Consider the following 144,179-nt stretch of genomic DNA (forward strand, 5'->3'; position numbering starts at 1 on the left):
CATTTCAGAAAAGCATTGCTGCTTTGCTTTGAACAAGCCACTATTGAATTCATGCAAACACATTTTGTACAGTAGATGAATTTGGAGTTTTGTTGTCCACCATTTATGCTCAGCTCTTCTACAATCAGATTTCAAATTCTGCACTCTCAGTCTTCCTCCAAGGTGTCTTCTGCTTGTTTGGTTTTCTCTTAGTTTTGATTAGAGCCACCACATCTGTGATATTACCAGTGTTAGGAATAACGCCGTTTAAGTATAACAGTGTAGTGAAAAATGATCCTACGCGTGAAAGCCTCCTACAGGCGCATGCGTACTAATAGCGTAGTAAATATTAACACATATACGTACAATATTTTGCTACCTTGTTTTTTCCAACTTGATAAACCCTAAGTCTAACCCTAACCCGAACCCTAAAAATTTAAGAAAAGATTATTACCTTTTTTTCAAAATGAGGGATGCGCATGCGCAGTTCGCCAGGTGCGCATGCCCACTGTCTACTGTAAGAAATTTTCACGGTAGGTTTATTCTACACTACAACGGTGCTACTAACGACGCTACCTTTTCGGTAATGGAGTAATCTAATTAATTACTCTCCTTTTTGTTACAATGCTGTTATCGTTACTGGGAAAGTAAAGTGGCATGTTACAATTTGGTTTAATGAAGCTCCACGGTGTCAGGCATCTAGGCACCCCCTCTCAAATGTGGGCAGCAACAGGACAGTTGAGAGCGCAGAGGTGGTGATGATTGGCTAAAAAGGTGGTCGGGCGGAGTCTCTGTTGGTCGAGCCAATGAGAGCCGAACAGGCATATCCCCTGCGCAAAGCAATATCAAAACAAACATGGCGGCTGACACGGAGAAGACCTTCACAGCTGCGCTCTGCACTGTTTTGAAAGACCTGAATATATTGTTGAAACCACAACAAGAAGAGGCTTTAAAACCGTAAGTCAGTACCGTACTACACACTGTTTTCATCTGCTGGCTCTGTTTAGGGAAAAAAGAACTACGCTTGTCACGCTATTGTCATCAGATCAACTCATTATTTGATTGGTTACTGTGCGCGCGTTTGTCCCGCTGAGCCACCAGAACTGAAATGAGCACTTCCAGATTAATTACCTCTATGAATAATACAAGGAGATTAGGATGGATTCCAGGCTACACATCTCCCCTCTTCTGATTTGATTTTTGTCGCAGTCTATTTATGTCTCGTCCTTTATTTGTTGATGATAATGTCATTCAATTTAGTCATAGTTTTAGTTTTAGTCTCAATGACTTCTTTCTGAGTTTCTCTTTTGTTTTTGTTCGCAAAAATATATTTGTGAGAAATAACGACAAAAATATTCAGTCAACGAAATTAACACTGTTTGACATAATAGTACAAAATATACAAAAAACTGAATTACTTTGCAGAGTAAATAATTACTTATACAGCATAGTAACTGAGTTACTAACTCAATTCCTTTTTGGGAGAAGTAACTGTAACTAATTACTTTTTTAAAGTAAAATGCCCAGCACTGGACATTACAGACTTTTGTATCAAACCCATCCAAGAGTTTATCAACTGTCCCAGCACCCAGCACTCACCCAGTAGGTGTTTGAACGTCTTCTTCACTTGAATCCAACATGTTTCATTATGACTCATTTAAGTTTTAATAAGTGCAGTCATGTTTTTTTTTTGTTTTTGCATTTCTAAACTGTTCTTTGGGGGTAAATGCAAATCATCCTTTGTTCCTCTGCATGGGATTCATTAACCGTTTTTAGTTCTTTGCCCCCGCACACTAAAGCACAAAAAGGTGTGCGATCCTTTGATGCAGCTGAGCGAGTGACTGATTCCCTGCCTCTCGGTATGCTGTTTCTGTGTGTGTGTGAACATGTGTATCGCGCTGTTGGAGCTATAGATCATCAACTGGTGACCTTCTCATGGATGGTAATGCAATAACATGACATTGGTTGTGTTGTAAATGGAGGCTCTGGTTTGTTTACATGCTGGGCATTCTTGAGGGATTGAGAATTAATCTCTCCTTCTATTGTGATGCCTCCTATGTTTGATATTGTGCTATGGCAACACAATGAGGCATTGTGCTGGATTCCCCCGCAGTGACAGGCTCCCACACGAAGCCCAATGTGACAGGGGACAATCTCAGGTCCTTTAAAGTGACTGAGCAGCGTCATTTACCAAACAAAAGTCACGTGAGTATTGTGATTTTAGCAGACGTGGACACACGCTGAGAGTAGATGGAGAAGGAAATGTGATCCTGCAGGAAGCTGGAGATGAAGCTTTTATGAGTTGCTCACTGAGTTCCCAGAATACTGACCCACCCACGGACTTGTCTTATTTCAGATTGGTAGAAGATCCCCAGAGACAGGTGTGCAAATGTGTGCAGACACCGCCCCCACCTTCTGCCTCTTCCTGTCACTTTCTTTCTTTCTTTACTCCACTCTCTTTCTCTCCCAGAGAAAACAAGGGGGTGAATTTGCTGTAGGACAGAGACCAAAAGCCACATTGTGCGCTGAGCAAAATTTGGCAGAACCCAAAATTAGAGACTCAGGAAGGCTGGTGATGATAAGCGGATCAGGACCAAGTACTGGGTTCAAAGGATGATCATCTGCTTCATAGTCTGACGGTGCAGAGGAGAAGGGGGTTAGCAAAGGCACTGCACGCACGCAGGCGTTGAGGGGGTTTCTACATCCCATCTGCTCAACATAAGATTAGAGGAGACAATAGGTAAATCCACCGCTGAATTCCCCGAGAAACATGCAGACAAATGTGAGCATGCAGCGTGACACACTACAAAAAAAAGGCCGGCGAAGAGACGCCGCAGCAATAAAAACCTGTCATGCATGTACAGTATGCAACACAAACACAATGCCACACATGCTGCACAATGCTTGTTTCCACCAAGATTAAATGTTGTTTGTTTATCTTCCTCTGAGGGAAAAGATATGCATCACTACAATTGAATCTACAAATGTTTCCTTATGAAATCAATGCCATTGGCTCAACAATGAGGAAATCCAACAGGATATAGTTATGTTTACAAACCTAAACTGAATGCACTGTATGTTGTCTGAGCGTCTTAAGGAAATGCTAACACATGGAAAAGAGGGCGGAGACTGAAGCATTTAAAGGCATAAAAACAGAATAATGCATAATTTCCCCCTGTTCCAAGCTTCTTTGCTCAATAAGTTTTACCTGTTGTTGGTGTTTATTATGACAAAGACAGGTTTAACTTTGGACAACATTGCATTTAAATTAAATGCATAATACCACATATGTGCTGGTGCATTATGGTATTCATTTACGTATGTGCACTGGTTTAGAAACTCAAATTTACCACATTGTTGCAGTTTTTCTTTCACACTCTCTCCCTCGTTCCATTTAAAAGGTGCATTTACTATTATATAAAGCAAAAATAAAACATGAAATTGCAATATTCTTTTTTTTTTTCACTTTTATTTTAGTCTGGTACCAAACGGTCCATGGACCAGTACTGTTTTATACTAGCCTTTCAGTATAAAATACAAAAAATAAAACTATAAAAATCCAATGTAGTTTCTTTTGTTTTTATTCTAGACGAAATGTAGAAGGAGACATATGTAGGCCTATTCCAAACATCTAAAGAGTAACTAAACCTCAAAACCATTTATTATGTATGAAGTAGTGTTTTTGATTGATCCTAGTCCAACTTTCCTTGACATTTTAGTCATAGAGTTTGGTTGTATATATAAGAGTTACTGCCCTCTGTGGGTTGAAACGCGGCTATTACAAATGGCTGAGAATGGTGGTTTTTGATGTTTTGGTGGTTTCCTACGTCACTGTTGGCTCCGCCCCTCCTGTAGAAACTAGCACCTGCAATCTGTGTTGAGTAGGTTGGATTCAGAGAGTTGTGAGTAGAGAGGTATAGAGAGTGTAAAGTAGCTTGTTAGCATAACATAGATTGGAGTATTGGAGATTTTATAGTGTGGATTGGGTGTGTGCTAAAAGAGCACTCAAGGTTCTTTAAATGTTTAAGTATTTCACCACCTAATAATGGCTGGATCTTCTCTTTAAAGTGGAGGTAAGAAGGAAGAAAAGTTGAAACATTCAAAGTAGACCTTGGACCTGAGTGACAAGGACAACTTAGTCATTGTTGGGTGACCGGGTCAAACCATCTCCAAAACTCAAGCTCATGTGAAGCATTCCATGGTTGACTTCTTTCAAAAAGAGTGTGAAGGAGTGAGAAGAGAAATCCATGGCGGGTTCATTGACTGTCAGCGCATGTTGATGCACATGTGTATGGAGTGAAAGCGTGTCCAACCACTGAGTGACAGTGGATCCCTGGTGATGACTTAAAGACGTCAGAATCCACCATGCAAAGCAGTTTAACCAGTGATGATCAGTTAATGCAATGAAGGGAATGCTTATTTGTGTGATAATTGATGACACGTTGACCACATGATGGCTATTTCTTTGTTTCCAAATGGACCAATCACGTCCTGAAAGTGGTTGCTATGGTGATTTTCACCACTCAAGAGAGAGAGAAAGAGAGCATCAAGGGGTGAAGCAGAGAGACCACATATTTGACAAATGAATGGCAGACTTGAATGAAGATGTAATTATTACATATGGTGCTGCGTTAGAAATGTGCTTCAATGATGAATGAAAGTACAAAAAAAAATAAATAAAAATGCCAACCTGAAAAAGGGAAAGGACGACCATTCAGACACCGCTGAGCTGCACAGATTCATCAATATTTGCTAATGGTCCACTAATGGGCTTTTGAAGTGGACCAGGTGAAAAATACAACAAACTTCATTTAACCTGCTGCTGCATTAATTCTCACAGTGGAGGTCAAATACATTATTTAATTGTCACATATCATCAATGTAATGATTCAGGGCAGTTGAAATGCCCGTTCTGGGCCAAGATTCCCACATCACTCACCCATCCATAATTACAGCTGGGTATTGATTCAGGTTTCCTCAATCAATTTGATTCAATTTTCAATTTGGTTAAGGATATGTCAGTCACAGTACCAATTTTACTTGAATATGGAGGATTATCTTAGAAATCTAATGCTGTATATAGTGGAAAATAACTATATTGGTGCAGTATTAGACATACTGTATTTAGGTTTAGATTAGAATTGAGCCCACAACACTGCATTGCACATTATAGAAGATACATGTTAAATGATGGCTTTTAGGATTTTATGAATCAATATGGCAAAATTATTGAAATCGATTAATCAATTCTTTTTCAACTCAGCCCTATTCATAATACCCTAGAAGCAAAGATAGCAGTTAGCATGGAGCTATTTCATTAAAACAGCTGTTTTGACATGATTGTGCTAGTATTTAGTTTTATTTTGGATGTTTTATGAAATTACCACATTTTCCTTTTATGAGTGATAAAAAAAAATACAGTTAGCTCTTGTTCACATCACATTATTATTAGTACGTTACACGCTTTATGTCCCATTTGCCATTTGATGCCTGAACCATGCCAGTTAACTGCCCGTAACACTATCAGGGGGGATTTTCACCCGAGCAAATACTGTATATTGGGGAGTGTCTTGGGTTCCGGGGTAGCCTCAGCATCTTCTCGGATGTTTTAGAAGGTGTGGATGTTCCCAGTGCTTAATTTGTAAATCATCAGGTCCTGGAACAAACGCTGGCCAGGTGTTGTTCCAGCAGAGAGAGAGATTCAAAAAATGTGACGGAATACATTTTTTTTAAATTTCTTTTGCTAACTAAATGGGCCAATATCATCACGTGAAAACAAACAACCAGTTAACCTAAATGTTTAATAAAAGAATGACGAATCAGCCTTAAAGCCTGTTACGGAGCGCATCCGTCTCTCACTGAGTGACAGCTGTCAAAATCTGCCATGTTTCAGCACCAAGGACAGCGCAAAATCAGCGCTAATTTAGCCACTCATCACAGAGGTCACTAAACAAAAACAAAACCAAAAAAACCCACAAATACAAAATATGTATCCTTACAACTTTTTTACATATTTCACAGCCGAGGCCTGCATTGCTGTTCATAAGCCAAGAATAGCAGCACATTGAATTTAGCCTCGGTCCAAACTTCCCTCGTCTCTATGTCCATAGCAGAACTTTAACGGTCATCATCTTCTCTTCTCTCTGTCCATGAGTCCTTCTCATGTCCCCTGCATTAGCATCATCGCTACGGGTGCTGCTACGCTAACTTCTGCAATTTCCTCAGAAACAACCTTTATCGCAGACTTAGCTTCACTTATTGGTGAAAAAACGTCTCTTTTAAATCCAACTGCCTTTTTTTTTTTAGCCATTTTCTACCGTCTTCCAGGCTGACAGAAAAACAAAATGCAAAATCCTACTTTAGACGGAGCATGGGCGTGGCCAGACTTTGTTCACTCTTCCTCACTCAGTTTACATTTCAATGACATTTCCAGTGATTTCAATTCATTAAAAAGACACAGCTGTCCAAATATAATACTTCACAATTTTATCAAAACACCTAAAAGATAATGAGGTGCTGGAAAAAAAAAAATATATATATATATATGAGGTGCTGGATCCAATCAAATAAGTGCTGTTTAAAATCTGGGAGGATCTGGCCTAAATTAAGCTCTGGATGTTACCCTACTCCCTTTCCCTCCAGACACCTGGAAATAGTTTTAGTGTCCCATTATTATCACACTGTACAGTATGTTACTGCATCTAAAAAATAAAGTAAGTAAAAGTGGTCCTGGAATTTCCATGCTATGTTTATTTAGTCCAGTAGTCGTAAATAATTATCACAAAGTGGTGATTTCCAAGGAAATTCTTTCCAAGGAAATTCATATGGTAAAAAAAAATATTTTAGTCAGGTGATAATTGTCTTCAATCGAAAAATGCCATTTTTTGTTCCACTCTCCGGTTCATGTGTCTAGGGGACTATGCCTTCACTACTGAAGCCTCAAATGCCCCAGAATCGGGAAGACCAGAGACAAAGTTTTCAGTTTCATTTTTTTCCTTTCCGAATTTTGTCAATTTCAAAAAATGAAAAAAATGTATATAGGACAAAAAAAAAAATTGCCGGGCAGATTTCTTTTGTGATTTGTACATTTTGATTTGTCATTTTTAGGTTATTAGAGAATAGTGAAAATTGTGTGGACGGATGGAGGACGATTGGTGGGGTCATCACATACTCTAGGTATTTATTAAGTTAAGGGGCAGATATATAAGAATTGTATTCATGTAGTCATGGCATAGTTGAAAATCAAAGAACACAGCTCTCATTTGTCATGTATTGTTATATTTTGATATATTTTTATTGGGTATAATGTATCAGGTAAAAATCCCCTGGCTATAGCGATGGTGTTACTAATTTTAGCGATAGTGTTCTAGTTTTAAAATGTCAACTCCACTGTATAGAAACAGGCTGCGTGTTTTCTACCTTTCAGGTGCTTGGTTAAGCTGCCCCTGGTTAGCGGTCACCATTGCTTATTATAATCGTGCTTCTACCTGTAAGAAAGTGGCTAAAGTTCCTGGCAGTAGCTAGAGGCTTTGAGCCCACACATAGCTCACGTTTATGTTCTTGTCTCTGTGCTCCACAAATGAGAAATAATGAGAATATCTTTGTGTAAAGGTTCGCCATTGGTCCAAAGCAAACAAACATACACTCAATGGGTCTCAGTGTGTACCTGTAAACAGCAACAGCAGATAAGAGAAAAAGCACAGCGTAGTAGATGCTAGTTTCACAAACTATTCATGTTTTTCAGCTCATTCTCAGCTCCCTGGGCACAGCTAGACAGCCAATCACCGGTGAACACAGATTAGGTTGTTTTTATGCTTAATAATCAAAATTAACAACAAGTTTGGTAAAGAATCAGCAATTGTAGTTCTAGAAATTCAAAATGAATTAAACTTTGACTCATTTTGTGATGTCATGCATCACTTTATTCCTTTTACAAAAGCCAGAGACTGACTGCATTTCTATTTTGGTCAGAAATAAACAAAACCCTGCTACTTTACTTTATATGAAGGTTGCAAAACACAGAATGATGCTTTTTGAATGCTAAAGAAGGTGCTTGAGTCCATTTAGCAACCGCACATGATAAAAAAACATGTTCTTATTGCTTAATACTTGATAATTCATGATATTTCATAAAACTAATTGCAGGATTTTATATTTTGTTGCTGAAAAGAGTTGAGGTTCTGTATCTAAAGTGCTAGATAAATAGAACAAAGACTTTCTCAAAGACAGAAGTTGAAACCAATCTATTGACTGAAGTCTTGAATGTTCCAGTGGGAGGTGGAATGAGTTATTTTAGGCTTTGGTGAGAAAAGAATCAAAGGACTGGAGGGGAAAAAAGAAGACAATATCTCAGGACAGCAGGAGATTCAGGTGGCCGGGACCGAAAAAGTAATATCTTACCGACCGGCCAAGCAGGGAGCGTCACTTCGATGTCGGGGCTTTTTAGTCTTTGCATGTGAAGGGTGTGAGTGCAAAGAAAGGCAACAAGAGAAACACAGGGACAAAGAAGCTGAAGTGGTGCACAGAAGTCGATGAAGTAGCTTTTGTCTCCGGTGGCCTGGGGAGGCGTGGGCGTAATAGATTAAACAGAGTCTCAGGGCTCATCCCATGGATAACCCTGCCCTATTAAGAGTGGCAGCGCAAGTCTTTCACAGTCACTCCACAGAACAGCAGTGCGGACAGAGCTGCTGGCGAGGCTCTCAGATGGCACTCCTATGTTGTGAGCTTTGGGGGTGAGTGAGTGTGTGTATGTGTGTGTGGCTGAAATGCTCAGAGGCAACCGGGGACACAAAGCAATGTGACTGATGGCAGCACAATAAAGTGAGCATCGCTCCTCTGCAGTGCTCGGGCCCTGTGGTATTCACGAGCACATCAAGCGCCTCTCCGGGGCATGTAAGCTCATCGCCACTGATGATAAGCTTTTCGTGCTCACTGGTCAACTGAGTGCTGATGGCGCCATGAACGCTTGATGTCTTCAGTGCACGGAGCAGCGTTGCTGAAGTTTCAGTGAGAGACCGCACCGACCTCAGGAGGGATTCAAACCACTGAGGCATCACCGCGTGACTCACAGTCTGTACAGTTTTTCCATCATTTGCTTTGCATCTTAATAAACCGTCCTAATGCTGTTGCACAACAATTAAAACTTATCTGTTTCCTGTAGCCTATCAGCAGAGGCGTCTACATGTGTCAACTTTTATGTAGGCAATCGCTAGTACTGTCTAAAGCAGTGGCTCGCAAACTGTTTTGGCTGAAGTACCCCCTTTTCCCTAACTTTTGAATTCAGTATAATTTTCTCTTATTTTGTGTGTTTTTGTTGTCGTTTTTGTGTGTTGTTGGTATTATTAAAGTTATTCTCTCTCACGGCGAATTCACTAAGATCTGAAATAAAGGGTGGTAAACCAGTTGCGTCCCTAAATCCTTTGGTGACACAGTTTCCTCACCTGCTGCGAGGAATTTACTAAGATTGCAGCAATGATTAGTGCAAGAAGTGGTGCAGAAGTGGTGCAGACCGCCCCATTTAAATGAGCGTTTTGCTCATTTAATATGGAGGCGTCAGTGCGCACAAGCACAGACTTTTGAGGAAGTTAAATTGGAGGCAGATGGACATCTCTGTCTGCTGCACAAATATTTAATAATGTAGAAAACTTAATGAACATTTATTTTTTTAATGTTTTTTAAACAACATAATTATATTTTTCCCCTTCATTTAATGTGGCTGCTCTGTCAGGGCCTGTATCTTTGCTCTGATCAGTCCAATGAAAAATAGGCAGATTTGGACAGAAACCATCCTATTGATCTGAGTTAATACAGCAACACAATCTGTCAATCATCGATCAGCATCATTTTAAGATGATCTACTGATCATCATCCAGCACCTTTGACCTCCTGAGTAGCGCTGTGTCACCACACTCTCATATTGTGCCATCACTGAGTATATTATGCATCTGATCAGCTGATTCTTGCCTGACGCTCCTTCCATCAAAGCGACAGGAGAGTTTGATGGTCAAAACATCACTGGTGCGGTTTGTCCATAGCAACAAAGCTCAGTGCACAGCAGCATCTTCTCTTACCGCAGTGTCACCAGACTCCAAACACACCGCCACAGGTGTGAAGCCTTTTTTTCCATCTTTGATGTGTTTTGTGTCAACTTTTACTACAGCACTTTTACTCGTGTGCGTGTGTGTTTGCACCTGCCTGTCAGGCATAGTATTTTTCTGTGCTAAAACAAGCAAACAGTTCCAGATGTGATGAATTGCATTGTACCCACTGCAATCATTTATTTGCATGTCCTCCTCCCTTTTTTCTGCAAGTCTTACGAGATCTGTCTCCTATACATATTCATCAGAGGGAAACACGTAAATGGAATGAGGGAGCATTCTGACGTGCTGAAGACACACAGTCCTGATTCCCTGGCTTTTGTACTCCTTATTAGCGCGTGGAGTGACGTTTGCACACGTTCGTTTTAATACCACTAAACCTTTAGTGAATCCGTCCCTCAGTGTATGTGTTTTTGGTGGTTTCTTTTGTTGTTTTGTATGTTTCTCTTATTTTTGTGTATTTTGTAGCGACGTATTTTTCTCTCATTTAGTGTGTCTTTGTTGTCCTTTGTTAATTTTCCTTTCTCTCTCTCAAGTACCCCTTGTGGTGCCATCACATACATGTACCCCCATTTGAGAAATCCTTGTCTAAAGCAATTATCTGCACATTTTGAAACCTTGCTTGTACAAATCGCTTGAAAACTGCGGGAACAGTTTGAGTGAGATTGAAGAATAGTAATAATAATAATACATTTTATGGATAACATATGCTATGCATCCTCACAAATTATGATTCAATCTAATATTAGCCTCCAACATATGTCTCATATTTTACTGGTTATCGCACATAGAGGACAATACAAGAGAAATTTATATTTTTCTCATAGATCAAGCAAATTGTATATGCATTAGAGCGGACATGGGCAATGTGGGGAAAAGTAAAGGCACAAAATGACTCATAAAAAAGCTCAAAATATAAGAAAAATACTCAACTACAAAAATAGAAGAAAATAGCAGAAGTATATATATGTGTAAAAAAAACAAAAAAAAAAAACAACAGCTAAAACTTACAAAATGATAAAAACAAATAAAAATAGAAAATAGCAAAAAAAATAAAACTTTACAACAAAAACCAGTAAAAATTGTGAAAAAATTGACAATGAAAATTCACAAAAATGGCAATAATAATCTTCAAATTACGTACATTCTGAATCCTGATGGGAATTCTTGTAATGTAGCCCTCAGATCAGACAATTACATTTATGTGGCCCATGTGATAAAAGTACAGTATTTACACTTGTACACACATACAGTACATGCGCACAAATTAATTTATTTAACTGTCTTACACAAATATCCACATTTCTGTTGGTCTTTGGGGAAATGCGAACGCTCCAATGCATGTACAGTTTAGCTTTGATTTCCTCTCAGAGAATAAATAATGATAGTGTGAATTATTTATAAATGAATTTATAAATACATAATAACAGGGTTAAACGGCTGTCGAGGACTTTATTGTATGGCGGATTAGACAATACTTGCATTATTTTTCACCTATTTATTCAGTACATTCCTCGGGTAATCAGTCCGTGTGGCAAAAGCACAGGAAAAACGTCCAGCTGAAGAAAAAAGGAGAAACTCAATCACACATAGTGGTTAAAAAAGATCAAGATTCTCAACTAATCACATTAGCGTTTACATATATTAATCTTTGATTGAAACTAAGTATTCATAATAAACAAGTTTCTTTGTTTTTGCTGACTCAGCAAAAAAACGTTAGAATTTAGATACATAAATAAAAAAAAACATTGAAAATTATTGATATTTTCTCTCCTATATATTTTTTTATCAGTGATAACCTTCAAATAATGAGCCATGCACACACACACAAAACAAACTAAGGTTTGGTTTAGATATTGAAATATATCACTGCGGGGACAAAGAAAATATGAAGGAATAGTCACTATTACAATAGTATCCACTGAATTTCCTGAATTTATTGTACAAAACAACAAAAGACAAAACTAAACTAAATTAAACTAAAGATAAACTGCAGGTTTAAGCTCCAAATTTTAAAAAGAGTGATCAAACAGTGAAAATAAAAAAGCAATAAGTATATAAAATGAAATGATAAAATTAATAATAATCAAATAAATAAATATAGTTATAACATCTCTATCGGAGATGTCAGTTTAAAAGAGCGAGGCACATTTAGGCTTTTATTGCTTTTGCCAATGACCCATGAACAATGAGTGTGTGACCCAATTTTTATCCCTGACCCACAAGTTGTGAACATCTTTTGTGATTAAAATATACAAAATGGTATTCTCTGCAAGGTCGGAAAAGTCTGAGCACAACATTTTTGATCAAGATTGGCCATTATTTGCTCTCTTTTCTTCACATTGCTAATAATGTTTTTCTCTGAACGTTGTTACCAAACAAAGTGGCTGCTTCAAATGCTTCTCAAACAAGTCAGTGAAATTATTGTAATCACATCGTATTGGTGGTAACTCCCATTTTTGAAAATTGTAAAAAACAAAATTTTTTAAAGGGTAAATATTACCCCTTAAGACTCGTTCACTGGGAAATACGGGACAAAATGCGTCCCTTGTCAGTTCAATAAAGGACACCCAGTTGTGTGATCAAATAGAAGACAAGTCCCGTTTTAAGAGGATGGTTTGCAACCCCATTTTATGGTCACATGTGAGAAGAAAGCGAGGACAGCGGCGTACCTGCGTGTTAGGGATTAGTAAATTAGTCCCTGCTCTGCATCACAAATTCTAACGGAGCAAAACAGGTTGGATAAGGAAGGGGAAGAAAAAAAAACTTTCTTTATTCAGTATCACTGCCAGTGCAATGAAGGTGCACATTAACATATCAAAGGGTTAGACGCCATGTTAGGAATATCAAGTGTGTTCTGTTGTGATGTTGAAGAGCAGCAACGCTGACATGGGAGGAACTTTCCTCACAAATGCCAGCGTTGATGCACCTCAACGTTGTGTCGGCTTCAGTCCACGAAAGCTGTAATGAGACGCTCCTATCATGTAATTGAACACATGCACGCTTCAGAAACGGGTTTTAGGACAATGCATGCGTGGATTTCTGAAGCATTTAGTCATACAGAGATGGGAATGAGCGCAAGAAGTAGGTCACCCTCGAAAAAGGGGGAGAAAATGTAAAATGGTACGTGCAGTCGGAGAATGAATGGCCCTTTTTTCTTGCCTTCTTGGGAAATTTCCCTCATGGCCTGCAGATGTGATTTCACTCTCTTTAAATCAAGCCTTGACGCATTAGCACGTATTCTCATTAACTGTGAGTTTCTCATTACCCGCTCCAACCTCAATTCCATCCCGACTTCACAAAATATTTCGCAGACTTACTCCGTTCATCACGCAGCCCCATCACAGGTGAAATGCATCATCATTTTAAAACCAAACCACAGTATGGAAATCAGCACACAGACATTGGGCTGATGGTTAATCACATGCTGCCTGGACTTTGTTCCATCTCCCTTCTCCATTTGAGGAAATTAGTTGAGCCTGACAATCCAGACATCTTAATCCCATTAAAAAGCTTCACGTGCACTTCTCTTTCTATACTGGATAAAGCAATGTTGGTTGTTTTTCCATTTGAATCCTTTAAACTCAGGCTGGATCAGAGTTAAAGAGTCAAGTCTTTGTAAAGAATCGGAACTCAAATTTCTCATCTGCATTAACCCAGATCCTCTGAGTCCTATAGGGACTAGTCAAAGGAGGTAAAGTCGAATCATTGAATCATAGAGTTCTGAAAACAGCAATAACCAGTGGAAACACACAGAACTCAAAGGATTTGGTTAAAGTACCCGGGTGATGGAGTCCCCAGTTTAAGAATTTACTCAGTGGAACCAGTCAGGGCTCAAACAATTCAGTTATACTTTACAAAAGCAGTCACGACTAAAATGACTCATGACAAGGACTTCCTGAAGATAGTCAAAACTCAAATGACTCATGACCAGGACTCCCTAAAGACAGTCAAGACTCAAATGAGTCGCGACAAGGACTCCCTGAAGAGAGTCAACACTCAAATGACTACTGACCAGGACTCTCTGAAGATGGTGAAGATTCAAACGACTCGCGACAAGGACTCCCTAAAGACAGTCAAGACTCAAACAACTAGTGACAAGGACTCCCTGAAGTGAGTCAAAACTCCAAATGACTCGCGGCTAGGACTCTCTGTAGACGGTGAAGAGTCAAATGAGTCGCAACAAGGACTCCCTGAAGAGAGTCAAAACTTAAACGAGTCTCAACAAGGACTCTCTGAAGAGAGTCAAAACTCAAATGACTCATGACCAGGACTCCCTAAAGACAGTCAAAACTCAAACAACTGGCGACAAGGACTCCCTGAAGAGAGTCAAAACTGAAATGACTCATGACCAGGACTCCCTAAAGACAGTCAAAACTCAAACAACTGGCGACAAGGACTCCCTGAAGAGAGTCAAAACTGAAATGACTCATGACCAGGACTCCCTGAAGAGTCAGAAATGAAATGACTCACGACCAGGACTCCCTGAAGACAGTCACGACTCAAATTACTCAAATCAAGGACTCTCTGAGGACAGTCAAGACTCAAATGACTTGCGACAAGGACTCTCTGGAGACAGTCATAACTCAAATGACTCGTGACAAGGACTCTCTGAAGATGGAGTAGAATCAAACAACTCGCGACAAGGACTCAATAAAGATAGTCATGACTCAAATGACTCACAACCAGGATTTTCTGAAGACAGTTTAGACTCAAACAACTCAAATCAAGGAACCAAGTTGGGGACTCTCCTGGCAGTCAGGACTTAAATCCTCTGGGCTTGTTAACAAAGCAATCAGTTGTTTACGTAGTGTTTTGGATTCTGGTGACTCAAAAGAACCACATCAATTCAGTGAGTGACTCAGAATAACACGCATTATTAAAATTTCAACCATTACTATTCAAAACTGATAGATTTGTTACTTTATTTCCTGTTCAAATGAGTGATCAAATAATTTAGAAAACATGGTTTGAAATGCTTTTGAATCAAAGAATCAACTGTCTGGCTAATAAAATAATTGCATTTTTTTAACCAATAAAAATACTATTTGACTGAATAATAGATTTCAACAATATTTTAAGCTGCAGCTCTACTTCTATCAGTGTGTTAGGCTAAATTAAGCTACACAGGGCAAGGCTTCTTAAATAGTGAGTCTGACAGATTTAAATTCACCCTCAGCTCAGTGAAAATCACAAAAAGAACATCATTAAACGAGCCGGTAAGCGTTGTATCAATGAAAGAGACGTGACTAAATAGAAGCTGAAATGGTAAAAATCCTGAGGAGGTGATAAAGTGAAATTTTAAATCCCTTACTTTTAACGTGTCCTAAGCCACCTGCTCTTCAATAGCATTTCCCAAACTCAACCGTTCCCAGGCATTATTTACGCAATGCAATTTGTCAGCTGGAGCTGCGAGACACCAGCTGTGCCTGGTTGGAGATTTGTGTCAAAACGGAGGCAAAGTCTCAGTGTGAAAGGAACGTTTCTCTCAGACTGTCTTCAGTTGGCAGAGAATTACACCGAATTAGACAGTTGTAAAAGGGGGAAGATATCAGGCCCCGTCTCCTAATTGTGGTGACGCAGCAGAGCTTTTTCTCCCTGGTGTGATTCTGGGTAATGAGGCAGGTACTGCTCCAGCCACCTTCTCCTGCCTTTAAACCTCATTCTCCACCTGTACGAGACATTTCAGCTGAGCTGTGCACGGAAAGAGGTATTATTTGGTGTTTACGTGTTCAGACGTCATTAAGCGGGGTTTTTATAGGCTTAGAGGAAGAAACTGGAAGATATAAGAGGCTTTTAATTGCATCCTTGGCTGCTGCTTGGCGTGGAAATAATTTTAGCTACTTTGCAGAAAGAAACTCTGTTCTTTTTATTGATTTGACAGACCCCATTATGTGTGCGTTTGTGGGGTCGTCGCTTCACTCTGTCTCTTCTTGCTGTTGTTACCCCTTGAAAATAATTGAAAGGGACAGAGTGTATTTCCTGTTAAAGGATCCTTTCGCCAGTTGCATCTGGTGCACAGTAATCAAAGCAATCATGCTGGTTGATGGTCAATGATTGCTTTCAGATTGGCTCGCCTTCACAAGACTGTCCTTTTTATCCCCCCTATATGGACACCTGCTGTAGCCGCAAGACTGAGCAACGATGGAGATGAAGGAAAGGCAGAGCATCTGGTCTCATTGGAAACCAATGCCTGCAGAGCCTCTGATTGTTTCTAGTAGTTGAACTGTAATTAGCTTGCTAATTCATGTGCATTTCATTTGGTCCTGTTTATCCTATAGCACGCACAACCATCACTCTGAGCACCTGCCCTTCTCTATTCACCTTCTCCTGACACAAGTACCCCATTACCAGCTGTAGCTGCAGGAAACGACGAAACTTGACGAGCCAAAGTCCTGAAGCAAGGAGATATCATTCCTGCCATAGTGCTTACATGTTAGTCAATTTGAGATACACAGAAAAGGAATGTCTCCAATGTGACTCCAGGCCAGTAGAGCGTGACCGACTATGAGTTCGCCAAGTATGGTCGGTCACACACGAGCGAGCAGTAGAAAAGCACGGGTGTCGTTCCTGTCAGATGTGTACACCTCCAGCCGCAGACATGCCAAGGATGCGTCCGACTAATTGACCCTGAGCTCACGTGTCAGAGGCTGATGGAAGCTAAAAGTAGGAGCCTCGCAGCTGTTTGTTCGGAGAACTTCTTGGGAAGTGGGTGAAATAGTTGCTGAACCGGAAAAGTACTGCTCGACATTCTCACTCATTGGAAAGGTAAAATGTTAAGACCTTCTGAGCGTCTCCTAAGTTCTCCAGACATTCCGTGACTTCCTTCCATGCATCTCGCTTTTTTTTTCCTGCTTGGCTCATCGCTCGAGCAGGCTGCGTATGAATAAAAGAGCAAAACCAACCTGGTCCTCTGTGACTGCTTTTAGCTCATGCTGGAAGAGGCAAATGCACAAAGGTGTTTTCATCCAACCTTTTGTGCTTGATCAAGTCAGCTGTCAATGGGAAAGTGACCTAAAAGGATGCACCAACCATTACAATTATTCTGTTTTTTAAAAGTGAAAAAGGAAGAGGCTTTGTCTGGATGCCTGAAATATTAAAAACATGCTTTTTTGCTGATTCAAGCACTGGATTAGTTTTAGAAACAAGACCACCTGGTGTTTGGCTTGAGGACGGATACAACAGACCCTGAAAATTATTCAGTTCATGTGCATCAGCCTGCTACAAAGCATAATACAACTATATATATCTACATATTCATCTTTTGGCTATGAATACAAGTTTTTAAGTTTTTGAGATAATGCAGATCTTGCTGTTCCTAACAACATAAATTAAGCTAACTTATCTCCAGCAAGGTTATTAACAAATAAATATGTTTGTTTGTTAGCAGAATTACCCCAAAAGTACTTCACAGATTTTGACAATATCCTGCTTCGGCATCAGTTTCTAAAATCTAAAAGTCACTTTCTCTCATCATTAGCAAAAATTCGAAAAATTAATTTCTCGCTTATAGTTGACCAATCTTCATGAAATTTGACTCAATTTATGTTTGGTTGGTTCCTCAAGTACTTCACTGAGTTAATGTTCCCCTTTGTGGGATGAATAAAGAATTATTGGTCACACTATATTTGAAGTTTTACACATAAAGCTGACATCACGCTTCCATTAGCATGAATAGGGTGTCATGAAGGCTGTCATTAAGTGTTGTTGGCTAAATTATGACACCTTTAGAGCTAAGTTGGCATTTTTTGGGTTAGGTGGAGGGATCTCGTATAGGGAATTAGGTAGGGTTAGGGTAACAAAAGGTTAGGTTTAGGGCTGGGGTGCACAATACATCGATCGCGATCTACTAGTCAATCGCGTAGGGATTTTGTGTCTATAGCACACGTGGGCCGCAATACCTCATAAATTAATGAGAACGGCACAGTCACGTATATCAAAAATGAAACCTAACAATTCAGCTTCTGACCTCAACTTAAGTGAGCGCTAGTGCACTAATCTGTGAAATTACAACCTCTAATAATAAGTAGAAGACCCTCCTCCAGCCCTAAAGCCGCTCACACCGAACCGACCAGGTACATTTATGATTAGCATCTTCAGATAACCTACGTGTGTGGAAGCTATGGAAGTTCTTCTAAAGAACAAAGTGAGCTACAAATACTGAAACGCTCTGTGTGCTACTGAGTAGCACCACTAAATGTGCTTTTTTTTGTGGGTCTTTGATGAAGTGAGCAGCTGTGTTTGGTGCTTTGCATTTTCAAAATATTTTTCTTTATTGCTTTGCTTCTTCCTCCTGATTTTCAGACAAGATATATTGTATGGGATGCATGGGAGTTTATGGAATATGTTTGCATTACTGTATATTTTAGTTATTATGGTATTAAATTGTTGTCCAAAATAAATAAATATTAATAATAATAATAATAATAATTAAAAAAATGAAAAAAAAAAAATAAATATTTTAATCAAACAAAATGGAACAAACTGCAGCAGAGCGGAACAGCTCTTTAACACATTTTTAGATTAAGTTAAAGGCTCTCTTTTCCTGTACCGTGTATGACAGAAAGAGATTTTTAATGTTTTTTACTTATGATTTTAAATGTTTTTACTGTTGATTTAATGTCCTTATTTATTTGTTGAACTGTTGAATGTTTTCTGATGCACTTTTTAATCATGTAAAGCACAATGAATTGCCTTGCGAATGAAATGCGCTATACAGATAATTTTGCCTTGCCTTAATATTATACAAATACTCTATTTAATAATTATTTAATAACTGTAACAGTCATAATAATTGTAATAGAGTACATATTACAATTGAAATATTTACAATTATAAGCCCCCCAACAACCCCACTTCCTTAACCACTAGGCCATTACTGCCCCTATGACAGCATAATGTCAGCCTGTTGTAAATAACTTTGAGTAAAGTGTTAAAGTATATTATCTTAAAAAAAAATATTTCTATATGTATTAAGGTGTGAGGCCATCTCAAAAAATGATACATTCTGCTGAGTAACATGTTGCCAGTTGCACTTTCAGAAGTAATTATGAACTATAATAATGCTGGATATTCTGGGTCTGGGTCTGTCTCTGTGTTTCTGTAGCTCAGTATTTTGTTCCGTATGATTTTTCATATACTTGTTACATTTGCTGTGTTACCACTGTTATCTTCCAGCTTTTTACACAGCGTATTGTACACTGTAGCAGCAGAAGCTCAGACACAGACAGGTCACCTCTTTCTTGGAACTGCAGCGGTAAAATTAAAGGGTCGACCTTTTTACACTGGTGTCATTCAATACCAATGCTGACGTTGGTATTGATACTATCAATACTTTGGATCGATCCGTACACCTCTATTCATCGTGATTTTTTGCATAGCAAAACGGGGTGCCCATATATTTGGACCTACTGTGGTTATTAATAATGGAGAAAGAAATGTATTCCAAGCTGTGAATGATCAATGCACCACTGATCCAGATAAGTGACAATATTTGGCAAAAAGGAGATTTGGAGCTTGTCGAAGGTTTTTCTTGTATTATTGTGATAACTTTAACAATACTTTTGTTTGGTTTAACATTTTCTCTTCTTTTCTATACATCCACGCACTTTATATTGATTCCTAAGATTTTACAGTTTAATTAATCCATTATTATCTTGGAAATATTTGTGAAGAGCTTGCAGGTTCTCCCCATGCTTGTTTAGGTTTTCTCTGATTTCCTCCCAATGTCAATAAAACATTTTTTTTTTTTTTTAAAAAAAACAATTTTTTACGATATGTTGATGGGTATTAAAAGCATCTTTAAAACTTTTAAGTTTAGAGCGTTTGGACTTGCAAACAGCTATTTGACTGATCCTGTGCTACACATCAGAACATTTTTTTTTTAATCAAATGTGTTTACTTCTTGACGTCTGCCTGTCAGTCAGAGGAAAATAATGTTATTTGAACTCATTTAGTGCTCGAAGGCATAAAAAAAAATGTCACTCTGCTATTGATTTATTTTATTTTTTTATCTCCAATGAGTGGGATGATGTAGACATGTTATTAACAACTATAGACATTGTCTGAGCAGCTCTGAGCTTGTATGGAGAAAAACAGATAAAGAATAAGTATGATGACCATTGTTTACAGATTGTTTTTCTTTCTTTTCTCTGTAGCCGCTGGACTACGAGACCAAGAAAGCCTACACCTTCAAGGTAGACGCTTCCAATGCTCATCTGGATTCCCGCTTTCACAGCTTTGGGGCCTTCAAAGACACAGCAACAGTCAAGATTAACGTTTTGGATGTGGACGAGCCCCCGGTGTTCAATAAGCCCTCGTATGTGATGGATGTGTACGAGGACACGCCCGTGGGAACCATCATTGGAGCAGTAACGGCCCAGGATTTAGATGCCAGCAGCAGTCCGGTCAGGTAATGTGAAGCTCTAAAACAATAGGGCGTGTTAAGATGGTATCGTTAGGAAAAGAAAAAAAATAAAGGCATTTATCGGCTTCCTCCTCTCACTAATAAAGTAGAGACCATATTTTTTAAGCACAGTTTCAGATCTTTCTCAAAACTTTTGGATTGGATACCTCGAGCAAAGCTACGTTTACAGATTACGAGGGTCAATCATGTGAAAACAGATCGTATTTAAGTTGTGGATTTATTGTACTGAACTGTTTTAATGTCACAAAGGTTTGCAATGTCAACTCACAGCAATCTTTAAATGAGTTTGATTCCTAACCGGAATTTCCAGCTCTAAAACAAACCTTTTTAACTCTTAGATGATGAATGACGTAACATTAATTTGAATCATAAATGCCTTTAGAATGACAAACTTAAAAGTAATAGATTTAAACTGAACCATTTTGCTTTTTAATTCATTTGTTTGGATTTCTAAATAAATTAAATATGAAAATACATACATTTAATGAGTATTGATTAGCTTATACTTATAGATATAGCTTATACTTTTAAAAAAGGTGTTGTTCCCACTTGTCTTGGGTTCCTCTATTGTCTTGTGTTCCTCTATTTTTAGAATAGTTACCGTTATTTACTCAGTTCCCTCAACTAAAAACCAGTTCCCAAATTAAATCTGTGATTTATAGAAATAAACTTAGCAGGTTAGGGTTAATAACACAAATAAACATAAGAAAAACACACAAAAAGTCTAAAAACAAAATGAAAACAAAAATACAGACAAAAAACAAAACAAAATTACAAGGAATGTAACGAATCACTCAACTCCAAATGATGACTGAAAAATATTCTTTTTCTTTTCTTCGAAAATAAAAATTTAAATATTGTACTATTTTCTTTTCTCTTTCATTGTCAAAAGAATCCCTTGGTAAACTATGCAAAACAATGCAATTTAATTAAAAATAAATCCTGAATGAAATAAATGAAAAAATAGTAGAAATGAAGAAGAAGCCTATTCATATGACTTCTGGCTCTACAGTAAACAATGCAAAACTGCATAATAGTTCCTTTTCTTTTTAAAAGTGCAACTGAAAATGTATTTTGTGCCTTAACAATTGAACATATAAAACAAAATGCTTCCACACGTCTGATGTAAAACACGGTGGAGCGTTCTGCATTTCAAATTCTAAATAGATAGCGCCCAATGCTGTTAAAAAAATAAATAATAATAATAATAATAATAATAATAATAATAATAATAATAAAAAAAATTCAATTTCAGAGTATCAACGTGAATCGTGACATGCCTCACGATTATTCTTTACCTTCCTAAAAATTAATGAAACTCTCTTCTTTCCTGTATTAATGCTCATTATTGTGATTCTAAATGTTGATAATGTGCCTCGTTAATCAGACAATCACATTTTTGTGGCCCCTGCTGTGGTAGGAGTTGGCCATTTTTTAGCTTTTTTAGCGAAATGTGTGTCAAGGGCGAGACAGGAAGTGAATCCACCAACTCAAACTACTAGGTAGACTGATCTATAACGGGTAAGTGTTGCAATATTTTTGTTTTGGCACATGTACACTTTTAAGATGGATTATATACAATTATTTATAAATGGTTTTAGTATTGTGACTTTTATTTTATTGACCATAAATGTGTCAATGCTCAACAATAGGATCTTAAAAACTCATTTTTCCTTTTATTTTGTCGATTCATACGTAGATTGACGTAACTTTACAATTAAATTCATGCTAAGATTAGACCAACTTTTAACCTAAAGTTATGTGTTTTCTGGTAATTGTCGAGTTTGTCAAATATTGTTACACACACACGGTTCTAGTACAGTTTAGCAATGTCACCTTAAAGCAAAGCTATGGAGTGGAGTTACATGACTTGGACCTGACTTGAAGTCAAACAGGACTTTGATTGACAGTTCCAACTTTAAACAAACTAACAGCCAATCAGGAAGCTCCTCCAAGGGACGGACATTGCAAATTAGCCTTGGCTATGAATGTTGTAGTGTGGTATATGTTGATTGTTCACACTTGTGAACAATCAACAATGTGCTGGTGTATAAATCTGTGAATGGGTTTGGTCCAGAATACATCAGTGACATGTTAGTCAGCTATGAACCCAGCAGGTCTCTCAGATCTATGGACACAGGTCAGATAGTGGAGCCCAGAGCTCACAGTAAACATGGTGATGCTGCTTTTAGTTGTTATGCTGCAAAGAAGTGGAACAAACTGTAGCAGAGCTGAAGTCAGCATCAATGTGAACATTTTTAAATCAAAGTTAAAGGCACTTTTTTTTCTCTACTGCATATGATTGAGTGAGAGATTTTTAGTCATGTTGTTGATGTCATGATGATTTTACTGATGATTTTAATTGATTTTACTGATGATTTTAAATGCTCTTATTGATTTTAAACAATTGAATGTTTTATCATGTAAAGCACATTGAGTTGCCTTGAGTATGAAATGCGCTATACAAATAAATTTGCCTTGCCTTGCCTTGCCTTGCCTTGTCCCCATCAAAGAAATTAATAAATGAACATCAAGCTTTAGACGTGCGTGCACTAGCAGAGAAAATTTTTCTAAGAGTGACATCATTTGGATTTAAAGATTGATACCGTGATTAATAATTGATTTGGAAAAATTAAACGTCGTGGTTTGCTTGGTTCACAGAGGAACTGTGAAAATGTTAAAAGGTTATTTCACTATTATTTGACAAATATGAAGTAATTTATTGTTTATATCAGTTGAATAAACTGTACTCATTAAGAGTTGTAAATTGAAGTTGAGGACTTTTGACTTGACTTGGACTTAAATCCACTTTAACTCAAGACTTGACTTGGACTTGATTGTGCTGACTTGGGACTTTAGTGACATGACTTGAGACTTGAGAAGCAGTGACTTGTTCCCACCTCTGCCTGAGAGCCAAAGTCTGGATTTAGCCAAAATAAACAATCCTCACAGTAAGTTTTTAAATTCCATATCACGATAAAAATAAAAAAATCTATCACTGCCAAAAAAAGTTGATTTTCAAAAGGTTTACTAATTTAACCAAATCTCCTCATTTACCATCAGAGGAAACAAGTCAGAATAATGAACAGTCACCTGTGATTGAAGGCTTAGCGTTCACACTGCATTCATCACTTTTTTTTTTTTCAAGCATCCATTCGTCATGATCGTAATCGTCGCTTTAATCTGGAGTTTGATCAGATTTCCTCATCAGTGTGAGGACTAATCAATCCGAGTAGAACATTCAGGGCTGTCGTTTACAGTGATCCTTCACTAAATCAGCAGTTGTTGATGACAGAATGCAAAGTGAGGCCAAAAGTCTCACTTTGTCGGCGGTTTTGTTCATGCTCTGATTAAAATGAGACATGCATTCCTGTAAGAAAAGACAAGACAGAAATATTTCTTGTGAACATGAGGCACAAGGTTGTTTTTATGTAAGAGGACAAACAAAATAATGCTTACTAAGTTTCAACTGTTAATGATACACTTTTTAATTAACATGGACAGTTTCCTAAAAAAGAGAAAATGCTGCAAGATCGTGAGTGCTGATCTATAATTTATTATTATTGTCTATATCGGTTGATTTGAATTTGGTATTTATCGGTCAAACATTATTGATTGATAGGCTAATGAAGAGCCTTTTTAGCTTTCAGATTCACTAAAGAATTTGACAAAAAGTACAACACTATAGGATAAAAATGACTAAAATGTGATGAAAACTACTATGCAATTTTGTTTTAAGACTAAAACTATATCTGAAATAGCTGCCAAAATTAACACTGATGTTCACTCATTCTTCTTATCCTCTACTTTAACTCACCTTCCAACAAAGCAAAACTGTTTAGTCATTGTTTGGGACCAGTGCTTCATTTGTAAATCATGAGGTCCCGGAACAAACGCTGGATGTTGTTCCGGCAGTGATTGAGAGACAAAAATGTCACAGAAGACTTTTTTTTTTTTTAAAGCACCTTTTGCTAACTAAATGGGCTGATAATATCAAGTGAACATAAACAACCAATTAACCTAAATGTTTAATAAAAGAATGATGACTCGGCGTTAAAGAAGCACCAACACTCGCCCGTTACGGAGCGCATCCGTCTCTCACACTGTCTCACGCTGTCACATCTGCCATGTTTCAGCACCAAGGACAGCACAAAATCAGTGCTAATTTAGCAACAAAAGACACTAAACTTTCAGAACACAAAAAACCCACAAATACAAAAAAATTGCAAACTTTTACACCATAACTCCTCTAACTCCTGCATTAGCATCATAGCTACAGATGCTGCTACTATGCTAACTGCTGCTGCTCACCTCTGCCATTTCCACAAAAACAACCTTTACCTCAGGCTTAACTTCACTTATTGTCTTAAAAAAAACTGTTTTTTTTCAGTTCCAAGCAGACAGAGAAACTATTTTTGCACAAAATCACACTTTAGATGTAGCGTGGGCGTGGCCTGACTTTGTTCTCTCTTCCTCACTCGCGCTCAGTTTTTACATCCAGTGATGTTAACTCAATAAAAGACACAGCTGTCCAAATATAATACTTCAAAACATAATCAAAACACCTAGAAGGAAATGAGGTGCTGGAAATTAAAAAATAAATAATAATAATAAGAAGAAAAATGAGGTGCTGGATCCAATCATATAAGTGCCGGTCAAAATCTGCACCAGCACAACAGCAAACAGGTATATCACTCTGAGCAGCATAGCGTCATGGAAGAGCGCTCCAAAACTCCAGTTACCCATTCCACGATTGCCAACGTATAAAGCGTCTACTAGAAAATAAAAGAAAAGTACAAATCATGTGGCTAAACGTCTGTGACCGCAACAGAATTTATCTCGGAGCTGCTTTTCAAAGGTGGAGAGACTTGCTACTTTTAAAAGGATTCCGAACAAACCAAGATTTGGCGACATTTCTAATGGACAGGTAATAAACATGTTTTAATCAAAAGTTATGGCACTCTAATAATAAATGTGTAGTTTTTGTAGTGATGCAACTTTATGTTTTGCAATGCGTGTTCACAAACGTAGAGGCGTAGCTTCTGGTAGATTGGCAGAGGTAGGGGAGGAAGTAGAGCTGTTGAGGGCGGGACATCGAGACGTTGTCTCGAACTGCAGAACTGCTGTTGTCACTATATTGTGTTTAAATTTAAATCGGGGCTTTCGCCTTTAATTGGCCATGTAATGTTATTACATTAATGGAATTTGTCCTCTGCATTTAACCCATCCCTGAGGAGCTTTTGAAACTTTTTACTTAGGTCAGATTTGAAAGCAGATTTGAAAGATTTGAAATTTTTCTTTCTTCTGTCTGCCTTCAACTCACGTGAAGTTATCGACATGAGAACAGTCCGTCTCCTTCCATTAAAGCTCAGTGGGAGACAACAATAGACCGTCCAGATAAAAGACAAAAGAGGTGCACTCTGAAAAAAACATCTTTAAATCCATGAGCTACTTTTATTCCGGCGCTACTTTTGGTTCTTCGAAGAAGACGAACCGCTCGAGTGTCATACGAAAATGAACAAAATCAGCGGTTGCACGGGTGGTTGTTGTTTTTTATTATAAATTTTTAATGGCAGAGAAAACAAAAAAAGAGCAGAAGCAGAGATTTGTAGAACAAAAGGAGCTAATGTCCTTCATCCCGTGGACCTCCTGCACATTAAATATTCATCAATAACATGTTATTGTTGTGCCTTCTCAGAGCAACCCTGCATTCCTTTACTTTAAAAACAATGGAGCCAATGACCCATCATGCATAGGGAAACATGCTTTTAGACTCAACTGGTTCTGCTGTTCAAGCTGCCGTTTGTGGCCTTATCTCAGGCCCGGAGAAATGAAAGGGCACGATGATGAATACTGCATCGAGGAGAGACTGAAGAGCTTCCCAAAGTTTCACAGAGTCTTAAACACTAAGCTTTTAGCTTCAGATGCTAACAGTTATGTGGAATATCACAAGAGCACTGATTCTATAGTTGGTTATGAACTTCAAAGACACAACTTTACCAAAGCAGAACAGGCTTTCATTTTTTTAAATAAATTACCAACGTGCAACGTGTTTAATGTTCTTCGGTCTGACTTAATATTTCCGTTCAAAGCTGGCGATAACAGTGTAATTATTTTTCATATCTACAACTGTCAGTGAAGAGGTGAACTTGCAAGCCCTTAGATTTGTGATTGCCTTCTCAAAAGGAGCTGATGAGCCTTTTTACTGCGGCGATAAGTAATATGTTTAACCGATCCTCAATCATTCCTACAATCCAGACGTGGTTTATGTTTTTATTGAAAGCTCTCCACTAAACCGAATAGATGAAACCTCTGTAACACTTGAAGTTCTATACATAAAGGCTGACATTACGCTGTCATTATTATGACACGACACCTGTCATTATTATGACACGACACCTGTCATTAACATGAATAAGGTGTCATGAAGGCTGTCATTAAGTGTCGTTTTTTTACCCTAACCCAGTGCTTAATATGTAAATCATCAGGTCCTGGAACACCGGCCACATATTGTTCCGGCACCAAGAGAGAGACAAAAGTGTCACAGAATTAAAATAAATAAATAAAAAGCACCTTTTGCTAACTAAATGAGCCAATAATATCACGTGATAATAAACAATGAACCTAAATGTGTAATAAAAGAATGATGAATCAGTGTTAAAGAAGCATGAACAACCGCCCTTTATGGAGAGCATCTGTCTCTCACTCTGAGTGACAGCTGTCACATCTGCCATGTTTCAGAATCAAGAACAATGCAAAATCACAGCTATTTAAGGTCACTAAACTTTCAAAACCCAAAAACCCACTCTGAATATATAAAATAATTTTCTTACCTAAACCATCCATCCATTTTCTTCCGCTTTATCCGGGGCCAGGTCGCGGAGGCAGCAGTCTCAACAGAGATGCCCAGACCTCCCGATCCATGCACAACTCCTCCAGCCGTTCTGGGGGAACCCCGAGGCAACACCAGGCCAGCTCAGAGACATAGTCCCTCCAGCGTGTCCTGGGCCTTCCACGAGGCCTCTTCCCAATAGGACATGCCTGAAACACCTCCCGAGGGAGGCGACCAGGAGGCATCCGAAACTGATGCCCGAGCCACTTCAGCTGGCTCCTTTCAACGCGAAGGAGCAGCGACTTTACTTTGAGCTCCTCCCGGATGACTGAGCTTTTCACCCTATTTCGAAGGGTGCGCCCAGCCACCCTGCGAAGGAAACTCATTTCGGCCACCTGTATCCGCGATCTTGTCCTTTCGGTCATTTCCCAAATCTCATGACCATAGGTGAGAGTAGGAACTCTTCACCACAACAGTCCGATACAGTGACCGCATCACTGCTGACGCCGCACCGATCCGTCTATCAATTTCACACATCATCCGACCCTCACTCGTGAACAAGATACTTGAACTCCTCCACTTGAGGCAAGAACTCTCCACCAACCCAGAGAGTCTGTTTAGCTAGACAGCCAAAAAAAAACAGCTATAGAGAACTTTGTATCCTCGCAACTTTTTTTACATATTTCATAGCCGAGGCCTGCCTTGTCTTTTATAACCCAATAGTAGCATCTCATCTTGGCTTAGAACTGAGCCTCTGTCCAAACTTCCCTGGTCATAATGTCCATAGCAGAACTTTCACCGTTGTCTTCTTCTCTTCTCTCTGTCCCTGAGTCCCCCTCATGTTCCCTGGACAGTTCTCCTCGTATGTCCTGTCTGTTGGAGGCAGGTTCTCCTGCATTTGCCTCATTGCTACATGTGCTGCTACTAGCTACGCTAACTGCTGCTGCTGCTCTCCTCTGCAATTTCAACAGAAACAAACTTTACCTCAGGTTTAGCTTCACTTATTGACTTTTAAATCCAACTGCCTTTTTTTAGCCATTTTCTACCATCTTCTAGGCTGACAGAGAGAAGCAATTGTTTTCGCAAAATGCAAGTTTAGACATAATGTGGGGGCGTGGCCTGACCTTCCCCTCTCTTTCTCACTCGCGCTCAGTTTTTTCATTTAATTTTGTGTGTACAATATAATTTCCAGGGATTTCAACTCAATAAAAGACACAGCTGTCCAAATAGAATACTTAAAATGTAAACAAAACACTTAAGCAAATGAGGTGCTGGAAAAAAAATAATAAAATGAGGTGCAGATCCAATCAAATAAATGCCGGTCAAAATCTGGGAGATTCCGGATCTTGCTCCGACAGGATCCAGCCAAACCCTTTCTTACCCATATTTCAATTGACTTTTATTTAATTCATTTTCTTTATTTACTTTATAATTGATTTTGTTTTTACTTTGTTTACTATATCATTTTATCTCGTGCATTTTGACAATGTAAAGTGCATGGGTCCTTACAGAATTTTCACTTGCACTTTCTCTTGTAAATGCAATTTGTGTAATTTAGTTTAACTTCATTTATGAGTTGCTTTTTTTTTTTTTTTTTTTAACTTCATTTTACTTCATTTTCTCTTTTTTATTTAGCACATCTTGTATTTTGTCGAGATGGATGTAATGTGTTATTTGTATATTCACCTCTGGGTCGGACCCTCTGGCGTGCCGGGTTTGGCCCGCGGGTTGCATGTTTAAAAAACCTATGTTAGAATTCTGCCACCAGCGCCAGTGCTAATATATCACTGTACCAAAGAACGTACTGCATTACTAATGTGTGTGTAGCGCTGTAATTGCACTGGAGTGTTTGCACTGTCAAAAGTTGGACACTCGGGGGCAAAGCAATTTATACTTCAGAGACTGAGAGACTCCAATAAAACGGCTTCAAAGCTGCAGTGCCCCAAAGGGAAAACTCCAAAAGATCTCTGAAACTGCTGATAGGAGGTTGGCTATAATATTTATCAAAGATACATTCAACTACTGTATTTTGAATACTGTCTGCTACACGGAGTTAAAGATTGGCTATAAAAACTCAAACAGGAAATGTTGATCAAACCAATACTTAACTATTTATTTTACAACTTCACTGGTTTTGTCATTATTCAAATTAAACTGAAAGACGTGTGAGGGCTTAAATGGGTTATTTGGCCTCCTTTCCTAATGACTGATTTAAGTCTGTAGTGTTGAAAAACAAGCATGCTAAATATTCATGAGAAAAATGCTTTTCAAGATCAAAAAGCTCATGGTGAATAAAGAAAAGAAAAAAAAAGGTGCAATGCAAAGGCGGCCCCTTAATTAGAGAATTCAGACGCAAAACCATGAGATATAAAGAACTGTAGGAGTGCTCTCGAGCAAGGCACTGGCTTACCAACCTCTGACCTGATTGTGAAGGGTAATAATAGACAACCAAGACGTTTCTCATGTTGGAACTTGACAGACAATCTCAACACTATTAATGAAAAATGGCCCTTTAAGATCAAATAGCATAGAATGATGAATGGCGCTGTCACTGTCGTGGGCTGTGCTTTCAGATCTATTTCGCTCTTGTTGTGGTTTGCTTGAGGGGACCAAAGATGCAAGGATCACAACATATGCTCACAAACGGGGGCGTAGCACCACATGTTGGGCCCTGGGTCCAAACCATCTTGTTGGTCCCCTACTGTAAGTTATGTACACCCCCCCCCCCCCCTCCTCCAAATACAATATTGCTATTTTGCATTATTAATGCATTAAGCTTTATTTTTTATTAACCTAATGACTCCCTATCCATTGCTTGTATTTTATTAATCTGTTCTACGATGTTTTAGTGATTTATTGAATATTGTGTTTGTGACATACTTTTGCTAAAATTTAGTGGTGGCTGGTATTTTTGTTTGGGGGTGGGAGTGGGGTATAACTAAAAGTAAAATAAAGAAAAAATCTAAATCAAAATAGTATTCCGCCAAAAAAAGAAGTGTGTTTTAAAGCTGACCTCTAAAAAATTGAGTAAGCAGTAGCTTTCCCTCATTTCACCCTCACCTTTCTTTCCTTGTGTTTGTGGCCTGCTTTTCCTTTCTTTAGGAACAACAACGTTTCCTGCTGCTGTCTATCTCCTGCTCCTCCACATCCACATCCACAATATAAATCATGTTTCAAATGCATTTTCGTACATATATATATAAAACAGACTTCTGAGGGCACCTCCTGCCTTGGGCCCTGGGTAATCAGTACCCTTTACTCCCCCCAGTCCTACGCCCATGCTCACAAACACCCGACAGACATTTCAAGGCCTCCGTTGGTCGAGGAACATGGATGTGGTTTCAACAGGGCTGAGGATTCATTTATGTTCAGCTCTGCATGACTAAAGCACGCGTCTCATTAGTTGATTGGAACGTATATGCAATCCCCAGCTCATTTGGTGGAAATGACCATTCAGAATAAGTAATGAAGGCCACGCCGATATCGCATTAAAGCCAACTCCTAGACATTCACCCTGAGGGAAATATCACTGTGGTTAAATTCTTTAATTCAAGCTATTAAACTTAAAACGCTCTCTTTCAGGTATTCCATCGACTGGAAGAGCGACCTGGACAGCTACTTTGACATCGATCCGGTGGAGGGAACCATTTCCACCAACGAGCTTCTGGACAGGGAGAGCATCGCCCAGCACAATATCTCCATCGTAGCTACTAAACTGAGTGAGTCTGATGTCCAAACTAAGAGCGACTTGTGCAAATGTCATCACTCCAGCATGACTAACGTCTCTGTGAAGGATTTAGCGCGCTTTTTTTTTCCCAAAGTCAATACTCAATTCCCCTTTTTGCTGAAAGCTTTACAGGCAGCCATAAACCATGATTGCTGTATCTTCAGGTCATTGTTGTCTCACGCTTAGAGGCCTTAATCCTGTTTTCATTTTTAACTGCCATCTTTTAACACATTTGAAGGGAGTCTTTTTTATAGCTTAAGTGAATGGCGTGCACCTTGCCACCGAACAAAAACTAAAAAGATGGAGCGATGGCTTTATAGATATGTCATTGAGCTAATTATGTTTTCATGATGAAAGTGGAGAAAATTTCCAGATAAATAAGCAAATCCATCGTCATCAAGTCATCAAATTTGCAAAGAACCGTCAAAGTCATTATCCCAGAGGCAGGCTGGTGCTCAATCAAAATTACACACGCTGTATATTCATTAGGAATGCCTGTGAAATATGGGCTGTTAAAGCTTGAGTCATTGTCGCCTTGGAAACTGATATTACTCACTTCCACTCAAGGTCACGGCAGTGACACGCTAATGCTGTGCTCTCAATGCACATGTGTGCGCCGCTTTGTGTGGCTTTTGTGTGACGAAATCAAGGAGGAGGAGGTGGATTGAAAGGATGCAAAATGGATGGAGCTAAGGAAGAGTCGAAGGAGGAAACATCTGGGTCGTGATTTGTGTGTTTGCTGCAGGAATCAGAGTGGGAGCGCGCTCGGTTAGCCCCATCTCACCTGGATTCCACTTTTTCTCATGACCTTTAAGAATGCTATCCTCCAAAACAGTGACATCCCTTTTTTTTCATCACTTTTTTATTTCATTTGTTGTCATTGCTCTTCTGGGGGCCTAAAACTCACTTGGAGAGGAAAAGACTAAAACTGATGCTTTATTGTGTTCAGCTTATGCTATATGGAAATGCTCAGAGCTAAAAGACACCAAATCAGCAGTTGGTATTTAAGGCAGTAAAATAACCCTGGTTTTTTTATTCAAATTTTGTGTTTTTGTGCTGACCACTGTATCCGAGACCAAGACTTGCCCAAGACTTTTGGATGTCGAGACAAAAGTCAAGACCAAGATCATAAAAATCTATTTCAAAGACAAAATAAAACAGTTAAAGAACATTCTCTTTTTAGCTTTTGAGTTGTTGTTTTTTTTTTTGTTTTTTTTGATACATTTGACAGACAAAAAAAAAAAAATGAGTCTCCCACTCTGTCAAAGCAGAACATGTAAAAATCTCAACTCTTAAATTCGTTTGACTCGATTCTTGGACAAAATAAACTCTTGGATTTATTAAAAAGCTATTGATAAGTCCAGAATTATTTCAAAAATCTAAAAACAAAATTTGTATTTGTCAGGAAAATTCAGAGTCCAGGCAGTCAGATACCGAGACAAGAACGAGTAAAAATGCTTTTCAAGTCCGAGACAAAACCAAGACCCTAATATGTGGTCTCAAGTACCAAAACCAATCTTGAGCACAACACTACCTTGACGATACATCCTGTGGCATTTTAATATTAGGAAATATAAGAATACAGGGCATTTCTTTGCAGACAGTATTGTACAGATCCTGGTCAGAGACAAAAAGCTTAAAAGAGGTGTGAAAGAAGCCATCTTTGAACAGAGGGGAGGGGGTTCCCATCATCTCTGCACTCCCTAGATGATTGAACAACAATCTGTTATCTGAGTAATTAGATGACAGGGATCCTTTAGTATGACAACAAGTCACACAATAGGTTAATGAGACCTGATCAACTCAACAAAATCTCAGAATTCTTACTAGTAAGTTATAGAAAAGAAGAAGTCTCTAACCTGGAGGACTGATAACTTTCACTGACTAGTAACATCCCAACACCATATGCAGGTTTTGAATAGGTACTATATCATCATTTTTGTCCTCGCCATGTGATGTGACATTTTAGAAAAAGTAGAGTTTGTGTGGAAACCTTTGTCGAAATAATAAGGTGGTGAAAGTGTCTTCATGATGATGTAGCTTTTAATAGCATAGAGTCCAAGCAATCAGTGTTACACAAAGTCTATTTGCTAGTTTTTGTTGAGAAGGTTTTTTTTAATAGCTTTCTTGTGTAATTGACCTTTATGCCACAGTAATGCTTCGTACACATCCAGTCACTCCACGTCCTTTTAATGGCACTTTGAAATCAACAAGGCCAGCAGGTTGACATGCTCTGCGTTAGCCGTTGGCCAAATTAACCAGCTTGTAGTTGCACTCTTTGCTGCTGGCCTTTGTTGGCAGTTCCTGTTTTAATGCATGTCATCCTTTCTTATTAATGTCCCCCTTTGTTTTCTAAAGGGCGCTTTGAAAAGACATTTTCAGCAAAGGTGCAACGATGGGTTTGAACAAAGGTTCTGCTGGGGCGGTCCAAAGATGCTCTACTTGTTCCTGGAAATCAGTATCTGATTGGCTGATGATAGATTAAATTAGAATGATTGGTGTAGGAAAGCTTTCAATCTGATCTCCTGCCACTTTAGTTAATGGATCTAAATCAGATACAAAGGCAACGTGTCTAAATATTTGTGTCATATTTGATATAATTGAGAAGAGACAGACATCACATTTATTTGTCAGGAGGAAGAAAGATGCAAGATAACATTTGAACAAAAAAAGCAACAGTGTGACAAAGGCTTGCGCTCCCTATTAGTGGGTTAGGATGTCTCTCTGCTCCAACACACTTGAATCTAATGATGGTGTCATCATGCAGCTCTACAGAAAGCCTGATAATGAGCTACTCATTACAATCAGCTGTGTTGGAACAGGGGAGCATCTAAATCATGCAGGATGATGTATTGTAGTTAGATTATTTACAGCTCGGATGGTAGTGAGTTTATTACTGGTGCAGGCGATTCCAGAAAAAGTTGCTAGATTTCTCGCTACCCCCGATAATTTTTAGGCCGGGCTACCAGACTCAAAACGACACTCACTTTGTTGTTCTTGTTGTTGTTGTTGTTGTGTACACTAGTTAAAATAGCTACTCCTCTGTTATTCCTGAACGGATCGGGCTAACATTTGGTTGGTATGATCTATGAATGTGTACGCATCGACGCCCAATTTTCAATTTGTGGCCCAAAAAGAAAAAGACAAAAAAAAACAATGTCGATTTCTCATTTATTTGCGAGTCAAATATTACAACAGTTGACGGTACCGAATCCTTGGCACATACTGTACCAATATATAAAAGGGGCCCATCATTACCCTGTACATGTCATTACCCTGTACATGTCAAGAGGGAACCAGGGCGCCCCATTTTTCAAATGACTACTCCTCCATTAGTTCTCTTTAGATCGGAATGCAGTCTGGTATGAATACCCTTTGAATGAATATGATGAGACGCTCTGAGCCCTTTTTTGAAATGGGCTCCATCCTCCATTTTTGGGTAATTTTCAAATTTATGGAAGGGTTACGGTTAACGTTGTGTGATACATCGTTTCAATGGTAATTCAACATAGATTGCGATTATGCCTCGCACAATTCGATTAGAGGCCCGGGGGCCCACCCCCCTTTTTTCAGCAATTTCCATTAAAGTCCTTTTGTCGTTTATTTGTGAGTCCAATATTGCGACAGTTGGTGGTACCAACCAATTTTTTAAATGACCACTCCTCCGTTAATGCTTGTTGAATCGGGCTGTAATCGCTATTCTATGAGCAAATGTCAAGAGCCTCTCTAAGACCTTTTTTTTTCTCAGTGGAACCGAGTCATTTGACTGAATTCTCGGGAATGTGGTACGTGCTATTCGGCGACAAGACGTTCCGCGGGCCCTGCCTTACTTCATCTAAAACTGTTTTAATTCGATAAAATCATAGTGTATGCCTTGTAGATCAATTAAATACACACCATTTACACCAAAAAGAAGGGAAAAAAGGTTGAAAGTGCTACTTGAATGTTTTTTTTTTCACCCTAAACTCTCCATTTGTTGACATTTTTGTGTAATGCATTGTGGGTTATGGAGACCTGAAAACTGTATTTCCTTCATCCTTGCCCTGATTTCTTGTTTGTTTCTCGCCAGAGACGGATAGTGACTATGCACCCACCTCTGTGACTCCATAACCCACAATGCAATGTGCAAGAATTTCAACAAAAGAAATGTTTACGGTGGAGATTAAAATATTTCATGCTGAAATTTGGACTTTTTCTTTTCTTTTTGGAATAAAGGATGTTAGATGTATTACTCTACGAGACCTGCGCTATGACTTTATCTGATAAAAAAAAATATATTGTGGGTAGCAGCTTTAATATAAAGACAAAGTTGCTAAATTGGCAACACTTTTGAGGTCTGTGTAAAGGAAGAGATATTTTTAGAGACATTCTTGGCATTTATGTTGACCTTTCTGGTTCCCATTAGGAGTGTGGACTGATCACACTGGAGTGTTAAAAATCTGCAAAAAAAAAATTTGCACTTCTATTTCAGTCTATCTGAACTCTGAAGCTGGATAATATTGTGAAATAAAGTAATAATCAATCACTGTTCTCATATTCTCAGATTTTATTTCCAAATGTTGGAGGACCTGGTGCATTAAGAACAAACGGAAAGCTCAAATTTGTTCCTCGACCTTTAGTGAGGCTTGGCAGGAAAACGTCTCCTGGGTATTGGAGCTGCTATGGCACCTCTGTACGACACACATTCATCACCATTGGGTCATTCGTTGTCTTCGTGTGTATTTTAAACCACAAAGAACAGAACAGAATAGAGAAGCAAAGAACCTTTTAAATGCTCCAGTCAAAGATATGTCGGAATGATGCTCCGACTGATCAGTGCTGGCACTCCCGCAGTAAAACACCGTAAGAGTTTACAATCAAATTGAGAATTACAGCACCAAGCATGTGTCCTTGGTGACAATGTTCTTCATCCTCCACCCACACACAATCCATTCCCTTTCTCACAAGGACTCAAAGGAAACACGGGTCGCTGCATTATCTTTCTCTAATGTCCAACAGCTAACCACGGCACCTTGGCCAAGACTTTCTCCACTCTGCAGAAGCTTAAAAGTCTATTGGAGGGACATCTTTAGAAACTGCAGTCATGCAGTAAAAAAATCACAGCTTTATGTGTGTGTGAGTGTGTGTTGTCCCCCTAAGACAGGCTGCACAGCAGAAGGTGAGCTAAAAATGAGACGGGTCGAGATTAACAGGTTGCTTTGAAAGGGAAAAGTCAGGAAGTGAACGATATCTAGAGCATGCAATAAAAACCACGACAGGAGGCAATTACGAAGCACCGTGAGTCACACCTGTTGGGTGTTTTACATACTCTGCACCTTTACTGCCATCGTAACCATCTTTCATTTCTCTCCTGCAACACGTTTTACAAGCTTGCGGTTGGCTGCTTGCATTGATGAGATTCATTTATGGATAAGTAGAATACAACTGTGTTTTACTGCATCCGATCACTGTGAAATGATAAATACAATATGGGATTGCTCAAATGCAGATGCAAGTCAGATGCAAATAAAACCACTATACTATTGCACCATCTACTGGACTGACGTATGTATTGCGCATAAAACATGGTGTGAGAAACTTTAGTAGCCGATAAACTAGATTCTATCAGTCTACATGTTCTCAGTCAGTGATGTAAGCAAAGTATCCGTATTACTCCATCCCACAGCACCAAATCCCTAACTCTGTGTCCCTTTCTGCTGGTAGGAAGATTGCTTTTCTCCATCAAGGTCATAGACAGGTTACTAACTGAGCTGCGGCTGCTTCTCCAATCCCCTTGAGTCGACTCTACAGATGCCCCACCACCACGACCCCCCCAGTATATTTACTACATTCTCCTCAGCTGCCCACCCACACATACCGACACAGCAAAACCTGCTCTCACAAATCCACAAAGCTTTCCCCACACAAGAGGAACACCTCCCTCGATGAAGCCCCGCTGTAGGGAAGCGTGGTAACTAACAGTGGCAGTTTTAGGTTAGTCTCACTCAGGGGGGCTGTTGTCATGGTAATTAAAATAGCCTGTGCATCTTATAGTATGTGCTTTTTATATAACTTGCTTCAGACAGGCCCCACGAGGTTATCTTCCTTATTTATTTACAGGACACATGAATTGTTTGTTTATTCTATTCGCTTTTTCCTCATAAAACAGCAGATTGTCATCCAACACTTACTAGCATTCAGACCAGTCTTCATTTTGTTTTTGAATAAATGTACTTTGAAATTTTTTTGAAACAAGGCTCGTCATCTGCACAAATTGCTGCAAATATATTGCATCAAAATGGGAGTGAAGCGATTTTCAGCGACATGTGAGGAGATTTTGCACAGAAAATGGTTTAATGTGGCATCAAATCATTACAAAAACCGGTTCCAAAGATATTTTAAACTGCAAGTTAAATGTAAGATAATTCATATATTTTGGCGCCACAAAAACAGCTCCTCATATATGTGCTCTTATTTTGAAAAGAACAACTTCCAGTCTCACCATGATGAAAAATGGCCATTTTTTTTTATGTTTTTGTCTTCTGGTTATTTATTTATTTATTTATTGTTTTAATAACAAAAAAAATTCAAAACGACAGATTTTTAACTGTTTGTTTATCCGTTCTTGACCCTGATAAAGAAATATGCCTTGAATTTCAATATTAGTTTTTCAATTTAAAAATGAAAATCAAATAACCACTTTTTTTTAATTTTTTTATTTACTCTTCGGAATGTAAACATCAATGAATGAAACATACACTGACCCTAATCAGGATGATAAAAGGTAATTCAACTATTATCCAAAAAAAAAAAAAAAAAAAAAAAATACATAAACTCTCATGCAGTATATTTTAGTCAGCTATATCTTTATCGACTAAAATGTTAATTTTGTTTATTTGACTAAAACTAGACTATAATATGACTAAATGAAGTAGTTCTGATGACCAGGGTTGGGGTCAATTGTAATTGTATTCGCGTAATTGATAATTATTTACAAATATGGTGTAATTATTTTTGTAATTTAATAAATCTGTTGCTGTCATAATCATAATTAAATTGTAATTGAGTTCAAAAAATTGACTTTGTAATTGTAATTGCCATGAAAATTATATTTTGTTAATTATAATTTAAAGCAAAACTGGGGAACCATGTTACAGTTCTATGTACAGTTCTACACATACTGTATGTATTTAACAATTATTAAATATATATTTCAGATCAAGCTCTTCTACATTTTATCATTTAAAAAAATATCAAAATAAAGGGGTACACTGACACAAAAATGTTTAATAGCTATTTTTTCATTGAAAAGGAAGCCTAACATGGCAACTAATAGATAGGAACGTAGGTGATAGATATTTCTTTTTAGTGTATTTTACAGCTGATTTAGGACCTGTTATTATCAGAGATTCTAACACAAGAGGAAAGTTAACTTTTATTAGATTGTTTATTTCAGGTTCAGTAATTGTGATTCATTTTAAATGCACTTTAGTAATTGAGGATGTAATTGTAATTGACTTCCTGAGCATTAAAAAAAAAGATTGTAATTTAATTGTAGTTTGAAAAAAGCTGATCATTGTAATCATAATTGAACATGGATAATTGAAGACATATTTGTCATTGAGAAATGTAGTTTCTGCTGACTAAGAATAAGAATAAATTCACACTTATTCAGACACAAGGCATTGGAGATCATCCTTTGACATCCAGCCATACTACCACAAATATCCACATGATGTCACTGTTGCAGAGGCAGACCAGTCCATGCATGTGTGACACAAAGATGTTCTTCTCTCTACAGACAGTCCAGTCCTGACCAGTCGAGTGGCCGTCACTGTCCAGGTGCTGGATATCAACGAGTTCCCGCCCGAACTCGCCACTTCTTACGAGACCTTTGTGTGTGAAAACGCCAAAGTGGGACAGGTACTAGCCTTCATCACTCATCCATTTGTCCAGTGCTTGTGGCCTTCCATACATGCTTATTCCATATTTGAGTTATTTTTTTGAGGGAAAAGGAATTTAAATTAGAGGAAAACTACATGTCAAGAAGATACAAAATGCAGAACAATACTGTAAAAAGGATGAGTATAACAATAGCAGGTGTTAAATTATGGAACTGCTTAAAAAAATTAATAAAACAAAGCACCAACATAAACCATTTTAAAAAGCTTAAGACGTATATCATTAGTAAGTATAAGAAAGGAGTGCAACAATTTTACCGAGGACAGCAATAATATACAGTATACTATGTATATAATGGAATATAATACATTAATACTTAATAAAAAAAAAATAATGTATATATTGCCACACTAAATTTAATTGATTAAATGTATGTCGTCGATATGGAATGGTATACTGTTAATATTATGTACATGTCATGTACATTAATGCGTGCGTATGCGTGTATATATGTGTGCGTATGCATTATGTTTGATATATATTTAAAAAGTTATATTCATATTTACTGTCTCTCTGGTATATGGGAAAAAAAAGACAATATTGTCAGGAAACATTAATGCATAGTTACATTTTATTTTATAAATTGAACAAAATTACAAAAATGAAAAACATAATTTTGGCATGTGCAAAAGTCGGGGCACCCTGAGAGTTTCAAAGTGTCAGATTCTTTTTACAAGCTCAGACCTCTACCAGCTCATTGGTGCTGAAGCATGTGTCAACAATTGTCATTAGGGAGTGCCAGCTGGTGCCAATTTGAGGGTTTCTTAAATACGGCGACTCCACAAACCTTGTACAAACACTCAGCAACCATGGGTTCCTCTAAGAAGCTGTGTAAGAAAGAAAAAATGAAAGTAATTGATGCCCACAATGCCGGGGAGGGCTACAAGAAGATAGCAAAGCGTTTTCAGCTTGCAGTTTCCACAGTGCGAGGCATAATTAAGAGATGACAGGTGAGGGGAACTGTGGAGGTCAAGAAGAGATCTGGAAGACCAAGGAAACTCTCGGAGAGAACAGCTCGTAGTCTGGTCAGAAAGGTAAACCAAAACCCACATTTGACTTCAAAAGACCTCCAGGAAGATTTAGCAGACTCAGGAGTGGTGGTGCACCCTTCCACTGTGCGCCGATATTTGCACAAACAAGATCTTCATGGAAGAGTCTGTAGAAAAAAACCTTATCTACGACCTCATCATAAAATACAACGTCAAAAATATGCAACAGAACATCTACAGAAGCCTGATGACTTTTGGAAACAAGTGCTGTGGACTGATGAAGTTAAAATAGAACTCTTTGGCCACAATAAGCAAAGGTATGTTTGGAGAAAAAAAGGAGCAGCATTTCATGAAAAGAACACCTTGCCAACTGTTAAATATGGGGGTGGATCCATCATGCTTTGGGGTTGTGTTGCAGCCAGTGGGACAGGAAACATTGCTCGGGTGGAGGGAAGAATGGATTCGATTAAATACCAGCAAATTCTGGAGGCAAATATCACAGCATCTGTAAAAAAGCTAAAGCTGAAAAGAGGATGGCTTCTACAACAGGATGATGATCCTAAACATACCTCCAAATCCACCATGGACTACTTCAAGAAACGCAAGCTGAAGGTTTTGGAATGGCCTTCACAGACTCCCGACTTAAACATTATCGAAAATCTGTGGGTAGATCTTAAAACAGCTGTGCATGCAAGACGTCCTAGGAATATTGCAGAACTGGAAGCCTTTTGCAAGGAAGAATGGGGAAAAATCCCAAATAATAGAATCCAAAGACTTGTTGTTGGCTATAAGAAGTGTTTACAAGCTGTGATATCTGCCAGAGGGGGTGTTACTAAGTACTGAAGGTACTGATGCTGTAGGGTGCCCCGACTTTTGCACATGTCAAAATTATGTTTTTCATTTTTGTAATTTTGTTCAATTTATAAAATAAAATGTAACTATGCATTAATGTTTCCTGACAATATTGTCTTTTTTTTCCCATATACCAGAGAGACAGTAAATATGAATATAACTTTTTAAATATATAAAATATGCTGTTTTTAAAGGGGTGCCCTGACTTTCGCACACAACTGTATACACATATATATATATATATATATACACACATATACAGTATATATACATATACACTCATGTTGGTCAGTGGTCCCTTACGGTCATTTATTTTGTCAATCTTAATATCTCATGGGATAACCAGTTTTGGTGACCTGTAAGGTTTAGTTTGTTCATCAACACAGTAAATATTCAATGTTTGGCACCAGTAGCGGCTGCAGAAATCCATCCAAAAGTGTCAAATTGAACACAATGGGGCGGATTCACTAAGATCTGAAATAAAGGGTGGAAAACCATGTGCGTCCCTAAATCCTCTGGTGACGCAGTTTCCTCACCTGCTTCAAGGAATTCACCAAGATTGCAGCAATGATTAGCATGCATGCAGAAGTGGTGGAGACCGCCCTATTTAAATGAACTGTTTGCTCATTCAATGTGGAGAGGTGAGTGCACAGAAGCACACAATGACATTTGAAGAAGTTCAATTGGAGGCAGATGGACTTCTCTGTCTGCTGCAAAAACTTTTTTTTAATAATGTAGAAAACTAAATGAACAAATATATATACATAATATTTTTTTCCCCCGAATTTAATCTTTCAGAATCTGATGTCAGAATTCAGATTGTCATAATACAAAATATTCTATGGGTCTTTCAAAATCAGTCAAATTGCTCAAAAACGGTTGGCACTCAGGGGGGTAGAAATTCTGAAACAAGAAGTCCTGTAACTTTGCCCTGATCAGTGAATAAATGAAAAATAGGCAGATTTGGACAGAAACCATCTTAATGATCTGCCATTCAGAGTTATTACAGCAACACAGTCAATCAGTCTTCACCATTTGAAGATAATCTACTGATCATAGTCCAGCAGGTCTGAGCAGCGCTGTGTTACGTACACTCATATGTGAACATTGCGCCATCACTGTGTAAATTATGCGTCCAATCACCTGAATCTGGCCTGATGGTCCTTCCATCAACATGGAGAGAAAGACTGAAGCTTACTGGAGCTGTACGCATGAAGTGACATCCATAGAGGTTCGTGCACAGCGATCCTCTGGCTCACATGCCACTCCACACAGGCTTCAAGCATCCAGCTGTTCTCTCCCTCACTCACACTTTACTCACTTCATTTTCTCATTCAGTGGATGTAAAAATTGACTATTATTTACTTGGATTATCATCTTATACAAGAAAGGTTAACTGTAGCCGTTTTTCCTACCTCCGCAGTGTTTTGTGTAAACTTCTACTGCAGCGGATCTCTGCGTGTGTTTGCACCTGCTTGTCAATCGTACTGTTTTCCTGTGCTAAAACAATCACCGCAAATAATTCCAAATTTGATAAAATGCATTGCGCCCACTGCATTAATTTATTTGCATGTCCTCCTCCCATTTTTTTTGCTCCCCTTGTGAGCTCCGCCTAAGATATATAATCATTAGAGGGAATGCTGTAAATGAATTGAGGGCGCATTACGACACGCAGCAGCCATGCACTCCTGATTCCCTGGGGTTCTTAGCGTGTAGAGTGATGTTTCCACACGTTTTAATACCCCTAAACCTTTAGTGACTCTGCCCCAATGTGCATAGATAGCACCGAAGTGTGCAAGTAAGTAAAGGATGCAGTGGAGTTTTCCTTGCTTCAAGGAAGGAATATATTTACACATTACACACTCATTTAGCTGCTGCATTGACACCCAAGACAGAGCTTCTTCGGAGTCTTTCACTCAAGGTCATTTGCATAAAGCTTTATTTCAAAGGATTTCGCAGAAAAGCCTTCAGCATGAAGCATGGATCCAAACCCTCCGTTGAATGCGTGATCAGGTTTGATTCAAGCAATGTTGCTATACACCTCCAAGCTGGAGCACATTTAAGATGCAGAGGAGGATTTGCCTGTATGCATTATAAACCAGAGGGGCCTGTAAATTAGCCCATTAACCAGCGTCTATCTGCAGCTGAGGTTGTGACTTCCTTTAGATACCTCATCACATGGAGGAGGTTTGAGCTGGTCCACTGGCCTCTAACTCACAATTTCCACCACATCCGTAACTGTTCCGAAACTGCAACACAGCTGATAGGTTTCCACTCAAGTCATTGTGTCAATTTCCACCTCATCTGTATCTGCTCCAGCACAGCACCATAACTGCTGCAGCATGCTGGAGTTCTCTGCAGCAAATACACAGACCCTCTATTTCTGCTGAACACTGGAGCTGCGCTGCAGCAATTTACCAAAAATAAACTCATGCAGGACAGGAAGTGGTGCATCAACACAGAATAAAATATCCGGATCATTTTTTAAATAATATCATCCGTGTTCATGGTCGATCATAATTCAATTTATTGACCCCTGAAAGAGGAAAATACTGACTGTCCGGGACCTCCAGCTGGCCCATTTTGCTCTCTATCCAAAAACCGAGCACACTTGGACTCAGGGGAATATAACCTGTTCAATGATGCCACATATTTGAAAATTATTAACTCTTTTTTTCCGACCCGAAAATTGTGTGTTTCAGCTCTAGTGGGCGCAATTCAAACTCTATCCAAAAACTAAGCACATATTCGGACTCAAGAACACCTGATCGTTCTGTTGATACCATGGTTGGCCCGATCCAAGCACTTTTAAAATCATATTTCACATATCAATATTGCTTTTATCCATGGTTCAATCACATATATATCAGTCGTCGTAAGCAAAACCTGCTTCTAAATGCATTGTATGTGTGTGTGTTCAAGCAGCGAAGTTTTGGTGTCTGTACTTGGCAAGTACTGTTTTAGGTTTTCATTGTTGTTTAATGTTTTCTGTTGCACTTTGATTAGAAAATTGACTTATACTGTGTATAAAATGTACTAAACAAATATATTTGCCTTGCTTTGCCTGAAGGGCAATAGTTTTTTGTGGTGGGAGAAACCAGAGCACCTGAAAAAACCCAAATAGGCACGTAGAGAACATGCAAATTAAATGAGATTTTTTAAACTTTAACATAAAATTACAGCAAAGAAAAAGAGAAAAAAATGCAATCACTAAATTTCCAAATGAGAGGTAATATTTTAAAATATATTTTTTTTTTTGAATAGTGACATGGTCACATTCCACCACCTCCACTATGTGACGGTAAATGAATGGATCTATTGCAGTGGTTCTTTTTTAGGGTGCTTCCACACTGGTATAGTCCCAATATTTGGTACTATGACAATCTGAAATCTGACACCAGATTCTGAAAGATTGCTATTAGTTAGACTGCTGGGAACTTCAGCATCAACTCTCGTAGCGTCATTTTCAGTCTCGTAAATTCCTTTCCACTCCCTCTGAGCTCTGCCCATTATGGGTGATCTCTCACCCAAAGGGTGCGCTGCAACCACACACATGTCACCTGTTAATTTGCTATCTGGCTCACAGTTGAATGTTTTACTTACCGTTTCCCCCTCTTCCCCCCGACATGCAGAGATGACCGGTTTGGCCAAGTTAGTTGATGGTTTTTTCTCATGACTGCAACATCATCGATTATCCTGTTGCCACCTTCAGGGCACACTACAGCATAGGTATTGATGAGGGACCTCTACCAGGGTGTATCCTGGCAAACTCCGTGATAAAACGCTATTGATGAGTTTTCTTATCAATTGTGCTCGCTTTGACCCAATGTTGAGAGCCTTTTCTTCAGGTTTTAGTTTTTCTCCGAATGAGTTACTCCGTTAACTCATTCAGTGCCATTGACAAAATAATTTGTCATTTCAAATCCAAACGCTCAGTGCCATTGACGAGAAAACTCGTCAATGGCACTCATTCAGTGCCATTCGTCAATGGCACTGAATGAGTTAACGGAGTAGAGAATTATCTGGGCAAAAAAAACTGAAACCTAAAGAAAAGGCTCTAAACAATGGGTCGAAGCGAGCGCCTAAGAGTGCGCAGAGACTTCTCAGTTTAAAAAGCCCTAGTTAAAGAGCTTTGCCCAGAAACTTTGTTTCCCATTCTGCTCATGTTTTTCCAGCTTTCTTTTCTTTTTCTCTGCATTTTTTTGATCCTTCTGTTTTTTGGCCTTCTGCTTATCTGTCATGAGGGCCAGCTCCTGCAGTTCAGTGTTTTCCTTGATCAGGCACTCCATTTTATGTTGCATATTCTGATGCTGGCACTGAAGAGCTTCAAGCTCAGTGGCCAACTCATTCTTAACTTTTAGCAAGGTGGAAATCTCAGTCAGGTGGTCACAGTTCTTCTTTTCATTGCACTGAGTTGTTCATCTGCTTTCTGGTATAGATTCATTTTATCTAATGCTTCAACCTTCAGGGCAGAGCAATTCTTCTCACATTGGAATTTGACATCTCTTATGATCCTGTTGTGGTAATTAATAGAGTTGGTTAACTTTTTGCGTTCCTCAATCAATTGTTTTTTCGCATAATTGACTTCCTGGACTTGATTCTGCTCAACATTTTGCAAGACGTGGATTTCCTTCTTGAGACAATTTATTTGTCTAATGTAGTTCGCACAAATACAATTCCTTTCATCAGCCGCCTTAATATTTAAGAGTGTAAACTGCTTCTTCCAGTACCCAATAGCTTCAGAGGATTTTCTCTCAACACGGATCATCCCATTAATTGTAGCATCCTTTTCCTGGAGCTGCTTTTGCGCCTCAGCAGCATTATTCTTATGGACCTGCAGTTCTTTCTTTAGAGAATTTAATTCTGAAGTATAATCATGCATACAAAGAAAAAGGTCACCGTTCTTCTCACAAAGCTCATTGTTCGCTTTTTGTAAGGCTTTCTTTAAAGAGAGGATTTCCTTGTTTTTCTCGCCCAGATCCGAGTTCAACTTTTTTTCACATTCTGCTTTCATTTGAGATACCACATCTTCATTGATGGTGTTGATCATACAGAGTTTGCTTTCCACGTGCAGCAGTTCACTGTTGGCCTTTTGTAAGGCTTCCCTTAGAGATAGGATTTCCTTATTTTTCTCATTCCGTTCTATGTCAAACTTCCTTTCACATGCTGCTTTTATTTGAGATACCACATCTTCATTGATAGTGTTGGTAACACCTTGTTGGCTTTCCAAATGTTGCAGCACACGGTTGGTCTCATAGAGGTCATCCTTTAAAGAGAGGATTACTTCATCTTTCTTCTTCAGCTCAGTGGTCAACTTCTCCCATTCAATGTTAATCTGAGAAGGTTCAACAGAACTGTTAACTAAACTGTTATTGAGTTGCGTCTTGTTCTGCAGCGACTCACTGTTGGCCTTTTGTAAGGCTTCCCTTAGAAATAGGATTTCCTTATTTTTCTCATTCCGTTCTATGTTAAACTTCCTTTCACATGCTGCTTTAATATTAATTACCAAATCATCCTTCATGGTGTTGATTATAGAGAGGTCGCTTTCCACGAGCTGCAGGTCATCGTTGGCCTTAGAGAAGGTTTCCATTACAGAGTACGCTTCTTTCAGTTTTTCTCTGAGTTCATTATTCTGCTTATGTAAGCCATTGTTTTCCTCCTGCAGCATTTTGTTCTCCTGCTCCACGCTCATCGTGTTCCCATTCAATGCAACCTCCTGGCCTTCAGTAGAACTACACATATCTATGTGTTCAGAGACAGCATCTATCAAAGCTTGGATCCTATCAATTGTGCTGCTTGTACTTTCCAGAGTAAGGTTTAGCGATTTATTTTCAGCACTCACACCTTGCGCCATATTGTTTTAATGTACAATTTTAAACTTATTGTAAGGTAGTGGTTCACTCTTGGACTAAATTAAATAGCTTGTCCTTACTCACTCTTTGTGAAATATCACCTGTCCTCTCAGAATGTTACAGCTCAAAAAGAATACTTCTTTTGTGTAGTTTTATGGCAGTTGGCAACCAAGTCAAGGAGCATTACCGCACACATCTGAGTTCAATCCCTCAGAGTTCTGTAAGGAAGATATCCAGATAGTGGCTTTGATATCCCTGTGACATCATTGGTTCCATCAACAGAAGCAAAATGTTCCAAATCTTTCTTAGGACGAGGGGGATAAAATTAAAAACGTCGGGGAGGTAATGATCCTTGCCGACCGCCGGAAAACTACACAGAAAATGAAGAACCGTACCATATATTATTCATGTAAAACAGAAGAAGGTTTTTGTGACTTTATTGTGAGTGTTTTAAAAGACAATACACAATGACTTTATTTACTGTGGTTCAGTGTTAGTTTCACAGGCCGCTGTTTGGTATGTAGGCATGCTGCTTTGGACAGAGTGGGGTATTGGCTTGTCATCCCCCAAGCTGTATTGGTTCTAGGGGGACGTTTTTGGTTGGTGATCGCTGATGGCGTGGGCGTTGGTATGGGGTTGCTACATCTGGTTGTGGGTGCTTGGGTGAGCTTGCTTGTTGCCTGTAGCAGGCGGATTGGCCCTGCTTGTGTGGTCTGTGGTGGGGTGCGGGATGGGTCATCAGCACCTGGGTCCCTTCCCCAGGGGGTTGGGTGTTGAAATGTGGGTAGGTGGGCGCTCGTGTGGGGTGTTGATGTGGTGTGTAGGGTCCTATGCTCCCAAGGCCCTCCCTCGTGTGGTTAACTGTTGAGGTGTGGGCGGATGTGGGGGAGTGGGTGCTGGCAGGGGGGTGCAGTTGCGGGGGGATGGGGCGGTTTGTGTTGGGTCATCTGCTCCTTGGGCTTGCTTGGTTGTGTGTGTAGCTATAGCTACTCTTGCATGCACATCATTTGTGCTGGTATGCTTTAGGCATTGGGATAAGCTCTATTGGGTCTAGCTTTAGACGTATTGATCCCGTATTTGTTCTAGGTGTAAGCAGGTAGATAATTTATTCATCCCCAGAAGAGGCAATTCAAGTGCCCAGTAGCATAAGAAAGTAGCTAGTAGCTTTTTTTTTTTTTTTTTCTCCACTTGTCTGCACATGCTGTCAAAGGTCAACACTACAAGAAATTTAATCTTTTTAAGACACCAAAGCATGTTTTGTTAATGCATTTAAATTAATGAATTTATTTTATTGCATAATTGTGACCATCTCCATCCCTCCCTAAGGAGGGGTAAGAAACACTTTATTATAGGGAGGATATAAAAAGAGACAGCAGTGTTACACCTAAGTGAGGGGGAAGGGGACAGGGAGGAGAGGTTCAAGGTAGGAAATGGAGAGGGTGGGGAAGAGCTTATCATTTCAAAGTGAGAGTGAAATGTGATTTACTAGTTGTCTAAATTGTGCTTATTGTGTTGTGTAATCAAGCCAGTCTGGTGACAAATGTGAAAAGGTTGGCCGAGTGGTTTAAGGCGCTGCACTCAATAATTTTTTCTTCCGCTGACGTGGGTTTGAATCCCACTGTTGTCATATCTATATTTTCATTTTAACATATTTAATAAGATAAATTCCATCCAAAAAAAAAACATTTTAGGGTATTTTCTGGGTTAGGGATAGTGTTAGGGTTAAAAATACATACTATACATGAAAAAAAAAAAACATTTCATAAATTTTCATGCGCTGAAATAAATCTGACGGAACTTCTCTGTCTGCTGCAAAAACTTTTTTTTAATAATGTAGAAAACTAAATGAACAAATATATATACATAATATTTTTTTCCCCCTAATTAAATCTTTCAGAATATGATGTCAGAATTCAGATTGTCATAATACAAAATATTCTATGGGTCTTTAAAAATCAGTCAAATTGCTCAAAAACGGTTGGCACTCAGGGGAGTAGAAATTCTGAAACAAGAAGTCCTGTAACTTTGCCCTGATCAGTGAATAAATGAAAAATAGGCAGATTTGGACAAAAACCATCTTATTGATCTGCCACTCAGTTATTACAGCAACACAGTCAATCAGTCTTCACCATTTGAAGATAATCTACTGATCATGAGCCAGCAGGTCTGAGCAGCGCTGTGTAACGTACACTCATATGTGAACATTGTGCCATCACTGTGTAAATTATGCGTCCAATCAGCTGATTCTGGCCTGATGGTCCTTCCATCAACATGGAGAGAAAGACTGAAGCTTACTGGAGCTGTACGCATGAAGTGACATCCATAGAGGTTCGTGCACAGCGATCCTCTGGCTCACATGTCACTCCACACAGGCTTCAAGCATCCAGCTGTTCTCTTCCTCACACACACTTTACTCACTTCATTTTCTCATTCAGTGGATGTAAATATTGACTATTATTTACTTGGATTATTATCTTATACAAGAAAGGTTAACTGTAGCCGTTTTTCCTATCTCCGCAGTGTTTTGTGTAAACTTCTACTGCAGCGGATCTCTGCGTGTGTTTGCACCTGCTTGTCAATCGTACTGTTTTCCTGTGCTAAAACAATCACCGCAAATAATTCCAAATTTGATAAAATGCATTGCGCCCACTGCATTAATTTATTTGCATGTCCTCCTCCCATTTTTTTTGCTCCCCTTGTGAGCTCCGCCTAAGATATATAATCATTAGAGGGAATGCGGTAAATGGATTGAGGGCGCATTACGACACGCAGCAGCCATGCACTCCTGATTCCCTGGGGTTCTTAGCGTGTGGAGTGATGTTTGCACACGTTTTAATACCCCTAAACCTTTAGTGAATCCGCCCCAATGTGCATAGATAGCACCGAAGGGTGCAACTAAGTAAAGGATGCAGTGGAGTTTTCCTTGCTTCAAGGAAGGAATATATTTACACATTACACACTCATTTAGCTGCTGCATTGACACCCAAGACAGAGCTTCTTCGGAGTCTTTCACTCAAGGTCATTTGCATAAAGCTTTATTTCAAAGGATTTCGCAGAAAAGCCTTCAGCATGAAGCATGGATCCAAACCCTCCGTTGAATGCGTGATCAGGTTTTATTCAAGCAATGTTGCTATACACCTCCAAGCTGGAGCACATTTAAGATGCAGAGGAGGATTTGCCTGTATGCATTATAAACCAGAGGGGCCTGTAAATTAGCCCATTAACCAGCGTCTATCTGCAGCTGAGGTTGTGACTTCCTTTAGATACCTCATCACATGGAGGAGGTTTGAGCTGGTCCACTGGCCTCTAACTCACAATTTTCACCACATCCGTAACTGTTCCGAAACTGCAACACAGCTGATAGGTTTCCACTCAAGTCATTGTGTCAATTTCCACCTCATCTGTATCTGCTCCAGCACAGCACCATAACTGCTGCAGCATGCTGGAGTTCTCTGCAGCAAATACACAGACCCTCTATTTCTGCTGAACACTGGAGCTGCGCTGCAGCAATTTACCAAAAATAAACTCATGCAGGACAGGAAGTGGTGCATCAACACAGAATAAAATATCCGGATTATTTTTTAAATAATATCATCCGTGTTCATGGTCGATCATAATTCCATTTATTGACCGAGGTCACCCCTGAAAGAGGAAAATACTGACTGTCCGGGACCTCCAGCTGGCCCATTTTGCTCTCTATCCAAAAACCGAGCACACTTGGACTCAGGGGAATATAACCTGTTCAATGATGCCACATATTTGAAAAATATTAACTCTTTTTTTCCGACCCGAAAATTGTGTGTTTCGGCTCTAGTGGGCGCAATTCAAACTCTATCCAAAAACTAAGCACATATTCGGACTCAAGAACACCTGATCGTTCTGATGATACCATGGTTGGCCCGATCCGAGCACTTTTAAAATCATATTTCACATATCAATATTGCTTTTATCCATGGTTCAATCACATATATATAAGTCGTCGTCAGCAAAACCTGCTTCTAAATGCATTGTATGTGTGTGTGTTCAAGCAGCGAAGTTTCGGTGTCTGTACTTGGCAAGTACTGTTTTAGGTTTTCATTGTTGTTTAATGTTTTCTGTTGCACTTTGATTAGAAAATTGACTTATACTGTGTATAAAATGTACTAAACAAATATATTTGCCTTGCTTTGCCTGAAGGGCAATAGTTTTTTGTGGTGGGAGAAACCAGAGCACCTGAAAAAACCCAAATAGGCACGTAGAGAACATGCAAATTAATTGAGATTTTTTAAACTCTAACATAAAATTACAGAAAAGAAAAAGAGAAAAAAATGCAATAACTAAATTTCAAAATGAGAGGTAATATTTAAAAATATATATTTTTTTTTGAATAGTGACATGGTCACATTCCACCACCTCCACTATGTGACGGTAAATGAATGGATCTATTGCAGTGGTTCTTTTTTAGGGTGCTTCCACACTGGTATAGTCCCAATATTTGGTACTATGACAATCTGAAATCTGACACCAGATTCTGAAAGATTGCTATTAGTTAGACTGCTGGGAACTTCAGCATCAACTCTCGTAGCGTCATTTTAGGTCTCGTACACTCCTTTCCACTCCCTCTGAGCTCTGCCCACAGATGATGATATTTTTTAAATAATATCATCCGTGTTCATGGTCGATCATAATTCCATTTATTGACCGAGGTCACCCCTGAAAGAGGAAAATACTGACTGTCCGGGACCTCCAGCTGGCCCATTTTGCTCTCTATCCAAAAACAGAGCACACTTGGACTCAGGGGAATATAACCTGTTCAATGATGCCACATATTTGAAAAATATTACCTCTTTTTTTCCGACCCGAAAATTGTGTGTTTCGGCTCTAGTGGGCGCAATTCAAACTCTATCCAAAAACTAAGCACTTATTCGGACTCAGGAACACCTGATCGTTCTGTTGATACCATAGTTGGCCCGATCCGAGCACTTTTAAAATCATATTTCACATATCAATATTGCTTTTATCCATGGTTGAATCACATATATATAAGTCGTCGTAAGCAAAACCTGCTGCTAAATGCATTGTATGTGTGTGTGTTCAAGCAGCGAAGTTTCGGTGTCTGTACTTGGCAAGTACTGTTTTAGGTTTTCACTGTTGTTTAATGTTTTCTGTTGCACTTTGATTAGAAAATTGACTTATACTGTGTATAAAATGTACGAAACAAATATATTTGCCTTGCTTTGCCTGAAGGGCAATAGTTTTTTGTGGTGGGAGAAACCAGAGCACCTGAAAAAACCCAAATAGGCACGTAGAGAACATGCAAATTAAATGAGATTTTTTAAACTTTAACAGAAAATTACAGAAAAGAAAAAAATGAAATCACTAATTTTCCAAATGAGGTTATATTTTAAAATATTTTTTTTTTTTTGAATAGTGACATGGTCACATTTCACCACCTCCACTATGTGACGGTTAATGAATGGATCTATTGCAGTGGTTCTTTTTTAGGGTGCTTCCACACTGGTGTAGTCCCAATATTTGGTACTATGACAATCTGAAATCTGACACCAGATTCTGAAAGATTGCTATTAGTTAGACTGCTGGGAACTTCAGCATCAACTCTCGTAGCGTCATTTTCAGTCTCGTAAATTCCTTTCCACTCCCTCTGAGCTCTGCCCATTATGGGTGATCTCTCACCCATAGGGTGCGCTGCAACCACACACATGCCACCTGTTAATTTGCTATCTGGCTCACAGTTGAATGTTTTACTTACCGTTTCCCCCTCTTCCCCCCCCGACATGCAGAGATGACCGGTTTGGCCAAGTTAGTTGATGGTTTTTTCTCATGACTGCAACATCATCGATTATCCTGTTGCCACCTTCAGGGCACACTACAGCATAGATATTGATGAGGGACCTCTATCAGGGTGTATCCTGGCAATCTCCGTGATAAAACGCTATTGATGAGTTTTCTTATCAATTGTGCTCGCTTTGACCCAATGTTGAGAGCCTTTTCTTCAGGTTTTAATTTTTCTCCGAATGAGTTACTCCGTTAACTCATTCAGTGCCATTGACAAAATAATTTGTCATTTCAAATCCAAACGCTCAGTGCCATTGACGAGAAAACTCGTCAATGGCACTGAATGATTTAACGGAGTAGAGAATTATCTGGGCAAAAAAAACTGAAACCTAAAGAAAAGGCTCTAAACAATGGGTCGAAGCGAGCGCCTAAGAGTGCGCAGAGACTTCTCAGTTTAAAAAGCCCTAGTTAAAGAGCTTTGCCCAGAAACTTTGTTTCCCATTCTGCTCATGTTTTTCCAGCTTTCTTTTCTTTTTCTCTGCATTTTTTTGATCCTTCTGTTTTTTGGCCTTCTGCTTATCTGTCATGAGGGCCAGCTCCTGCAGTTCAGTGTTTTCCTTGATCAGGCACTCCATTTTATGTTGCATATTCTGATGCTGGCACTGAAGAGCTTCAAGCTCAGTGGCCAACTCATTCTTAACTTTTAGCAAGGTGGAAATCTCAGTCAGGTGGTCACAGTTCTTCTTTTTCATTGCACTGAGTTGTTCATCTGCTTTCTGGTATAGATTCAGTTTATCTAATGCTTCAACCTTCAGGGCAGAGCAATTCTTCTCACATTGGAATTTGACATCTCTTATGATCCTGTTGTGGTAATTAATAGAGTTGGTTAACTTTTTGCGTTCCTCAATCAATTGTTTTTTCGCATAATTGACTTCCTGGACTTGATTCTGCTCAACATTTTGCAAGACGTGGATTTCCTTCTTGAGACAATTTATTTGTCTAATGTAGTTCGCACAAATACAATTCCTTTCATCAGCCGCCTTAATATTTAAGAGTGTAAACTGCTTCTTCCAGTATCCAATAGCTTCAGAGGATTTTCTCTCAACACGGATCATCCCATTAATTGTAGCATCCTTTTCCTGGAGCTGCTTTTGCACCTCAGCAGCATTATTCTTGTGGACCTGCAGTTCTTTCTTTAGAGAATTTAATTCTGAAGTAAAATCATGCATACAAAGAAAAAGGTCACCGTTCTTCTCACAAAGCTCATTGTTCGCTTTTTGTAAGGCTTTCTTTAAAGAGAGGATTTCCTTGTTTTTCTCGCCCAGATCCGAGTTCAACTTTTTTTCACATTCTGCTTTCATTTGAGATACCACATCTTCATTGATGGTGTTGATCATACAGAGTTCGCTTTCCACGTGCAGCAGTTCACTGTTGGCCTTTTGTAAGGCTTCCCTTAGAGATAGGATTTCCTTATTTTTCTCATTCCGTTCTATGTCAAACTTCCTTTCACATGCTGCTTGTATTTGAGATACCACATCTTCATTGATAGTGTTGGTAACACCTTGTTGGCTTTCCAAATGCTGCAGCACACGGTTGGTCTCACAGAGGTCATCCTTTAAAGAGAGGATTACTTCATCTTTCTTCTTCAGCTCAGTGGTCAACTTCTCCCATTCAATGTTAATCTGAGAAGGTTCAACAGAACCGTTAACTAAACTGTTATTGAGTTGCGTCTTGTTCTGCAGCGACTCACTGTTGGCCTTTTGTAAGGCTTCCCTTAGAGAAAGGATTTCCTTATTTTTCTCATTCCGTTCTATGTTAAACTTCCTTTCACATGCTGCTTCAATATTAATTACCAAATCATCCTTCATGGTGTTGATTATAGAGAGGTCGCTTTCCACGAGCTGCAGGTCATCGTTGGCCTTAGAGAAGGTTTCCATTACGGAGTACGCTTCTTTCAGTTTTTCTCTGAGTTCATTATTCTGCTTATGTAAGCCATTGTTTTCCTCCTGCAGCTTTTTGTTCTCCTGCTCCACGCTCATCGTGTTCCCATTCAATGCAACCTCCTGGCCTTCAGTAGAACTACACATATCTACGTGTTCAGAGACAGCATCTATCAAAGCTTGGATCCTATCAATTGTGCTGCTTGTACTTTCCAGAGAAAGGTTTAGCGATTTATTTTCAGCACTCACACCTTGCGCCATATTGTTTTAATGTACAATTTTAAACTTATTGTAAGGTAGTGGTTCACTCTTGGACTAAATTAAATAGCTTGTCCTTACTCACTCTTTGTGAAATATCACCTGTCCTCTCAGAATGTTACAGCTCAAAAAGAATACTTCTTTTGTGTAGTTTTATGGCAGTTGGCAACCAAGTCAAGGAGCATTACCGCACACATCTGCGTTCAATCCCTCAGAGTTCTGTAAGGAAGATATCCAGATAGTGGCTTTGATATCCCTGTGACATCATTGGTTCCATCAACAGAAGCAAAATGTTCCAAATCTTTCTTAGGACGAGGGGGATAAAATTAAAAACGTCGGGGAGGTAATGATCCTTGCCGACCGCCGTAAAACTACACAGAAAATGAAGAACCGTACCATATATTATTCATGTAAAACAGAAGAAGGTTTTTGTGACTTTATTGTGAGTGTTTTAAAAGACAATACACATTGACTTTATTCACTGTGGTTCAGTGTTAGTTTCACAGGCCGCTGTTTGGTATGTAGGCATGCTGCTTTGGACAGAGTGGGGTATTGGCTTGTCATCCCCCAAGCTGTATTGGTTCTAGGGGGACGTTTTTGGTTGGTGATCGCTGATGGCGTGGGCGTTGGTATGGGGTTGCTACATCTGGTTGTGGGTGCTTGGGTGAGCTTGCTTGTTGCCTGTAGCAGGCGTATTGGCCCTGCTTGTGTGGTCTGTGGTGGGGTGCGGGATGGGTCATCAGCACCTGGGTCCCTTCCCCAGGGGGTTGGGTGTTGAAATGTGGGTAGGTGGGGGCTCGTGTGGGGTGGTGATGTGGTGTGTAGGGTCCTATGCTCCCAAGGCCCTCCCTCGTGTGGTTAACTGTTGAGGTGTGGGCGGATGTGGGGGAGTGGGTGCTGGCAGGGGGGTGCAGTTGCGGGGGGATGGGGCGGTTTGTGTTGGGTCATCTGCTCCTTGGGCTTGCTTGGTTGTGTGTGTAGCTAAAGCTACTCTTGCATGCACATCATTTGTACTGGTATGCTTTAGGCATTGGGATAAGCTCTATTGGGTCTAAATTTAGACGTATTGATCCCATATTTGTTCTAGGTGTAAGCAGGTAGATAATTTATTCATCCCCAGAAGAGGCAATTCAAGTGCCCAGTAGCATAAAAAAGTAGCTAGTAAGTTTTTTTTTTTTTTTTTCTCCACTTGTCTGCACATGCTGTCAAAGGACAACACTACAAGAAATTCAATCTTTTTAAGACACCAAAGCATGTTTTGTTAATGCATTTAAATTAATGAATTTATTTTATTGCATAATTGTGACCATCTCCATTCCTCCCTAAGGAGGGGTAAGAAACACTTTATTATAGGGAGGATATAAAAAGAGACAGCAGTGTTACACCTAAGTGACGGGGAAGGGAACAGGGAGGAGAGGTTCAAGGTAGGAAATGGAGAGGGTGGGGAAGAGCTTATCATTTCAAAGTGAGAGTGAAATGTGATTTACTAGTTGTCTAAATTGTGCTTATTGTGTTGTGTAATCAAGCCAGTCTGGTGACAAATGTGAAAAGGTTGGCCGAGTGGTTTAAGGCGCTGCACTCAAGATTTTTTTCTTCCGCTGACGTGGGTTTGAATCCCACTGTTGTCATATCTATATTTTCATTTTAACATATTTAATAAGATAAATTCCATCCAAAAAAAAACATTTTAGGGTATTTTCTGGGTTAGGGATAGTGTTAGGGTTAAAAATACATACTATACATGAAAAAAAAAAAAAACATTTCATAAATTTTCATGCGCTGAAATAAATCTGACGGAACTTCTCTGTCTGCTGCAAAAAATTTTTTTAATAATGTAGAAAACTAAATGAACAAATATATATACATAATATTTTTTTCCCCCTAATTAAATCTTTCAGAATATGATGTCAGAATTCAGATTGTCATAATACAAAATATTCTATGGGTCTTTAAAAATCAGTCAAATTGCTCAAAAACGGTTGGCACTCAGGGGAGTAGAAATTCTGAAACAAGAAGTCCTGTAACTTTGCCCAGATCAGTGAATAAATGAAAAATAGGCAGATTTGGACAGAAACCATCTTATTGATCTGCCATTCAGAGTTATTACAGCAACACAGTCAATCAGTCTTCACCATTTGAAGATAATCTACTGATCATGATCCAGCAGGTCTGAGCAGCGCTGTGTTACGTACACTCATATGTGAACATTGTGCCATCACTGTGTAAATTATGCGTCCAATCAGCTGATTCTGGCCTGATGGTCCTTCCATCAACATGGAGAGAAAGACTGAAGCTTACTGGAGCTGTACGCATGAAGTGACATCCATAGAGGTTCGTGCACAGCGATCCTCTGGCTCACATGTCACTCCACACAGGCTTCAAGCATCCAGCTGTTCTCTTCCTCACACACACTTTACTCACTTCATTTTCTCATTCAGTGGATGTAAATATTGACTATTATTTACTTGGATTATTATCTTATACAAGAAAGGTTAACTGTAGCCGTTTTTCCTATCTCCGCAGTGTTTTGTGTAAACTTCTACTGCAGCGGATCTCTGCGTGTGTTTGCACCTGCTTGTCAATCGTACTGTTTTCCTGTGCTAAAACAATCACCGCAAATAATTCCAAATTTGATAAAATGCATTGCGCCCACTGCATTAATTTATTTGCATGTCCTCCTCCCATTTTTTTTTTGCTCCCCTTGTGAGCTCCGCCTAAGATATATAATCATTAGAGGGAATGCGGTTAATGGATTGAGGGTGCATTACGACACGCAGCAGCCATGCACTCTTGATTCCCTGGGGTTCTTAGCGTGTGGAGTGATGTTTGCACACGTTTTAATACCCCTAAACCTTTAGTGAATCTGCCCCAATGTGCATAGATAGCACCGAAGTGTGCAAGTAAGTAAAGGATGCAGTGGAGTTTTCCTTGCTTCAAGGAAGGAATATATTTACACATTACACACTCATTTAGCTGCTGCATTGACACCCAAGACAGAGCTTCTTCGGAGTCTTTCACTCAAGGTCATTTGCATAAAGCTTTATTTCAAAGGATTTCGCAGAAAAGCCTTCAGCATGAAGCATGGATCCAAACCCTCCGTTGAATGCGTGATCAGGTTTGATTCAAGCAATGTTGCTATACACCTCCAAGCTGGAGCACATTTAAGATGCAGAGGAGGATTTGCCTGTAAGCATTATAAACCAGAGGGGCCTGTAAATTAGCCCATTAACCCATTAACCAGCGTCTATCTGCAGCTGAGGTTGTGAGGGTGCAGACTTCCTTTAGATACCTCATCACATGGAGGAGGTTTGAGCTGGTCCGCTGGCCTCTAACTCACAATTTCCACCACATCCGTAACTGTTCCGAAACTGCAACACAGCTGATAGGTTTCCACTCAAGTCATTGTGTCAATTTCCACCTCATCTGCATCTGCTCCAGCACAGCACCATAACTGCTGCAGCATGCTGGAGTTCTCTGCAGCAAATACACAGACCCTCTATTTCTGCTGAACACTGGAGCTGCGCTGCAGCAATTTACCAAAAATAAACTCATGCAGGACAGGAAGTGGTGCATCAACACATAATAAAATATCCGAATTATTTTTTCAATCAATCAATCAATCTTTTATTTATATAGCCCCAAATCATAACCAATGGTATCTCAAGACACTTTACAGTAGAGCAGTCTTAAGGACGGACTCTTCATTTTATGGATACACACATATGCATATATACGTATATGCACATACATATGTATCCCACACCCAACATGAATTCATCATGGCGGCAAGGAAAACCTTCTGTTAAGCAGCAGGAACCTTGTGTGGATCCCATTCCTATGATGAACAGCCATCCACGTTATGCTGTGTTGGGTGTGTGCAGAGGAAAGGGTGGAGACAGAGTTGTTGAGACTCTGTAACTCCACACTAAGGATCCCACGGACCTGCAAGACAAAAGCCAGAAGGAGTACAGGAGCAAACACACAAGGGAAGAAGCAGACATAGAGGGAGTGTTTGAGAGAGGAATAGGACCCTCTCCAGTCCCTCTAACCTAAATGACCTCTCTCTTAACGCCCTCTCCAACCGAGCTTGCCAGACCCCCCCCCCCCGGCAGTCTATGCCTATTGCATCTTAACTATGAGCTGGTTCCTAACTACAAGCTTTACCAAAGAGGAATGTTTTGAGCCTAACCTTAAAGGTAGAGAGGGTGTATGCCCCCCGAACCGTGGTTGGTAGATGGTTCCAGAGAAGTGGGGCCTGATAACTAAAAGTTCTTCTCCCTATACTACTTTTAGAGACAAATGGAACAACGAGTAGTCCAGCATTTTGAGAGCGTAGTGTTCTGGGGGGATTGTATGGCACTACAAGCTCCTTGAGATAGACTGGTGCCTGTCCATTTAGGGCTTTATAAGTGAGAAGAAGAATCTTGAATTCTATTCTATATTTTATGGGAAGCCAATGCAGAGAGGCTAATACAGGAGTAATGTGATCTCTTCTCATAGTTTTAGTCAGTACACGTGCTGCAGCATTTTGAACCAGCATTTTGAACCAAGTGTCTTAAGCGACATGCTCGGGCAGCCTGCTAAAAGAGAATTACAATAATCCAGTCGAGAGGTAACAAAAGCATGGACTAGCTTTTCGGCGTCGCCCTGAGACAGGATAGATCTGATTTTAGCAATGTTACGGAGATGAAAGAAGGCAGTTCTTGAAGTTTGTTTTATGTGAGAGTTGAAGGATAAATCCTGATCAAATAGAACCCCAAGGTTGCTAACAGTTGTGCTTCGTGCCAGAGTAATGCCATCTAGGGCAGTTAGGCTAGCTAGGTTTCTCTAAGGTGTCGTGGGCCCAGTACAATGACCTCAGTCTTGTCTGAGTTAAGAAGAAGAAAATTTTGGTCCATCCAGGCCCTAATGTCCTTTAGACAGGCCTCAAGTTTAGATAGCTGATTTGTCTCACCTGGCTTCATTGATACATACAGTTGGGTATCATCAGCATAGCAGTGAAAGTTAACAGAGTATTTTCTCATAACATTACCAAGGGGGGTCATATAGATACAGAAGAGGATTGGACCTAGCACAGAGCCCTGAGGAACCCCGTAGCTTACTTTAGTGTACACAGAAGACCTATTATTCACGTGTACAAACTGGTACCTATCAGATAGGTAGGACTTAATTCAGTTTAGGGCAGTCCCTGTGATTCCAAGTAATTCCTCTAATCTCTCTAGTAGAATATAGTGATCTATAGTGTCAAAAGCTGCACTAAGATCTAATAAAACCAGCACTGAGAGTCGTCCTTCATCTGAAGCCCAGAGTAGATCATTAGTTACTTTAACTAAAGCAGTCTCTGTGCTGTGTTGAGCTCTAAAACCTGACTGGAAGTCCTCGAACAGGCTGTTGTTTTGAAGGAAGTCACAGAGCTGAGCCGCCACAACTTTCTCAAGAATCCTTGAAATAAAAGGAAGATTAGATATAGGCCTGTAATTTGCTAAAGTGCTGGAATCAAGAGTAGGTTTTTTGAGAAGGGGTTTGATTACAGCTACTTTAAAGGACTGTGGCACGTAGCCTATTGATAGGGATATATTTATTGTCTCCAACAAAGATGGGCAGACCAGGGGAACAACTTCTTTAAACAGCTTAGTTGGAATCGGATCTGAAAGGCAGGTCGATGGTTTGGAGGATGAAATAATAGAGTTAAGTTCCTGAAGTCCTATATGTGTGAAACAGTTTAGGTTAGGCCTATTTACATTTAATGGTACAGCAGGCCCAGGTGAAGGCAGGGAGTGGCTAATTTTATCTCTAATCTTGTGAATTTTATCGTTAAAAAATGTCATAAAGTCCTCACAGCTGAGGGCTAGAGGAATCATGGGCTCAATAGAGCTCTGACTTTGTGTTAGCCTGGCTACAGTGCTGAAAAGGTACCTCGGATTATTTTTGTTTTCTTCAATTAGTGAGGAATAGTATGTAGATCGACTATGTCGTAAGGCTGTCATGTATTTACTATGGCTTTCTTGCCAGAGTATTCGTGACTCCTCTGTTTTAATGGAGCGCCACATTCTCTCTAATTTACGGGTTGTTTGTTTGAGTGTGTGAGTTTCAGAGCTAAACCACGGAGCTTTCCTCTGACGTTTAATAGTTTTTTCCCTCAATGGGGCAATTGAGTCCAAGGTGGATTTTAGTAGACGAGCAGAGCTATTGACAAGCAGATCCAGATGAGAGGGGTTATAATTAATGTCATAGTTATTTATTGGATGGTGCACTGAGTTTAAGGCAGCAGGAATGGCCTCTTTAAATTTAGGCACAGCACTATTGGACAGATTTCTACTCGTAACTATTTTATTGCACAGTGCGAGATCCTCTAGGATAATGTTAAAAGATATTAAAAAGTGATCTGATAGCAGAGGATTTTCAGGGTAGGCTTTTAGTTCATTAATATCAAGGCCATATGTTAGAACAAGATCAAGAGTCTGATTTAAACGATGAGTAGCTTCATTAATAGTTTGAAAAAAGCCAACTGAGTCTATTAGGGACATAAAGGCTGAGCTCAGGCTATCACTATCTTTGTCAACATGGATACTAAAATCTCCTACTATCAGTATTTTATCAGAACTGAGGACTAAGTTTGATATAAACTCTTCTATTCTGATAGAAATTCAGAATAAGGGCCTGGAGGACGGTAAATTATCGCAAATAAGACTGGCTGGCAGGTTTTTGATTTGGTATGAGATAAATTTAGAACCAGGCTTTCAAAGGAAGTGTAATTGGCCTTTGGTTTAGGATAGATTAGGAGAGAGGAATGATAAATAGCTGCTACACCACCTCCACGGCCTATGTCTCGTGGCATATGAGTATTTAAATGACTGGGAGGAGTGGCTTCATTTAAACTAACATATTCATCTTGATACAGCCATGTTTCAGTTAAACAGAATAAATCAAAGTTATTTTCTGAGATAAGGTCATTTACTAGTAGAGATTTGGATCTCAGTGATTTAATATTTAATAGAGCACATCTAATGGTTTTATGTTTTGGTGTTTCTAGATTTGAGATTTTAATTTTTTTCAGATTTTTATAATTGATAGCTCTTTTATTTGATTTTATGTTAAAATCATTGTGAAATTTGGGTCGGGGGACAGACACCGTCTCCATAAAATAATATTCATCACCATCACAACAGTTGTCATGGCGATGAACACAGCTATCATAATAGCAATGGGAGGGAAACTGTCCTAAGGCAAGCGCAGAGGGGCGTGGAGGACTCCACCTCTGTAACATGGTCTCATTCATGAGATGTCATAACAGTGACTGTGCCATGTTTTCTGATAGTAGAGATGCTCCCTCCAAAGTAGGGTGAATTCCATCTCTTCCTATCAGGTTCGGTTTTCCCCAGAAGGATCTCCAATTATCAATGAAGCCCACCTCATGGGCTTCATCCGTGTTCATGGTCGATCATAATTCCATTTATTGACCCCTGAAAGAGGAAAATACTGACTGTCCGGGACCTCCAGCTGGCCCATCTTGCTCTCTATCCAAAAACCGAGCACACTTGGACTCAGGGGAATATAACCTGTTCAATGATGCCACATATTTGAAAAATATTAACTCTTTTTTTCCGACCCGAAAATTGTGTATTTCTGCTCAAGTGGGCGCAATTAGAACTCTATCCAAAAACTAAGCACATATTCGGACTCAGGAACACCTGATTGTTGTGTTGATACCATGGTTGGCCCGATCCGAGCACTTTTAAAATCATATTTCACATATCAATATTGCTTTTATCCATGGTTGAATCACATATATATATATATATGTATATATATATGTCGTCGTAAGCAAAACCTGCTTCTAAATGCATTGTATGTGTGTGTGTTCAAGCAGCGAAGTTTCGGTGTCTGTACTTGGCAAGTACTGTTTTAGGTTTTCATTGTTGTTTAATGTTTTCTGTTGCACTTTGATTAGAAAATTGACTCTGTGTATAAAATGTACTAAACAAATATATTTGCCTTGCTTTGCCTGAAGGGCAATAGTTTTTTGTGGTGGGAGAAACCAGAGCACCTGAAAAAAACCCAAATAGGCACGTAGAGAACATGCAAATTAAATGAGATTTTTTAAACTTTAACATAAAATTACAGAAAAGAAAAAGAGAAAAAAATGCAATCACTAAATTTCCAAATGAGAGGTAATATTTTAAAATATTTTTTTTTTTTTGAATAGTGACATGGTCACATTCCACCACCTCCACTATGTGACGGTTAATGAATGGATCTATTGAGGTGGTTCTTTTTTAGGGTGCTTCCACACTGGTATAGTCCCAATATTTGGTACTATGACAATCTGAAATCTGACACCAGATTCTGAAAGATTGCTATTAGTTAGACTGCTGGGAACTTCAGCATCAACTCTCGTAGCGTCATTTTAGGTCTCGTAAACTCCTTTCCACTCCCTCTGAGCTCTGCCCACGGATGATATTATTTTTTAAATAATATCATCCGTGTTCATGGTCGATCATAATTCCATTTATTGACCCCTGAAAGAGGAAAATACTGACTGTCCGGGACCTCCAGCTGGCCCATTTTGCTCTCTATCCAAAAACCGAGCACACTTGGACTCAGGGGAATATAACCTGTTCAATGATGCCACATATTTGAAAAATATTAACTCTTTTTTTCCGACCCGAAAATTGTGTGTTTCGGCTCTAGTGGGCGCAATTCAAACTCTATCCAAAAACTAAGCACATATTCGGACTCAAGAACACCTGATCGTTCTGTTGATACCATGGTTGGCCCGATCCGAGCACTTTTAAATTCATATTTCACATATCAATATTGCTTTTATCCATGGTTGAATCACATATATATAAGTCGTCGTAAGCAAAACCTGCTTCTAAATGCATTGTATGTGTGTGTGTTCAAGCAGCGAAGTTTCGGTGTCTGTACTTGGCAAGTACTGTTTCAGGTTTTCATTGTTGTTTAATGTTTTCTGTTGCACTTTGATTAGAAAATTGACTTATACTGTGTATAAAATGTACTAAACAAATATATTTGCCTTGCTTTGCCTGAAGGGCAATAGTTTTTTGTGGTGGGAGAAACCAGAGCACCTGAAAAAACCCAAATAGGCACGTAGAGAACATGCAAATTAAATGAGATTTTTTAAACTTTAACATAAAATTACAGAAAAGAAAAAGAGAAAAAAATGCAATCACTAAATTTCCAAATGAGAGGTAATATTTAAAAATATTGTTTTTTTTTTGAATAGTGACATGGTCACATTCCACCACCTCCACTATGTGACGGTAAATGAATGGATCTATTGCAGTGGTTCTTTTTTAGGGTGCTTCCACACTGATATAGTCCCAATATTTGGTACTATGACAATCTGAAATCTGACACCAGATTCTGAAAGATTGCTATTAGTTAGACTGCTGGGAACTTCAGCATCAACTCTCGTAGCGTCATTGTAAGTCTCGTAAACTCCTTTCCACTCCCTCTGAGCTCTGCCCACGGATGATATTATTTTTTAAATAATATCATCCGTGTTCATGGTCGATCATAATTCCATTTATTGACCGAGGTCACCCCTGAAAGAAGAAAATACTGACTGTCCGGGACTTCCAGCTGGCCCATTTTGCTCTCTATCCAAAAACCGAGCACACTTGGACTCAGGGGAATAAAACCTGTTCAATGATGCCACATATTTGAAAAATATTAACTCTTTTTTTCCGACCCGAAAATTGTGTGTTTCGGCTCTAGTGGGCGCAATTCAAACTCTATCCAAAAACTAAGCACATATTCGGACTCAAGAACACCTGATCGTTCTGTTGATACCATGGTTGGCCCGATCCGAGCACTTTTAAAATCATATTTCACATATCAATATTGCTTTTATCCATGGTTGAATCACATATATATAAGTCGTCATAAGCAAAACCTGCTTCTAAATGCATTGTATGTGTGTGTGTTCAAGCAGCGAAGTTTTGGTGTCTGTACTTAGCAAGTACTCTTTTAGGTTTTCATTGTTATTTAATGTTTTCTGTTGCACTTTGATTAGAAAATTGACTTATACTGTGTATAAAATGTACTAAACAAATATATTTGCCTTGCTTTGCCTGAAGGGCAATAGTTTTTTGTGGTGGAAGAAACCAGAGCACCTGAAAAAAACCCAAATAGGCACATAGAGAACATGCAAATTAATTGAGATTTTTTAAACTTTAACATAAAATTACAGAAAAGAAAAAGAGAAAAAAAAATGCAATCACTAAATTTCCAAATGAGAGGTAATATTTTAAAATATTTTTATTTTTTTGAATAGTGACATGGTCACATTCCACCACCTCCACTATGCGACGGTTAATGAATGGATCTATTGCAGTGGTTCTTTTTTAGGGTGCTTCCACACTGGTATAGTCCCAATATTTGGTACTATGACAATCTGAAATCTGACACCAGATTCTGAAAGATTGCTATTAGTTAGACTGCTGGGAACTTCAGCATCAACTCTCGTAGCGTCATTTTCAGTCTCGTAAACTCCTTTCCACTCCCTCTGAGCTCTGCCCATTATGGGTGATCTCTCACCCAAAGGGTGCGCTGCAACCACACACATGTCACCTGTTAATTTGCTATCTGGCTCACAGTTGAAAGTTTTACTTACCGTTTCCCCCTCTTCCCCCCGACATGCAGAGATGACCGGTTTGGCCAAGTTAATTGATGGTTTTTTCTCATGACTGCAACATCGATTATCCTGCTGCCACCTTCAGGGCACACTACAGCATAGATATTGATGAGGGACCTCTACCAGGGTGTATCCTGGTAATCTCCGTGATAAAACGCTATTGACGAGTTTTCTTATCAATTGTGCTCGCTTTGACCCATTTTTGAGAGCCTTTTCTTCGGGTTTTAGTTTTTCTCCCCAGATAATTATCTACTCCGTTAACTCATTCAGTGCATTGGCAAAATAATTTGTCATTTCAAATCCAAACGCTCAGTGCCATTGACGAGAAAACCCGTCAATGGCACTGAATGAGTTAACGGAGTAGAGAATTATCTGGGCAAAAAAAACTGAAACCTAAAGAAAAGGCTCTCAACAATGGGTCGAAGCGAGCGCCTAAGAGTGCGCAGAGACTTCTCAGTTTAAAAAGCCCTAGTTTAAGAGCTTTTCCCAGAAACTTTGTTTCCCATTCTGCTCATGTTTTTCCAGCTTTCTTTTCTTTTTCTCTGCATTTTTTTGATCCTTATGTTTTTTGGCCTTCTGCTTATCTGTCATGAGGGCCAGCTCCTGCAGTTCAGTGTTTTCCTTGATCAGGCACTCCATTTTTTGTTGCATATTCTGATGCTCGCACTGAAGAGCTTCAAGCTCAGTGGCCAACTCATTCTTAACTTTTAGCAAGGTGGAAATCTGAGTCAGGTGGTCACAGTTCTTCTTTTTCATTGCACTGAGTTGTTCATTTGCTTTCTGGTATAGATTCATTTTATCTAATGCTTCAACCTTCAGGGCAGAGCAATTCTTCTCACATTGGAATTTGACATCTCTTATGATCCTGTTGTGGTAATTAATAGAGTTGGTTAACTTTTTGCGTTCCACAATCAATTGTTTTTTCGCATAATTGACTTCCTGAACTTGATTCTGCTCAACATTTTGCAAGACGTGAATTTCCTTCTTGAGACAATTTATTTGTCCAATGTAGTTCGCATGAATACCGTTCTTTTCACCAGCCGCCTTAACATTTGAGAGTGTAAACTGCTTCTTCCAGTACCCAATAGCTTCAGAGGATTTTCTCTCAACACGGATCATCTCATTAATTGTAGCATCCTTTTCCTGGAGCTGCTTTTGCGCCTCAGCAGCATTATTCTTATGGACCTGCAGTTCTTTCTTTAGAGAATTTAATTCTGAAGTAAAATCATGGATACAAAGAAAAAGGTCACCGTTCTTCTCACAAAGCTCATTGTTTGCTTTTTGTAAGGCTTTCTTTAAAGAGAGGATTTCCTTGTTTTTCTCACCCAGATCAGAGTTCAACTTCCTTTCACATTCTGCTTTCATTTGAGATACCACATCTTCATTGATGGTGTTGATCATACAGAGTTCGCTTTCCACGTGCAGCAGTTCACTGTTGGCCTTTTGTAAGGCTTCCTTTAAAGATAGGATTTCCTTATTTTTCTCACCCAGTTCTATGTACAACTTTCTTTCCCATTCTGTTTTTATTTGAGATACCACATCTTCATTGATAGTGTTGGTAACACCTTGTTGGCTTTCCAAACGCTGCAGCACACTGTTGCTCTCATAGAGGTTCACTTTTAAAGAGAGGATTTCTTCATCTTTCTTCTTCAGCTCAGTGGTCAATTTCTCCCATTCAATGTTTAGCTGAGAAGATTCAACAGAACCGTTAACTAAACTGTTATTGAGTTGCGTCTTGTTCTGCAGTGACTTACTGTTGGCCTTTTGTAAGGCTTCCCTTAGAGATAGGATTTCCTTATTTTTCTGCTTCCGTTCTATGTTCAACTTCCTTTCACATACTGCTTTAATATTAAATACCAAATCATCCGTCATGGTGTAGATTATAGAGAGGTCGCTTTCCACGAGCTGCAGGTCATCGTTGGCCTTAGAGAAGGTTTCCATTACAGAGTACGCTTCTTTCAGTTTTTCTCTGAGTTCATTATTCTGCTTATGTAAGCCATTGTTTTCCTCCTGCAGCTTTTTGTTCTCCTGTTCCACGCTCATCGTGTTCCCATTCAATGCAACCTCCTGGCCTTCAGTAGAACTACACATATCTACGTGTTCAGGGACAGCATCTATTAAAGCTCGGAGCCTATCCATTTTGCTGCTTGTACTTCCCAGAGAAAGGTTTAGCGATTTATTTTCAGCACTCACACCTTGCGCCATATTGTTTTAATGTACAATTTTAAACTTATTGTAAGGTAGTGGTTCACTCTTGGACTAAATTAAATAACTTGTCCTTACTCACTCTTTGTGAAATATCGCCTGTCCTCTCAGAATGTTACAACTCAAAAAGAATACTTCTTTTATGTAGTTTTATGGCAGTTGGCAACCAAGTCAAGGAGCATTACCGCACACATCTGAGTTCAATCCCTCAGAGTTCTGTAAGGAATATATCCAGATAGTGGCTTTGATATCCCTGTGACATCATTGGTTCCATCAACAGAAGCAATAGTTCCAAATGTTTCTTAAGACGAGGGGGATAAAACTAAAAACGTCAGGGAGGTAATGATCCTTTCCGACCGCCGTAAAACTACACAGAAAATGAAGAACCGTACCATATATTATTCATGTAAAACAGAAGAAAGTTTTTGTGACTTTATTGTGAGTGTTTTAAAAGACTATACACATTGACTGTATTTACTGTGGTTCAGTGTTAGTTTCACAGGCCGCTGTTTGGTATGTAGGCATGCTGCTTTGGACAGAGTGGGGTAGTGGCTTGTCATCCCCCAAGCTGTATTGGTTTTAGGGGGACGTTTTTGGTTGGTGATCGCTGATGGCGTGGGCGTTGGTATGGGGTTGCTACATCTGGTTGTGGGTGCTTGGGTGAGCTTGCTTGTTGCCTGTAGCAGGCGGATTGGCCCTGCTTGTGTGGTCTGTGGTGGGGTGCGGGATGGGTCATCAGCACCTGGGTCCCTTCCCCAGGGGGTTGGGTGTTGAAATGTGGGTAGGTGGGGGCTCGTGTGGGGTGGTGATGTGGTGTGTAGGGTCCTGTGCTCCCAAGGCCCTCCCTCGTGTGGTTAACTGTTGAGGTGTGGGCGGATGTGGGAGAGTGGGTGCTGGCAGGGGGGTGCAGTTGCGGGGGGATGGGGCGGTTTGTGTTGGGTCATCTGCTCCTTGGGCTTGCTTGGTTGTGTGTGTAGCTAAAGCTACTCTTGCATGCACATCATTTGTGCTGGTATGCTTTAGGCATTGGGATAAGCTCTATTGGGTCTAACTTTAGATGTATTGATCCCGTATTTGTTCTAGGTGTAAGCAGGTAGATAATTTATTCATCCCCAGAAGGGGCAATTCAAGTGCCCAGTAGCATAAAAAAGTAGCTAGTAGCTTTTTTTTTTTTTTTTTCTCCACTTGCCTGCACATGCTGTCAAAGGTCAACACTACAAGAAATTTAATCTTTTTAAGACACCAAAGCATGTTTTTAATGCATTTAAATTAATGAATTCATTTTATTGCATAATTGTGACCATCTCCATCCCTCCCTAAGGTGGGGTAAGAAACACTTTATTATAGGGAAGATATAAAAAGAGAAGGCAGTGTTACACCTAAGTGAGGGGGAAGGGAACAGGGAGGAGAGGTTCAAGGTAGAAAATGGAGAGGGTGGGGAAGAGCTTATCATTTCAAAGTGAGCGTGAAATGTGATGTTCTTGTTGTGTATATTGTGCTTATTGTGTTGTGTAATCAAGCCAGTCTGGGGACAAATGTGAAAAGGTTGGCCGAGTGGTTTAAGGCGCTGCACTCAAGAATTTTTTCTTCCGCTGACGTGGGTTTTAATCCCACTGTTGTCATATCTATATTTTCATTTTAACATATTTAATAAGATAAATTCCACCTTTAAAATACATATACGAAAAAAATAAACATTTTAGGGTATTTCCTGGGTTAGGGATAGTGTTAGGGTTAAAAATACATACTATACATGAAAAAAAAAAACATTTCATAAATTTTCATGCGCTGAAATAAATCTGACGGAACTTTAAGTCACGTGGTGCACCTATCACCTCACCTAAACTGGCCAATGAGGGGCGTTGCGTACGGATAGACTGGCAGTCTATTCATGTGTTTCCGTATGAATAGCCACGGCCAAATACAAATGCACCAGTATGTCCTCTTGTCAAAGTTACTCACTCACATATGATGCTGTGAAAAAAAACACATCAGCATCAGTTTAAAAAATCCACTTTTTACAGTGTTGTTCTATGAGTTTTTTACATTTCTCACCATTGTGAATGACAAACTTCAGTACTTTGTAAAATCTCTTTTCCTTTTCTCGGTTAAACTCCACAAAACATGGGCATTTTGATTATTTCGGACGACAGATTCTCAAGCTTCGCTTCCTGCCCTCCATCTGAATTTTGCACTCTCGCTTTGTCATGAGAAACGTGAGTGACGTCATGTCAATCAACAGAACAGGCCATAGACATATACACATTCTATAGGCTGATCCTAAAAACAGCTCGAGGGTACGTTCAATAGCATAGATGTACAGTAATTACACCACAATATATGGGGGTGAGAGGGGTAGTACAGTAGGTCAGCTGCGGGGACACAGACCGTGAATGCCCCCCCCATGACGCCGACACTGGCTTTTTTCTGATCGCCTTCTCTTTTTAAATTTTCATTTGTCGCTTCTACTGTTACGGTGGAAATGAAAGGTTACCTTGTCTTTGGCTTGTAAAAACACCCTCTGCGTTGGTGAGCGAAGAACATCAGACTGAAGAGTTGGTGAATTAATAAAAAATGATTTTAATCTAAACTGAATTAAAGAAGTTCGAAAAACAGAGTGGGGCACAGTTCCTAACACATCAAATATTATTCCCCCCACTGTCCTCCTCCCTCCTCCCCCTGCTACAGATAACAAGAGAAAGGCGGAGGTGAAAGAAGAGGGTGAAGAGACAGTTTCTCCTAGAACAGGACAACCAGTTATCTGGTATCTCCTGATTGTCATGAGTGCAGATGTGCTGAAGGTGTGTGTGTGCGTATGTTGTTTGTGTGTATGAATGGATGTGTATTGGGTGTGTGTGTGTGTGTGACTATGTGAGTGTGTGTAGCATGCGAGTGTGTGAACAGAGGGTGTCTCTGTGTCTGGCCTTGATGATTAGACGTGTTTTGGGAAGTTGACCTGACCCAGAAGGAGAAGTAGAGCAGGAGGCAAGACAGGCACACAATGGAAAGATACAACTTAAGGCATATGATAATGTATATGAGCAAATATATGAGTAAATATATTAATAAACATAACTAACAAGTTTTGCCCTAACACTACTTAGCTGCCTCTCCATGTTTGAATTTTTTGAGTTATGCAGAGGTTGATTTGCGTCACCTGGCTTTGACCGCTTCTCACTGGGCAATTGCCCAGTTGCCCATGTGGTTAATCCGGCCTCGACTACATGTGTTCTACTACATGAACCAGCACGTTGGGGTTTGAGCACCCGAATGATCCTGGGAGCTATGTTGTCAGGGGCTTAATGCCCGCGATGGGGTCCCCAAGGCAAACAGGTCCCAGGTGACGAGTCATACCAAGAGCGATTCAAAGCCACATGACTAGAAAACAGCAAATGAAGTGCATGTCACCCAGATGTTTTGTTATTGGACTTCTGTGCTCGTCACAGATTGTCCATAACAAACACCATGTTCAAGCAAGGGTGTCCATATGTGCACTTGGCACTAGGAGTCCTCAGGGTCAACTCCGTAGTCATGTCGTCAGACTTGGTGGTAAAGAGGGAGCTTTTCCGAAACGCAAGGCTCTCGATTTACCGGTCGATCTTTGTTGCTACCATCACCTATGGTCATGAGCTTTGGGTCATGACCGAAAGCACAAGATCGCTGGTACGGTAGATATATTTGCTCATTAAACTTAAGTACCAGTAGGGGGTCGCTCAAGGGCCGCCAGTGGACAACTCTAAATAGAGAAGTCAATGTTCCTATTATGTATTAAAGCCCATGCATATTCTCCCTGACCAGTTAACAATATCCTACCACTTACTTTACGTTTAAAATTCACACATGACTAAGATGTGGAAGAAGATATTTACAGAATTCAAAAAAAGCTATTTAACATGTGCACATTAATCTGTGATCAAACCTACTTTGTCTTTTTACCTTGAATACTGGTGTTCTCCCTGGAGAGTTTGTCTCGGTCTCGACAACAAAGCAATTTTAAACATTTAGTGTCTGTCTCCATTTAGTGCTCCTTCCTCTCACTCTTGAACATCCATAGTATAACTTGAGCGGGTGTTACACACACAGCTATGGGCTGAGAAATAAATTACACATCCTGTCTGATAATAGCCATCACACATTATCACACAAATAGGTTGGTTTAAAGTTGCACCACGCTGTGGTACAACCTATGAATTAGTAAAACCTGTAAGTATAATCTATACAGCAAAAGTAGCCAATTTTTCAGAAAATGAAGCTGCTCATACACACGGTTTTATTTAACAACACTCTTATCCATCTGGTCAAGTGTGAAATGAGAAAAGGTAACCACAAAGGGTTATAGAAGAGACTGATGCATTATTGTACCTCTAATGCTATTCCTGCTTTCATGAAGGATTCACTCGGCTTTTTATTTATGCTTGACTAAAGTGCTAACCTGGTGAATCCTTTCCGAATAATTACATTTACATATCCAGAATTATCTGCTGCTCTTACTTCGCTTACTCACAATGCAGCTGTGCAAAGGTTGAATACACTTGGTACCATTTAAAAAATACAATAGCTGCACGCAATAAGCAGTTACTCCAGCGACAGCCTCCTTTATGATAAAGAGGAGGTGGGAAGTGCCATGGAAGTGAATAAAAAAAAATGTTCTGATTTTAGTCATTGTCAGCAGATAACCTCATATCGTTTTTTCTGATATATTCCCATTGGGTATTAATATTTATTAAAGAGCCATAGCAACAATCCTGAACAAGGTGATGCATACTGCCCCCTACTGACACGGAGGTCCACCTACATTATCTAATCAAGTGGTTATGGTTACATTATTATTGTTTATTTATAGTAAAACTAACATCTACAAACAACCTGATCTTTTAACAAGACTATTGTGCTGTTGGGTTGTTAAAATCTGCCAAAGAATAGGTTTAGAGGTTTGCATATCTGACATGCACAAGGTCACTAGTTTATGCTGAGCTGGATGTTCATATATTCTAGAGTTTTCCATCTGCTTTTGAGAGCACATGAGTAAGACTTTCCACAGCTGGTGTAACAGGCTGTTAGTGGCTTCTGTGTGTTAGGTTCCCAATACCAACATATATGGCTTTGTTGAGTTCAAGCTTAGTAAGTTAAGTAGAGCAGAAACCCTGCATAGCTGCGTTGGTGGGATGGCTGATTATGTTAAAATCTCAGGACACGAAGACTATAAACCTGTCAGCATGTGGCACAGAGGTGGCTGAATCCGCAGATTGCTTCTAGCAGGGAGGAGATGCTCAAAAAAAGAACAATTCTAGCCACTTTGTTGGCAAAGTGAAGTGGGTTGCTGTTTAGAGTAAAAATAGAAGTTGTTCTTTAAGTTTGTCTTTTTACCTACACCTGCAAAAGCATTAAGATAAAGATGCTTTATCAGTTGCAGAATTCACACATTAAGATAAAAAAAAATCAAATAGAACATTCCTTGAACTCTGCTGCCTCAAGCTTCGCCTCCAACGCCGCCATCTCTTTAAACTTGAAAACCTAAACTCTTTTGTGTTGTTAATCTTTGTATTGTTGTCCTAATCTTAATAATGTTCATTAATATGCACTGACCTTTTTAAATAAACTCCAACTCCACCCTAAACGCCACATCATACTCAACTCCATCTGAAGTCCCTTATCTTCATCATAAATTTGCACTTAGAGCTCCACCTCAAGCAATGCCTCAAACCCCGCCTCCAACGCATCAGAAATGTAATCACGTTTGTAACAGGAAATTTGACTTTTTCATTGACGTCAAATCTTCAGAATAAAAGTTTTGTTTCACTCTCTGAAACTCCAAAACATATTTTTTCTCAAAAACACAGTACAATGAAAGTTCGTTTTTTAAGTAATTTTTTAAAATCTAAATATTTTAAGGTAAAACGATCTGAGATAATTGTCTTTATATCAGAAAATGAAGCCAGGAATTGTAAAACTCTCTTTGAAAGAAAAACAAAAGCAGAAACAAAAGCTTGACTTCATTAATACATTTCAACTTTGAAGGAAAGAAAGTGGACATTTTGTTAAAAATAAATACATTTTAAAAAGTACAAATCTCAGAGACTGAAAAGTTGAACATTGTTTTATCATAAACAAAAAATGTTTTTAGAGGTGAGGAAGAAAGTGAACACAATCCAGGTTTTAAATATTGCAACGCGGTCAGGTTCTCAGGATAGTTAAGCATTTTGTTAGGTGCTTTTAAATCTATTGATGTATTTCAGGAGTTTTTACCCGTCATTGGTATTTTTGCGCAAAAGCTGTTAATGAAGAAATTAACCTGTGATGTTTTTTTTTTAATCTTTGTAACTAATATTGAGCTTTTGTTTTTGTTTTAAGAGTAAATTAAATAGAGATCTAACAACGTGATCTAATGCTGCATTCCAAACTGAGAACTGTGTCTTGGAACGTCACCTGAAGATCAACTCAGTTGAACTTGGAGATCGGACATTTTGGCTCAAATATGAGTTCCGAGTTGCCTTGAACGCAGAATTACGTGTTTCTTAGACAGCTCGTTTCTTAAATAGCTACATTCTGTTCCAAACTACAGGACCATGAGTTGGGAGTCATCAGCTTTCCCCACACAACCAAAGAGTTTTGAATATTAAACCAGTTTGATATTTACGATTTTTGCCCTGACCACTTTCAGAGCAATTATCTGGACAAATTCACTCTGGATCATCTGATAGGATAATCTTATAAGACATTAAACCTGAACTTCTTTTATATCTTGCCTTTTTTTCCTGATTTGGCTCAACTGTCTGATAATCCTTCTATTCTGTTCAAACCTTTCAGGTGATTCAGTTCTTTAGTGCTAAAGACCAGGATCTACCAAGTGCTGGACAACAGTTTTCCTTTAGATCGCCAAAAGATGACATCAAAAACAAGAATTTCACGATCCGGGACTTTGGAAGTAAGTATTGCTGCTGTTTTAAATATAAGTTAAAGAAAATATGTTGCTGGATAGTTGACAATTAATAAGTAAAGCATTGTGGTATTGTTTGGATTCTTGGGAGAAGAGGGGTTTCAGACAGTTTCTGTTGTTAGACAAAGTGACACTCATCCAACCAGTGTTAGTTTTCCCCATAGAATATAGTCATCCAATGGATGATGTCTTTCATTATATAAAATAAAACACTGCCTGCTTAAAGTATAAAGACTGAGTCCACGTTAAGCAAGTTGGAACACTGTATTGTTGCAAGTTGACACTTTTGTGGTGTCATTTAAACTTCCTCAACAGTCAAGACTACCAAGTGCGTCTCACTTTTGCTGCACACAGTTTTATATCTCAACCGATAGAAATGTCTTTGAGATCATTTTGACAAATCAAAAGAGAAGACTTTTTTACCTCCCTGTATTACATCTTAGCATACAAGTCCCTTCACTGATTCAAATAGCATTATTTGACCCTAAGGTTTATACTTGTTAGCAGGGGTGGACTGGCCATCTGGTATACCGGGCATTGTCCCGGTGGGCCATCAACCCAATGTGGGCCAGTCCGGTCCGCTACGTTTTTTTTTTGGCAAGTGAATGGGGTCAGACATGCTAACAGGTGGCTAAAAATGGTCCAAGAGTGGCAAAAAATGATCCAAGAGTGGCAAAAACGTGGCAAGAAAAGAGTGAAAAGTGAATGAAATGGGCCAAGAGCAGTCAAGAGTGGTCAAAAAATGGGCAAATAAAGAAGAACCAGGTGGTATGTAATGGAAAAGGGTTGCTTAAATGGGCAAAATGTGGCAAATAATAATAGAAAAAGGGCACAAATGTGGAGTAAAAAGAGGCTAAATGTAGGGAATAAACGAAACAAGAGGTATTTATTGAGTAAACGTTAGGTTATGTGGATGAAAAGTGGCCACAATTTTGATAAAATTGTGCCAGAGCCATTCACCGGAGAGCCCACCTCCACCCCCTACCCATTTTGGAAAATGCAGTGATGATGTCATCCGTTTGTTCCAATGTTCTGATCCAATCCCTGTAGAGCTCACCCCCACATCCCACCTATTTTGGAACATTGGAATATTAGAACATTAAAACATTGGTCCTACCTCTACAGTGATGATGTCAGCAGTCCTACCTCCAAAGTAGTATCAATGTGTTCAAATTTTTTTGTAACGTGTTTAGGCCCTCAAAAATGTGTTCACTTTCAAAAGAGGTCCATTACAATAGGGTCCTATGTATGTTGCTTGGGCCCTAATTAAGACAAAGATCCACATGTTGAGCGTCACTGACTTAATAACGGCTTCTACATGGTGTCCGCTGACAATGTAGTGGGCTGGTCTGGACACAAAATGCCAGGGCTGAATTTTTGTCCCAGTCCACCCCTGCTTGTTTGTAACATTAAGATTGTAATAGAATTAGGAAAATAAATTAAATGTATCCGTTTTACATTGATTGTACTTGTGTTGGCTGCTTTTAGAGCCATAATAAGAGAGCAAAACCAGTGTGGCATGCTGCAGTGCTAAAAATAAGCCTGAATCCATGCAAACCCTATGATAAGGCTACACATGCTACTCTACTCCATGCCCTGGCTGGACCCTTTGAAGTTCACCCAGATAGACTGTTAATATAAAAGTAGGACAAGGCAGGATGAAGGCAGAAAAACTAATTCATTCACCATCCTTGAGGAGCCCCAGTCCTCAACCTGGGATTAGTTCTACCCTGTGGTCAGAGTGTTTCACACTTTCCCGACTGCCTTGGAAGCTCACTCTCCAGACATCTGATAAGCAGGGACAGTGAAAGCAAACACCACAGGCGGTGTAGGAAGCCTGGGCTAGAAGGAGGAGAGAGAACACAAACAAGGGGAAAAAAAATGCTGTTGTGCACAACATGCAAGATGTGTTAAAATGCCTGACCTCTTGTCAAGAGAAAGTGGCAGGCTTTGTCAGAACGACAAACCGGCTTTGACAGGGGTCAGAGAGTTGAGCTATCGTCGACAGATGCAGCCAGGTTCAACCTGACACAGTTCCTCTCCCTCGTATTCATTGTCAACCTCAATTCAACTCGAAGTCCTTACATCTTTCTTTTGTGTGTGTGTTTTGTTTTTTACCTCTATTACATATCAGCGTTTTGCTGCTGGTGTGATCTCACCGGTGTAAAAGACGCAGCACTGTAAAAAAGATCTCTCACAGTTCAACTGAATATACTTTCAGGAAAGGCCTAGAGTGGGTGTGATGAACTCAAATTTTTGACCAAATTGTCATTTTAAGGGTAACTTGAGGGCTTGCAAAGCTGCCTCACAGCCACAAAGTCAGCACAGTAGATCTTCTGATGCCACACTTTCCTCTAATGCATTTCTTATCGAATACGCAACAATCAAAGCTTAGAAATGACTTCAATTAAAGTATTTTTGTGTACGGTATTTGCATAATGTTGACCCACTTCTTCCATCCTACTCTTCCAGACAACACAGCTGGGATTGTAACAAAGCGGATTGGCTTTAGACGACGATTGCAAGAGATTTACCATCTTCCGGTTGTGATCGACGACAACGGCTACCCACCCAAAAGCAGCACAGGCACCCTGACCATCCGTGTGTGTGGCTGTGAATCCGATGGTTCACTGCTGACCTGCAGCGCGGAGGCCATCTTTCTTCCTGTGGGCCTAAGCACAGGAGCTCTTATTGCCATCCTTCTATGCATCATCATTCTGTTAGGTGAGATGTCCTTTCTTCTGGTCATAGTATTTGCGGTGTGGCACAACAGGAAGTGCAAAACAAAAATGTGCTTTCTTGTGTTTTAAGCATCGTAACGTTCTGGGCTCCCAGGTGGATTTAATATGGATTATTTGTGTCCTCACCTTATATTGTACAAAACACAGTGTTGACATTTTAGAAAATATCAAATATTTGTTCATTTTGAACCAGTATTTAGTGCAGTGGTTCCTGACCTTTTTTGGATTGTGATACCATTTTGATATCAAAAACTTATGGCAACTCAAAGTAAATTTTTGTTCTAGAATTAGTTTCATGTTTGAGCTCAGATATTTATTTATTTTTACTGCATTTTAGTTGAACTAGATTTATATTTCACAAAATGAAAGTATAGAAATACAGTTGTTTAACATTGTGTTATTTTAATTAAAAAATAAATTAAAAAAATTTAAAAATGTTTTAAACTAGAGGCAACACCACATGGGGTCCCGACCCCAAGGTTGAAAAACCCAGATTAATTTTAGTTTTTGTCATTTCCGGTCATCTCATGCTTGCGGTGGGACCAAAACTGACTCCTCATTTGTTCATTTTTCACTCTCTCGCTCTCTCTCTCTAGTATCCCCTGTCATGCCACTGCGTACCCCCATTTGAGAAAAACTGGTTTAGTTCACTGGATTGTTGCATTTGGTTCCCTAGTAAGGTTTGTGGCTGCATGAAATGCTGTCATCAAAGTGTACCAATTATTGTACTACCAGCAGGAAAACACCCTAACCCTTAATCAACACTCAGTAAGTGCAGGAACACACACACACACACACACACACACACACTGCAGGGAGGTGCAGGATAACGAACTGTGGGTGAGAAAATCAGGGGTGGAGTCTTAATCAGCACTATGCTGGCTGTAAAGAACTAAGGTTGATAACAAGTGTGAAGCAGTAGAGGCCCCAAACAGAGCTCTGGTAAAGTAGTAAAACAACAATAATAAGAGTGTGGGAGCACAGAATAACACAGAAACCTCCAGGTGTTAAAGCAGATCCAACATAAAGAAAAAAAAAAAAATGAAGGCACAGGAAGCTTTGCAAAGATGGAGTTGGTACGTTGTGAGTTACACGTTTAATTACCATTCCAATATGAATTTCTAATTCACTGAGACGGCGAGGAGGGCAGGAGGGAGGGAGGGAGTCATGGCTCTATAAAACATATCCCAATCTCTCCACGTGGTGGTTGACTCTTCAAGCTTCAGCTTTAACATTTCCCACAAGGTCAGGGCTGTAAAACCCGCCTTTAATTCCCTGCTAATAATATCTCCACTCATTTGCATAGGCAGGAGGAAGTAAATGTAGGTTTATGGTGTCATTTTCTAAATTATGAATATGGGATGACTGGTTGTTAAAGGTGTTCTCAATGACTCCAGAATTTAGTCCAGACCTTTGGCTCTACTTGTATTTACTCTTCAGGGTCAATGTATTTTATAACCTTACAAACCGGTCTGCAAACCGTATCTCATTAGCAGTGAATTTAAAGGAGCATGGAATTCATCAGCTGAGCTCTATTGCTTTTCGGTGCAATCGAAGGTTAAAGAGGTTTGTATTAGAGCCTAGGTTCCCAAAGCGGGGTACACAAATTGTCAAAACACAGTGACATAACTGGAAACTAGAATATAAATAGAGTAGTAGTCAGGAGCCTCTATGCATTGCAACAAATTACACATTGACCTCTGTAAGACTAACCTCTAGTGGTGACAGAGAAACAATCTTATCAAAAAAGTGCAAATATGGCAAGAGCTACATTGCTTTGCACCAGCCCAGAGGTCAGCAACCTTTATCACTAAAAGAGCCATTTGGACCTGTTTCCCAGATAAGAAAGCAGTAGCCATAAACCCTTTTGGCATTTAAAATGAAGTTAAAACTGCATATATTTTTTTTTTTACCTTTATGCTGTATGTAAGCAAACTATATTGCATTTATGAAATCAATTTACTGCTATAGAGAAAATTAAGTTACATTTGTCCATGTAACAAAAATATTTTTAACTCATAAAATAAAAAAAAATAAAAAAGGTGCTGGGTTGAAGGTCATCATTAAATAAAATACTAAATCTCCATTCTTGTATTTAAAAACAAACAGCAGAACAGGGAGGTGCACATTCCTGATTTTCTGCACAATTTCATTCTTTTAAAGTCCGTGAACTTAAGAGATGTTGTGAAATGTTAATGAATGATTATTTTATATATTCTCCATCTGGGAATGGCTTCCAGTGCCTCATTATTTCCTGAGCGGCCACAAAACTAGCATATATAGTATAGTTGAGTTTGTAGTCTTCATACACATATTTTTGTTCAGACCAACCGTATTTGTCATCAAATATTAAACCAGTCTCGTCAGAAGTGAAAGCAAATTAATTTCCCCACGTAGCATTAAACATTCCGTTGCCTTCAGCCACTTTTATTTTCTTAAATGTATCCATAGCTGATTATACCTGGGGTCGGAAAATTACAGAAATTGTGATTTGATATTTTATTAATTTTGATTTTATTTGATACTCCTCAAATTTAACATTACATTTCAAAAACAAATAAACCAAATTTTAATTAAATACTAGTCTCTTGAACAGGTCGAAGGACATATGACAAGAATAGTACTATTTCTCAGTGTAATTTATTCTAGCCAGGCACAAGCAACGTTTAGTAGACTTATCCCACACGCAGGTGGCCGGAGGAAAAGCCTGTGTCTCTGTGTATCTTCATGAATAAATACACACTCAGCCATAGGGAGCCATAGCAGAGGGATGAAAGAGCCACACTTGGCTCTGGAGCCATGTGGGGCAGACCTCTGCGCTAGCCAATCGAATTTGATGCCCTTTGCCATCACGTACTTGTGTGGAAGGGGATTTTCAGCTTCGACAAACATTACAACAAAACACAGAACAAACGTGGAGAACAATTTAAGGCTCAGACTCTCTTAAATATAGCCAAAGATTAGAGTCCTGTACGTCTCAACCTCACCCTTCTCATTAAAGTTGTAGTGAGTTGTATTTCACAGTTTCAGGGTCATATATATGTTGTATTACTGGTATATGTTGAATACAGAAAGTGTTTATTTTTACGGTTGCCATACTGACAACCCCCGGTGCTATTGGTACGGTTACCGAAGTACAAGTACGTAGCATCTTAGGGTTTGGGTTAGGTTATAACCCAATATCGCAACAATTTTTGGAGTTAGGTTTAGTGTTAGTCAAGCAACCTAAACTGGCCAATGACTGACCTATCACGTGACCTAAAGCGGCCAAATAAGGGCGTTGCGTACAGATAGAATGTTGGTATATTGATACGGCAGTCATACGGATAGCCACTGCCTTCAATCAACAAATGTTTGGCCGTGTTTTCCAAAATAAAAGACATTGTTTCTCATTGAAAATTTCACTAGGCTAATTAATTAAATAAATTCAGTGATAATTCTGAATAGGATGTTGATTGTGTGTTTACAGAATCTTCTTTTTTATTATCTATTATTCTTAAATAGAATAGGTAAAATTTAAAGACAAATTTCATTGCAGGGCAACATTGTATAGTGACCTTGAAAACGGGAACAAGCGGGTCAGAAAATGGATGGATGGATGGGCAACATTGAATATGACATTGCATTATTATGTTTTTTAAGTGTGCAGGAGTAGGGGGGACATGGCTTCAGGTTAACATTCTTAAGGGGTACGGAACTGTGGAAAGTTAGGGAAACACTGCATTAGAGCTGTGTTGGCGCGTTTACCTTAGAATTTAGGGACGCTTTTAAAGTTCGGAGTTGAGGATGATGCTGAACTGTCACGCTGTCCATGAGAACCATTGGCTAAGAACATTTAAGCTATTTCTTTCAGCTAGTGAGGTTTGCCTGGAAGAAATGTCAGGATGACCCACTTGTCCTGTGAGAAGAACTAATGAGGCAAATTCACCAAACCACTGCCAGACTTTCATTTACCACTGCTCCCTGCGAACTGACATGGATAGGCTAGACGTAATTACAAGCTGTGTTGAGACAGGATGCCCTGTAATAACCTTCTGCTGTTGGAGTCTATGAGGGTTCCACTAGGGGGAGCTAACACACTTTAATACAGGTTATCAACAGTGAAAGGATAGACCAAGGAACACAGTTTGAAAAGGAGAGACCTACTTAAAATGCTGATGAAAATATGGAATCTTGTATGGAGTCTTTTATGTGGATGGTCTCACCTTTTTTCTAGATCATTCCTCCAAAAAAAAAAAAAAAAAAAGAAATAGAAAACTAGAATATGATTTTCCCTTAAATGTTCCAAGAAATCATCAGAAATTTTTGCAGTGGCACATATTTTTCTAAGTTTATGTCCCAGAAGGCCTTCTTTAACAGGTGAAATGACTAGAACATATCAAACTAGCCTGAATCTACATGCTAATTGTAGCTAAAGCATGCATTGCCAATGTGACTCAAAAGAGAATAATGCTGGATGTCAAGAATTTGAATGAATCAGTAAAATAACCATTGTAAGGCAAATTTCAGCTAGCTAACATGCTTAGAATGACTATGCTAGACATGGGCAGATGTGGCCCTCGGTTTAATTTTGTGCAGCCCCCAAAAGTAAACTCACAAAATGACTTGATTAAACAAACAAAATGCCAGAAAAATACCCAATATGTGCACCAAAAATCGGAAGACGACCACAAAAATACACAAAAAATGATTTTAACACAAAATGACTCCAAAATCGCACAGAATGACAAAACTATCCAAAATACAGAAAATGACTCCTAAAACACACGACAACAGAAATACACAAATTGACTCTCAAAACTGCACACAACAACAAAAACACAAAGAAATACAGAATGACAACAAAAATACACGAAGAGTGCAAAAACACACAAGATGTGAAAAATAACAGATAAACATGTACAACAAAAACACACAATGACTCCATAACTACACAAAAAGATTACAAAAATAACAATGAAATATACAAAACGACCACAAAAACCCATTTTTTCCCCTTCTATTAATGTTCAGATGGGTTATCGTTCTAAATGCTGACATGAATGTTCTTAATTGGCCCTCGAATCTGGCGGTCACATTTTTGTGGCCCCGCTGTGGACTATGCTTTTGCTATATGCTTATAGCTCACTTTGGCAGGTTAAAACTAGTTCAGTAATAATTAGAAGTATGTCTTTCTGCAGAGGATGAGTTGTGGAGGAACAAAAACATTGAAGCAGAGAGTTTGACGGTTCAGATTAATGATGAAAGTCAAGGGATGTCCTTCCATCGTTTTAGGACCGTTTGGAAAGCCATAACTATTTTCACTGATAGACCTATAAATATTTTAGGCTCGACTGTAGTGGTTGACTCAAGGCTGACAGATTGATATTAAATACCTTCAGCGATGTTGCCAGAGAGGTCACACCTGATGTCTTCATGTTTACAATCCAACGTGGAGCAGCTTGAATTTAAAGCTTAGCCAATGGTTGGAATGCGAAGCAAAGCAGTCCGTGTACCGTTCATTCTTTGGTTTTTCCGTTTTAAAACCAAATCAAAAACCAGACGAGAAGCGTTTTTCTGTTTTGAAATTAAATCTTCCATTTGTGTGATTCTGGGGAAACTATGGACGAGAGCTTCATGGTTTAAGCTCACCCCACAGAGGGGACCCACAGATGGGGGCGGCCCACCAGGAGATTTATAACACTACGTCTGGTTCCTTTAATCACATATCATGTGCATGTTTTACGTAATATCCTTTTTTCTTTTATGTATTAATAAAGCTTTAACTCACCAGTTCATCAGTAATGTGATTTATGTTTTTGCACTTTTTTCCCTGGGAGTAAAAGTTCCTTCCCGCCCTCCCTGTCTGTGTGGTGAGATTAAAACATGAAGCTTTCGTCCTAGTTTCCCTTAAATATCCAAATATCACACAAACAGACCAAGAACATAAAAATGCCGCTTGTCTGGTTTTTGATTTTTCTGTATTTATGTTTTGGTTTTAAGTCAGTAAAACAAAATAACCACACTGTTTATTTGTTATTTTGATTTGGTTTTAAAACGAAATATCTGAAGAATGAAGGTTACACGAATTCAAAGATCCACGTTGCACATGTGGTTTGGATTCAGGCAGTGTCTGACACACTTCTCCATTTGTTTCCTCAGTCATCGTGGTCCTCTACGTGGGCTTGAGGAAGCAGAAGAAAAAGGAAACCTTGATGTCGTCCAAAGAGGACATACGGGATAACGTGATCCACTACGATGACGAAGGCGGCGGGGAAGAGGACACGCACGCCTTCGACATGGGGACGCTTCGTAATCCCAAGGTTGTGAAAGAGAACTTGTTTCGCAGGGATGTCAAACCTGAGTCGAAGCGAGCCGGTCCCAGGCCGGCCGTCTCTCAAGACAGCGCCGACATCCGAGACTTCATCAACCAGCGTCTCAAAGAGCATGATGTGGACAACTCGGCGCCGCCCTATGACTCTCTGGCCACGTACGCCTACGAGGGCGATGGCTCCGTGGCCGAGTCCCTCAGTTCCATCGAGTCTGTGGCAATAGACCCAGAGCAAGACTATGATTACCTCAGTGACTGGGGGCCCCGCTTTAAGACGTTAGCAGGAATATTTGGGGAACAGTCAGAGACTCAGTCGGACTCGATGGCAAAGGACAACACACAGTGATGTAACACAGACTTTGTTTTTTAACAGTGACACCAGTTTCTGCCATTTTCCACCATGCTCATCGCTACATTTTCCATGTTGTACTTCACAGACCTCATCACCAAAATAGTCAAAGCAGAAACGGGACAACGTGTGGCCACATGAGTAGATGAGCAAACGCTGTTTCTCATTTGTTTGTTTTTTTCTTTTAGTTTCCTCTATGGGATAACACAAGCATCCTTTAAAGTGCCTCAATATGATCCTTTCGTTCTTGATTTTACGCAGTGATTTTTATTTTTTATTGTTTAATCAGAACTATAAAGGCTTAAAATTACACTGATTCCGTCGACCAATGGCAGCCAGGTTAGGACAATGAGGTGGCCTGGGTTTGGCCAAAGATGTTTTGAATGTTATTTATTGTTCTTATTTATTTATTTGCAGTTTTACTTAGAGTTTTTGCCTATTTATCTATTTATCTTCAAGTCATCGATCTGTATTTTTTTATATTTTGAGACACCCGAAGATTTTGTAACTATGGCCCACATGAAAATGTACATTTCCTTTAAGTGGGTCCTGTGAATAGACTAGAGATGTAAAAAGGAAAAAAAATAAAAAATAGGGCTAAATTCCTACTGTTCAGTCATGTATTAAACACTGTTTTCTTTTTTTAAATAAACTGCGCTTGGGCAAAATGGCTCATTTTTTGTCTTTCCTTTTCCAAGTGAGTCCATCATTGAAAAATGACTGAAAATGTATAAAATAAATCAAGTACTACAACTTAGATAATCATAGCTTGTTCGAAAGTGTGCAAGTTGAAGTTCGAAAAATTGTAAAGTTTTGCTTTTCCTTTTCCCTTTTTTTCCTTAATTTCAGCCGGAATGTGCTTGGAAAACAAATCAGAAGGGAAGAAAAGAAATATTTTCGTTCCGTTTCTGTCTTGTGTGAATTCAAAATGTTTTTTTTTTAAACATTTGTTTGACCTTTTATTAGTGATACGGCAAAACGGTTGGACTGAATGGACGTGATGACTGGTGTGGATCAGGTTTAATTTTTAAAAGTCTAAAATACACGACAAAGGACACATGATTGGCTGTTGAAGCTGCTGATTAGGCCTCTCACGATCAGATAAAACATAAGAGGCCTGGAAAAGCCTCTTTGCTTTATAAAATACTGCAGTATATGCAGTTAGACGGCCTCTACTGAACACGTGCAGAGAACTTAAAGTGCAACTAGCACCGCCGCGCATCAGCAAAACAAAAAAAAAAGCATTACAGTGGGAATTTTGCTGAACTCCGTCCCCTAGAGTCCGAATAGCTATTGTGCAGGTGAAACACCAAAAGCATAATCTTACCCAGAAGAAACCAATGACGACCGCAGTTGTTTGAACAATAATCAGCCAGTCTCGTTATTGTCAGTTAAAAAATATTGTCAACAAAAACTATGATGGAAAGTCAACCAACTTAACACTATAACCAAAGTTGTTTTTTTAAAGACAAAATGTAAGTATTTTTACCTTTTGGCTAACTTCAAAGCAAACTGGGACGTATGAGGCTTTGGTAATGATAGGAGTTTGACACCCTAGATCAAAAAGTGTTTTTACACAGACTGATTCGTTTGCTTGGATAGTCTGTATCGTTTGGGCGGTGTGAACACGCAAACTAAGCCGAGAGCGGATCAAAAAGGTAAATTCTAGAGTGATTGTTTCTGTCGGTCTCGAAGCGTTTCCAATCAAAGTCTTGAGCGGTTAGGTACGCCATGAACGCAAAGTGTGCAAGATGATGTAGAGTGCACAGCATTGTGGGTGGTGAGGAAAACTGGCCTTAAAACCACGGCAACTTGTTGCTGCTCCATTGTTGAATGAAGTTAGGGTGACCAGACGTCCCGATTTACCCGGGACAGTCCCGGTTTTCAGAGTTACGTCTCATATTCCGTTCGATTTCCCCCAAAGTACTGATTTGTCCCAGTTTTTCACAAACTGGGACCGTTTTTCCCGTTTATTAAGAAATAAACGTCTGTTGCCGCTGACAGAAAAGACCCTGAAAGCATTTTTGCTTAAAAATCACTGTGGACTGTGAGCTGTCAATCACAACAGTTGTCATAGTAGTGCTTGCAATATAAACCAATTAAAAAGCAACTCGATGTTGATTGATTGATGGCATTGACATTACTTGTTCGCTAACTCTCTTGCTTTCTCCTTCAACATGCCAAAAAGAAAAAAAAAGTTTTTTTTGATTATTTTAAACAATTTTATGTTAACTTAAAATGTTTTTTTTTTTTTTTTTGGACTGATGGCTATTTCCTGGGTTAGGGTTCGAGATAGGGACAGGGTTACGGTTAAGGTGAGTGTTAGGGCTAAAATAAAACTGAACTATAGCTAGAAGGACACGGGTCCAGCAGTAACAAAACTACCGGCATTCGGCTTCGACTGCGCATGCACACAAGAAGTGTTGGTGTCGTGAAAAATAATCCTACGGGTAAAAGCCTCCTACAGGCAAATGCGCACCAATAGCATTGTAAATATTTACACATATATGTACAATATTTTGCTACCTTAAATTTTCCAACTGTGTTAAACCTTAATTCTAACCCTAACCCTAAAAATTAAAGGAAGGATTCTTCCTTTTTTTCAACATGACGGACGCACATGTGCAGTTCGCCAGGTGCGCATGCCCATGGTCTACCATAGGAAACTTTCACGTTAGGTTTATTCTACACTACACTGGAACTATAGTCAGGTTTGTATGAGGTCTGGGTCTGGACCAATAGCAACAGTCTTAAATTTAAGTGACCTTTTTCATTAAAAAAAAAAAAATCTCTCATCTTCTCTGGTTAAATGACTCTACCGGTTTTGAGTTTTAACAATCTGGTCACCCTAAATATAGTGAAAGAACAAACAGAAAAGGCAAAAGTCTCTGCACACTCTTAAATGCTTGGTTTCAGCCATAGGTGAGAGCCTCTTCTTCGGGTTTCAGTTTTAATGCCTAGAGAAGTCTCTACTTTATTAACGGTGCCTTCAAGTGGTTAGCTCATGTAACTGCATCAGATATGGATCAGAAGTTGTGCTTGTGAAAGCACCCTAAAAGGTGAAGTCCAGCTTCATATTATAAAGAATTTTTTTCAACAGTTCGATGCCATAAAAAGAAAATCAAGCCCTGATACAAAATGTAGTTGGAGACCTTTGCCGTATCTTTAAAGCAGGCTTAAAGTCATCATTTACAAGCTTTGTAGAGATGTTTGAAAAAGTGTGATGTCTGAATAAATGTTCAAACTTTCTGTCTGTAAGGACAACTCGGGCATTTTTTAAGTTTTATCCTCCCCAAAAAAGGGGAAAAAACAGCGCTACAATAATGCTTACACAATCGATTTTCACCAATTTAGGTCTCACACAGGGGGGCAAAAAGACAAAAGACAGCATTTAGAGGAAAAGAAAAATGACAAAAGGAGCTGCAGCCAGTAAGTGAGTTTGGTGACAGTGATCTATGAATTCTCTCAGTGGCGTTTGTGATCAACCAACGCAGCATTTCACCACCACAGACATCAGTGCTAAGAGTGTTGGAATTCCTGTACTAGAACAAATTATGTGCACTAATAATTGTGTCATGGTGACCTCAGGTTGACAAAATTAAAAGAAGAACAAAGGAAAGAAAATAATTTTGATATATCAATAAATTAAAAACTGGAGCAGTTTATAACTGAAAATCACAACAGGGCAGCAGGAAATAAGAAATACTCACACTGTTCTAACAGTCACATTTGATCAAATTTCTCAGAAAAAGAAAACAAACTTAAGGAAAAGTACAATGTATATCTGCAGATTTTCAATAAATAATTCAAAAATTGCAATTTGAAAATAAAAAATATATATATATATATATATATATATATATATATATATATATATATATATATATATCATATGTAAAATCAAACTTTCATTAGCTTTTAAAAGTCTGTTGTCAGATGTTTTTTTTTAGGACTTTTCAGTATTTTTATTTTACTTTTGTATATATATATATTTTTTTTTGCATGTAACCCACTGAAAACGGGTGTGTGACCCAACTATAGGCTCTGACCCACAAGTTGCAAACTTCTGTTTTCATGGAAATCTACAATACAATAGGTGAGTAAGCTTTAAAATAATAGTTTTCACATTTCCACATTAAAAAATAAAAAAAGTATAAAGGCCTCCCTCACACGTGGGAATAAAATGACAGTAATTACATCACATTGACTTTTAACAGCTTTTCTATTTTTATTTTCACAGAAAAGCAGGACAAATTAATCCCTTATTACTCTGCATGAGCATAAATGTGTGAAAAAAATATTGTGACTGTGCTGATATGAGTGATGAATGATAAATGATATAATCTTTGTACAAAAAAAGCATGGTTGGATGTTATATTTATCTATCATCTTTGCTGTGTTCAGTCATATAATCAAAATGTGATCACTTATCAATGCTTGACTGAATGCAGTGTCTTTGCCTCTCATTTTAAACATCACGAGCCTTTGCCTGTATAAGCAGAAACTCTGAGTTTCTGGCTGTGTGAGCATCGCTGTCACGATTCAAAAACAACAAGTTGTCAAAGCGCCTTTTGTATGAAATCTCTATTGTTTGAGATGCAAAACAAGTTGTTTAGGATGAAAAGAAATATGCTGGATGACATCAACAAAACACTGCTATGTTTCAGTTTTCCTGGGCAGAAGGAAATGCAAAAAAGTAAGGATTTCAGAGCTTTAATTAGAGCTAGTGGCAGCTTTTGGCTGTGCGTGCACCGCATATACATCTGGAAATAAAACAGCCCCCCAAACCCCCACCCCACCAATCGCCGTTTAGTTCACCACTGACAGCTTTGCTTTGCAGGAATGTGCTGATCCTCATGTTCAAAGACGCCTTTCTCTGTGTCCACTAACCCCCATTAGCCCGATTAATTATGCAGTGAAAGCAGTAACTAACCTTGAAACGGAGACATGTAAGTAAACACAGCAGTTATTGTGCCTCTTTGACTTATTATGAAGGGATTAATGATGCGGAAACATATACAACCAATGGGAAAATTGGCACAGAGTTGGCCGGATGGCTGATATTGGCGCCCAAATGTCCTATTTTTCCTTTCCTGGTAAGTGCAACGTCAAAATCCATCCATCAACGTTCCTGAGGCCTCATTTATAAAGCTTGCTTACACAAAAAACGGCGCTTGAAAGTGGCATTTCATTTCCTTGTAACTTCTGTCACAAAAACATGTAGAATACCATTGGTCAGCAGCTCGTTTTCATGCAAAAACCATCAATAATCTCCTTTGTGGGCGTGTCGGGGGTGAAACATGATGTAAATTCACCTGCACCAACTTCTAGCTGGGCTGTGATTTATCAAGAAAAAAGTGCTGCAGGTGAGCGCCATACGGTTTTATAAATCTGATTATTTTATTATTTTTTTTTGGTGGAGTGCATTTACGCTAATTTTTAGTGTAGATTCTACTCAATGTTTTATAAATGAGGCCCCTGGTCTTCTTAGGGAATAACGTCTTAACTTCCAAGGAATTGGATGACATCTCACAAAGCACTAAAAAATTGAAAAACAATTATGCGAGTATGAGGCTAAAGGTTGATCTAAACAACTTCAAAGACATTTCTTATTCAAATTAGTGACAAAGTTATATTCTTCAGCTTTATATCTTTAAACTTTAAAAAGTTTAAATACAGATCTGTGTATTTCTGTGGAAATGGAGACAAACATTTATGATCAGATAGAGACAGTGTAGGCCTCAATGATCAATAGATCAAAGAACATTTGCTCAAAAAAAAGATGTAATGGGTTGAAATTGTCTAAAAAATCTTCCATTGACATTGTTTTATGAATTGCATTGTGGGATATGGAGTCATGTAAACAGTTTTTACTTCAATCCGACTATGATTCCTTGTGTTTCTTGTGTTATTGGCTTGACACCATTTTTGTTCCATTGTTCCTTATATCACATCACTCCACCAAATATTCAATTTCAAGCAGAATCAGATTTTTCTGTGCAATCCCCCAAAATAAACATTTGCTATTGCTTTTGATACAAATTTCAGACTCTTTGGAGCAAACACAAGAAATCACAGTAGGAATGAAGTAATAACATTTCGATGCATTCGTCTCGGAACTCTACATCCCACAATGCAATCTGCAACATTTTTCCAACAATGTCAACAAACTGACTGTTTACAATGGAGATGAAAACAAACTTTCAAGCAGCATTTTTCACCTTTTACATCTTTTTTATTGTATTGATCTATGCCAATCCATGCTATTTCTAACCTAGCCAATACTGACTGTAGCTTTCTATTGACAATTCTCTCAAATCCAACCTACTCGCCAGATGTTTATAGGAGGGGCGGGACCAACGGTCACATTGAGAAGCTACTAAATCATAACAAACCTCCATTCTCAGCCAATAGAAAAAATCAACTGTAATAGCTGGGTTTAAGGCAGACAGTCTTACATTATCACAAGGAAATACTTTGAGTGAAATGTGAAGAATTGGACAAGAATCAAACAACAACATGACTTCATACTAAATACATTTTGTTTGGGATTTAGTTACCCTTTAAATAGATATTGTTGCTTATAAAAATCCATTCCAGGAGAAAGACAAGTATCCAAACACACAGTGATGTTCCACCAATGACAGGCTAAAGTCAAGATAAAGGAACAGCTCATTTGTTTGGAAATCACTTTGGAAGTGTGAGCCAGCAAACATCCCTGTGTGTGCGAGTACAGTGAAGATAAGGTTGAAAAGAACAGGGTGAAAAAGTCGACCAGTGAGTAAGAAAAACCCTCTGTTCCCTTTGAAGTGGTTACATAAAAATTAAGCCGCAAAGAAACTTTTTTAAATCCACCCGCCTGTTTCAAAAGCATGCGTGAAGAATCTTAAATTCCCTTCCTTGTAAGACGTCTTTATTTTTCAAATTGTTCGTGTTTGTAGCATTCAAGTAGCAACAATTCACTTGAAATCCCAGTCGCCCCGTTTGCATTTCCTTTTTTTTTTTTACATTGACTGTTGCATAGCCAAAGCAACACAACAATCTGGATTAGCCACATGCTAACTAATCTCAAGACATTTCATTTTTCAAATCCTTACCTAGAGCAGGAAATGGGGTTGCCTTATTACATCATTTTAAAGGCATTACATAAAAGTTTAAAGGCTGGAAATGATCAGCTCTGATAACATGACTTACGAGATCATACAATACGTAACATTTACGCTTACACTGTGATAATTGCTGTGCATCCATTTGTGATTTCTGAAAGTCTTTACTGTAGCTCAAAAGGTCGTGTGTGTCGCTGCTAATGCAGATAACTACTAAGAAGGAAACAAATGCATTTAGCTTTAAATGCCAAGGACCAAACATAGTTCTCGTTCCATACTTCACGAAAAGTGGAGTTTTTTTTAAATAGTTTTTTTTTTTTTTTTGTGTACAACAGGTTTACACTCTACATTATACAAAATCGACCTCACATGTTATATATTACGTGAATATATATTCAATTATAATAGTGCAAAGTATGTGCGATAATATTTGTAATATGCTGACCTAGGCTTACTCAAAAAATACTCTTAGGAAGAGTATTTGAGGAAAAAAAGATCAACTTCAATACCAATACATGAACATTTGGACCAGTTTATAGTTGAGAATTTTTGAACCATTATTGAAACAGCAGTCGTGGCCGGGGAGTCGCGCCATGTGATATATTGACACTTTAAAGGAGCATAAACAAACTTCATTTTAAGTCTTTTAATGCTAATGTTTGATGAAGCGCTCAAAACCAAAGACAATGAACACACACACATTTCTCCCTGTTGCCTTGATTGTGTGATACATTATTGTACTGCTGTTATGGGTACAACTTCCCCATGCAGTTCTGCAGACGTGATGTCAAATGACACTGATGGCGACGTTAAATGGCACTAGTGCGCGCTCGGCGGCTTGGAGAGGCGGATCAGGACACATTTTCTCGTCCGAGTCCGACCCAACAGTGAAAAACTCATTTTTTTCTCAAAGAAATTACATATTTATGTTTGTTTTAGTGGTAAACACCTTTTTTTTCTTAAGAAACAACTGTTAATGTCATCAGATCAGTGCACGAGTAACAAGCAAAAGTGAAACACAATCAGGGGCGCAGTGCACGCAAGAGACCCAGCAGATCTATTTACATAATCCATGTATCAAAGATAAAGATAGTCCATGTTATTGTGCAAAAGAATTCATGCTTAAATGGTGTATTCCTTTATAATTGTCCTCCTCTGTTCCATCCTTCTCTCACTGTTACAGTTAAAGCTGCATTCTTCAAGGCTGCGGCAGGAAAGGAAGAACGCTGCGTGCAAACCACACTATGTGACCGTACCCGAAAACCAGTTCTAAAACTCTGTTCAAACCCGTCCCTTCCGGTGCCATTCGGTTCCTTCAGACTTGGGTCGGGTATCCATCTTCTATCCACAGTATCAGCTGTACTCCGGTACTAAACATTTGATGCGTGTCCCCGCGGTGGCTTGGCTGATGACTGCAGTGACCCTAACCACCACTGTGTCACTATGGAGTCTGACTTCAACATCCTACCCTATTCTCCTTTAAATAACTGGAAAAAATGGGAGAAAAGTAATGTTTTTAGTGCCTATATACTAAAGTACTACACAGATGGTGTATTTGTATTCATTTAAACCTTTTTTAAATGAAACAGAAGACATAAAATGTCAACTTCGAATCAATGATACATCTGTAATTACATTAAATTAGGGGAAGAGTAAACTGAAATAACAAGGATATGAGTATTCCCTCAAACGGAATTGGAGAAAATCCCCTCTAAGTTTCTCATCAATGTTAGCTCAGAGACTTTGATCCATAATCTGTGCTTATTTCCTCTCACTTTTTGGTTTCAATTCAGAAAACCTAAACATACAGCCCCTGTAATAGTAGCTATAGAGTGAACCAAACCTTAGTTTTAGGATTAATGTTGTTTAATTGATTTCAAAACCACCCAGGAGCTCAAAATAGTCTTAATCTGGCAACCCTGTTTGGTTCGTCCAATTTTGTGGAATACAATAATAAAGCTCAGTTTGCAAAGCATCCGATTCCTTCATTCTGCATGTTTGATCGTGCAATGCAAATTTAAATTCACATATTTCAAAGATAGTTAATCCTTTGACTTTTGTAAATAAGAACATCTTTAACAAAAAAAGAGACATTTCATCATGTGCTCATCATGACTTGCACACACTGCTGATGTGTGGTTTACTGACACTGATGGACACTGACTGTTTCACACTCAGCGTCTGCCTCCAGGGACCGTGTGAAGCCAATACAGTTTCGCCTCACTGCTGGGATACAGTTGTAGACGTTGAAAATAAATTCAACTCGGCATGTTTTGTCTTTAAAAAGAAAAAAAAACTGATAAACTGAACTTCTTTCATGTTTTTTTCCATTATAATGAAAAGAATGTGAAGGCTTGCCTGGCTCTGTTATGTTAGACAGACGATCCCCGGCTGCCTCAGTGAAACCTTCCAATATCTTGTTAGAAATCAGATTAAGTAAAGCAGAACACATTTGGAATGCTTGGAGCTATTTATACCACCTTGTTTGACCTTCTTCATCTTTTTCACATTTGTAACTCTTGGATTAATGCATTTCAGTTCATGTTGGCCCCATTCTCTGCAGCTTCCAAGTCTCCTATAATGTGTGTGCTGATATTGACATTTAGCTAAAGTACATCAGTATTATGTAGGGGTAGGATGCACTCAACCAATGATTAGATTTGAATCCTGATTTTTACCAATATATTTTCTTCTTATAACCTTACAAACTGTTTGAAACCATGAACCAAAATAAACTGCACATTTCTTAATTTATCACTATACAAAGTTATAGATTAAAAAAAAAAATGTAAGAAAAGTTTGTTTATTTTCCTGGCTTGGAATTTACATTTATCAAATTTTCTTCTTTAAAATGTATAAAACTAGTACAGTGCCCGTCGGAAGTATGTATTCATATAGTGGGAGGAGCTGTCAAGTAGAGTTGTCAATTATGGCCAAATGAGTATGTGTTTGAAAGTTGGGTGTACAAAGAGGCGTACATACTCTGTACTCTGTAGTGTAATAAAGGAATATATTTGCGGGTGCAAAGTAAAATAGCGTGTGTGATTTCCCTGGTTTAATTCTATGAGACATGCACATGATAAATTGATAAAGTTTGTACCAATGCAGTGGTTTAAGTACAATCTGATAAAAGACATACATTTGTACAAATAAAACTATTTATTTCTTCGGCCGGCACTCTCACACACATGCACGTGCATCAGCCGCGTGCATACACCCACTTGTGTGTGTGTGTAGATGTCTCGCTACCTGTCCATCTATTCTTCGTGGGTGCAGTCTCACACACACACGCACGCATTAGCGGCGCGCGTGCACTCACTCCTCACATCAGGCTGAAATGCGTGAGACTTGAGAGCTTTGCTAGTATATCAGTGAGAGTGTGCGGCTGCTCAGACGTCCCGCCCCCCTCTCCGATCTAACTCTCCGTCCGGTGAAACCCGCATTGATTCTGTGATGATTTCAAAATAAAATGAAAATAAACGTTTTGAAACGTAATCACCAAATAAGTCCACATCAGCATCGGGGAGATATTTGCTCCACACACAGACAGACAGACGATCCTTAGATTTTAGATAGATAACAGAAAATATGCAACCACATTTTGCAAGAGTATTAATAAAGTTATAAAGTGAATGTTTTTTTTTTTTTTTTTTTAATGAACATTTTCTTTATACATTGTATCTATAATGAGTGCTAAATTCTCCAGGTGTTTAAAGGTGAACTTGTTTCCATGTACCAGTATTCTACAAGATTAAAAAAAATAAAATAAAAATAACTAAAGGATAAGGAAATTGCTGGTTTTAAAACCCTGTCTTATTATTGAAGAGACGTTTGATTTCATTTTTACTTTTTACTCAAGTAAGGGAACAACTTCAATACTTTTCCCATGAAGAGTCATTTTTTATTCAGGTATCTATACTTTTACTTGAATACTGAATACTTGCCACCTCTGCCTGTCAATCAAACAACAGCGTTATCAGCACTTGAGTGTAGTCTCTTTACAAGAAGCTAGATGGGTCTAATGATCCGTGTGTTTTCTTTTTTTTTTCTTCTTAGCTATCCATAGGGATGCCATACTACAGTAATCAGCCACCCACGTTGGCATTGTTGCTCCCAGTTACATGAAAAATGGCAGTGACTTCACAGGAATGATTTATAAAGGAAAAGAGTAGGATTGAAAATCTGGATTCCTCAGATCTCCATCTACAGAAACATTTGTGGAATGGAAATTTCAAAGGACTTTTACCAAATATAAGAAATAATGACACACTACATGTTGGCGAAAGCATACACACTGGTATCATATAACATGTTGTGGTATAATAGGTACAAAATACTAATTTTAACAGTCTGATCTAAGCTTTCATTACTTTGCCTCGGCAGCTTTACGGTCACAGCTATCACGACAAACACTTCCTACAGCAAATATTTGCAGCGGTAACTTTTTCCGAGGCAAATGAGAGCAGGAGAAACTCTTGTGCTAAGTGTAGAGATGTGCCAAAGCCAGCCCAAATATGTGTTCGATTAACACAGCAGTCATTTTGTGTGTGTGGCGCTCAAGCTGTTTGAGCCGCTACTTTACTGTTGGCCACCTGTGCACCCACTAAAGTGTTTTATTGAAATGACAAGTCGGGATCATAATCGGTAATATATCTACTTGTGGCTGCAGGAAATAATGTTTCAAAAGACTGTTTTAATCTGAGTTTTAAAGGGTTTTCTGAGGTGGAACTCTTGAACAGATGGTTGACTTTGTGATTCTCAAAAATCCAAGGTGGCAGTTTTTTTTTTGTTTTTTTTTTTTACCTTCTGCTCATTGAAGAGCTTACTAACTAACAATGGTAAATAATAAAGCCTTTTTGATAGCAGGCAGACACCTGGACACTGAAATACAGGGTAAAAACTGTAAAATAAACAATAGCAAATGAATGTAAAAACACAGGAAAGAACAAGACAAACATGATAATTATCTTATTATTATTATAAACATCAACTAAACAGAAACTAAAACAAAAGTGAACAGATAAAATTGGATAGTGACAGATTTGTATGAAAATGCAAACAATTGTCACACATCTAGACTTGTATAGACAAGTTCTTTTCTAACGTGGCACCATCTGGGCTGTTTGAACTGTTAAAAATATCCTTTAGCTGTATGACTTCAATGCACACATTTCTGCTTTGAAAAAAAAAAAAAAAAACATTATATAAATGCTCACATTAGCTGGAAGCAAAGAAAAAAAACCAGTCTACTATAGAAATGTCATTAGCTCCACATTCTGCATGATAATCTATAAGCGCACACATTCAGGTGGCAAACTGGTTTTGCACTATTTACAGTAATTAAAATCAAAGTAATTAATGCAATTCCAATAAATCAGAAACAGTTTGCGATCTAATACATATTTATTGTTGGCCTGTCAATAAATAAGCTTAGCGATTCTGTAATTTATGTTATTATTATTATTTACAAGTTTTAATTTTATTATTAAAGATATTACATTGATTAAAATATCTGCTATTTCTATTATTAGTGGATGGATCCAGGGTGTTGCCATTTGTCACTGCTGTCACCTCCAAAAGCACTGAATTAAGCCTTGATACAGTCATACTAATCCACAGAGGCCTGTGTTTGTATTGATATTGTGCTATTAATGATTGCAATAGGGCATCCTGTAGCTTGCCAGGTCAAGCACGCCAGCACACATCTATGCCTGCAACTCTCAAATGCTAATTTACATGATTAAGCTAGCTGGCAATGTCATTTCATGGAAGGAATAGTGTTTATGAATTGTAGCTGCATGGCCTTGGATGAATGTTTAGATAAAGGCTCAGGCTCTGGTCAACTTAACTGAAGTTATTAACCATAACTGCTAATATGCCTTAAAGGTGATTTGTAGCTAATACGCAATAGCAGATGGAAATATTTCAAGCTGTTGTTTAAAGTTGTCAAGTTAGTGAGTTTTGTGAGCGTGGCTTTATTTAGCGATCTTTCAGAACCTCCCCTAAGGACTTTTGTGTTTGAAAAAGAGACTAGCAACAAATCTAGAGACTGTATCCATTGCACCTAGTGATTTTTTAATAAAGGAGTTGCTAGAAGAAGTAATGGGTGCAGTTTAACATTCTCGCAAGGGGGGCAAAAGAAAAAAAAAAAAGAGCTAAATACAGTATATAGACCGTCTTCAGATTCACGCCAACCACAATGTGTGAAACATACACAATATTGTAAAAATGATTGGTAACATAATTGGTAATATTGACTCCAAACATTTACGTTGACGCTTCGTACCATCCACCGTCCCGAATACGGGTCAAAATGCACGTTCTCACTCATTCACGCTCGTAAGGGATTAAATCTTCCTCAAATACAGCTGTATATCCCACGTTTTATATACCGTTTGAAAGCTTAGAATCTTCCGTTTTTAACCAAATAAAACATTCTAAGACACAACTATCACAGCAAACAATTATTTTGTCAAACTTGGCAAAAAAAAATTACGACTAACAAGCCAGCACTGCACACCTTTAAAGCAATACCATGACTTAATGAATCCATATTTTCTAAATCAAAAATCCAATTAATCCCAGTATTTAGTTCAAAACAGAGTAAAACTGCTGTAAGATGGATTCATGTTGTAAATTCAAGTTAAAATCAGTAATGCAGTACCATACATGAACTGCTGGGTGCAGTGTGGCTTCACCATTTACATTGTGAAGAAGAATTGTGCAACAGAAAAAGAACCAAGTCAAATGACTCGATTGCCAAAAAACAACTTGCATTTTTAAAAATTACAACTAATTAATTAATTCATATATATTTTGTACAATCACTGTGTTTAATGGCACTTATGTGTATATTATGTACTTTATTTTAAGAATTGCAGTTTTTCAAATACATTTAGTAAGACTGTAATTAAAACTATTGACACACCGCAAACTGGTGTTGCTAACTTTCAAAATGTTCTATTTTCTGAGTAAAACGCTACTAGATGACACGGGTAAGACCTCCCAAGCTTAGCTTAACAGAATCCCAATGTTCTATTAGCTCCTAATAAGAAAAAAGTCCACATGTTTCACCGCAGACATGGCAAATGACTGCCACCTTCTACTATATAAGAAAAAAATGTAGTAAGTTATTTAACCTATTTCTGTTTTCAAACCTGTGCTCAACCACTTTGTTAAACAGTTGATTGGACTTTGGTTTCATCTTATTCTGTGGTAATTATTGCCTCTGTCCTTACTTCCAGACATTCTTAAAGTGGATCATTAAAGGAACACAATACTTAGTGGCACAATTCAAGCTTGGTGAGTCGGTAAACTGTGTTGTTTGCAAGTTTTGCAGTAAACACTGGATTATGCAGAAAGGAAGCCTTTAGCCGTGGAGCAGTCGGACAAGGTGACCCCAGAGAATGAGGCTGTGCTTGGAAGATATGGAGATTAGTGCGGCCATCCATGACTGCCAGTTAGCTCTCACACCACCTTCTCACCCCAGTTCGGTCTATCTATGTAGTTTTTCAAAGAATGAATGTATTACACTCACCCCATTAAATAAAGTATGTCATTATTTGCCTTTGAATTCATGAAGATTGAAAACCTTTCCAGTTTGTGCTGTTTTTATTGTCACATATTGGACTAGTAAGTTCTTCTATAAGGACCAAACACCCAGACACAATGTAGAATCTGCAGTCCAATGCAGTGAGGATGTGCATTGGACCTGTACATTGGAGAAACAAAGTAACTACTACACCAAGCAGGTCTAAGTCAGAAGAACATTTTCTAACCCCCATATTATCCTTTTTAGCTTTTATTTACAAAAATGTGAAGCTTTACTGTGCTGAGAATAGCTTATCCACACGTGCTACACTTTATGTCTAAAAATAGTGTGACTATAGCAGGTAGAGGAGGCAGTGGGTGTGGCAGGGCGAGTGTAGACTATTAACAAAATCAGAAGAAGGCGAGAGGTGAAAAGCTTAAATAGTGATGCACAACCATATCCAGCATTGACATAAATAGAAGTTTGATCAAAAACTTGAAAAGAAAAAGCATGCGGTCTGTGGTTCCCATGCCAACCAGGTATTATTTCTTCCCTTGACGCTGAAGGACAATAATAAACACTTTTATTATTTACAGAAAATTGTTGACTAAGTTTTTGTGTCAGGCACTTTGTTTTATTGTTGAATACATAAATAATGAAACCTTGACCTGTCCTTTAGCGTCACCATCAGGCCAAACTTTTTAAATTAGAATTCATTTATCCTAAATAGTTGTCATCCAAATCTTTTCAAATTTAAAGACAACAAGATATGACCTTTCCTGCAGCGCCACCATCAGGTATCTTGAAAATCTTTCCTCCAAATATTTTCTAATTTGGGGTGCACATTCATGACTCTCACAGAATAGTGATTAATTGTGATTAATCCTTTTTTGGAAGGGATTGTGTCTGCTGGAGGGTCAAAATTCTCATTCTCCAAATCAGGGTCCTCCTCAACACAATCCTCGCCTCTACATCACTTTCACTGTGAAAGAGCTGTTCCAAAATCTCATTGACAGTAACCTTCTCCGCGTGTGTTCAGCACATTGAAAAAAAAAAAAAAGAAAGATAATTCTATGCTTAATGGATGGAACCCATCAAATTAGGAAAAGTAATGAAATGTGAAAAAATATATATATATATATATATATATTATTTTTTTGAAACATGGTTTTTAAACATTGAATGGGGTCAAATGGACCCCAAGAATAACAGGACAGTATTGTACAAATCCTGATAAATGTTCAAGACTAAACAGAGGACAGACGTTAAGACACCATCTCTCTAATATCTATAATTCCATCATGTCTCGACTCCCGAGATGCCTGAAAAACAATCTACACGAGATACCTGGAATTGTTTATTATGCTAATGAACTACACAGTTGGTTAGGCCAATCAACGCCACAGTATAAATCCAAGACTCCCAACTGGTTTGTTTTTGAAATGTGTCTAAATGGAGTCCTGGACCTTTGTGCACATTTGATTTCACTTCAAAATACAAACAACAAAATACAATCTTAAACTGTCACCCAACTTCCTCACTGTTGGCATTTCAACTGATAGGCTCTTGAAATGCCGCGGTGGAAACGTCACTGATTGCTCAATAAACAAGGAGCCCACAGTCTGAGCAGTCAGCAGACTCACCAGAAACACTACATACATTGATTTGGATTACTCCAATTATCTGCTGACTCACAACTACTCTGTGCTCTCCCATCTTTCATTAGAATATTTTTAAAAAGGAACTTTTCCAAACCTTTCACGTACTACAGAACATGTATCAAACTCAAGGCCCGAGGACCAAATCTGGCCCTTTAGAGCATTTGGCCCGCAGGAGAAAGTAAAAATGACAGAAAAAAAATTTATTATTGTGTAAATTTTAAAAAAAAGAATTGAGTTGTAGCTATCTCAGCCTTTCCAAATATACATGGATATAAATCTAAAAAAAATTCCAAGCTTATACTGTATCACATAATCTTTCTTTTTTTTTTTTTTTTAATAGCAAATTGTTTTTTTATTTCAAAATTCTGAAAATTTCCTCAAATTACTCTGCTAATAATAATTGTTCATATATTTAGGAAATATAGTGAATTTAAGTTTAATGTAACTTAATGCTTAGCTATTGTCGGTATATGTATTTTAAACCTGAAAGTGCAAACTAGAGCACATTAATGTTACAATTTCTCTTTTTCCTGCCTAAATTCTCTGGCCCACTTGAGATCAACCTGGTCTGTATTTGGCTCCTGAACAAAAATGAGTTTGAAACCCCTGAGTGACCCGAGTGGAGCTGATGATTTCAGAGAGTATCTCATGATACTACATCAAATACATTGTGGAGCCCTGGTGTAGCAAGCTCATTTTGTTTAATCAAATAGACATTTGTCACGTATTGGCCCAAATGTATTGATTGAATACCTGTCTGTGTCTGAAAGCGTCCACGAGCTCCTCTGTTCTCATAATGTGAATGAATCTCTTTAAACCTGTGATGTACCGCGCCATTTCGGATCAGGTTTGGATAAGTTTTACTGCAAAGCTCAGATGAAATGGGATGTCATCAGTGACAGGTCAATACTTCGCATACGCCTTGGAGCTAAAAACTTTCTGCTTTCTTCAACTTTCAACCCAAAGTTTCAACTGAGAAGTTTGAGTCAGCTATCTTTATTTCCTTTCTTTGTCTTTTTTGCTCCTTTAAGATACATCTTGAAACAATGTCAGCAGGTTTAAAAGAACTCAGGCTGATGTTGCCCTATTTCAGCGACAAGAAAGACGAGGGAACAGTATTCCTCGCAAAAAACAATCATCGGCTGAGCAGACACTCGGTACTGCCATTTTGTTGGCTGCTAGCATGAAAGAGTGGATTCACTTACAGCACTACAAAGCTGAACCTCAATAAAGTTTAGACATCAAAACGGAATCCCCTCACTCAACCCATGATCTGTGAAAGTGAAGCTCTTATCTCCTCAGCTGGGATACACAATTACACACTAACACAAAGCAAAAGGCATGGACCCCAGCAGCTGTAAAACCATTTTTTGATTTGTCATCACTGCCCGCTGCCTGCCCTTCACCCTGCACCACTACAGTCTAAGACTGTGTGGAAATTGCCTGATTGCAGATGATTTAAGCCACAGCGTCTCCTCATACAGGAGAACAACAACAAACTGCAGATCCTTCTGAAACAAAGCGCAAAAGTCAAGTAATTACTAATGGAGGTGTGTGTGGGCCAAGGGCTCTGCATGTGGAGACTGCTGAGGCTACACCCTTTTTTTGGACTCCGCTTTACACATTTTGTAGAGTTGGAAAAACAGTTTGAATGCATTGCAGTGATTCACAGCTTTCTGCATTACAGTTACAGTAACATACAGTCTTAGAATTTATTTTTAATTTTCATGTTATAAATTATTGGAGTTTACAAGATGACTTGATATTTATTCATCTCGGGAAAAAAAAAAAAAAATAATAATAATTCTCCACAACAATAAAGCAGTCATTAAAGCTGATAGCCGGAGTTTCTGAGAAATCTTTGTTTATGTATGATTCTTTTGAAATGCAAAAAAATGCCTAACTAGTCTTTTACTGTAGTCGACTGCTGGTGGTCATTTATGTACATCAATGTATACAAGTCCCGCCTTTATAGACCCCTATACAAATGGAAACGAGTGACGTGATCACCAAGCCAATAGGCTTCGACTTCCTGTAGCAGGACGCATCGAGGTTTGTTCACAGCGCGCACAGGGGGGCAGACATCACCTCCTCAATAACTGATCCTTCACACAGTATTTATTCTGAGCTCTTTTATATTTGTACGGTGGTTGACAGGAATTCTGCAAAACCATGCCTTTAAGTCAAGTTCTCACACAGTTAAAAAGCACATCTTTGGTTCGCTCTACATCTTTTCTTGCCAGCATTTGTTTGACCTCAGTGGGCAGGGCCTCTGAACCACAAATATTTGAGGATGTATCATGTCATTGACAAGCAAATTGAAGCGCAGATTTATCAACACCCGATCATGTGTATGCTGGGATTGGTGAGACACAAATGATACATAAATGTGCACTGAAATTTGCACTTGTTTTCACGCAAGGTTCATAAATTAGGACCCTTATCTCTAATATTACCCTCAGTGTGAATCTGACTACCAGGAGTTTACTTCTTTCTATGTTTCTAAGCCCTAATCTGACACAGGTCAGTTTAAACACCAAGCTATCTGTAATATTCGTAGAAGATTGAATATTGTAGCCAAACAACACTGAGATTGAATATTGTAGCCGAAATATGAGATAGAAATTATCAAAAAGTTAAAATTGTCTAATTTTTAATATTTTAATTTTGCAGAAATAATTCAGACTGAAACAAGCTCAGTTTTCACATCAGGTGTCATTCAGTATTTTTCAATGATAATGTGAAAAACCACTATTTTGAAAACAAAAAGTTCATTGTTCTGTAGGTTTCCATAAGCAGAAAATCAGCTATATTAATACATAAAATACAGCCATGGAAATTCCAACAGCACATGGTGTAACATGGAAGAATCTGCATTGAAAAAGCCAGATGTTGATTGTATAAAAGTTCAGGAATAGCTTGTATCTCTAAAGGGCCAAAGCAGGTAAAAGCTTCTTGTGGAAATATGCATCATTAGAAGCCCCACTGGAATCTCTGCATCTGCTTCTTTCCGTTTGAATCTTTAAAGCAGTTTTACATAAAAGTAACATGAAAAACACTGTGCTTAGTAACCAATACTTTGTTTCTGCAAACTGCAGGAACAAAAAAAAAAAACAATTTATAGTTCCATGAAACTCCATATGCCTCTGCCATAGTAGTATTCTCTACAGCTGTGTTCCTTCCACAGCTTCTAATTTCTCACAATTAAACAAAAACAATAATAATAATAATAATAATAATAATAATAATAATAATAATAATAATAATAATAATTTATTGTCATACTGTATGAACAGGTACATACGCAAGATTGGTTCTCTGCTGTTAACCAATCCCTGTGGAGCAGTGGGCAGCCAGAGTGCCTTGCTCAAGGGTATATTTTGATGACACATGGTGGATTCGAACCAGCGTCCAAGAAAATTCAAGTTAGAATGCTTAAGCTGAACCCCTCGGAGTCAGTATAACCCCTCAGAGTCAATATATAACCCCTCAGAGTCAATATATAACACCTCAGATCAATATATAACCCCTCAGAGTCAATATAACACCTCAGAGTCAATATATAACCCCTCAGATCAATATATAACCCGTCAGAGTCAACATAACACCTCAGAGTCAATATATAACCCCTCAGAGTCAATATATAACCCCTCAGAGTCAACATAACCCCTCAGATCAATATATAACACCTCAGAGTCAATATATAACCCCTCAGAGTCAACATAACCCCTCAGATCAATATATAACACCTCAGATCAATTTAACCCCTCAGAGAAGTGGCGTTAGCAAGGTCAGCATCACCTGTCACACCCACTACGTCCGTATGATTTTCTAACATAGCTCTAATGCCACATGTGCAAATGTGTTTAAATTGCTTGAAAGCAATCAGCTTCTTTTGATGTCAGGCTTTTTTTTTGTCTGGTGGACAAGCTGCCATTTTACACTATAATTATACGTTCAATCGGACATGCATAAAAAATCTAAAGGCTTTAGGACGCTGACACAAGCCGTCAATGCCATCTCATTTTCTAAATGTACCGTGTTAATTATAGGACTGAAGAATAGTACATTTCTTTACTTTTAATAATGTATCAACATGTTATATAACTTCTCCCCAAACTGTGACATCTTTGTTTTATCTTCCATCCAGTGCTCTTATTCAGAAGGTGTTATGCATCTAATGAACAGGAAGAAACTCTCCGAAGCTATTTTACAAAGTGAACTATTTAAATTCAGCTCACTGAGGACTGTAATTATTCACGGAGGGATTTCTTGCTGTGCAGTCACTGCAAATGTGGCTTCAATTCAAGTGATTTTACAAAGAAAATGCACAACCTAAATGTGCGTTTATATCAATATAACTCATACAAAGGCAAAATGATCAACATCTACTGTATCTATGGCACTGAAATGACATGGTTCAAAGCTAAAAAAAAAAACAATATGCTGCCTGTATTATCAGACCAAAGTTCATATAAATATATCTCTAAAAGTAAATGAGGTTGTGTGTGTTGAAGTTTCATCCTTTAGACACAATCATGACTCGTCTCCAGTCAGAAAATGACCTGTTTTAAGGGAGATTTCTGTCAAAGGTGAGACTTGTAAGTACTTTATGGGCCAGGGCTGGGTTCATTTACATTATTAAATTACAACTATGTCTTCAATTATCCATGTTTAATTATAACTGAATTATGATTACATTGACTGGCATCTTTTCCAAATACAATTAAAATTACAATTATTATTTTTACCCTTTAAGTCAATTACAATTAAAAAGAAAATTAAAAAAACATAAAATTTTACTTCTCTCTTGTGTCAGCTTTGTGTTAGCATGACTCATGTCTTAAATCAGATTTATAATATACAAAAAAATAATATATATATATCATCTTATTGTTTTTTTATTCTCTTGGTTACCTTGTTTGGCTTCCTTGTCCATGAAAATATATGTTTTAATTTTGAGCCTTTTTTATGGCAAATGGTAATGGTAAAATGATCTCCAACAAAAGTGACAGGTATAGTTGATATGAAACATATTCTAATGATTTTTAACTGCGTTTGTGTAAGCCATATAGAACTGCAACATAGTTCTCAAATATAATTGACAATTTGTATATAATCTCCATGTCAATTACAATTACAAAGTCAATTTTCTGAAGTCAATTAAAATTCAAATATGATTAAAACGGCAGCATTTTTCTTCAATTACAATTACACAATAATTCTAATTAATTATCAATTAATAATTTGCAAAATTCAGGCCTTTCCATCACCAGTTATCTAAAATCGAAATAGCACAATGATATGTGGTGATGGAAACACCATCACCAGTTATCATTGTGCTGTTTAGATTTTGCACATTTCCAAGGGTAATGGAAAGGCAGCTACTGAAGGCTTTGAGACTCAACTGGACAGTAACTGATGGGGTCCACACCACCTCCCATTCTAGAGTGTTGGTTATAAAGATACATTCAGGTTAACAGAGACAGCAAGTATTCTTTGGTCATCGAACAAAACCCACAAATTTCCAAAACTTGTTGTGAAGTGCAAAAAAAAAACAAAAAAAAAAAACGATTGTTTTAGCAAATTAAGACAAACTTGATCTCAGTAATCTGCCACCTCTCTCCACATAGCAATGGAGAAGCTATATCAACAGTAATGATTGGAGAGAACGGGCTGTCCATCATTTTTAACGAGCGACACTTTCACCCACTGCTTTCTGACACCTGTAATTGTACGCAATTTCCACGAACCTTTATGCAATCTGACAGCAATGTTTCTGTTCTAATCTGAGGTCTTTGATGCCTCAAAATGAACCTTTACATACATGATCAACTTTTGACCAACTGTCTACTTGATAATGTTACAGATATTTTGGTTTAATTGTTCATTGGCAGCAATTTTGGGGAGGATTGTCAATCTGGTACATTGAAACTGTAAATGAGGTTCTGTGTTGCTATGATGAACCTCCAATGGAGTGAATAGGTTCACTGAGTCACGACAAATGTGTGGTTGCCCTCATTTGGAGACATGATTTGTGCTCTGGTTTAATGATAAAGTCCAGTCAAAGCTTGATAATTTTATAAAAAATAATTTATTATAAACTAACTGAAAAAGAGTACAAAAAAGGTCATCCATCCTGTAGGAAGGGCAAGCGGCCAGCAACTAATTGAAAGGTTCCACGGCTTAAACTTTATACAGATAGAGAAAAGTCCCACCCTGATGAGAGGAAAAGGAGGGGGTCAGATGCCCCAACAGTGGAGACGATGGAGCAATGATATCTGTCTTGATAATGTGTGTGTGTCAGTTGGTGTGTGTGTGTGCATCTGCATGAGTCCACATGTGAGTTTGAGCTTGGCCTTGGTCAGATGCAGCTTATCTGTGTGCGTAGGTGAAAGAATGTGAGTCGGCCATCTAAACCCAGTGAAAGGCTCTGTTTATCAGAGTTTTGGTATGAGACCTTCAGCAGAGACTGTTTGTTGCTGGCACTGTGAATACAGCACAATCTGTCTGTACTGCGGGTATTCTAATCTAACATGACTTGGCAAAGGAGCAACGTCTCTGTTTCTGTACAACAATATAATGCAGTCATTGTGTATAAACACATAACAAATTGTACACATGAACAAACATTTGATGATATGATGATTAATATAATAATTGCCATAACAACGGTCAGGAACTATCAAAGCAGTCAAACATTTGAACAATCGTGTAAGGTATTACGGTGGAGCTGATTTGTAAATGAATGATCCGGGTTAAAGAGTTGACTCTTTGCACTGAATGTCTGACTCCTCTGAGAGACTGCTGCCTTTAAGTAGAATAAGTTAACCAAAACTCACCGTAAGTACTGCAGGCTTAAAGTATTAAGTTGACTTGATTTACTGACGAAAACACGAATAAACACCGAAAACATGCAGGACTCAAATGATTCGGTTCCACTATCCACTACACAGTCAATACTCAAACAATCTGAGTTAAAGACCTGAATCATGAACTCCTCAGAAACGGTCAGTACTAGCTTATTATTACCTGGTTATAAATGAGTGCAAGTATAACAAGAAGACAGTCATCAACATCCCCCGCCAAAAAAAATGTAACAAGGGCAATAACTCCGGATACAATAATTGCGCGCTTCTTATTTTCGAACTCCATCGAGGTATTGATACCCTGAAGCCACACACCAAATGTGGTTATTGTATCTTAAACTGTTTCTGAGAAAAGCTGTCAGATGGACGGAGCTCAAACCTAAATCACCCTTCCACACTTTGTGACGGGGATAATAACTACACTATTTGAGGATGCATAGCTGAAATGCACCACTATTAAGCTGCTGGGGATATAAAAAAAACAAAAGAAATTGACATCTACCAATCAGGAAACAGCATTTCCATCTGTTGGCTACTGATTGAAATCAAAAAAGTATAAATAAATTTAAAAATAATTTAAAAAGTTGAAAAGTTATTTTCAAAAAAAGCTGAAACAGACTGCTATGCATCCTCACTTATAAATGTTAATAATATATAGTGTCAACAAACTGGCAGGGGTTTGGAAATAAACCAGATTAACCCAGATTCATAGCACCAATTAAATCCCATTGATATGTGGGGTTTTGATTTGGGCTCAGGTTTTACTGACGAAAATATCAAACAGTCCAAACTGATGAGCTAATCTGTTTTTATTGTTTCTTTTTCCCTGAATAACCATAAAAATCCAGATTTCTTTTTTAATGTTTTCATGATTTAAAAATGTGATGTGTCGGGGTTACACAAAGCTTAGAAACCTGAGACTATTCTAGCAAATAATTTCACATTTTACCTCAATAAGGTGTAGTTAGCACCCGAGTGTCTAGTTGGGTTAACTGCAGCAGTAAAAGGAAAATGAAGTGCACTTGTGGTTTTCTTGGCTGTGACAATTAGTCGTGGAGCGAGTGCAGATGAAACTCATTCCGTCTGCTCTGATTTCTCTGAGGAGGTGGAAAACAACTGACAGCACTTTTAGTTGAACGACACTATATAAATTTAAACTTCACTGCAATGAAGTTTCAATTATTTTGAATTTGTGGTAAATGTGTTGCTGCTGTTGTTTTTTGTGGTTTCGGTGGTTTTCGGTTTTAACACCAGTTAAAACCGAAACCAGCATCTTTAATGCTGCACATTGTTTCCTGCCACATTATCCTAAAACTAAAAACATGGGCAATATTATCTGCCAATAGTTTCCATAAAATGTCATATAGGCACAGGTGTATAAAAGTACTGATATATCCTACTTCAGTAGAAGTACTGTTGATTGAAATTGTACTCAAGTACAAGTAAAAGTAAGTCATACATAAAATATTCAAATAAATAAATCAATTAAATAAAGTATTCAAAGTAAAAGTCACTAGTTACTATCACCCCCATGTTTATTTTTGGTAATAAATATTGCCACGGTTCCCTTGCATACAGTAAACATCCTTAAAAAATTTGGACAATTGGACCCTAATTTATTTTCCACAAAGGCATCTGTATAAAATAAAAGGTTTGTCAAAATGTACAATTATTTTTAAAATAAAAAAACACCAATGACTTGAATTCAAAATGAAAAAAATCCTCAGGCTCTAAGTATAGCTACATTTACGAACTCTGTAACTGAGAAAATAACCTCCATTTAATGCTGTTTTGGCACCGTGTATTACGCTTAATCTGGTTTGTTGGCTATGATGTGATGCATTTGATTGTTGTCATTTTTTGTAGTATCACAATGTCTGTTGATCATTTTGAAACAAAATTATAATTATAATTTACTCAGTAATGGTTGGGTGTAGAAATGTAATGCATTACTTTACTTCTTTTAAAACATACTTAAGTACAAGTAAAATTACTGATTTAAAAATATACTCAGAAAAGTACAAGTACCCATAAAAGCAACTCAATTACAGTAACGCGAGTACTTGTAATCCGCAACTTTCAGCTCTGCATATGGGTTGACATTGGTATTGGTTTTTTCACGCAATATTGAATAAACCAATACGGGTGTGATAAAAAATAAATACAGCACCTTTGTCCATAACCAAAGTTGATATGAGAGCTAAACCGTATGGGGGGAGGGGCTTGATGGAGAGATCGGTATTGGTTATATCAAAAATTTGAAATGAAAGGACACCATTGTCATATCAGACATTGGCAAAATGCTTAGTCAAACATCTCTAAAAAGCATTTTAACATTTACAAAGACAGAAAAGAATAACTTAATTAACTTCAGAGGTTTTTTTTTACCCCCAAGTTTGATCCTGTATTACTGTTTTTTACCACAAGATGGTGCAACGCTGTACTCCAGAACATAATCATGCTCGTTTCAACAATAAACAATGGCTAAAGCTTATCGTCTGTTTCTTTAAGATCGACGATCAGGTTGTTTTATCCAAAATAGTTTTTTTTGACACAATATCCTCCAACAAATTAGTTTTTTGTCACATCACACCATGACATGCCTTCCCAAACTAAACAGAGTTATTTCGCTTTCCAAAGATCAAACCTCGGGGATCTTTATTAATGAAGGACCTCTGACTATTTTAAAGAAGCTTTTCACAGTTAATACTGCTGAAATATGCCCGTCAAAGGCGGCACAATGTCAAAGACCTACATTCTTAATGCACTTCCATTAATTTCAGTGAATAATTCAGACGACGCTTTGATGGAAGCAACATCAATCTCGTTGCTCTCATGGTTGTCACGTTTTTCACTTTGTCTTACAAAACAAGACCACCCAAGTGTATTATGTAAGTTGCAGATGATACATGTGACAAACCAGCTTTTTTTCCAATGAGTCTTGTTTGTCCCACATTTTTAATTGCAAGTTCTATAAATAAACATTATTTAGTCACAGAACAAGAGGATAAGGAGACGTTTTACTTGAGAGTAGAAGAATATACAGTATTTAAGTAATATACCCTGTTGGCTTTTTCTCTTTTTACCTCCTCAGAAGTGAATAACTAGTCTTTGAAAAACCAGTGTTTCCAGTCCCTAAGCAAACCAACGCTCACGTATGCTTGATGTTTGCTAAGCTGCATGATTTCATAAAGAGAAATTAAAGTGTTTACAACACACTGATGACCTTTAACTGATGCTTGCATGCGTAAAAACGCGCCGTTGGTCAAACATCTAAATCACAGACTCTCTTTAGGAAAGTCTAAGTAATTTTATTTCAGGGGTCGAAAGCAGTTTTAACTCAAATTGGCACAAGATTACAGGAGAGAAAATTAGTAATTTCAACAAGAATCTGCCCGAGTTTGCACTTCAATGTATAAATGATATGTCAAGTATGTAGGGCATCGACAGTATACAAGCAATAGTGACAGATATTGGTCCCTGGAGGATCTTCAATTTAAATTTTCTTGATTTTGTGACCAATTTCTATTGAATTTAGAGAAATTTTGTAAAATAATTTGAGAAAAATACCGGATGTCAGAAAAACTTAAAGAGAAAAATGAACCGTCGTGATAAAAGCTTGGGAAAAGAATGTGACATCTACACCTGAATTAGTTGGTTCTCCTGTGGGCCTAAGTGGATTCTCCCAAGGGCCGGATTTGGTCCCCAGGCCTTGAGTTTAATATCTGGGCTTCTCTGCAAGAACTTGCAAAAACATTGGGAGGATTAGATGCAAAAAGATACATTTAGACCAAGCAATTTGATTAAGATTGATTAGTGCATTCAATTCAACTTTCATCAGTCTGCGTAAAGAGAAAGTCGGGGGAAGATTGAAGAGTATTTGGTCCTATGACTCGACCGCACTGCGTTCCCACACAAACGTGCGAGCATAATTTTGCAATCTTGTAATTGAAAAGTGGGACCTCCGTCATATTAACCAGGTATGTCTGATACTATTAATTTAGATTAAAAGCAAAGCACTTTCCTTCCAAATAAGCATCAGCAGGCCATTGAGGCCAGAATGAAACACCTGAACCTTTCCAGTCAAACTCAGCAAAAGTGTCTCTCTGCGGCTCTGTGCACTAAACTGATTCAATAGCAGCCTTGTGCTTCACACAGCTCACCTCCTCACAGACAACACACATTATTCTCCCTTGACCTGCTGGTTGGAGCCAGTCGTGTGGCTACATCAGTTTAGCGCTGGCATGATGAATGGCAGAGCTGCTGATTGAACGGATTCAAGGGGACCGATGCCTGCGTTAGGGCCACAGAATTGAAATGTGGTTGTTTTCCATTCATTTTTCTTATGAACAAAGTCAAAGTACTTTTTCAAAGTGACATCAGTTATTTATGAAGTACAAACTTGCAGGTGTTTAAAAATTGCAAAGTCACTCTGAGCTCGAATAAAAAGAGCTGAAAGCTGAAGGTAAACAAAGACGTGTACAGTGTTGGTTTTTATCAACAGTTACAAAATGTTAGGCAGCATAGGATCCCCCTTACTTAACATAACGCCATTTGCAGGGTTTCCATTTTATTATAAACCACAATACATTCTTCAGACTATGCTTGGCTTTGATAATTAAGTGCGAGGCAAGACTTGAAGCACAGGTAAAGACATTTGAACGCATAATAATGTGTGTTTGAGGCTGAAGGGTGAATTTGAAAAGACAGTGCAGGCCTCATACTGTACATCAAATAATTAAAGATCATTTGCTCAGATAAAATAATGTTACCGGTTGAAGTCTTATTAGTTTTGTTTCCATTACCTTTGCAAATGTGAAAAATCTTGTAATGGAAACCTTTGAATTGTAAAAACAAGACTCAAATATCTCAAAAATGTTTTTACGCTTTGATGAAGAGGTTTTTCAAACGTTTTGATATTGAAATGTATCGCAAAAGCACTTTTTCCGCAATTCCATATCACAGCACGCGACGTACAGTACCTGGTCACATGACCACTGCTCTTCGAGAAAACAATACATGGTACGTGAGGACAGAAGCGACTGATATATTATTCTCAAGTATAATGCAAAGAAACATAACTGCCATATTAGACAGCAAACAACAAAGCAATGCAGAGTGTCATGAGGAGGTTCTGAGTGTCCGTCTCCCTGCAGCGAAGTATCGCGGGATGAGAGTTTGGATCCTCCCCAAAACAACTTTCAATGAAAGCACGCTATACTTTGTTGAAATTTTTTAAATATCGCTTACATTTTGCTAAATACTAATTTAACAACTATTGCCATTGACGGAAAAGTTTGTTTATTGCATTGTGGGATGTGGAGTCCCATAGACGGATGCAGAGAAGTGTTTTTGACCTCTTTCTTACTGTGGTTTCTTCGTTTTCTTCAATTTATTAATCCATCTGTTAAAAATATTGTTTACAGCATCTTTGATAATTGAGTCAAAATAGATTTCTGGCACAAAAAAATAATGTTTTATTATTCAGTTTCAGTTCATTCATCTGAAGTGCATTCATGGGATGTGTTAAAATATTTAGCAAATAGCTAACAGCTGGAGCCAAATCTCAACATCAAAGGCAGTGTTTCCTCTGCAGTCAGTCACAAGCTGACACACTCTGCTCTACAAGTCATTTGCAAACTGCTCGTCTAATCCCCAGGAACTTTCAGGAAATACTTCCACTTTAATTGATCTTTAGCTCACAGTCACAGTGCTGCCCATGAGCTCCGTGGCAAGGTGTTTGCTTTTCAAAAGCACCGCCGGATTAAAATGTAGAGCCACCAACCTGTCTGCCCGCTCACATTTTTTATGTCTTTTTGATATAATACCCTTCCACAGCTATTGGAAAAGCAATATCTGTGGAAGCAGTGCCTTGAGTGGACTGGCTTTTTTATATTTATTCTTTTTCTAATAGAGAATTGGTTCTTTTGTTTGATCGGTTAAATAAGTGAGCCAGATGTTCGCTGCTTCTCAATGCAATCATAGATCAGTTGATAGCTAGTGCCTGACAGTTATTACTTGATAACTCAAATTTTAATTTGAAAATTAATGTAGTGAGACTCCTTCAAACTGGTCAAATAAATTTCTGCAAGTATGCCATTGCCATTTTTTTACTACCTCCCCCAATGAGGTTATGTATGTTTATTTATTGATTTAAATATTTTACTTAATTCATTTAAATGTATATATTTATTTTTTTCATCCAGGAAATATCTGCAAACGGACAAGAAACAAGCAATTTGAATTTGGTAATCAGATCAGTTCTATAAATCTAAAAATCTCCTATTGACCAATTCGGTTTGTAACTGACCGATGTTGATGACTTTTCACTCAGACATGTAGAGTTGGTTTTTCAATGTCCGCACTGATTTTATCTGGATCAGATCTTGATTGCGGATTTCATCGCGATTTTCCACCTACTGTACTGTTACTATTGTAGATAGAAACTTTGATAACACTTTACTTGAACTTTTATACATAAGGCTGACATTACGCTGTCTTTATCCATCATTAGCATAAATTAAGGCTGTCATTAAAGGCGCAACTCTCAGATCCCTCGCTCCCTCCCTCCCTCCCCGCTACTCTCTTGCCATGCCCCCAAACTTTCACAGTAATATAACATGCACTGTTAAAAGCATATTACTGCAGCGCTTCTCTCTCTCTATGTGCACACACCTCAGCAGCAGCAGCAACAACACATTGTCACTGACGTCAACCACACAGAGGCTGCTGTGTGCACATGAACAACACATGCACTACACAGTTTTAGTATAACAATTACAAATCAAACATAATGTAAATCAAACAGCAGTCATTGCCTATCAGGCGAAAAGTCACCAGTTCCATGTTCTACTCCTCCAGACCCTACACTGTAAAAAATATGGCGCTCTACCTCCGGGAAAGGGGCGGGGCCTGTGAGCAACAGCTGTCAGACAGCCCATCAAACACAATACTGGCTCAGGAGTGACTCAATGAGTGTTTTTTTTTTTTCCACACACCCTACTAGTTTCATATAAAGCTGTCCTTACATTGTGACAGCTTCAGCAAATATGACAAAAAGTCACTTTTATAAGAGTTGCAGACTGCACCTTTAAGTGTTGTTTGCTAACTTCTGACACCTTTGGAGTTATGTTGGCATTATTTGGGTTAGGTGGAGGGAATTAGTGGAGTTAAGGTAACAAACGACACTTCATGACGTCCTTCATCATGACACCTTATTCATGCTAATGACATGTGTCATGTCATAATAATGACAGCGTAATGTCAGCCTTATGTATAAAACTTCAAAAACATGACTGTTAGGTTGATTGGAGTCTTTGAATTACTAGCAGACCCTCACCACCCTGAAAGAAAGAGCAAGTGGGTCAGAAAATGGATGGATGGATGGACTGCTATGGCGTGATGGAGGTCTGCGCAATACGAATGCTTTCTAGTTTTAATTGAAATAAAAATCTTCATTCAAAGGAAACTTGGGACGAGCTGGGAGTTCTCTGAATGTGCTGCTCGCTTTACCATCGTGGAGCTTTTAGCGTCCTCATTGAAATGGACGAGTCTTGTTTTTAAGGTCACAGTGTCTGCCCTCTCTTTAAAAGATCTGTCAGATAAGTTCAGGAGTTCCACTGATTCTTTAATCCGATGTTCGGTTGTCAGCCTCGCCACCTTGATCGCACAAAGTCTCATTTTTGCTTTTTCTCTTTCTTTTCCTCAAAATCCTTACACTACAATTCAAAAGTAATAAAAAAGCTTTTCTATCAAGCGAAGGGTCACTGTCCCTTCATCTGAGTGTCATCTATGTCCTTGACCTGAGACGGTGGTCGTATCTTTCCTTGTGATTGTCATTGATCAGAATGTAGAGAGCATCAATGCAATCTGATCATTGGATAATAAGTCCACATGCACTTCACTGATTTGTTACCATAGCGATAGTGATTTTTATTTGAAGCATCTCTGGGGCTCTAAATTTTCACCAGTTCACCAGTTATCTGCAAAGTCCACACACATCAGTTCCCATGGCTAAACATAAATACTTAATGTATGACCGACACTGTTGGTTCCTTCTTTTTTTTTTTTTTTTTTCTTTTATCACCTGCTCCGTGCCTAGAGACACAATGAGCGGGAGGTCACGTTCAAATCCCAGGTGCGGCATCAGCAGAGGGATGCATTTGTGCACCAGAGCAGTGATGCGAGAGCGATTGAGACGACAGAGAAGAGCCGAAGAAATCCCAGAAAGGAGAGAATGGTGGAGGGGTGACCTTTTCTTCCTCTGTCAAGCTGAGGTTTACTTTGTGATTCCCTGCAGAACAGCCAGAGAGGGCATTCACGACGACACTTCCCCAGAGGAAGATAGCTAGGTGACAATTGAAATGATACAATTCAGCTTCCTGAGCATCGTCACACCTGCTAACCTATATTCGTCAAGGTGTTTTTCCTGTAATTAAAAACAAAGTTGACCGTTGGCATTGACTTAATGCTTTAATTCAAGAAGTAGCGGCTGTTTGCTTTGGATTTATAGCAGGTGGACTCAGTAATTGTGTTTCGATCTGTGCCCGGTGTGTTATTCTTGTTTTAGTCGCACATTAACAGTGAGACAGGATAATAAGCTCGCCTCTGGCTAAAGATGCCAAGGCATTGTCTTTGTCTTCATGTATTTTGTACATATTCGCTTTTTCTTACTCAGCACCATTAATCATGTAAGATAATTAATATTACGAAAACTGAACAAGTTAATGTGTGTAAATGTATTACCGAATCAATTCATTATTCCGACTGACCCGCTAAGGGACCAGTCAAACGTATTCGCCGACAGCTCCAAGGAAAATGACGGCGTTCAGCAACATCAAGGTGCTGCCTTGAGATATCAGGAAAATATAGTGAGCTTGATGTGCTGTAGTGAGAAGACGAAAAGAAGAGAAATCTCCGAGCGGATCAGATACGTCTCAGGCAACATAACCCTTAAGAAGAGAAGATGTCAGGGCTGTAATTTGACATCAAAGTAGAATTTCTCTCTCCTAGGTTGGTCTGTCCAGTACCCAAAGGCCACAAAATGAAATACAATGAAAAAAAAAGGGCTTCCAATATATTCAACTCTAGAAAATATTGTATAAACCTGAGATTAATTACAGTGAAAATAACCTCATGTATTATAGTTATGATTGGATATTGATCCATCTCATCTCTCGTTTAACTTCTACCTTGCATTCATGGCTGCCAGTAGCTATTCTGGTAATCTGAAACAATTAGGTTTGAGCTCTTGGTTTTTATAAGCACTTGATTTTCCCTCACTTTGATCCTGGTGCAGATCTCCCATTTCTGTGCCAACTGCATTCACCAATACAAGTAACTTATCCTTTTCCAAGTTACATTGACTGAATATAATCCTAGTTTATCGTTGGTGCAAAGTAATGCACCCAGAGTTCCCCCCACACACAATAAAACTCAGAAAACATGGTGGTTTAAAGAAAAAAATAAATGTAATAAGATATCTAAATTTGAAAGAAGAATCAGGTTAATAACTAAAACTGAATGTGGTTGTAGCGAGACGCAAAACCAGAGAGACCAGGCATCGAGGTTTTTCTGATCCCTTTGGGGAGGTACCAGGGTTGGGGTCAATTAGAATCGTAATTGTGTACTTGAAAATTAATTACAATTATGACAATTATAATTTTTAAAATCTGTTGTCGTAATTAAATTGTAATTGAGTTTAGATCAGGGGTTCTCAACTGGTCTCACCCTGGGACCCACATTTGTAAAATAGCTGTTGAAAACACATGTCTTTTTTAAAACATTAATATATATATATTTTATTTTTTTCTGTGCAACATGCATTTCACAGCATGCCTGTCAAACAAAGGTTTGTTTCAAAATAAAAGACAAGTCCAACATGAGAGACATGAAGCATTTATTCATTTTTAACCATCTGTCCGTGACCTACTCAGTACAGGTCTATGACTCACTTTTGGGTCCCGACCCACCAGTTGAGAATTGCTGGTTTAGATAATTGACTTCGTAATTGTAATTGCCATGAAAATAAATATATATCGATAATTTTCAATATTAATTTCAAGCAAAACTGGGGAACCATGTTACGGTTCTATGTACAGTTCTACACATATGTAGTTAAAACATATTCAAATATGTTCCATATCAAGCTTTCCCACATTTTACCATAAAAAATAAATATATATATATATATATATATATATATACTGTATATACTGACACAAAAAAGGCTCAGCTGCCCACACCAAAAGTATTAAAACCTATTGATTAGGAAGCTTAACAAGGTAATCAATAGATAGAAAAGAAATTAGATGATATATATATTATGTATTTTACAGCTGATTTAGGACCCATTATTATAAGAGATGCTAACAGAATTCTAACATAAGAGGAAGGTTCACTTTTATTAGGTTATTTATTTTAGGCTCAGTAAATGTGATTAATTGTAATTGAACTTTAGTATTTGAAAATGTAATTGTTTCTCTAAGGGTAAAAAAAATGCTAATTAAATTGTAATTGGTTAGGAAAGATATAAGGTACCAAACACAACAGGCATCAATAAACAATACTCGTATATCTGGCAATCTCCTGCTTCATATACAGTAAACGTTTATATGATGCAGTCAATGACGGTCTAAAGACGTTAAAACAGATTCGTTTTCACCTTGAAATATATAAAACCTGCAGTGGTTCCACATTGTTGCTCATTTCCATCAAGTGTCAGGTTGACAGACTTTAGTTTCCGTGCATTATTTGAGCCCTTTAGCATTAGTACATCCTCCCTTTTTGGTGAAACATTGTGACAGGTAGTTTTAAGGGATCTAAAGTCCATATGTTTTTTTCTACCTTTCATTTTTCCTGCAGCAGCATGTTGTCTCAACTAAACTAACTATATTTCTGAAAAAATTTTGAACGAGGCTCAGTTTGTGAAAGGGAAAAACTAGCTCTTCTTCAACTACCCCTTTCTGTTAAGTAACAGAAAATTAAACAGCATGTTACCTAGGTTACAATATATAATGCTAAACTATACTCAGTTTTAATGCTTTTACAATGTAAAATCATATGTTATTAAAAGTATAAAATGGGCCATATGATGAATTTGCAAGCCATTTCTGCCACCACCTGGTGGCATATAACTTTTTTTTATTTTTTTAAATAGGATAAAACCTATTTTTTGTTATTGTAAGTTTATAATTATTATTATTATTATCATTAAAATATAAAAAAACAATAGCATTTGTGTGTGATATTTATTTTAATTATTTAAATCTAAACAACAAAAGCAGTCAAAAAGCGCTTATGTTTGAAATGATCTACCCACCGGCGTATATTTCACCTAACAGACTACTACAAGCCAAAAATATAGACTTGTGCACAGTGGTGATGCTAGTGAACATTACATTAAACTGTATAAAGACACTGCACACAGAAAAAGGCTGTGACGCCCGAGATGGCCTTGTTCAGGGACGGATCTGCTGTAAATAGGCTTATATTCACCCAACCGGTGGAAAAAAGGCACTACAGGTTGGCCGGCCGGCAATATTTATTAACTATACAATCTAAAAAATAATGTAAAATAACATATGGCATGACAGCTAAGGACATGATTCTTCACACTCAAATTCTAATTTTAGGTATTTCAGACATATTTAAAAGTTGAAAATTCACTATAATTCTACATTTGGCCCCTAAAAGAAGAAACACAAAACAGGCATCAAGTGTTTTTATTTTTTTTTTAAATCAACTTTAAACTGACCACAATCACTTCTTACAGTATAGTTCCTTTCATGATGAATCGGTTGTATTTGTGGCTGACAGTTTTAGGGCTTTCGATTCGTCTTCAAAATGAACAAAAGCCGCCGCTACATACCTTAAAAATAGATTTCCATTGCACTTCAGAGAGGTAAACTAAAAAAAAAAAAAAAAAAAAAAACCTTCCTCGAGACGCTTCTCATCTGTCACCTATCTTTACTAAAGACAAAGCAGCAACAGATGCTCCCCCGTCACCGTGTCTCATGGCGCGTTTCTGGCTGACACCGTGTTCCTGTCTGGCTGCACGTCAGAGCAAGTGTGAAGCAAGTCAGAGTTGCGCACTTTTCAATTCAAATGAGAGAAAATCATAAATGTCTTTGTACTGAAGAAGACGTGTGACATTCTGGCTCTTCAACATAACAGGAGTAGAGACAACAGGTGTAAAAGTGACTTAACCTTTACCAAAGAACCCAAAAAAAAAACATACTTTAATTTTTTACACACATCACAGCTGAAAAATAAGCAAAATTGTGTCATTTTAATTTATTTAAATTCTGATGTAATTATAATTGTAATTTAGAAAATTTGTACAATCATAATTAAATTGTAATTGAGTTTAAATAATGTTCTTTTCTTTTTCTTTTTTGTCTTTAGTTTTATGATGTATTGCAGTTTTTTATTCAGTTTTTATTGTAAAGTGAAAATTCTTTAACAAATTGTCAATCAGAATTGAACGCAAAACTGGGGACCCATGTTACATTTTTATGTACAGTTATATGTAGTTAATTATTAAAATATGTTTCAGATCAAGCTTTCCCACATTTTACCATTTAAAAAAATATTAAAACCTATATTTTCAGTGATTAGGAGGCCTATCACAGAAACCAATAGATAGGAAAGAAATTAGATGATAGATATTTATTTTTTATGTGTTTTACAGCTGATATAGGAACCGGCAAGAGATGCTAACAAAAAGCTAACATAAGAAGATGAACTTTTATTGAGTTATTTATTTCAGGCTCAGTAATAGTAATTGAACTTTAATGATTGAGAACGTAATTGTAATTGACTTTTTGAGAATGAAAAATAATTGTAATTTAAATGAAATTGGAAGAAAATGCACCACAACCCTGGTTAACGGTCATCAAAATCATTTGGACTACTGATGTTAGTTACAAGCATGGAAAATCTACAAGTTATAGACAATTCAAGTTGTGATTACAGCAGTCTGCTGAGGGCTGCTGTGACAGTGGTTCACCTGCTTTGGTTGTAAAGACGACTAAGGCTCAGGTCAATGCTCGGAATAAGATCATCGACACAGCAGTGGTGCGTCTCCACTGGTGGTATCGGCTCTGCTCAGCTCAGCTCTACTGTCCTTTTTCCCCAATTCCATTGGGAAAGAGTACCTCCTCCATGGTACCCGGTGCTGCCTTTTTTAAACCTCCTTTGTTAAGGTTCCAAGAAAAGCAGCCCTGGTCTGAAAATGTGACGTAGGCACAAAGAAGAAAGGAACTTGTGAGAATGGCAGCAAAAAACTGCAATCCGTCAAGTCTGGCAGTTTCACATGTCAAGTTGGTGCTCAATGAAAACGCTCTGGAAAAACAGAATGGGGTCCCAAAAGCAAGGAGTGCAGAGCCGTGTCGAGCCGGTATCGCCAATGAAAACGTGCCATTACAAAGAACCCTTCAGGAAGTAACCCACCAACAATTGGGATTGTGCTCTGCTATAATAACAAGCAAGCAAGAACAATACCATTCGTTGGCTGGTTTCAAGACACAGAGACACAGGCAGCTATAGTTCAACAACTCAAGGCAGTTATAGAACCCAGAACAACTTTTACATAATCACCAACTCACCAATAAGCAGTTCAAAAGCTGGCACACTTTTATGAAACTGGAACTGGTTGATACACCAAAGAAAGACCCAATCTAAAGATGGCAGCAGGACACAGACAGCCATATGTTTCCTGGGTGACTCTAAATTGAGTCAATACAAGTGAATAAAGGTACAGATCCAGCCTGATTAAGTAGGGTTTATTTGACTGAGGATGAGAGGAAGTGAATGGACTTCGACCTGTTGGAAGCACCTGGTTGTGGCATTTTGCGGGCAAACAGGCAGACGAACAAAAACTTGGCTCGGTGAACCCAATGGGTGTCACATATACGTCACAGTCACTTAAAGGTCCCATGTCATGCTATTTTTCACCCATCTCCATTTGTTCTAAGAGCTCTAGTGAGCTTCCTAGACGTGGCTTCTCTAGCTCAGTGCTGCATCAAATTCGTCAAAGTGAGAACGCGTCATCAAATTGGAGCGAGGTGTTTGTGCTCGCCCTGCAGTAAGAAAGGAGCAAATCACCCTCTAACTAATGATTGAGGGAATCAATGAAAAAAACACTTTGGGCCTGTGTATGAAGCCCTAATAGCACTTTATGATGTTTGAAGCACAGAAAAGTCGATTTAGCTTAACATGGGTCCTTTAAAGCTAATAAAGATCATTTTTAACAAATAAATCATTCGTGTATGCCTTATCATTTTGTCTAAAAAATATGTATATGATCAAAATTGGTGCTTGAAAGTTTGTTTTGATCTCCATCATAAATGCTCTTGTTGACATTGTTAAAAACAAAGTTGTGCATTGGATACATTGGCTTGGATTGGTTTGCGTAGGTTGTGGAGATCCATGGATGGATGCATAGAAGTGTTTTTGCTTAGTTGTTGCTGTGATTTATCAATCAATCAATTAATCAATCTTTTATTTGTATAGCGCCAAATCATAACCAATGGTATCTCAAGACACTTTACAGTAGAGCAGTCTTAAGGACGGACTCTTCATTTTATGGATACACACATATGCATATATACGTATATACACATACATATGTATCCCACACCCAACATGAATTCATCATGGCGGCAAGGAAAACCTTCTGTTAAGCAGCAGGAACCTTGTGTGGATCCCATTCCTATGATGAACAGCCATCCACGTTATGCTGTGTTGGGTGTGTGCAGAGAAAAGGGTGGAGACAGAGTTGTTGAGACTCTGTAACTCCACACTAAGGATCCCACGGACCTGCAAGACAAAAGCCAGAAGGAGTACAGGAGCAAACACACAAGGGAAGAAGCAGACATAGAGGGAGTGTTTGAGAGAGGAATGGGACCCTCTCCAGTCCCTCTCTAACCTAAATGACCTCTCTCTTAACGCCCTCTCCAACCTCTCTCCAACCGAGCATGCCAGACCCCCCCCCCCCGGCAGTCTATGCCTATTGCATCTTAACTATGAGCTATGAGCTGGTTCCTAACTAAAAGCTTTACCAAAGAGGAATGTTTTGAGCCTAACCTTAAAGGTAGAGAGGGTGTATGCCCCCCGAACCGTGGTTGGTAGATGGTTCCAGAGAAGTGGGGCCTGATAACTGAAAGCTCTTCCTCCTATACTACTTTTAGAGACAAATGGAACAACGAGTAGTCCAGCATTTTGAGAGCGTAGTGTTCTGGGGGGATTGTATGGCACTACAAGCTCCTTGAGATAGACTGGTGCCTGTCCATTTAGGGCTTTATAAGTGAGAAGAAGAATCTTGAATTCTATTCTATATTTTGTGGGAAGCCAATGCAGAGAGGCTAATACAGGAGTACACGTGCTGCAGCATTTTGAACCAGCTGAAGTGTCTTAAGCGACTTGCCCGGGCAGCCTGCTAAAAGAGAATTACAATAATCCAGTCTAGAGGTAACAAAAGCATGGACTAGCTTTTCGGCGTTGCCCTGAAACAGGATAGATCTGATTTTAGCAATGTTACGGAGATGAAAGAAGGCAGTTCTTGAAGTTTGTTTTATGTGAGAATTGAAGGATAAATCCTGATCAAATAGAACCCCAAGGTTCTATTTTATCAGGATTTATTGTGTTTCATTTATTTATTTATTTATTTATTGTGTTTCTTCACCAGACAAGGAGGACAGTGATTGGCTTGACTCAAGTTTTGTTTTAGTTTTTGTCAGACATTCAATTTTGTCCAGATTCGGATATTTCTATGTAAGCCCCAAAATCAACATCTGCCATTGTTTTGCCACAACTTTAAAAAAAAAATCTTCAAAAAACACGAATTGTTGAAGTCACTTCGGTCTCTGAGTTTTTGGTCGCAAATCACAGTATTAATAATAATAATAATAATAATAATAATAATAATAATAATAATAATAATAATAATGATAATAATTCACTCCACACTTAGTAGTGTTAAACTACTATTGTAGCCACAGCTGCCCTGGGGCAGACTGATGGAAGCGAGGCTGCCAAGGTGCGCCATTGCCCCTTGCGACCATCACCAACACTCACTGACACTACATTCATAGAATGAAGTAAAAACTGTTAAAAAATGATCATCTCTCAGTGTGTTTTACTTGGCAAGTAATAAATGAAAGTAAAGAACTCTGTAGTCTCATGGAAAACATTTTTAACAAGTTTAAAGATCCTGAAAACAGGAGCTGTCAGCGAGTATGATGTTGGCATGTTGTGAAGCAACTGTTGAATAAATGTTCCTGTTGTTTCTTCGGTTCACTCACTAAATGAAAGGCCAAGGTCACTGAGGAAGAAGAAGGGGATTGAAATAGTCGTGTTGAGCTGTGAGAATCGTAGCATGACCACACCTCCCTCCCTCATGGCTCACCTTATCATGCTGCTGCTGCTGCTGCTGCTGTATATTACACCCAACCCTATAGATTCATCAGCTTTCTGAAGAAAAACTAGCTTGGAATGAGCTTAGCTTATCGTGATATACTTGGATACAACAGTCCCTTATAGATACTGCATCTGGGATTTCTGCACAAAAGCAGCTTTGGATTTCTCATACCAAATGAGCCACAGCTACAGATAACATGTGAACCCCTGAATAAATTGTTTTATCAGATAGCAGTGATGAATACATACAGTCTTTGCACTCCTTGTTATGGCTACATTATTTACGTTGAGGCAATATCGTACTAAGTAGACAGTGGGAACAGGGCTGATGGGGTGGTTTCAGAGGACATTCCAGTCACATTGTAATATGAAGAGAATATCACAGGGAATATCGTCCTGAAGAGTGTGGATTTAGAGAGATGGAGCATGGTGATCTATCAACGATCAACATTCCACTACCTCTGCTGGATGAACACAAACCACTGGGCTCTTTCACTATTGTGTTATTTAATCTAATATGGATTCCAGTCGCCTACCTTCAAGATGTGTAGCCGACAGGTGGTTTAATCCCAGTAAAAGGCCTTCATTGTCATTAAAATGTCTTTAGTCAATGTTTCAAAAGTCTTACATTTTAACACATAATACTGTAAGTATGATTTTATGATGGTAAATAGTCTCACATTTCAAAATAAATGGGAAAGTATAATTTACCGTAACATTGCGCAATCATGACAGCGGAAGCAACGACAAAACAGAGACTGTGACGATGCGCGTCATGCTCGTATAGGGTGATGAATTGTCCCGATTTACCCGGGAACAGTCCCTGTTTTCAGAGTTACGTCCCATGTCCAAATTGTTTTCCTTCAAACCATTTAATTACCCGGGTTTCACACAAGCTCTGTCCAGTTTGTCCAATTTAAATTGACATTGACAGAAAAGACCCTGAAAGCGCATTTTGCTTAAAAAAATGATCTCTGTGGACTGTGAGCGCTCAATCACAACAGTTACCATAGTAGCGCTTGCAGTATAAACAAATTAAAAAGCTCAAAAGTCTTCAACACGTTTGCAACTTGATTCTGATTGGTTGATGGCATTGACAATATTACCCGTTCGCTTCCTCACATGCCAAAAAAGAAAAACAAGTTTTATTTATTCATTTATTTTTATTATTCAAAACAATTTTATGTTCACTTAAAATGTTGCTTTTATTTATTTATTTTTTACTGATTGCCACTGCAAATTTGCTTCAGCCATTGCAATAACACATTTCATCCAAAAGGAAGAAAAAAGAAATGTAATTCATGTGACCTTTTTTCAATACAAATAAAAGCAAATGCAAATAGTTTCTGTCATCTTCGTTTGTTGAATTACTGTCTCGGTTTTGAGTTTTAAAAATCTGGTCACCCTATGCTTATAGCAACTTTCAACAACATGGGGAAAAGTAAATGTAAAAAAAAAATAATAATGGTTTATATTTTTTGTATTTTTGTTGTTTTATAGATTTGTGGCTATTTTTGTATTTCATCTTGTGTGTTTTTGGAGTGATTTTGATCATTTTGTGTATTTCACTATAGGGGGCCGCCAGTTAAACGAACTTGAAAAATGACCCAGCCCTATGTAAATGTGGCATTTTTTTTTACCATAATTGTGTTTACTGTGAAGTTTGTCTTAAACTTAATTTCAAATGGCAATAAAAAGTCTTGAATTTAATTTGACTGAAGCCGTAGGAACCCCGGAAATGATTGAAGTCAAACCTTCCTCCTGTATAAGTGAATTATGTATCTTTCTGAATCTCAGCCTTAAGAGATGAAAGCAGATAAATAAATAAATAAATAAGCATATTTCTTTATTTTCTGCTTTAGAAATCAAAGTAAATGTGTAAGAATGTGCAGGAAAACGTTGACTCTTATTCAGTTTCTAATTATTTTTGCTAATAAAGGACTCCTAAAGCCAACATCTGCCAACCTCCATCTGTAATGGAATCAGTCTGTGTAATAAACGCAGCTAACCTGGAGGCCAGTCAAATGTTGTATTTAAACAAAAAAAAACAAAAAAAAACATGTGTTTCAACATGTTTTATGAAACGTTTGGAAAAAAGTAACAGGATGCTGCTGGATGCTGGTTGGTTTCAGGTCATTGGAGACTCAAGGCTCCAGGATGTGCCGCTACTGGACCAGTCCACCACATTTTTCTAAGGTGTCGGTGATGGTGGTGGGGGCTGGAGTCTTTCACCATCTGCCTGATGGTCGTCTTGTCTGAAATTTGCAGCTGCAGCCTCCAGCTGCCCACCGAGAGACTCCGCTATGCATATTAAATGAAGAGGCGGACAAGCACCTTTGGCACTGCCCACACATCCAAACACACGCACTGAACTAAATACGCCTGCTGTGTCTAATTTCTTTATCCTTCTATCATGCACTCATCCAACTGCGCTCTACAAGCACTAAAGCAAGATAAGGATCACAGAGCCTGTTCCAAAAGAAAGAGCACATGGGGAAAGGTACACATTTGACAAGTCGCTAATCCGTGACAAACAACGCCTAGAAAAAAACATGCATGTAGCCAAGTGAAAAAACTGACATTTCACGGTGGTGCCACTGGGGGCGCTGTGCCCAGTGTAGTGAAGCAATGCAGGAATCCACAGGAAGAACAAGAAGAAGAGCTTACTGGAGCATCGGCGTGTGGGTTCTTTGCTGAGAAAGAATGGTAAATTCTCACTCTAAAACTACTTAATTTACAAAATGAGTTATCTGTGTATCCTTGTTTTACTTTGTATGAGTGTGGATTGTGCTGTTTGTCACTGATGGTGTTGTAATTATGTCGATGTTTATCGATGTATGTCACATGTGCCGACCGAACATTTAGCCTAGTAAACTGATACTGAAAGACTGCTACAGCCTTTAAGTTGGTGTTCTGTGAATATGTTTTGACTGTTTTCTGTTCATGATTATGCTCAAGACTGAAATGTGTGTTAGTCTACAGAGAAAATGGTGTTCATGTCCTGCAGTGAGAAGTTTATGGGGAACTAGCCCAGCTAGCTCGGATAAAACCACTACTGTGAGTATATAAAGGTTATAGCTGCTGTTAGTGATAACATGTGTGTTAACTATGTGGTTGTGTGTATTTTGTTTTTTTGTTTTATTTCATTAGGGACAACCACTACAGTTGTTTATGCACATGACTGTTACATCACACTGTTGATACACTGAAGTTTATTAGTGATCATTTATTTGTGATAAGCTAAGAAGACATTACTCCAAATTTGTTTTAACACTGCTCCTCTTTCTTTGGGGCAGTCAAGGAATAAAAGACCCCGAGATTTAGTTTTGTGTCTGGTGTTATTTTACATTTCACTAGCCTACAAATTTTGGTACCAGGAGTGGGGTCCTTAATTATTTGGAGTTTTTTTTTATTTTCTAACAGTTAGGAATAGAGTAGTCCAGGCCAGATTTGTCAGGTGCATAAACAACTGGAGTGGAAAGGTGCCGTTCTGGTGCTGCAGAGGATCCGAAACAAGGAGGAGGCCAGCCTGGAGTTGCAGTGGAGGTTCTGAGACGATTCTTCCGGGATCCCGGACGGCGCTGAGGGCACGTTTGGAGGACAACGCACCCATCGCCACGACCTCACCTGTAGGATTTCAAATCACTGGAGTTGAGCTAAGTTAACACAAAGACATTTCATCATGTCCGACGACGAGCAAGGGCCGTTAGCAGGATTGGATGCAATTGAACAGTTACAAGGACAGCTTTCAGAACTGAGTGAGAAACATGAAAAAGCTATGGAGACTATCGCCACCTTAAGCCATCGGTCCTATGTTTATGTGCCCAGAGAACGCCAAATCCAGCCTTTTAGTGGAGATCCAATCAAGGATGGACGCTCAGTTGATGAGTTCATCGAAGAGGTTGAGCGGGTGATCAGGGCGCGGGGGCAAAGTTCTGAAGATGGGGTCGATTTCATTCTGTCTCTTTTAAGAGGGTCTGCCTTAGAAGAGATAAGGCTATGCATAGATGGGGAGCCTACTGGGCCTAGTGAGCTGCTCATCTGGCTGCGGGAAGCTTATACTGAGAAACGCAGTACAGCCCAACTGTTACAAGCCTTCTATGGTCGCCAACAGCACGTGGGGGAAGATTTCCAGGCTTACTCCCATGCACTATCCCACGTTTTACGTTTAGCCCTAAAACAAAATCCTGATGCGGTGGCAGATGCTAAAATTGCAGTCAGAGACCAGTTCATAGAGGGTGTGAGGGATTCTTCTCTTAGGCGTGAACTGCGTAAAATGGTTAGAGATAACCCCCAGTCCACTTTGTTTGATGTGCGCGAGGAAGCCATTGCCTGGTCCTTTGAAGACAAGCCATGTAACACTAAGAGTGCTAAGAGCTGGAAGGTAGTAGGTGACGGTGTCAACAGGGAGAGTCAACATCCTGGTCACCCCCAGGAAAAGCAGTCTACCACTCTAGATGACATTGTTAGGGTGGTGGCTGAACAGAGCAAAGCTATAGGAGAGCTAACTGTTGCATTGAAGGAGGGCCTGGCTTTCAGGGAGAAACCTCACAGAGACATGGGTGGTAGGCCTAAATCTAAACCCCTGTTTACAGAAGATGGGAAGCCCATTTGCTTTAAATGTAAAGGGGTGGGACACATTTCAAGGGAGTGTATGCAGCGCAGGACAGGGGGCCAGCCTTCTGCTACAAGTGCATCTGTTCAGGAAAACTAGGTTCCTCGGTTGCCAAGAGCCGGGCAATTCGAGGTGAGGCTAAAGGCTCTGAGACTCTTAGCCGTGAGAGGTTTATGGAGAGGGCTGTGGGTAAATGTAGGGAAGTTGCAGTCAAGATTGGTGAGGTACCAGTTAGATGCCTGTTGGATACAGGAAGCCAGGTTAGCACCATTTCTGAGTCTTTCTTCAAACAGCAGCTGTTAGGTCGTGAGGAGGATGTATTTCCCGCAGCCAAGTGGTTAAAACTAACCGCAGCAAATTCTTTGCCAATCCCCTACATTGGGTATGTTGAACTTGACATGGAAGCTATGGGGCTGAACATACCAGAGTGCGGGTTCCTAATTGTCAAAGATCATATCCAAGAGGAGGCGGGAGGTGAGGACAAAGAGTTAAACCAGTCACGGACACAGAGTCATCAGGAAGCAGCGCAGGGTCTCATTGGGATGAACATAATCAAGAGGTGCAAGCAGTTGGTTACAGCGGAGTTTGACACAACTCTTAAGTGGGAGCTGGATCCAGATTGGGGGGAAGTGTTTCAACGAGTACAGACATGTGAGGTGTTAGAAAAGACAACCACAGCGAGGCTTGCAAGCAGACATGTAGTCCGAGTACCTGCTAGTTCTGTTGCCACAGTTTATGCAAAGGGCCTTCAACCCACGTCTGATGATAGCACCTCTCTGTTGGTGGAGCCAGCTAAGACCCCATTGCCAGGTGGTATTGCGGTTCTTCCGACATTAGTAAAGGCCACTAAACCTTTGTTCCCTATACAGGTAGTTAACTTTTCTCAGGAGGATGTGTGGTTGCGTCCCCGGACCAGGTTAGGAATTTTATCTCAGGTGGAGTGTGTTGACAACGATCAGACCGAGGTATGTTTCCAGCGTATATCAGCTGACCAGGAAGAAGTTACGGTAGGCCAGCAAGGAAGGCAGACATCAGACCTTGACTTTCAGGAAGTGCTAAACAAACTGCACCTAGGAGGCACCGAAGAGGAGCAAGCTAAGTTAGCTGCGCTTTTAGCTCAGTATGCTAATGTGTTTGCTCTCCAGGATGAGGACTTAGGTTACACAGACCGAGTCAAGCATGAGATCCATCTGGTAGATGATGCACCTGTGGCCCAACCCTACCGTCGCATACCACCTACACAGTATAACGAGGTTAGAGAGCACATAAAAAAGCTTCTTAAGAAGGGTGTTATCCAGGAAAGCACGAGTGCTTACGCTTCTCCAGTGGTCCTAGTTAGGAAGGCTGATGGCAGTCTGCGACTGTGCGTGGACTACAGAAAGCTAAACGCTAAGACTCGACGTGATGCTTTCCCATTACCACGGATTGATGAGTGTTTTGATGCTCTGCATGGTGCACGGTTCTTTTCAACTATTGATCTCGCTAGTGGGTATCACCAGGTGGCTGTAAATGAAGATGACAGGCCTAAGACCGCTTTCACAACACCTTTTGGGCTGTACGAGTATTCTCGGTTGCCTTTTGGGGTATGCAACGGGCCAGCCACTTTTCAGCGACTCATGCAGGTTACAATGAGTGACTTGGTGTTACAGATCATGCTTGTCTACCTGGATGATATTTTGGTGTTTTCAGAGTCATTTGAGGATCATCTAGTGAGGCTTGAGAAAGTGCTACAGAGACTGAATGAAACCGGACTGAAGGTTAAGGTGGAAAAGTGTCACTTTTTGCAGTCTGAGGTGTGCTTCCTAGGTCATCAGATTTCGGCTGAGGGCATAGGGACTGATCCTGGAAAAATAGCTGCAGTACAGCAGTGGAAAGTTCCCAGTACAGTGAAGGAATTAAGATCATTCCTAGGTTTCTGTAGTTATTACCGCCGGTTCATAAAAGGGTTTTCTCAACTGGCAGGCCCTTTGCATGACCTAGTCAACATCTGCCTGAATGCCACCAGTACATCAGGGTCCAAGCAGCGGATTGACAGTTTGTGGACCAAAGACTGTCAGGAAGCTTTTGAGCTACTGAAAGACAAACTGACCAGTGCTCCTTTATTAGGATATGCTGATTTCTCCCTTCCCTTCTTGGTGGAGACAGATGCCAGTAGTACAGGATTAGGTGCAATCCTATATCAACAGCAGGGAGATAAGAAAAGGGTGATAGCGTATGCCAGTAGGAGACTGCGTAATGCGGAGAAAAATGACAGGAATTATAGCAGTATGAAACTTGAACTGCTTGCCCTCAAATGGGCGGTTTCAGAAAAATTCAGGGGGTATCTGCTAGGTTCCAAATTCACTGTCATAACTGACAACAATCCCCTGTGTCACCTCAACACAGCCAAACTAGGTGCAGTTGAACAGCGCTGGGTAGCTCAGTTAGCAGTTTTTGACTTTGAGGTCAAGTACCGCCCAGGTCGCTGCAATACAGCGGCAGACACCCTCTCTAGGCAGCCATTGGCAGGGGAGCCCCCACCACACTCAGATGATCTTGATTTTGATGAGTGTGTAGCAATTTGTAATGTCAGAAAAGGTACAGCGCTAGGGCCCGAACTAGGGACTGCAGCAGTGAAGTGCTGCAGTGTGAGGCAGGTTCGTGCTTCACAGGCCGAGCAGGAAGCCAGCAACAGGGAAAGACAGGGTAATACCCCCACTTTGCCTGGGTACTCTAAAGAAGAGCTGCGTCAGTTTCAGAGCACAGATCCCACACTCAGCACATTCAGACACTTCTGGGACAGGAAACAGAAACCCACCGGTAGAGAGAGAGCAGGATTATCCAAGCCAGTATTGTCCCTACTCAGGCAGTGGCACCGAGTCAGAGAGTCAGATGGCCTACTCTACCGGGTGATGAGTGATGTTCATGTGGGTGAATGTCAGCAACTCCTCTTGCCTACCTGTCTAAAAGAACCGGTTCTTAGGAGCGTGCATGACAGCATGGGGCACCAGGGTATTGAAAGGACTCAAAATCTTCTGAGACAGAGGTGTTTTTGGGTGGGAATGTTTGGTGATGTAGAACAGTGGATTAAGAAATGTCAACGATGTGTTCTTACCAAAATGCCCCAGCCTAAGATCCATGCACCTATTAAGTCATTTTTGGCCACTCGGCCATTGGAGGTAGTTGCTGTGGATTTCACTATCTTAGAGCCTGCCTCAGATGGAAAAGAAAACGTGTTAGTTGTGACAGATGTGTTCACAAAGTTTACTCAAGCCTTTCCCACTCGTGACCAAAAAGCAGACACGACTGCTAAGATTCTTCTTCGGGAGTGGTTCATGAAATATGGCGTGCCGGAGCGGCTTCATTCAGATCAAGGTCGAAATTTTGAGAGTGAGGTTATTGCAGAGTTATGTAAGATGTACGGTGTAAAGAAAACACGCACAACTCCCCATCACCCCCAGGGAAATGCTCAATGTGAACGTTTTAACCGCACGCTCCACGACCTCTTACGTACTTTGCCTCCAGAGAAAAAACGGCGATGGCCTGAACACTTAACAGAGTTAGTCTACGCTTACAATGTGACACCTCATGCAACCACTGGCTACGCACCATACTATCTACTGTTCGGGGTCCAACCTCACCTCCCAGTGGATGCGTTGTTAGGACAGGAGCCAGTAAAGGACAAAAGACATGATTGGCTTGTAGTCCATCAGGAGCGTCTTCAGGAAGCCCATGTCAGAGCCAGGGAATATGCGGAACAGAAGGCTGCAGCCCGTTTTGAGTTTGACAAGCACAAAGTATACTGTCCTGCTGTTGATGTAGGTCAGTTTGTCTATCTCCGACACAGGCCTCAGGGCAGAAACAAAATCCAAGATGCCTGGAGTCCTGTTGTTCATAAAGTGGTAGAAATCCAGGGCACCACTCATACTGTTGAGCCTGTGGAGGGTGGTCCAGCTAAACGGGTCCATAGGGCTGATCTTAGACTTTGTGTTGCTCCTGTTTCTCCTCCCCGCAGGAGGAAAGTCACTGCTCCTCCACTAGCATCTGTCCCTACTTCTCCGGAGTTTGCTTCAGACTGTGCTGATTCTGATTTTGTAGTGGTTGAAGAAGTCACCTGTCCTAGTTTGGGTCGGGGTTTAAAGGAAGAGAGAGAGGACAGTGAAGACACAGAGTCAATGCACAGTTTTGAGACAGAGACTGTGAACTCTTCTGATGGTGAACCTGAGGTACAGAAACCTGTTCCCATTACCAGAACTCACCCTAAAAGAATCTCAGGGGTTGCTGCACCAGTTCCTGCACCTCGTAAGACTCTCAGATCAAATGCAGGAGTGCATTCGAACCCCCACCATATCCCAAGGTCAGCGTGTAATGCTGTTTCACTAACTCCTGATGTGTTGTCTCAGCTACTAACGAACATGGGTGCTGTATTCTTCCGGGAAGCAGTGAAGGAGTTTAAAACTGCTTGTTAAGTCACCGAGGACGGCGACTGTTTAGCAGGGGAGTATGTAGCCAAGTGAAAAAACTGACATTTCACGGTGGTGCCACTGGGGGCGCTGTGCCCAGTGTAGTGAAGCAATGCAGGAATCCACAGGAAGAACAAGAAGAAGAGCTTACTGGAGCATCGGCGTGTGGGTTCTTTGCTGAGAAAGAATGGTAAATTCTCACTCTAAAACTACTTAATTTACAAAATGAGTTATCTGTGTATCCTTGTTTTACTTTGTATGAGTGTGGATTGTGCTGTTTGTCACTGATGGTGTTGTAATTATGTCGATGTTTATCGATGTATGTCACATGTGCCGACCGAACATTTAGCCTAGTAAACTGATACTGAAAGACTGCTACAGCCTTTAAGTTGGTGTTCTGTGAATATGTTTTGACTGTTTTCTGTTCATGATTATGCTCAAGACTGAAATGTGTGTTAGTCTACAGAGAAAATGGTGTTCATGTCCTGCAGTGAGAAGTTTATGGGGAACTAGCCCAGCTAGCTCGGATAAAACTACTACTGTGAGTATATAAAGGTTATAGCTGCTGTTAGTGATAACATGTGTGTTAACTATGTGGTTGTGTGTATTTTGTTTTTTTGTTTTATTTCATTAGGGACAACCACTACAGTTGTTTATGCACATGACTGTTACATCACACTGTTGATACACTGAAGTTTATTAGTGATCATTTATTTGTGATAAGCTAAGAAGACATTACTCCAAATTTGTTTTAACACTGCTCCTCTTTCTTTGGGGCAGTCAAGGAATAAAAGACCCCGAGATTTAGTTTTGTGTCTGGTGTTATTTTACATTTCACTAGCCTACATGCAATTGACAAAAACTTTCTCCTCATTACTGTAGTTCAGAAAATCAAAACAAAACAGTGAAAGCATACCAAAGTGCAGCCTTGAGTTGTAGATATTTTGAGTTTTCAAACTTACAAAGGGTGTGACATTGCATCTGTCATTAATAAGTTAGCCACTAGAGGTCAGCGTATATATGTTTTGTAGCCTGTTGAGATTATTTGTATGGAGCCCCTAAAGTGACTCTAACATTAACTAATATTCAAAGAGTTTTAAGTGGGAATCTTTTTTGTGCTGCTCAGTGAAACAGAGGTTTGCATACGACCGGGGCTTTAAATGAACATCCGCAAACCCGCCAATTGCAGGTAAAAATTAACTTTGGTGGGTAACATCGTCGCTTTACTTGCCATGCTGGCTGGTGATCTAAAAAGTTAATTTAAAGCCCTGCTTAAGCTAGAACATGAGTCACCAACTTTTCTGCAACTGTGAGCTACTTCATAGGTACTGTATAGTTCAAAGGGCTACTAGTTAGAAAAGACCTTTTTAATACTACATTTTTACTGTTTCACTTTAGAGGCTAAAATATTAAGGAAGGCTAGCAGGCACTTAAAAAGGTAGGATATTTTTAAGTTTCACCATGCAACACTTTATTTCTCCTAATTTATTACATTGTTTTATTTTCTACATTTCACAGAAAATCTCCATGTTATTTTACTAGCTACAAACAAACCACTTTTAGCTAATCATAAATCATGTAAAATTTGTAAAACTCACATTGCGTTTTTAAGAATTTAATTTTTTATATATATATCATATTATATATAACAGACCACAACAGCATACCCAAAATCGGCAGCATTTAAACACATTTGTCACAATGTTTCAGTGAAAATCAACATTTAAAGATGGTAATTTAATACTAAGACTTTATCACATGCAGCAGTATATACAGTAACTTTACTAAGTAATAACTCCATCTGTTGTCAGCATTTATCTTTGTGAGTTTGAATCCTGGGAAGTTCATCAGACTTTAGATGACTTTAGAGGGCACCTCACATGGTCCATGAGCACTACCTGGTGCCCGTGGACATAGTGTTGGTGACCCCTGAGCTAGAAGATCCAGATCCCTTTCTTTCTCACATCAGTGGTTCCCAAAATGTTCAAGCTCAAGACCTAACACTACATTGAAGTAATGTTGGCATATCTAAAAAAAAAACTATTGTATTATAACCCTTGTCATGTTAAAGCTGCACTACCTGATTCTTGAACCATGAATTCGAACAGTAAATCCCGCCCCCCACTCTGATAATCCCTCCCAGTCTCCTCCTTTCACGGAAGTGCACGAAATCGAGCATGAGAGTTGAGCGTGCACTACCATTAAAACATTCGCCATGCAAAAGGATGCACACAAAATATAGGAAAATGGAACATTAGATTACATGTCTAGAAGGAAAACAGCCACTTGCGTGTCCAAAGTTAGTCCAAGACTGAAAACAAGTTTGCACCGTGCACACGCTTCACTATATATTGCGGCAGCCAATGAGGAGGCTCCTTTGTGGGCTCTGCTCACCCCTCCTTTCTCTAAATCCTGTGATTGGAGCTGGAGGGGGTGACCGCCAAGATTTTGTCTTCCGGGGTTTTTATTATCTAAAATACTTCATCATAAGGCACAGACAGCACACAGACTTACAATTTTTGAGAAATTAATACTTTTATGATATTCTATATGAAGCTAATAAGAATTTTTAATTTTTTTTGTGATTAACTGAGCTAACATTCCATGACTTTGATCATGACTGATCCATGTCTTAACACACACAATAAATTGCATTCATTTGGATAAACTTTTGTAAATTATATTCAACCTTTTTTTATTATTATTTTTTTTTTTTACAATATTACAAATAATTATACATATTCTTGTGTTCAAAGAAATTGCAGAAATACAATTGCCACCAACTAAATAAAATTCTTCTCTAAACAGAACAGAAGAATAAAACCATTTGTCATTTTTTGCCTCTATGTGATAACTATGGCATGCAGTGGGAAAATCTTTTATGTGTGTGCTTCCGTTTAAATCCATAGAGTAGTGATGATACAGAGAGAAAGGAGCAGTCAATTCACTTCATTGGCTGTTGAAGCAAACATTAAGTTACAGCAGAGGGTCATTATTTATTGTAAAATAGTCGTAGACAACAGAAGTCGTTCATTAGACACCCCTTATCTACTGTCGTCACACAGTCATCTAAAGGGGTTGGAATGTCAAACACTGCAAACACTAAACATGTATCACATGGTGAAGTGGTAGCAGTCGAGGTAACGGTCGTAGTGTATACACATTGTGCAATAAAGCAGATAAAGACACACACACACACACACACACACACACACACACACACACACACACACACCCCAGTGTTCTGGAGTGAGAGTGAAGATTAACACACGGCTCCACAGCTCAAAATTTTTGCCTGATTTAAGCATTCAAACAAAGTCTTACACACTGTCCTTTTCTGCTGTGGAGGAATCCCAGAACATTTCAGGTGTTCATGTATTATTCATGTGTGCCACACTGATGCTGCCAATGAGATTTGTCACTACAAACGTTGGCCTCTTTGTAAACCTCATTATGTCAAAATGATGAAACCGCCCTCAGCTTCTTTCTTTCAAAGTCATTTAAAATAATAATGCTGTTTGGGTGTGTTTTTAATGACAGAAGAAGAAAGACAACAGTGGACGGACAGAAAGCAGTTGTTTAAAGACACCGTGACAGGTGAAATAAATAAGAACTGGAAAATTTGCATTTCCTGAAGAAAATGTAAGTGAGGATGCAGGGGCTCACCCATGTTGCACTGCATTAGCTAGCATTAGCATATATCAGCATTAGCATTAAGTAGCATTAGCATTAACTCATTGGCTGCCAGCCATTTTCAGAACAGCTACCCCCCTGACTGCCAAACATTTGAAAGCATTTTGACGGATTTTTGAAGACCCACAGAATAGTTTGTTCTATGAAAATACAAAATCTGAAACCAGATACTGAAGGAATAGACTCTCCACTTTCACAAGAAAGCTATCTTGTTTCGGTCTTCTGTAATCAGCAGTTGAATATAGGTAGGTTTCACACAAAATGTCAGTTTCTGAGCAGAAAGCTGAAAAACAGTTTTTTTTTTTTTTTCTGAAGAAACCTGTCAGTGACTTTGAAGGTATTTTTATTTATTTATTTTTTGCTTTAGTGACACCTCAGGCATTTGAACATTGTTTTCTTCTATAAAACAACAGAAACAACACTGTGACCAGGCTTTGATGGATGGCAAAATTGTTATTATTTTGCTATCTGGATCAGAGTTGTATGGTGCCCTTACAGTATGTTGGCCAGCCTCCAAGTCTCCCCCCGCCCTCAGTCTCCACACTCGCAACTTCCTCTTCCTCCTCCACGACATGCCGAGTCGCACCGTTTGGCATGGGTTGTTGATCGTCTTCTCTCACGATGGCAACACACTCAATATCTAATAATAATAATCTGTGAGGCGCTGTGAACTTCTTTGCTTGTGCCATTTTCTCCTCGTCAACTCCGTCTGACCTCCGCCCATCGTGGCTAATCTCTCATCCAAAGGTGCAGTGCTGCCACCTATGACACCTGTCGGTCACTACCAGTAGCGGCTGGTGCATTTTTCTCCAGGGGGGGCTACAACTCCAAAATAGATTTACACCAAAAACAGGTTTTGTGTAGCTTTGAAAAAATAAGCAAGGACAATTGCACTTCCAGAACTGCTTTCAAACTAACCACATTTATTGTCATCGAACCCATAAACAAGTAAGAATAAATATAGTATATAGTAGTAGTATATACCAGTGGTTCTCAAACTTTTTTAGCTCAAGTACCCCTTGTCTCTCATTTCTGAATCCAAGTACCCCCTTATGTCCAACTACCACATTTTACTCAGAATACTATAAAAAAAAACAACTATAGATCATAATGATGAAATGAATGAGTGATAACACACATTTTAAAGAATCTCATTTTGTAAATAAGTGGAAAGAAACATTTAGTGCCTCATGAATATATTTATTTCTATAGTTTTTTTTTTTTTAACATTTATGGTCATCTCCCTCCTGATGTGGGACCAGGAGAATGATCCTTGTTTTTTCAGTTAGTGTTCTAATCATTTCTATCATCATTTTGTGTGTTTTCTGTGTCAATGTGTGTGTTTCTGGTTTCATTTTGTGTATTTTGTTTGTGTGTGTAGTTGGTAGTATTTAAATTATTCCATCTCAGTCTGTTTCTTATATCATTTTGAATGTTTTTTTCTGTTATGTTTGTGTAATTTGTTGTCGTTTTGTGTGTTGCTGTTAATAGTATTTTAATCTCTTAGTGTTTTTGGTGTCATTTTGCATATTTTGTTGTTGGTTGTCTGTTCTTTTTATTATTCAGTATATTTTTTTTCTCTTATTTAGTGATTTTATTGTTGTTTTGTGAATTCCTGGTAATATTTAGTAGTAATATAATTTTAAACTGAAGAAATAAACATAAAACACCATATTTTGAATGCTTTCATTTGTTAATTTTCCTTCTCTTTCTCCCAGTAATGCCATTAGACTTAGGGGTACACATACCCCAATTTGAGAAACTCTGGCATACAATAGAGTGAGTGAGTGTGTGTTAGGGTCATCATTCTTCTTGAAATTTTATTTGTTTTGTTTTTTAATTTTGTTTTTCAGATTTTATCTTTTTTTTTCCAGTTTTAGTTAATTTAACAAGTTATTAAGTAAACAAATTAAGTGTTGAATGAATATACATAATTTTAGACCTGACAATATAAAATTTAAGACCTAGTTTACAAAATATAGACATATTCAAGATTTGAAATCATCAAATGTAGTTTGTTCGTAGTTTGTTTATGTTTCTTTGCCTTCTCTGAAAAGTGCTTTAAATGGAACCTGCTTGTCTTTATCCGTGCTGAGTCAGCAGAGAAAGCAGAATTATTTAATTTATCTTTCTTCATTTTGCTTCTCCTTCCTTAACGTCCCACGGCTTCACCTGTCAAAGCCACTTTATGACCGACCACTGTGACGTCAGCCCCTCCCGTGGCGGGAGGTGGGTGTTATGTAAATGTTCGCCCAGAGACACTCCATTGACTTGCATTGAAGAGGCATAACTGCTGATGCACAACTTTGAACGAGACTGGATGGTAAAGATTAGTGCACCCCAAGGAGGAAACACATCACCAATCAGACAGATGAACAAAACAACTTCACACGTCATTATCTATATAATATTAATTGTGATCATCTAAATACAGATATACATTTGTTTTGTAGTATTTTTAATTAATTATTGTTTTTTTTTTATGTCTCACACAAACAAACATGTTGAGTGGTGGGGCGGCGCCCTAGCGCCCTCTATTGCCCAGATGCCACAGGTCACTACAACATAGTACGGATATTCATGGGAGACCTCCGCCACAGCATCCCCCGTTGAAAAACACAATTGACATACAGTGGCAGTGATTCGAAATGACGTATATGTACGACAATGGCAGTCAATGAGTTAACTGGCTTTAGCTAGTATTAACATTAACAAAAACATTAGCATTTGCATGAACTAGCATTAGTATTAGCCAGTATTAATATTACCAGTAGCTAGCATCAGCTATCATTAACATTAGCAAAATCTAACATTACCATTTTATTTAGCTAGTATAAACATTAGCTCTAACTTTAGCCTAGAATGAGCATTAACCTAGCAATAGCTTTAACCTAGGATTACCATTAAGCTAGCATTAGCACTAAATTATCATAATTTTAATGTGTTGAGGCTTCAGCTAGAAAACACTGGTTTGTTTCTGTCTGCTAGATCACTGACTGAGGTCGAGGCTACTGTATGATTAACAGCAGCCAACAAAATGAATAAAATCAAGTGGCATATTGATAAACCATCTGCTGTGTTGCTCTCGTGTGAAAAATATCAAAGAAAGCAATGAATGTAAGTAGCAGTACTTACCTGAAACCAAAGAGTAATTAGTAGGAGGCTTTCCTTCCTTCCCTTGATCGAACACAAGTAATCCCAAATAATGATCTCTTTTGTCCAAATCTGTCGACTCGTGTCTTTTTAGCAGTTATCTAGTTTACCACACTAGTATTGAAACTATTAAATGTTTTATTGATATACATATCACCTTGTGTTCTGCAAAACTTTGCCAAACAAAAAAATATGAGAGAAGTGCAGCTGTATTGTGGTTGTTTTAAATGAGATGTGACAATGACTGTGTTGCATGCTTGCTTTTGTTTAATGTATTTTTTTTTTTATTATGAAGGAGGCAGATGTTGAGTTTATATTTTTTTCGTGCTTCTTTTTATTCATGTATTTTTTCTTTAATTTTGAGTAAGAAATATTTGTTTTAAAATGTGGATAAACTACAAAAAACAAAAACTGAACAAAAATGTCAACAAACAAAAGACACCTGCTTGAAATTCTCCACACTTGTCACCTGACTCCCTCTTCCAGGTTCCCTTCTTTTTCACCAAGGTGTATCACTCCCCACTCTTTTTATATTCTCCCTTTAATGAAGTTGTTCTTGCCATTGCCTCGGTTGGGCTGGTGATAGTCTAAATTATGCAATCTCGAAAGAACAATCTATGTCCACAGAAGCTCGTTTTTATAGGAGGGGGCGGGGCCAACATTGACGTACGAAGGCACCAAAACATCACAAATCACCATTCTCAGCCAATAAAAAAATGCAATTGTAATAGCCAAGTTTGAACAAATAGAGGGCAGTCACTTCTATGTAAACAATAACTTTGCTTTGTTAATTTCTAAAATGAAGATGGTTTTAGGAAATATGTCAGTTTGTTTGTGTGTTGTCTGTTTTTGTACATGATAACTTGAAAAGTTCTGAATGAATTTTGATGAAATTTGCAGGAACAGCTGCTTACATTTTGGTGATGTTCTGGCTACCAAAATAAATTATATATATATATATATATATATATATATATATATATATATATATATATATATATACACCATTATTTTTCCCATTCACACTGTGGAAGTGTTAAACATTGTTTTAGAACACCGATGATGTCTACAACAGTGATGTCATCAGTGTACGATTATGTACACAAACAGACACACACACAGACAGACCATCATACTTTGTCGATTGCAGAAAGTTTCAACATCCTGCAGTGTTTCTTGTTTTTTTTTTATTAGTCTCCCTGTCAAACTTCTGTCCATTGATCTTGCATCTCCCCAAGTTGATGTTGCCACTTTCTTCTTGACGCATTCCTTTGTCTCGGCGATGCAAATTGTTCACGGGTTGTGAGAAATTTACTCCGTCGCTGTCAGTCAGCTGCAGAAACACGTTGTGGCTGAAAGGATGACCTGCTGTCATGGCTGTCACTCAGAGTTAGCCTCGATACGTTCCACAACAACTAAGCTCCCGATGCGTATGCACCGGTGCACGGTTTTGGCTCTTTGAAAAGGAATCCGTGCAACATGATTGCTGTGCAATTGCTTACCCAACAAAGGCCCAACCTTCAAGTTTTCCTCTACATGTTGGCTTAGAGGGTAGTATCTTAAATATGCAGGCCTACTTAAACATACATTTACTTTGCATTACATTTACAGATGGCTGCATATTTACAGCCTCACTTTACAAGGTTGCTTTTTCCACTCCGTAGACTTTTACGTCGGTTGCATCAATCCGTTGGCAAATAGAGGATGTGTTCACGTACTTTCAGCGCGGGAAGAAGCACAAAGCATGAGATCAATGTGTAGAGCTTGTGTTCGAGGTCACTGGCACCCAGCAGGGAAAACAAAAACCACCATACACACTCTGGACTAGCTGAGCAAAGACAGTCCGTCTGGAAACTGGGGGTACCTTGAACACCCATACCAGAATAATCTGCATATAAGAATCATCTGAAAGAGGACTGCTGTGGGAGGTTAACTAAAATTGCTGCTGTTGGACTTGTCTCTCGTGGCCCGGTAGACCCCGAAGGTCTCTGTCCAAAGGACCCGGTTCTTTTGTTGCCCCTTGGTGGAGATGCTCAAATGGCTACAGGAAAATTCAGGTTGGTCCCAAATGACTATTTGAATTATTATTAAAAGGAGAGTGAAGATTACAGAGAAAACCGTGTTGGGTCTAAGTTCTTGTGACAAGCGTGTTGGCAGAAGAAGGAAGAAGTAGGACAAAACAGGGAGTGGTTCCTATAGCCCTTTGGTCAGTCCTGCACAGGACTTTCTGCATTAGTAAATAATAGTAATAGTAAAGAGTACTAATAAATCCTACTCAAGTAAAAGTACTGTTACATGATTGAGTATTCGAAGTAAAAGTCACTAATTACTTTGCAGTGAACATCTTATGTATAAACTTAAAAAGGAAGAGACCAAATCTTGCACAATTGGAACTTCATTTATTTTCCACAAAATAAAAAGTTTGTCAAATTGTACAATTATTTTTTGACTGAACACCAATTAATTCAATTCAAAATAATACAATTCTCAGGCTCTAAGTATAGCTACATTTATGAACTCTAAAACTGAGAAAATAACCAGCATTCAATGCTGTTTTGGCATCATGCATTAAGTTTAATCAGGTTGGTCAGCTATGATGTGATGCATTTGATTGTTGTCTGGTCATTTCATTATTTGTAGTTTCATAATGTCTGTTGATTCTTTTAAAACAAAATAAATTATTTACTCAGTAACATTTGAGTGTCAAACTAACTACTTTAGTAAAATGACTGATTTAGAAATATACTCAAAGAAACTACAGAAATTACAGTAACGTGAGTACTTGTAATAAGTTTTTTGTTTACTTGTAATAAGTTAATTTCAACTCTGGTCACATGTGCCTCACACTGTATCTGTGAGTGTCATGAGTGAAGAAGTATCTATGTGTTGTTTATGTAAGCTGTTTGCTGGAACATTACCTAATCGGCACATAATTTTTCATGACAGCATGGAATATTCCTTCACTGCGCAAATGATATCATTGGCATAAGTGGTGGAAACGTCCCAATTTGAATTAGGGTTAGTGTTATGTTAGAGAGCAAAATGGCCACGAGTGCAAATGGAAATTTTAGACCACAGATAGTTTTCAATCACAGCGAACAGATGTCATTCTAAGCAGAAGAAACTCAATTGAGAAAGTCAAAGCTGTGAAGAAAATAAGAAAAACAGCAGAACTCAAGAAAAGATGGATGTATAGAAGAACAAATGAAAGAATAGCTCATAAGAAATGTTTTTGTTAATTCTTTTCAGAAATGTTAACTGGATTATAAAAAAAACCAGACTCTTTTTTGCCTTTTGTTCTGACTACGTCAGCCATCTGTGAGTAAAGATGTGACGGTTCACACCTGCCTGTCAAACGAGGTGTAGAAACGTGCATCAGCTCCAAAACAAACCGAAAAACATTGCTGCAATCTTTCTGCTCATTTCTGAAGCTATAGAACATACAATACAAATATTGCTTTCTAAGAATAATGTTAAAAAATACATTAGACAAGGGTGTGAATAGCGTCCCTGAGTAAATGTATTATTTTCTGCCATGTCAAAAGCGAACACTCAGGTATTCACATAATGATTACATTATATTTCTGCAGACTAATAGATTATGTGTTTAACATTCATTTAAGCTGCTTTATTCCAGGAGTGGAATGGAGGCGGGTCATCCAGGACTGTCAGCAGAAAATGAGGACCACACAAGGTTTAACAAAGCAAAGAAAGTGCACTGTTTTTCATCAAACCTTCCCTGTAAGCACTGATTTACTGCTGAGGTCAACTCGACCTGCTAATTTTAGCTTAAAGGAACAATTTTTACTCTAAGATGAGATCAAATTACACGTCTGCTTTTGATTTGTCTTCTCTCATAATCATCACTCCCAGCAGTGTCCTCGTTTGTTCTGAATTGATGGAATTATTCCTTTTTCCTGTTTCTTCTTTGCTTTAACAGTCCATAATTTTTTTTTTTTTTATTATTATTATTTATTTATTTTTTTTATCTCGTCTTTTAGCGCCGCTTTTTTTTTTTTTTTTTAGTTCTTGACAAATCAGTTTAAAGCGCTTTGGGAATGAAATTGGCCTATTTTGATTTGACTGTTGAATGTGCAGCGCTGCATGCTGCTTTCAGAAGAACAAAATCAAAGTGGAACATGTTTTTTGAAAACAATGGCACATTACTGACATATGACTGGCTCTATTAACATGGGAGTTTCCATAGCAACACAAAGCAACTTTATTTATCTTCATGGAGCAGAGGTCCAACAGCTGCTGCTGGTCAATACATGTTAGACCTCAGACGATAATCAGGTTTTATTCTTAGACTTTCAGGGTGGATTTTGCATGTTCTCTTGAGTGTGAATAATCCCTATGTGGTTAAGTAAATTAACAGGAAATGAAAACTGGATCAGAAACGACTCATGAACATTAATGATAACCAAAATTACAAAGAATACTGATCCATTTAAATTTGTATAAATATTCGCAGCTCACGATAAAAGTTTAATCTGACAAATTGTTCTTTAGAAAGAGGTGAGAAACCTTTATCACAGTGGAGCAACACAGATTTGACTGTCTGTTCTGAGGGTAGAAAGATGTATTTTAGTGTCTTTAAACACAAATTGAGTATATTTGATTTTTTTTTTTTGTGCATTTTTGTTCTGGCTTGTTGCATATCCATTGTCACCTTTGTGCATTTTTGTTGTTTTTTTTTTGCATTTCTGTTGTCGTTTTGTGTATTTTCATTGATTTTAACTGGTTGTTTCTGCTTTCTTCATTAACATTTAATGTTTTTTGTCGTTTTGATGATTTCCGTTGTCGTTTTGTGCGTTTTT

General features: G+C 38.7%; 2 protein-coding genes across 2 annotated transcripts; both read left to right on the forward strand.

The window, feature by feature from the left end:
* Positions 1–13,953: 13,953 nt before the first annotated feature.
* On the forward strand, positions 13,954–84,201 carry LOC114454568 (cadherin-12-like). Its single transcript, XM_028435118.1, has 8 exons — positions 13,954–14,189; positions 15,702–15,786; positions 20,234–20,487; positions 30,917–31,053; positions 38,842–38,963; positions 74,341–74,458; positions 76,943–77,194; positions 83,353–84,201. The coding sequence occupies exons 1-8, from the start codon at positions 13,954–13,956 to the stop codon at positions 83,865–83,867; spliced, it is 1,719 nt and encodes a 572-aa protein (XP_028290919.1). The 3' UTR covers positions 83,868–84,201.
* A 42,937-nt stretch (positions 84,202–127,138) lies between these two features.
* LOC114454569 (uncharacterized) lies at positions 127,139–133,329 on the forward strand. Its single transcript, XM_028435119.1, has 4 exons — positions 127,139–128,021; positions 128,162–132,703; positions 132,973–133,054; positions 133,148–133,329. Exons 1-2 carry the CDS (start codon positions 127,139–127,141, stop codon positions 132,517–132,519), a joined length of 5,241 nt encoding a protein of 1,746 aa, XP_028290920.1. The 3' UTR covers positions 132,520–132,703; positions 132,973–133,054; positions 133,148–133,329.
* Positions 133,330–144,179: the final 10,850 nt, after the last annotated feature.

Source organism: Gouania willdenowi, chromosome 20 (genome assembly GCF_900634775.1).
Source record: "Gouania willdenowi chromosome 20, fGouWil2.1, whole genome shotgun sequence".
NCBI lineage: Eukaryota > Metazoa > Chordata > Actinopteri > Blenniiformes > Gobiesocidae > Gouania > Gouania willdenowi.

Coding starts and splice junctions, on each gene's coding strand:
- LOC114454569 (XM_028435119.1), top strand. CDS start 127,139: ATGTCCGACGACGAGCAAGGGCCGTTAGCAGGATTGGATGCAATTGAA. Junction 128,022..128,161: donor ACCTCACAGAGACATGGGTG/GTAGGCCTAAAT, acceptor GCATCTGTTCAG/GAAAACTAGGTTCCTCGGTT.
- LOC114454568 (XM_028435118.1), top strand. CDS start 13,954: ATGACTCATGACAAGGACTTCCTGAAGATAGTCAAAACTCAAATGACT. Junction 14,190..15,701: donor AGTGACAAGGACTCCCTGAA/GTGAGTCAAAAC, acceptor GTAATGAGGCAG/GTACTGCTCCAGCCACCTTC. Junction 74,459..76,942: donor CACGATCCGGGACTTTGGAA/GTAAGTATTGCT, acceptor CTACTCTTCCAG/ACAACACAGCTGGGATTGTA.